This window comes from Silene latifolia, chromosome 11 (assembly GCF_048544455.1).
Source record: "Silene latifolia isolate original U9 population chromosome 11, ASM4854445v1, whole genome shotgun sequence".
Taxonomy (NCBI): domain Eukaryota; kingdom Viridiplantae; phylum Streptophyta; class Magnoliopsida; order Caryophyllales; family Caryophyllaceae; genus Silene; species Silene latifolia.
Window position 1 is genome coordinate 2,061,431 of NC_133536.1, and position 144,179 is coordinate 2,205,609.

The following is a 144,179-nucleotide window of genomic DNA, read 5'->3' on the forward strand; positions in this document are numbered from 1 at the left end:
TTTGTCCCGGTTTTTCTATCAGGCGTCCGAGATCATTTCAGGAGTTAACCTACTCGATATCAGCCCCGGATAACGAGTATTATTACATTTTTCACGATTATCCGAGGTTCGACGAATCCTGGTTTATGGCATATCGGCACCCCCAAATATCTTCCGTTGCTACTCAATTTTTGCGTGGCCGCTTTTATCGACCCGAGGAACTTTTCGTGTGATTTCCGGAGAATTTTTTTCGGGACCGGAATCCCCTAAAACCGTGTATTATACACTTCAATTCAAAGCCGTTCAGAGTTCGTACTGCGTACCCTGTTCCTTTTTCTCCGGTTTTCTATCACGCGTCCGACGTCATTTCAGGAGTTAACCTACTCGATTTCAGCCTCGGATAACGAGTATTAATACATTTTTCACGATTATCCGAGGTTCGACGAATGCTAGTTTATGGCAAACCGGCACCCCCAAATGTCTTCCGTTGCTACTCAAATTTTGCGTGGCCGCTTTATCTGACCCGAGTAACTTTCGGTGTGATTTCCGGAGAATTTTGCTCCGGGACCCTGGAATTCCGAAAAACCGTGTATAGTACATTTCAATTTGAGCCGTTCGGGAGTTCGTATCGGCCCCAATTTCGTTTTCTCCCGGTTTTTCTATCACGCGTGCGAGGTTATTTCAGGAGTTAACGTATTCGATTTCAGCCTCGGATAACGAGTATTAATACATTTTTCACGATTATCCGAGGTTCGGCGAATGCTGGTTTATGGCATACCGGCACCGCCAAATGTCTTCTGTTGCTAGTCAAATTTTGCATGGCCGCTTCATCTGACCCGAGGTACTTTCTGTGCGATTTCCGGAGGATTTTGTTCCGGGACCCTGGAATCCCGAAAAACCGTGTATTATACACTTCAATTTGAGCCGTTCTGGAGGTCGACGGACCTGTTTCTTTTTCTCTTGGTTTTTCTATCACGCGTCCGAGGTCATTTCAGGAGTTAACCTATTCGATTTCAGCCTCGGATAACGAGTATTAATACATTTTTCACGATTATCCGAGGTTCAACGAATGCTGGTTTATGGCATACCGGAACCCCAAATGTCTTCCGTTGCTACTCACATTTTGCGTGGCCGCTTTATCTGACCTGAGAAACTTTCGCTGTGATTTCCGGAGAATTTTGTTCCAGGACACTGGAATCCCGAAAAACCGTGTATTATAATACACTTCAATTTCAAACCGTTCGGGAGGTAAACGGACCTGTTTCGTTTTCTCCCGGTTTTTCTATCACGCGTCCGAGGTCATTTCAGGAGTTAACGTATTCGATTTCAGCCTCGGATAACGAGTATTAATTAGTTTTTCACGATTATCCGAGGTTCGACGAATGTTATTTTATGGCATACCGGCACCTCCAAATGTCTTCCGTTGCTACTCAAATTTTGCGTGGCCGCTTTATCTGACCCGAGGAACGTTCTGTTTGATTTCCGGAGAATTTTGTTCCGGGCCACTGGAATCCTGAAAAGGCGTGTATTATACACTTCAATTTGAGCCGTCCGGGAAGTCGTACCGGACCCTAATTCTTTTTGTCCCGGTTTTTCTATCAGGCGTCCGAGATCATTTCAGGAGTTAACCTACTCGATATCAGCCCCGGATAACGAGTATTATTACATTTTTCACGATTATCCGAGGTTCGACGAATCCTGGTTTATGGCATATCGGCACCCCCAAATATCTTCCGTTGCTACTCAATTTTTGCGTGGCCGCTTTATCGACCGAGGAACTTTTCGTGTGATTTCCGGAGAATTTTTTTTCAGGACCCGGAATCCCCTAAAAACCGTGTATTATACACTTCAATTTCAGCCGTTCGGGAGTTCGTACTGCACTGTTCCTTTTTCTCCAGGTTTTTCTATCACGCGTCCGACGTCATTTCAGGAGTTAACCTACTCGATTTCAGCCTCGGATAACGAGTATTAATACATTTTTCACGATTATCCGAGGTTCGACGAATGCTAGTTTATGGCAAACCGGCACCCCCAAATGTCTTCCGTTGCTACTCAAATTTTGCGTGGCCGCTTTATCTGACCCGAGTAACTTTCGGTGTGATTTCCGGAGAATTTTGCTCAGGGACCTGGGAATTCGAAAAACCGTGTATAGTACATTTCAATTTGAGCCGTTCGGGAGTTCGTATCGGCCCCAATTTCGTTTTCTCCCGGTTTTTCTATCACGCGTGCGAGGTTATTTCAGGAGTTAACGTATTCGATTTCAGCCTCGGATAACGAGTATTAATACATTTTTCACGATTATCCGAGGTTCGGCGAATCTTTGGTTTATGGCATACCGGCACCGCCAAATGTCTTCTGTTGCTAGTCAAATTTTGCATGGCCGCTTCATCTGACCCGAGGTACTTTCTGTGCGATTTCCGGAGGATTTTGTTCCGGGACCCTGGAATCCCGAAAAACCGTGTATTATACACTTCAATTTGAGCCGTTCTGGAGGTCGACAGGACCTGTTTCGTTTCTTTTTCTCTTGGTTTTTCTATCACGCGTCCGAGGTCATTTCAGGAGTTAACCTATTCGATTTCAGCCTCGGATAACGAGTATTAATACATTTTTCACGATTATCCGAGGTTCAACGAATGCTGGTTTATGGCATACCGGAACCCCAAATGTCTTCCGTTGCTACTCACATTTTGCGTGGCCGCTTTATCTGACCTGAGAAACTTTCGCTGTGATTTCCGGAGAATTTTGTTCAGGACACCGGAATCGAAAAACCGTGTATTATAATACACTTCAATTTTCACCGTTCGGGAGGTAAACTAGGACCCTATTTCTTTTTCTCCCGGTTTTTCTATCACGCGTCCGAGGTCATTTCAGGAGTTAACCTACTCGAGTTCAGCCTCGGGTAACGAGTATTAATACATTTTTCACGATTATCCGAGGTTCGACGAATGCTAGGTTATGGCAAACCGGCACCCCCAAATGTCTTCCGTTGCTACTCAAATTTTGCGTGGCCGCTTTATCTGACCCGAGTAACTTTCGGTGTGATTTCCGGAGAATTTTGCTCCGGGACCCTGGAATTCCGAAAAACCGTGTATAGTACATTTCAATTTGAGCCGTTCGGGAGTTCGTATCGGCCCCAATTTCGTTTTCTCCCGGTTTTTCTATCACGCGTGCGAGGTTATTTAAGGAGTTAACGTATTCGATTTCAGCCTCGGATAACGAGGATTAATACATTTTTCACGATTATCCAAGGTTAGACGAATACTCGTTTATGGCATACCGGCACCCCCAAATGTCTTTCGTTGCTACTCAAATTTTACGTGGCCGCTTTATCTGACCCGAGGAACTTTCTGTGTGATTTCTGGAGAATTTTGTTCCGGGACTCTGGAACCCCGAAAAACCGTGTATTATACACTTCAATTTCAGCCGTTCGGGAGGTCGTACCGGACCCAGTTTCTTTTTCTACCGGTTTTTCTATCACTCGTCCGAGGTTATTTCAGAAGTTAATCTATTCGATTTCAGCCTCGGATAACGAGGATTAATACATTTTTCACATTTTTCACGATTATCCAAGGTTAGACGAATACTCGTTTATGGCATACATGCACCCCCAAATGTCTTCCGTTGCTACTCAAATTTTACGTGGCCGCTTTATCTGACCCGAGGAACTTTCTCTGTGATTTCTGGAGAATTTTGTTCCGGGACTTTGGAATCCCGAAAAACCGTGTATTATACACTTCAATTTCAGCCGTTCGGGAGGTCGTACCGGACCCTGTTTCTTTTTCTACCGGTTTTTCTATCACGCGTCCGAGGTTATTTCAGGAGTTAACCTATTCGATTTCAGCCTCGGATAACGAGGATTAATACATTTTTCACGATTATCCAAGGTTAGACGAATACTCGTTTATGGCATACCGGCACCCCCAAATGTCTTCCGTTGCTACTCAAATTTTACGTGGCCGTTTTATCTGACCCGAGGAACTTTCTGTGTGATTTCTGGAGAATTTTGTTCCGGAACTCTGGAATCCCGAAAAACCGTGTATTATATACACTTCAATTTCAGCCGTTCGGGAGGTCGTACCGGACCCAGTTTCTTTTTCTACCGGTTTTTCTATCACGCGTCCGAGGTTATTTCAGGAGTTAACCTATTCGATTTCAGCCTCGGATAACGAGGATTAATACATTTTTCACGATTATCCAAGGTTAGACGAATACTCGTTTATGGCATACCGGCACCCCCAAATGTCTTCCGTTGCTACTCAAATTTTACGTGGCCGCTTTATCTGACCCGAGGAACTTTCTCTCGTGATTTTGCGGAATTTTGTTCGGGACTCGGAATCCCAAAACCGTGTATTATACACTTCAATTTCAGCCGTTCGGGAGGTCGAGGACCTGTTTCTTTTTCTACCGGTTTTTCTATCACGCGTCCGAGGTTATTTCAGGAGTTAACCTATTCGATTTCAGCCTCGGATAACGAGGATTAATACATTTTTCACGATTATCCAAGGTTAGACGAATACTCGTTTATGGCATACCGGCACCCCCAAATGTCTTCCGTTGCTACTCAAATTTTACGTGGCCGCTTTATCGACCCGAGGAACTTTCGTGTGATTTCGGAGAATTTTGTTCGGGACTCGGAACCTCGAAAAACCGTGTATTATACACTTCAATTTCAGCCGTTCGGGAGGTCGACGGACCCGTTTCTTTTTCTACCGGTTTTTCTATCACGCGTCCGAGGTTATTTCAGGAGTTAATCTATTCGATTTCAGCCTCGGATAACGAGGATGAATACATTTTTCACATTTTTCACGATTATCCAAGGCTAGACGAATACTCGTTTATGGCATACATGCACCCCCAAATGTCTTCCGTTGCTACTCAAATTTTACGTGGCCGCTTTATCCGACCCGAGGAACTTTTCTCGTGATTTCGGAGAATTTTGTTCCGGGACTCGAATCCCGAAAAACCGTGTATTATATACACTTCAATTTCAGCCGTTCGGAAGGGCGTACCGGACCGATTTCTTTTTCTACCGGTTTTTCTATCACGCGTCCGAGGTTATTTCAGGAGTTAACCTATTCGATTTCAGCCTCGGATAACGAGGATTAATACATTTTTCACGATTATCCAAGGTTAGACGAATACTCGTTTATGGCATACCGGCACCCCCAAATGTCTTCCGTTGCTACTCAAATTTTACGTGACCGCTTTATCGACCCGAGGAACTTTTCTCGTGATTTTCGGGGAATTTTGTTCGGGACTCGGAATCCCGAAAAACCGTGTATTATACACTTCAATTTCGGCCGTTCGGGAGGTAAATCGGACCTGTTTCTTTTTCTACCGGTTTTTCTATCACGCGTCCGAGGTTATTTCAGGAGTTAACCTATTCGATTTCAGCCTCGGATAACGAGGATTAATACATTTTTCACGATTATCCAAGGTTAGACGAATACTCGTTTATGGCATACCGGCACCCCCAAATGTCTTCCGTTGCTACTCAAATTTTACGTGGCCGCTTTATCGACCCGAGGAACTTTCGTGTGATTTTTGGAGAATTTTGTTCGGGACTCGGAATCCCGAAAAACCGTGTATTATACACTTCAATTTCAGCCGTTCGGGAGGTCGTAAATCAGGACCTGTTTCTTTTTCTACCGGTTTTTCTATCACGCGTCCGAGGTTATTTCAGGAGTTAACCTATTCGATTTCAGCCTCGGATAACGAGGATTAATACATTTTTCACGATTATCCAAGGTTAGACGAATACTCGTTTATGGCATACCGGCACCCCCAAATGTCTTCCGTTGCTACTCAAATCTTACGTGGCCGCTTTATCTGACCCGAGGAACTTTCTCTGTGATTTACGGAGAATTTTGTTCCGGGACCTCGGAATCCCGAAAAACCGTGTATTATACACTTCAATTTCGGCCGTTCGGGAGGTCGACGGACCTGTTTCTTTTTCTACCGGTTTTTCTATCACGCGTCCGAGGTTATTTCAGGAGTTAACCTATTCGATTTAAGCCTCGGATAACGAGGATTAATACATTTTTCACGATTATCCAAGGTTCGACGAATGCTTGTTTATGGCATACCGGCACCCCCAAATGTCTTCCGTTGCTACTCAAATTTTACGTGGCGATTTATCGACCGAAGAGCTTCGTGTGATTTCCGGAGAATTTTGTTCGGGACTCGGAATCCCGAAAAACCGTGTATTATACACTTCAATTTCAGCCGTTCGGGAGGTCGTACCGGACCCTGTTTCTTTTTCTCCCAGTTTTTCTATGACGCATCCAAGGTCATTTCAGGAGTTAACCAATTAGATTTCAGCCTCGGATAACGAGTATTAATACATTTTTATGATTATCCGAGTTTCGACGAATGCTGGTTTATGGCATAACGGCTCCCCCAAATGTCTTCCGTTGCTACTTAAATTTTCCGTGGCCGCTTTATCTGACCTGAGGAACTTTTTGTGTGATTTCGGGAGAATTTTGTTCCGGGACTCTGGAATCCTGAAAAACCGTGTATTATACACTTCAATTTCACCCGTTCAGGAGGTCGTACCGGACCCTGTTTCTTTTTCTCCCGGTTTTTCTATCACGCATCCGAGGTCATTTCAGGAGTTAACCTATTCGATTTCAGCCTCGGATAACGAGTATTAATACATTTTTCACGATTATCCGAGGTTCGACGAATGTTGTTTTATGGCATACCGGCACCCCTAAATGTCTTCCGTTACTACTCAAATTTTATGTAACCGCTTTATCTGACCTGTGGAACATTCTTTGTGATTTCCGGAGAATTTTGTTCCGGGACCCTGGAATCCCGAAAAACCGTGTATTATACACTTCAATTTCAGCCGTTCGGGAGGTCGTGCGGACCTGTTTCTCTATCTCCCGGTTTTTCTATCACGCATCCGAGGTCATTTCAGAAGTTAACCTATTCGATTTCAGCCTCGGATAACGAGTATTAATACATTTTTCACGATTATCCGAGGTTCGACGAATACTGGTTCAAGGCATACCGGCGACCCCAAATGTCTTCCGTTACTACTCAAATTTTGCGTGACCGCTTTATCGACTGTGGAACTTTCTTTGTGATTTCCGGAGAATTTTGTTAGGGACCCGGAATCCCGAAAAACCGTGTATTATACACTTCAATTTCGGCCGTTCGAGGGAGGTCGTCACAGGACCTTGTTTCCCTATCTCCCGGTTTTTCTATCACGCATCCGAGGTCATTTCAGAAGTTAACCTATTCGATTTCAGCCTCGGATAACGAGTATTAATACATTTTTCACGATTATCCGAGGTTCGACGAATGCTGGTCTATGGCATACCGGCACCTCCAAATGTCTTCCGTTGCTACTCAAATTTTGCGTGGCCGCTTTATCCGACCCGATGAACTTTCGTGTGATTTCGGAGAATTTTATTAGGGACCCCGGAATCCCGAAAAACCGTGTATTATACACTTCAATTTCAGCCGTTAGGGAGGTCGTCACGGACCAGTTTCTTTTTCTCCGGAATTTCTATCACGCAACCGAGGTCATTTCATGAGTTAACCTATTCGATTTCAGCCTCGGATAACGAGGATTAATGCATTTTTCACGATTATCCAAGGTTCGACGAATGCTCGTTTATGGCATACCGGCACCCCCAACTGTCTTCCGTTGCTACTCAAATTTACGTGGCCGCTTTATCTTACCTGAGGAACTTTCTGTGTGATTTCCGGAGAATTTTGTTCCGGAACTCTGGAATCCCAAAAAAACGTGTATTATACACTTCAATTTCAACCGTTCGGGAGGTCGTACCGGACCCAGTTTCTTTTTCTCCCAATTTTTCTATCACGCGTCCGAGGTCATTTCAGGAGTTAACCTATTCGATTTCAGCCTCGGATAACGAGTATTAATAAATTTTTCACGATTATCCGAGGTTCGGCGAATGCTGTTTTATGGCATACCGGCACCCCTTTATCTTCCGTTGCTACTCAAATTTTGCGTGGCCGCTTTATCTGACCCGATGAACTTTCTTTGTGATTTCCGGAGAATTTTGTTCCGGGACCCTGGAATCCCGAAAACCCGTGTATTCACTTCAATTTGAGCCGTTCGGGAGGTCGTATCGGACCCAGTTTCGTTTTCTCCCGGTTTTTCTATCACGCGTCCGAGGTCATTTCAGGAGTTAACCTATTCGATTTTAGGCTCGGAAAACAAGTATTAATACATTTTTATCGATTATCCGAGGTTCGACGAATGCTGTTTTATGGCATACCGGCACCCCCAAATGTCTTTCCTTGCTACTCAAATTTTCCGTAGCCGCTTTATCTGACCGGAAGAACTTTCTGTGTGATTTCCGGAGAATTTTGTTTCGGGACCGTGGAATCCCGAAAAACCGTGTATTACACTTCAACTTCAGCCGTTCTAGAGGTCGTACCGGACCCTGTTTCATTTTCTCCCGGTTTTTCTATCACACGTCCGAGGTCATTTCAGGAGCTAACCTATTCGATTTGAGCCTCGGATAACGAGTATTAATACATTTTCCACAATTATCCGAGGTTCGACGAATGCTGTTTTATGGCATACCGGCAACTCTATATGTCTTCCGTTGCTACTCAAATTTTGCGTGGCCGCCTTATCTGACTTGACGAACTTTCTGTGTGATTTCCGGAGAATTTTGTTTCGAGACCGTGGAATCCCGAAAAACCGTGTATTACACTTCAACTTCAGCCGTTCTAGGGGTCGTAGCGGACCCTGTTTCTTTTTCTCCGTTTTTTTTTCTATCACGCGTCCGAGGTCATTTCAGGAGCTAACCTATTCGATTTGAGCCTCGGATAACGAGTATTAATACATTTTCCACAATTATCCGAGGTTCGACGAATGTTGGTTAATGGCATACCGGCAACCCTAAATGTCTTCCGTTGCTACTCAAATTTTGCGTGGCCGCCTTATCTGACCTGACGAACTTTCTGTGTGATTTCCGGAGAATTTTGTTCCGGGACCCTGGAAATCCCGAAAAACCGTGTATTTATACACTTCAATTTCAGCCGTTCGGGAGGTCGTACGGACCCTGTTTCTTTTTCTCCTGGTTTTTCTATCACGTGTCCGAGGTCATTTCAAGAATTAACCTATTCGATTTTAGCCTCGGAAAACGAGTATTAATACATTTTATTGATTATCCGAGATTCAACGAATGTTGTTTTATGGCATACCGGCACCCGCAAATGTTTTCCGTTTCTACTCAAATTTTGCGTGGCCGCTTTATCTGACCCAAGGAACTTTCTGTGTGATTTCCGGAGAATTTTGTTCAGGGACCGTGGAATCCCGAAAAATCGTGTATTATACACTTCAATTTCAGTGGTTCTAGAGGTCTTACCGGACCCTGTTTCTTTTTCTCCCGGTTTTTCTATCTTGCGTCCGAGGTCATTTCAGGAGTTAACCTATTCGATTTCATCCTCGGATATCGAGTATTAATACATTTTTCTCGATTATCCGAGGTTCGACGAATGCTGGTTTATGGCATACCGCCACCCCCAAATGTCTTCCGTTGATACTCAAATTTTGCGTGGCCGCTTTATCTGACCCGAGGAACTTTCTGTGTGATTTACGGAGAATTTTGGTCTCGGACTGGAGACCTGAAAAACCGTGTATTATACACATCAATTTCAGCTGTTCGGGAGGTCGTACCGGAACCTATTTCTTTTTCTCCCGATTTTTCTATAACGCGTTAGAGGTCATTTCAGGAGTTAACCTATTCGATTTTAGCCTCGGAAAACGAGTATTAATACATTTTTATCGATTATCCAAGGTACGACGAATGCTGTTTTATGGCATACCGGTACCCCTAAATGTCTTCCGCTGCAACTCAAATTTGCGTGGCCGCTTTATCTGATCCGACGAACTTTTTATGTGATTTCCGGAGAATTTTGTTCCAGGACCTTGGAATCCCGAAAAATCGTGTATTTGTATACACTTCAATTTAAGCCGTTCGAGAGGTTGTACCGGACCCTGTTTCGTTTTATCCCGGTTTTCTTATCACGAGTCCGAGGTCATTTCAGGAGTTAACCTATTTGATTTCAGCCTCGGATAAGGAGCATTATAACATTTTTCACGATTATCCGAGGTTCGACGAACGCTGGTTTATGGCATACCGTCACCCCCAAATGTCTTTCGTTGCTACTCAAATTTTGCGTGGCCGCTTTATCTGACCCGATGAAATTTTTGTGTGATTTCCAGAGAATTTTTATCCGGGACCCTGGAATCCCGAAAAATCGTGTATTTATATACACTTCAATTTAAGTCGTTCAGGAGGTCGTACCGGACCCTGTTTCTTTTTCTCCCGGTTTTTCTATCACGTGTCCGAGGTCATTTCAGGAGTTAACCTATTCGATTTCAGCCTCGGATAATGAGTATTAATACATTTTTCTCGATTATCCGAGGTTCGACGAATGCTGGTTTATGGCATACCGTCACCCCCAACTGTCTTCCGTTGATACTCAAATTTTGCGTGGCCGCTTTATCTGACCCGAGGAACTTTCTGTGTAATTTCCGGAGAATTTTGTTCCCGGACCTTGAAATCCCGAAAAACCGTGTATTATACACTTCAATTTCAGCCGTTCGGGAGGTCGTACCAGACCCTGTTTCTTTTTCTCCCGGTTTTTGTATCACGCGTCCGAAGTCATTTCAGGAGTTAACCTATTCGATTTTTGCCTCGGAAAACGAATATTAATACATTGCTATCGTTCGACGAATGCTGTTTTATGGCATACCGGCACTCCAAATGTCTTCCGTTGCTACTCAAATTTTGCGTGACCGCTTTTTTTGACCCGAGGAAGTTTCTGTGTGATTTCCAGAGAATTTTGTTGCGGCACCCTGGAATCCCGAAAAACCGTGTATTTACACTTCAATTTCAGCCGTTCAGGAGGTCGTACCGGAGCCTTTTTTTTCTGTCGGTTTTTCTATAACGCGTCCGAGGTCATTTCAGGAGTTAACCTATTCGATTATAGCCTCGGAAAACGAGTATTAATACATTTTTATAGATTATCCGAGGTTCGACGAATGCTGTTTTATAGCATACCGGCACCCCTAAATGTCTTATGTTGCTACTCAAATTTTGCGGTGGCCGCTTTATCTGACCCGATTAACTTTCTGTGTGATTTCCGGAGAAGTTTGTTCCGAAACCCCGGAATCCCGCAAAACCGTGTATTATATATATATATACTTCAATTTCAGCCGTTTAGGAGGTCATACCGGACCCTGTTTCTTTTCCTCCCGATTTTTGTATAACGCGTCCGAGGTCATTTCAGGAGTTAACCTCTTCGATATAAGGCTCGGATAACGAGTATCAATACATTTTTCACGATTATCCGAGGTTCGACGAATGCTGGTTTATGGCATACCGTCACCCCCAAATGTCTTCCGTTGATACTCAATTTTTGCGTGGCCGCTTTATCTGACCCGAAGAACTTTCTGTGCATTTTCCGGAGAATTTTGTTCTGGGACCTTGAAATCCCGAAAAAACGTGTATTATACACTTCAATTTCAGCCGTTCGGGAGGTCGTACCGGACCATGTTTCTTTTTCTCCCGGTTTTTGTATCACGCGTCCGAGGTCATTTCAGGAGTTAACCTATTCGATTTTAGCCTCGGAAAACGAGTATTAATACAATTTTTATCAATTATCCGAGGTTCGACGAATGATGTTTTATGGCATACCGGCACCCCAAATGTCTTCCGTTGCTACTTAAATTTTGCGTGACCGCTTTTTTTTACCTGAGGAACTTTCTGTGTGCTTTCCGGAGAATTTTGTTGCGGGGCCCTGGAATCTCGAAAAACCGTGTATTATACACTTCAATTTCAGCCGTTCGGGAGGTCGTACCGGACCCTGATTCTTTTTCTCCCGGTTATTCAATCACGCGTCCGAGGTTCGATGAATGATGTTTTATGGTATACCGGCACCCCTAAATGTCTTCCGTTGCTAGTCAAATTTTGCGTGACCGCTTTATCTGACCCGAAGACTTTCTGTGTGGTTTCTGGAGAATTATGTTCCGGGACCGTGGAATCCCGAAAAACCGTGTATTATACACTTCAATTTCAGCCGTTCGGGAGGTCGTACCGGACCCTGTTTCTTTTTCTCCCGGTTTTTCTATCACGCGTCCGAGGTCATTTCAGAAGTTAACCTATTCGATTTTAGCCTCGGAAAACGAGTATTAATACATCTTTATCAAATATCCGAGTTTCGACGAATACTGTTTTATGGCATACCGGCACCTCCAAATGTCTTTCGTTGCGACTCAAATTTTGCGTGGCCGCTTTATTTGACCCGAGAAACGTTCTGTGTGATTTTCGGAGAATTTTGTTTCGGGACAGTGGAATCCCGAAAAACTGTGTATTATACACTTCAATTTCAGCCGTTCTAGAGGTCGTACCGGACCCTGTTTCTTTTTCTCCCGGTTTTTCTATCACGCGACCGAGGTCATTTCAGGAGTTAACCTATTCTATTTCAGCCTCGGATAACGAGTATTAATCTATTTTCCACGATTATCTGAGGTTCGACGAATGCTCGTTAATGGCATACCAGCGACCCTAAATGTCTTCCATTGCTACTTAAATTTTGCGTGGCCGCTTTATCTGACCCGACAAACTTTCTGTGTGATTTCCGGAGAATTTTGTTCCGGTACCCAAGAATCCCGAAAAACCGTGTATTATACACTTCAATTTCAGCCGTTCTAGAGGTCGTACCGGACCCTGTTTCTTTTTCTTCTGGTTTTTCTATCACGCGTCTGAAATTATTTCAGGAGTTAACGTATTCTATTTCAGCCTCGGATAACGAGTATTAATACATTTTTCACGATTATCCGAGGTTCGGCGAATGCTGGTTTATGGCATACGGGCGGCGGCACCCCAAATGTCTTCCGTTGCTACTCAAATTTTGCGTGGCCGCTTTATCTCGAACCGAGGAACTTTTCTGTCTAAAGAATTTTGTTCGGGACCCGGAATCCCGAAAAACCGTGTATTATACACTTCAATTTGAGCCGTTTGGGAGGTCATACCGGACCCTGTATCTTTTTCCCGGTTTTTCTATCACGCGTCCGAGGTCATTTCAGGAGTTAACGTAATCGATTTCATCCTCGGATAACGAGTATTAATACATTTTTCACGATTATCCTAGGTTCGACGAATGTTGGTTTATGGCATATCGGCACCTCCAAATGTCTTCCGTTGCTACTCAAATTTTGCGTGGCCGCTTTATCTGACCCGATGAACTTTCTGTGTGATTTCCGAAGAATTTTGTTCGGGGCCACTGGAATTTTGAAAAACCGTGTATTATACACTTCAATTTGAGTCGTTCGGGAAGTCGTACCGGACCCTAATTCTTTTTGTCCCGGTTTTTCTATCAGGCGTCCGAGTTCATTTCAGGAGTTAACCTATTCGATTTCAGCACCGGATAACGAGTATTAATACATTTTTCACGATTATCCGAGGTTCGACGAATGCTGGTTAATGGCATATCGGCACCCCCAAATATCTTCCGTTGCTACTCAATTTTTGCGTGGCCGCTTTATCTTACCCGAGGAACTTTCGTGTGATTTCGGAGAATTTTGTTAGGGACTCGGAATCTGAAAAACCGTGTATTATACACTTCAATTTGAGCCGTTCAGGAGGTCGTACCGGACCCTGTTTCTTTTTCTCCCGGTTTTTCTATCACGCGTCCGAGGTCATTTCAGGAGTTAACCTATTCGATTTCACCTCGGATAACGAGTATTAATACATTTTTCACGATTATCCGAGGTTCGACGAATGTTGGTTTATGGCAAACCGGCACCCCCAAATGTCTTCCGTTGCTACTTAAATTTTGCGTGGCCCCTATATCTAACCCTAGGAACTTTTTGTGTGATTTCCGGAGAATTTTGTTCCGGGACCCTGGAATCCCGAAAAACCGTGTATTATACACTTCAATTTGAGCATTCGGAGGTCGACCGGACCTGTTTCGTTTTCTCCGGTTTTTTTCTATCACGCGTCCGAGGTCATTTCAGGAGTTAACGTATTCGATTTCAGCCTCGGATAACGAGTATTAATACATTTTTCACGATTATCCGAGGTTCGACAAATGCTGGTTTATTGCATACCGGCACCTCCAAATGTCTTCCGTTGCTACTCAAATTTTGCGTGGCCGCTTTATATGACCCGAGGAACTTTCTGTGTGATTTCCGTAGAATTTTGTTCCGGGACTCTGAAATCCTGAAAAACCGTGTATTATACACTTTAATTTGAGCCATTCGGGAGGTCGTATCGGACCCTAATTCTTTTTCTCCCGGTTTTTCTATCACGCGTGCGAGGTTATTTCAGGAGTTAACCTACTCTATTTCAGCTCCGGATAACGAGTATTAATACATTTTTCACGATTATCCGAGGTTCGACGAATGCTGGTTTATGGCATACCGGCACTCCCAAATGTCTTCCGTTGCTACTCAAATTTTGCGTGGCCGCTTTATCTGACCCGAGAAACTTTTGTGTGATTTCCGGAGAATTTTTTTCCGGGACCCTGGAATCCCCTAAAAACCGTGTATTATACACTTCAATTTCAGCCGTTCGGGAGTTCGTACTGGACCCGGTTTCTTTTTCTCCAGGTTTTTCTATCACGCGTCCGAGGTCATTTCAGGAGTTAACGTATTCGATTTCAGCCTCGGATAACGAGTATTAATACATTTTTCACGATTATCCGAGGTTCGACGAATGCTGGTTTATGGCAAACCGGCACCCACAATTGTCTTCCGTTGCTACTCAAATTTTGCGTGGCCGCTTTATCGACCCGAGTAACTCGTGTGATTTCCGGAGAATTTGGCTCCGGAACCCTCGAATCCCGAAAAACCGTGTATATACACTTCAATTTGAGCCGTTCGGGAAGTCGTACCGGACCCTGTTTCGTTTTCTCCGGTTTTTTTTCTATCACACGTCCGAGGTCATTTCAGGAGTTAACGTATTCGATTTGGCCTCGGATAACGAGTATTAATAAGTTTTTCACGATTATCCGAGGTTCGACGAATGTTATTTTATGGCATACCGGCACCTCCAAATGTCTTCCGTTGCTACTCAAATTTAGCGTGGCCGCTTTATCTGACCCGAGGAACGTTCTGTTTGATTTCCGGAGAATTTTGTTCCGGGCCACTGAAATCCTGAAAAGGCGTGTATTATACACTTCAATTTGAGCCGTTCGGGAAGTAAATAGGACCTAATTCTTTTTGTCCGGTTTTTCTATCAGGCGTCCGAGATCATTTCAGGAGTTAACCTACTCGATATCAGCCCCGGATAACGAGTATTATTACATTTTTCACGATTATCCGAGGTTCGACGAATCCTGGTTTATGGCATATCGGCACCCCCAAATATCTTCCGTTGCTACTCAATTTTTGCGTGGCCGCTTTATCTGACCCGAGGAACTTTCTGTGTGATTTCCGGAGAATTTTTTTTCAGGACCCTGGAATCCCCTAAAAACCGTGTATTATACACTTCAATTTCAGCCGTTCAGGAGTTCGTACCGTACCCTGTTCCTTTTTCTCCCGGTTTTTCTATCACGCGTCCGACGTCATTTCAGGAGTTAACCTACTCGATTTCAGCCTCGGATAACGAGTATTAATACATTTTTCACGATTATCCGAGGTTCGACGAATGCTAGTTTATGGCAAACCGGCACCCCCAAATGTCTTCCGTTGCTACTCAAATTTTGCGTGGCCGCTTTATCTGACCCGAGTAACTTTCGGTGTGATTTCCGGAGAATTTTGCTCCGGGACCCTGGAATTCCGAAAAACCGTGTATAGTACATTTCAATTTGAGCCGTTCGGGAGTTCGTATCGGCCCCAATTTCGTTTTCTCCCGGTTTTTCTATCACGCGTGCGAGGTTATTTCAGGAGTTAACGTATTCGATTTCAGCCTCGGATAACGAGTATTAATACATTTTTCACGATTATCCGAGGTTCGGCGAATGCTGGTTTATGGCATACCGGCACCGCCAAATGTCTTCTGTTGCTAGTCAAATTTTGCATGGCCGCTTCATCTGACCCGAGGTACTTTCTGTGCGATTTCCGGAGGATTTTGTTCCGGGACCCTGGAATCCCGAAAAACCGTGTATTATACACTTCAATTTGAGCCGTTCTGGAGGTCGTACCGGACCCTGTTTCTTTTTCTCTTGGTTTTTCTATCACGCGTCCGAGGTCATTTCAGGAGTTAACCTATTCGATTCGACCTCGGATAACGAGTATTAATACATTTTTCACGATTATCCGAGGTTCAACGAATGCTGGTTTATGGCATACCGGAACCCCAAATGTCTTCCGTTGCTACTCACATTTTGCGTGGCCGCTTTATCTGACCTGAGAAACTTTCGCTGTGATTTCCGGAGAATTTTGTTCCAGGACTTTGGAATCCCGAAAAACCGTGTATTATAATACACTTCAATTTTCACCGTTCGGGAGGTCGTCAGGACCTGTTTCGTTTTCTCCCGGTTTTTCTATCACGCGTCCGAGGTCATTTCGGGGAGTTAACGTATTCGATTTCAGCCTCGGATAACGAGTATTAATTAGTTTTTCACGATTATCCGAGGTTCGACGAATGTTATTTTATGGCATACCGGCACCTCCAAATGTCTTCCGTTGCTACTCAAATTTTGCGTGGCCGCTTTATCTGACCCGAGGAACGTTCTGTTTGATTTCCGGAGAATTTTGTTAAGGCCCTTTGGAATCTGAAAAGGCGTGTATTATACACTTCAATTTGAGCCGTCCGGAAGTAAATCGGACCCTAATTCTTTTTGTCCCGGTTTTTCTATCAGGCGTCCGAGATCATTTCAGGAGTTAACCTACTCGATATCAGCCCCGGATAACGAGTATTATTACATTTTTCACGATTATCCGAGGTTCGACGAATCCTGGTTTATGGCATATCGGCACCCCCAAATATCTTCCGTTGCTACTCAATTTTTGCGTGGCCGCTTTATCTGACCCGAGGAACTTTCTGTGTGATTTCCGGAGAATTTTTTTTCAGGACCCTGGAATCCCCTAAAAACCGTGTATTATACACTTCAATTTCAGCCGTTCAGGAGTTCGTACCGTACCCTGTTCCTTTTTCTCCAGGTTTTTCTATCACGCGTCCGACGTCATTTCAGGAGTTAACCTACTCGATTTCAGCCTCGGATAACGAGTATTAATACATTTTTCACGATTATCCGAGGTTCGACGAATGCTAGTTTATGGCAAACCGGCACCCCCAAATGTCTTCCGTTGCTACTCAAATTTTGCGTGGCCGCTTTATCTGACCCGAGTAACTTTCGGTGTGATTTCCGGAGAATTTTGCTCGGGACTGAATTCGAAAAACCGTGTATAGTACATTTCAATTTGAGCCGTTCGGGAGTTCGTATCGGCCCCAATTTCGTTTTCTCCCGGTTTTTCTATCACGCGTGCGAGGTTATTTCAGGAGTTAACGTATTCGATTTCAGCCTCGGATAACGAGTATTAATACATTTTTCACGATTATCCGAGGTTCGGCGAATGCTGGTTTATGGCATACCGGCACCGCCAAATGTCTTCATTGTTGCTAGTCAAATTTTGCATGGCCGCTTCATCGACCCGAGGTACTTTCGTGCGATTTCCGGAGGATTTTGTTCGGGACCCTGGAATCCCGAAAAACCGTGTATTATACACTTCAATTTGAGCCGTTCTGGAGGTCGTACCGGACCCTGTTTCTTTTTCTCTTGGTTTTTCTATCACGCGTCCGAGGTCATTTCAGGAGTTAACCTATTCGATTTCAGCCTCGGATAACGAGTATTAATACATTTTTCACGATTATCCGAGGTTCAACGAATGCTGGTTTATGGCATACCGGAACCCCAAATGTCTTCCGTTGCTACTCACATTTTGCGTGGCCGCTTTATCTGACCTGAGAAACTTTCGCTGTGATTTCCGGAGAATTTTGTTCCAGGACACTGGAATCCCGAAAAACCGTGTATTATAATACACTTCAATTTCAGCCGTTCGGGAGGTCGTACCGGACCCTATTTCTTTTTCTCCCGGTTTTTCTATCACGCGTCCGAGGTCATTTCAGGAGTTAACCTACTCGAGTTCAGCCTCGGGTAACGAGTATTAATACATTTTTCACGATTATCCGAGGTTCGACGAATGCTAGGTTATGGCAAACCGGCACCCCCAAATGTCTTCCGTTGCTACTCAAATTTTGCGTGGCCGCTTTATCTGACCCGAGTAACTTTCGGTGTGATTTCCGGAGAATTTTGCTCGGGACCTGGAATTCGAAAAACCGTGTATAGTACATTTCAATTTGAGCCGTTCGGGAGTTCGTATCGGCCCCAATTTCGTTTTCTCCCGGTTTTTCTATCACGCGTGCGAGGTTATTTAAGGAGTTAACGTATTCGATTTTGACCTCGGATAACGAGTATTAATACATTTTTCACGATTATCCGAGGTTCGGCGAATGCTGGTTTATGGCATACCGGCACCGCCAAATGTCTTCTGTTGCTAGTCAAATTTTGCATGGCCGCTTCATCTGACCCGAGGTACTTTCTGTGCGATTTCCGGAGGATTTTGTTCCGGGACCCTGGAATCCCGAAAAACCGTGTATTATACACTTCAATTTGAGCCGTTCTGGAGGTCGTACCGGACCCTGTTTCTTTTTCTCTTGGTTTTTCTATCACGCGTCCGAGGTCATTTCAGGAGTTAACCTATTCGATTTCAGCCTCGGATAACGAGTATTAATACATTTTTCACGATTATCCGAGGTTCAACGAATCGCTGGTTTATGGCATACCGGAACCCCAAATGTCTTCCGTTGCTACTCACATTTTGCGTGGCCGCTTTATCGACCGAGAAACTTTATTTTGTGATTTTAGGAGAATTTTGTTCCAGGACACTTTGGAATCCAGAAAAACCGTGTATTATAATACACTTCAATTTCAGCCGTTCGGGAGGTCGTACCGGACCCTATTTCTTTTTCTCCCGGTTTTTCTATCACGCGTCCGAGGTCATTTCAGGAGTTAACCTACTCGAGTTCAGCCTCGGATAACGAGTATTAATACATTTTTCACGATTATCCGAGGTTCGACGAATGCTAGGTTATGGCAAACCGGCACCCCCAAATGTCTTCCGTTGCTACTCAAATTTTGCGTGGCCGCTTTATCTGACCCGAGTAACTTTCGGTGTGATTTCCGGAGAATTTTGCTCGGGACCTGGGAATTTCGAAAAACCGTGTATAGTACATTTCAATTTGAGCCGTTCGGGAGTTCGTATCGGCCCCAATTTCGTTTTCTCCCGGTTTTTCTATCACGCGTGCGAGGTTATTTCAGGAGTTAACGTATTCGATTTCAGCCTCGGATAACGAGTATTAATACATTTTTCACGATTATCCGAGGTTCGGCGAATGCTGGTTTATGGCATACCGGCACCGCCAAATGTCTTCTGTTGCTAGTCAAATTTTGCATGGCCGCTTCATCTGACCCGAGGAACTTTCTGTGTGATTTCCGGAGGATTTTGTTCCGGGACCCTGGAATCCCGAAAAACCGTGTATTATACACTTCAATTTGAGCCGTTCTGGAGGTCGTACCGGACCCTGTTTCTTTTTCTCTTGGTTTTTCTATCACGCGTCCAAGGTCATTTCAGGAGTTAACCTATTCGATTTCAGCCTCGGATAACGAGTATTAATAAATTTTTCACGATTATCCGAGGTTCGACGAATGCTGGTTTATGGCATACCGGAACCCCAAATGTCTTCCGTTGCTACTCAAATTTTTCGTGGCCGCTTTATCTGACCTGGGGAACTTTCGCTGTGATTTCCGGAGAATTTTGTTCCAGGAAACTGGAATCCCGAAAAACCGTGTATTATAATACACTTCAATTTCAGCCGTTCGGGAGGTCGCACAGGACCTGTTTCGTTTTTTTCTCCGGTTTTTCTATCACGCGTCCGAGGTCATTTCAGGAGTTAACGTATTCGATTTCAGCCTCGGATAACGAGTATTAATAAATTTTTCACGATTATCCGAGGTTCGACGAATGCTGGTTTATGGCATACCGGAACCCCAAATGTCTTCCGTTGCTACTCAAATTTTTCGTGGCCGCTTTATCTGACCCGAGAAACTTTCGCTGTGATTTCCGGAGAATTTTGTTCCAGGAAACTGGAATCCCGAAAAACCGTGTATTATAAACTTCAATTTCAGCCGTTCGGGAGGTCGTACCGGACCCTGTTTCGTTTTCTCCCGGTTTTTCTATCACGCGTCCGAGGTCATTTCAGGAGTTAACGTATTCGATTTCAGCCTCGGATAACGAGTATTAATTAGTTTTTCACGATTATCCGAGGTTCGACGAATGTTATTTTATGGCATACCGGCACCTCCAAATGTCTTCCGTTGCTACTCAAATTTTGCGTGGCCGCTTTATCTGACCCGAGGAACGTTCTGTTTGATTTCCGGAGAATTTTGTTCCGGGCCACTGGAATCCTGAAAAGGCGTGTATTATACACTTCAATTTGAGCCGTTCGGGAAGTCGTACCGGACCCTAATTCTTTTTGTCCCGGTGTTTCTATCAGGCGTCCGAGATCATTTCAGGAGTTAACCTACTCGATATCAGCCCCGGATAACGAGTATTATTACATTTTTCACGATTATCCGAGGTTCGACGAATCCTGGTTTATGGCATATCGGCACCCCCAAATATCTTCCGTTGCTACTCAATTTTTGCGTGGCCGCTTTATCTGACCCGAGGATCTTTCTGTGTGATTTCCGGAGAATTTTTTTTCAGGACCCTGGAATCCCCTAAAAACCGTGTATTATACACTTCAATTTCAGCCGTTCAGGAGTTCGTACCGTACCCTGTTCCTTTTTCTCCCGGTTTTTCTATCACGCGTCCGACGTCATTTCAGGAGTTAACCTACTCGATTTCAGCCTCGGATAACGAGTATTAATACATTTTTCACGATTATCCGAGGTTCGACGAATGCTAGTTTATGGCAAACCGGCACCCCCAAATGTCTTCCGTTGCTACTCAAATTTTGCGTGGCCGCTTTATCTGACCCGAGTAACTTTCAGTGTGATTTCCGGAGAATTTTGCTCCGGGACCTGGGAATTCGAAAAACCGTGTATAGTACATTTCAATTTGAGCCGTTCGGGAGTTCGTATCGGCCCCAATTTCGTTTTCTCCCGGTTTTTCTATCACGCGTGCGAGGTTATTTCAGGAGTTAACGTATTCGATTTCAGCCTCGGATAACGAGTATTAATACATTTTTCACGATTATCCGAGGTTCGGCGAATCTTTGGTTTATGGCATACCGGCACCGCCAAATGTCTTCTTGTTGCTAGTCAAATTTTGCATGGCCGCTTCATCGACCCGAGGTACTTTCGTGCGATTTCCGGAGGATTTTGTTCCGGGACCGGAATCCCGAAAAACCGTGTATTATACACTTCAATTTGAGCCGTTCGGAGGTAAATCGGACCTGTTTCTTTTTCTCTTGGTTTTTCTATCACGCGTCCGAGGTCATTCAGGAGTTAACCTATTCGATTTCAGCCTCGGATAACGAGTATTAATACATTTTTCACGATTATCCGAGGTTCAACGAATGCTGGTTTATGGCATACCGGAACCCCAAATGTCTTCCGTTGCTACTCACATTTTGCGTGGCCGCTTTATCTGACCTGAGAAACTTTTTTTGTGATTTCCGGAGAATTTTGTTCCGGACACTTTGGAATCCGAAAAACCGTGTATTATAATACACTTCAATTTCAGCCGTTCGGGAGGTCGTACCGGACCCTATTTCTTTTTCTCCCGGTTTTTCTATCACGCGTCCGAGGTCATTTCAGGAGTTAACCTACTCGAGTTCAGCCTCGGATAACGAGTATTAATACATTTTTCACGATTATCCGAGGTTCGACGAATGTTGGTTTATGGCAAACCGGCACCCCAAAATGTCTTCCGTTGCTACTCAAATTTTGCGTGGCCGCTTCAACTGACCCGAGGAACTTTCTGTGTGATTTCCGGAGAATTTTGCTCCGGGACCCTGGAATCCCGAAAAACCGTGTATTATACACTTCAATTTGAGCTGTTCGGGAGGTCGTACCGGACCCTGTTACGTTTTCTCCCGGTTTTTCTATCACGCGTCCGAGGTCATTTGAGGAGTTAACGTATTCGATTTCAGCCTCGGATAACGAGTATTAATACATTTTTCACGATTATCCGAGGTTCGACAAATGCTGGTTTATGGCATACCGGCACCTCCAAATGTCTTCCGTTGCTACTCAAATTTTGCGTGGCCGCTTTATCTGACCCGAGGAACTTTCTGTGTGATTTCCGTAGAATTTTGTTCCGGGACTCTGAAATCCTGAAAAACCGTGTATTATACACTTCAATTTGAGCCATTCGGGAGGTCGTATCGGACCCTAATTCTTTTTCTCCCGGTTTTTCTATCACGCGTGCGAGGTTATTTCAGGAGTTAACCTACTCGATTTCAGCCCCGGATAACGAGTATTAATACATTTTTCACGATTATCCGAGGTTCGACGAATGCTGGTTTATGGCATACCGGCACTCCCAAATGTCTTCCGTTGTTACTCAAATTTTGCGTGGCCGCTTTATCTGACCCTAGAAACTTTTGTGTGATTTCCGGAGAATTTTTTCCGGGACCACGGAATCCCCTAAAAACCGTGTATTATACACTTCAATTTCAGCCGTTCGGGAGTTCGTACTGGACCCTGTTTCTTTTTCTCCCGGTTTTTCTATAACGCGTCCGAGGTCATTTCAGGAGTTAACCTACTCGATTTCAGCCTCGGATAACGAGTATTAATACATTTTTCACGATTATCCGAGGTTCGGCGAATGCTGGTTTATGGCATACCGGCACCGCCAAATGTCTTCTGTTGCTAGTCAAATTTTGCATGGCCGCTTCATCTGACCCGAGGTACTTTCTGTGCGATTTCCGGAGGATTTTGTTCCGGGACCCTGGAATCCCGAAAAACCGTGTATTATACACTTCAATTTGAGCCGTTCTGGAGGTCGTACCGGACCCTGTTTCTTTTTCTCTTGGTTTTTCTATCACGCGTCCGAGGTCATTTCAGGAGTTAACCTATTCGATTTCAGCCTCGGATAACGAGTATTAATACATTTTTCACGATTATCCGAGGTTCAACGAATGCTGGTTTATGGCATACCGGAACCCCAAATGTCTTCCGTTGCTACTCACATTTTGCGTGGCCGCTTTATCTGACCTGAGAAACTTTCGCTGTGATTTCCGGAGAATTTTGTTCCAGGACACTGGAATCCCGAAAAACCGTGTATTATAATACACTTCAATTTCAGCCGTTCGGGAGGTCGTACCGGACCCTGTTTCGTTTTCTCCCGGTTTTTCTATCACGCGTCCGAGGTCATTTCAGGAGTTAACGTATTCGATTTCAGCCTCGGATAACGAGTATTAATTAGTTTTTCACGATTATCCGAGGTTCGACGAATGTTATTTTATGGCATACCGGCACCTCCAAATGTCTTCCGTTGCTACTCAAATTTTGCGTGGCCGCTTTATCTGACCCGAGGAACGTTTGTTTGATTCGGAGAATTTTGTTCCGGCCACTTTGGAATCTGAAAAGGCGTGTATTATACACTTCAATTTGAGCCGTCCGGGAAGTCGTAAATCGGACCTAATTCTTTTTGTCCGGTTTTTCTATCGGCGTCCGAGATCATTTCAGGAGTTAACCTACTCGATATCAGCCCCGGATAACGAGTATTATTACATTTTTCACGATTATCCGAGGTTCGACGAATCCTGGTTTATGGCATATCGGCACCCCCAAATATCTTCCGTTGCTACTCAATTTTTGCGTGGCCGCTTTATCTGACCCGAGGAACTTTCGTGTGATTTAGGAGAATTTTTTTTCGGGACCCTGGAATCCCTAAAAACCGTGTATTATACACTTCAATTTCACCGTTCAGGAGTTTCGCACTGCACTGTTCCTTTTTCTCCGGTTTTTCTATCACGCGTCCGACGTCATTTCAGGAGTTAACCTACTCGATTTCAGCCTCGGATAACGAGTATTAATACATTTTTCACGATTATCCGAGGTTCGACGAATGCTAGTTTATGGCAAACCGGCACCCCCAAATGTCTTCCGTTGCTACTCAAATTTTGCGTGGCCGCTTTATCTGACCCGAGTAACTTTCGGTGTGATTTCCGGAGAATTTTGCTCCGGGACCTGGAATTCGAAAAACCGTGTATAGTACATTTCAATTTGAGCCGTTCGGGAGTTCGTATCGGCCCCAATTTCGTTTTCTCCCGGTTTTTCTATCACGCGTGCGAGGTTATTTCAGGAGTTAACGTATTCGATTTCAGCCTCGGATAACGAGTATTAATACATTTTTCACGATTATCCGAGGTTCGGCGAATCTTTGGTTTATGGCATACCGGCACCGCCAAATGTCTTCTGTTGCTAGTCAAATTTTGCATGGCCGCTTCATCTGACCCGAGGTACTTTTCGTGCGATTTCGGAGGATTTTGTTCCGGGACCCCGGAATCCCGAAAACCGTGTATTATACACTTCAATTTGAGCCGTTCTGGAGGTCGTACCGGACCTGTTTCTTTTTCTCTTGGTTTTTCTATCACGCGTCCGAGGTCATTTCAGGAGTTAACCTATTCGATTTCAGCCTCGGATAACGAGTATTAATACATTTTCACGATTATCCGAGGTTCAACGAATGCTGGTTTATGGCATACCGGAACCCCAAATGTCTTCCGTTGCTACTCACATTTTGCGTGGCCGCTTTATCTGACCTGAGAAACTTTCGCTGTGATTTCCGGAGAATTTTGTTCCAGGATACTGGAATCCCGAAAAACCGTGTATTATAATACACTTCAATTTCAGCCGTTCGGGAGGTCGTACCGGACCCTATTTCTTTTTCTCCCGGTTTTTCTATCACGCGTCCGAGGTCATTTCAGGAGTTAACCTACTCGAGTTCAGCCTCGGGTAACGAGTATTAATACATTTTTCACGATTATCCGAGGTTCGACGAATGCTAGGTTATGGCAAACCGGCACCCCCAAATGTCTTCCGTTGCTACTCAAATTTTGCGTGGCCGCTTTATCGACCGAGTAACTTTCGGTGTGATTTCCGGAGAATTTTGCTCGGGACCCGGAATTCGAAAAACCGTGTATAGTACATTTCAATTTGAGCCGTTCGGGAGTTCGTATCGGCCCCAATTTCGTTTTCTCCCGGTTTTTCTATCACGCGTGCGAGGTTATTTAAGGAGTTAACGTATTCGATTTCAGCCTCGGATAACGAGTATTAATACATTTTTCACGATTATCCGAGGTTCGGCGAATCTTTGGTTTATGGCATACCGGCACCGCCAAATGTCTTTGTTGCTAGTCAAATTTTGCATGGCCGCTTCATCGACCCGAGGTACTTTCGTGCGATTTCCGGAGGATTTTGTTCGGGACCCCGGAATCCCGAAAAACCGTGTATTATACACTTCAATTTCAGCCGTTCGGAGGTCGTACCGGACCCTGTTTCTTTTTCTCTTGGTTTTTTTTATCACGCGTCCGAGGTCATTTCGGGAGTTAACCTATTCGATTTCAACCTCGGATAACGAGTATTAATACATTTTTCACGATTATCCGAGGTTCAACGAATCTTTGGTTTATGGCATACCGGAACCCCAAATGTCTTCCGTTGCTACTCACATTTTGCGTGGCCGCTTTATCTGACCGAGAAACTTTTTTGTGATTTCCGGAGAATTTTGTTCCAGGACACTGGAATCCCGAAAAACCGTGTATTATAATACACTTCAATTTCAGCCGTTCGGGAGGTCGTACCGGACCCTGTTTCTTTTTCTCCCGGTTTTTTTATCACGCGTCCGAGGTCATTTCAGGAGTTAACCTACTCGAGTTCAGCCTCGGATAACGAGTATTAATACATTTTTCACGATTATCCGAGGTTCGACGAATGCTAGGTTATGGCAAACCGGCACCCCCAAATGTCTTCCGTTGCTACTCAAATTTTGCGTGGCCGCTTTATCTGACCCGAGTAACTTTCGGTGTGATTTCCGGAGAATTTTGCTCCGGGACCCTGGAATTTCGAAAAACCGTGTATAGTACATTTCAATTTGAGCCGTTCGGGAGTTCGTATCGGCCCCAATTTCGTTTTCTCCCGGTTTTTCTATCACGCGTGCGAGGTTATTTCAGGAGTTAACGTATTCGATTTCAGCCTCGGATAACGAGTATTAATACATTTTTCACGATTATCCGAGGTTCGGCGAATGCTGGTTTATGGCATACCGGCACCGCCAAATGTCTTCTGTTGCTAGTCAAATTTTGCATGGCCGCTTCATCTGACCCGAGGAACTTTCTGTGTGATTTCCGGAGGATTTTGTTCCGGGACCCTGGAATCCCGAAAAACCGTGTATTATACACTTCAATTTGAGCCGTTCTGGAGGTCGTACCGGACCCTGTTTCTTTTTCTCTTGGTTTTTCTATCACGCGTCCAAGGTCATTTCAGGAGTTAACCTATTCGATTTCAGCCTCGGATAACGAGTATTAATAAATTTTTCACGATTATCCGAGGTTCGACGAATCTTTGGTTTATGGCATACGGAACCCCAAATGTCTTCCGTTGCTACTCAAATTTTTCGTGGCCGCTTTATCGACTGGGAACTTTATTTGTGATTTCCGGAGAATTTTGTTCCAGGAAACTGGAATCCCGAAAAACCGTGTATTATAATACACTTCAATTTCAGCCGTTCGGGAGGTCGTACCGGACCCTGTTTCGTTTTCTCCCGGTTTTTCTATCACGCGTCCGAGGTCATTTCAGGAGTTAACCTATTCGATTTCAGCCTCGGATAACGAGTATTAATAAATTTTTCACGATTATCCGAGGTTCGACGAATGCTGGTTTATGGCATACCGGAACCCCAAATGTCTTCCGTTGCTACTCAAATTTTTCGTGGCCGCTTTATCTGACCCGAGAAACTTTCGCTGTGATTTCCGGAGAATTTTGTTCCAGGAAACTGGAATCCCGAAAAACCGTGTATTATAATACACTTCAATTTCAGCCGTTCGGGAGGTCGTACCGGACCCTGTTTCGTTTTCTCCCGGTTTTTCTATCACGCGTCCGAGGTCATTTCAGGAGTTAACGTATTCGATTTCAGCCTCGGATAACGAGTATTAATTAGTTTTTCACGATTATCCGAGGTTCGACGAATGTTATTTTATGGCATACCGGCACCTCCAAATGTCTTCCGTTGCTACTCAAATTTTGCGTGGCCGCTTTATCTGACCCGAGGAACGTTCTGTTTGATTTCCGGAGAATTTTGTTCCGGGCCACTGGAATCCTGAAAAGGCGTGTATTATACACTTCAATTTGAGCCGTTCGGGAAGTCGTACCGGACCCTAATTCTTTTTGTCCCGGTGTTTCTATCAGGCGTCCGAGATCATTTCAGGAGTTAACCTACTCGATATCAGCCCCGGATAACGAGTATTATTACATTTTTCACGATTATCCGAGGTTCGACGAATCCTGGTTTATGGCATATCGGCACCCCCAAATATCTTCCGTTGCTACTCAATTTTTGCGTGGCCGCTTTATCTGACCCGAGGATCTTTCTGTGTGATTTCCGGAGAATTTTTTTTCAGGACCCTGGAATCCCCTAAAAACCGTGTATTATACACTTCAATTTTCCGTTCGGGAGTTCGTACCGTACCCTGTTCCTTTTTCTCCGGTTTTTCTATCACGCGTCCGACGTCATTTCAGGAGTTAACCTACTCGATTTCAACCTCGGATAACGAGTATTAATACATTTTTCACGATTATCCGAGGTTCGACGAATGCTAGTTTATGGCAAACCGGCACCCCCAAATGTCTTCCGTTGCTACTCAAATTTTGCGTGGCCGCTTTATCTGACCCGAGTAACTTTCGGTGTGATTTCCGGAGAATTTTGCTCCGGGACCTGGAATTCGAAAAACCGTGTATAGTACATTTCAATTTGAGCCGTTCGGGAGTTCGTATCGGCCCCAATTTCGTTTTCTCCCGGTTTTTCTATCACGCGTGCGAGGTTATTTCAGGAGTTAACGTATTCGATTTCAGCCTCGGATAACGAGTATTAATACATTTTTCACGATTATCCGAGGTTCGGCGAATGCTGGTTTATGGCATACCGGCACCGCCAAATGTCTTCTGTTGCTAGTCAAATTTTGCATGGCCGCTTCATCTGACCCGAGGTACTTTCGTGCGATTTCGGAGGATTTTGTTCGGGACCCGGAATCCCGAAAAACCGTGTATTATACACTTCAATTTGAGCCGTTCGGAGGTCGACAGGACCTGTTTCTTTTTCTCTTGGTTTTTCTATCACGCGTCCGAGGTCATTTCAGGAGTTAACCTATTCGATTTCAGCCTCGGATAACGAGTATTAATACATTTTTCACGATTATCCGAGGTTCAACGAATGCTGGTTTATGGCATACCGGAACCCCAAATGTCTTCCGTTGCTACTCACATTTTGCGTGGCCGCTTTATCTGACCTGAGAAACTTTCGCTGTGATTTCCGGAGAATTTTGTTCCAGGACACTGGAATCCCGAAAAACCGTGTATTATACACTTCAATTTCGACCCGTTCGGGAGGTCGTCGACGGACCTATTTCTTTTTCTCCCGGTTTTTCTATCACGCGTCCGAGGTCATTTCAGGAGTTAACCTACTCGAGTTCAGCCTCGGATAACGAGTATTAATACATTTTTCACGATTATCCGAGGTTCGACGAATGTTGGTTTATGGCAAACCGGCACCCCAAAATGTCTTCCGTTGCTACTCAAATTTTGCGTGGCCGCTTCAACTGACCCGAGGAACTTTCTGTGTGATTTCCGGAGAATTTTGCTCCGGGACCCTGGAATCCCGAAAAACCGTGTATTATACACTTCAATTTGAGCTGTTCGGGAGGTAAATCAGGACCACGTTACGTTTTCTCCGGTTTTTTTTTTCTATCACGCGTCCGAGGTCATTTGAGGAGTTAACGTATTCGATTTTGACCTCGGATAACGAGTATTAATACATTTTTCACGATTATCCGAGGTTCGACTAATGCTGGTTTATGGCATACCGGCACCTCCAAATGTCTTCCGTTGCTACTCAAATTTTGCGTGGCCGCTTTATCTGACCCGAGGAACTTTCTGTGTGATTTCCGTAGAATTTTGTTAGGGACTCGAAATCTCAAAACCGTGTATTATACACTTCAATTTGAGCCATTCGGGAGGTCGTATCGGACCCTAATTCTTTTTCTCCCGGTTTTTCTATCACGCGTGCGAGGTTATTTCAGGAGTTAACCTACTCGATTTCAGCCCCGGATAACGAGTATTAATACATTTTTCACGATTATCCGAGGTTCGACGAATGCTGGTTTATGGCATACCGGCACTCCCAAATGTCTTCCGTTGTTACTCAAATTTTGCGTGGCCGCTTTATCTGACCCTAGAAACTTTTGTGTGATTTCCGGAGAATTTTTTCCGGGACCACGGAATCCCCTAAAAACCGTGTATTATACACTTCAATTTCAGCCGTTCGGGAGTTCGTAGATCTTGGACCTGTTTCTTTTTCTCCCGGTTTTTTTCTATAACGCGTCCGAGGTCATTTCAGGAGTTAACCTACTCGATTTCAGCCTCGGATAACGAGTATTAATACATTTTTCACGATTATCCGAGGTTCGGCGAATCTTTGGTTTATGGCATACCGGCACCGCCAAATGTCTTTTGTTGCTAGTCAAATTTTGCATGGCCGCTTCATCGACCCGAGGTACTTTCGTGCGATTTCGGAGGATTTTGTTCGGGACCCCGGAATCCCGAAAAACCGTGTATTATACACTTCAATTTCAGCCGTTCGGAGGTCGTATCGGACCCTGTTTCTTTTTCTCTTGGTTTTTCTATCACGCGTCCGAGGTCATTTCAGGAGTTAACCTATTCGATTTCAGCCTCGGATAACGAGTATTAATACATTTTTCACGATTATCCGAGGTTCAACGAATGCTGGTTTATGGCATACCGGAACCCCAAATGTCTTCCGTTGCTACTCACATTTTGCGTGGCCGCTTTATCGACCGAGAAACTTTATTTGTGATTTAGGAGAATTTTGTTCCAGGACTTTGGAATCAGAAAAACCGTGTATTATAATACACTTCAATTTCAGCCGTTCGGGAGGTCGTAAATCGGACCTGTTTCGCTTTTTTCTCCGGTTTTTCTATCACGCGTCCGAGGTCATTTCAGGAGTTAACGTATTCGATTTCAGCCTCGGATAACGAGTATTAATTAGTTTTTCACGATTATCCGAGGTTCGACGAATGTTATTTTATGGCATACCGGCACCTCCAAATGTCTTCCGTTGCTACTCAAATTTTGCGTGGCCGCTTTATCGACCGAGGAACGTTTCGTTTGATTTCCGGAGAATTTTGTTCGGGCCACTTTGGAATCGAAAAGGCGTGTATTATACACTTCAATTTGAGCCGTCAGGAAGTAAATGCAGGACCCTAATTCTTTTTGTCCCGGTTTTTCTATCAGGCGTCCGAGATCATTTCAGGAGTTAACCTACTCGATATCAGCCCCGGATAACGAGTATTATTACATTTTTCACGATTATCCGAGGTTCGACGAATCCTGGTTTATGGCATATCGGCACCCCCAAATATCTTCCGTTGCTACTCAATTTTTGCGTGGCCGCTTTATCTGACCCGAGGAACTTTCGTGTGATTTCGGAGAATTTTTTTCGGGACCCGGAATCCCCTAAAACCGTGTATTATACACTTCAATTTCAGCCGTTCGGGAGTTTCGTACCTGTTCCTTTTTCTCCCGGTTTTTCTATCACGCGTCCGACGTCATTTCAGGAGTTAACCTACTCGATTTCAGCCTCGGATAACGAGTATTAATACATTTTTCACGATTATCCGAGGTTCGACGAATGCTAGTTTATGGCAAACCGGCACCCCCAAATGTCTTCCGTTGCTACTCAAATTTTGCGTGGCCGCTTTATCTGACCCGAGTAACTTTCGGTGTGATTTCCGGAGAATTTTGCTCGGGACTGGAATTCGAAAAACCGTGTATAGTACATTTCAATTTGAGCCGTTCGGGAGTTCGTATCGGCCCCAATTTCGTTTTCTCCCGGTTTTTCTATCACGCGTGCGAGGTTATTTCAGGAGTTAACGTATTCGATTTCAGCCTCGGATAACGAGTATTAATACATTTTTCACGATTATCCGAGGTTCGGCGAATGCTGGTTTATGGCATACCGGCACCGCCAAATGTCTTCTGTTGCTAGTCAAATTTTGCATGGCCGCTTCATCTGACCCGAGGTACTTTCTGTGCGATTTCCGGAGGATTTTGTTCCGGGACCCTGGAATCCCGAAAAACCGTGTATTATACACTTCAATTTGAGCCGTTCTGGAGGTCGTACCGGACCCTGTTTCTTTTTCTCTTGGTTTTTCTATCACGCGTCCGAGGTCATTTCAGGAGTTAACCTATTCGATTTCAGCCTCGGATAACGAGTATTAATACATTTTTCACGATTATCCGAGGTTCAACGAATGCTGGTTTATGGCATACCGGAACCCCAAATGTCTTCCGTTGCTACTCACATTTTGCGTGGCCGCTTTATCTGACCTGAGAAACTTTCGCTGTGATTTCCGGAGAATTTTGTTCCAGGACACTGGAATCCCGAAAAACCGTGTATTATAATACACTTCAATTTCAGCCGTTCGGGAGGTCGTACCGGACCCTATTTCTTTTTCTCCCGGTTTTTCTATCACGCGTCCGAGGTCATTTCAGGAGTTAACCTACTCGAGTTCAGCCTCGGGTAACGAGTATTAATACATTTTTCACGATTATCCGAGGTTCGACGAATGCTAGGTTATGGCAAACCGGCACCCCCAAATGTCTTCCGTTGCTACTCAAATTTTGCGTGGCCGCTTTATCTGACCCGAGTAACTTTCGGTGTGATTTAGGAGAATTTTGCTCAGGGACCTGGGAATTCGAAAAACCGTGTATAGTACATTTCAATTTGAGCCGTTCGGGAGTTCGTATCGGCCCCAATTTCGTTTTCTCCCGGTTTTTCTATCACGCGTGCGAGGTTATTTCAGGAGTTAACGTATTCGATTTCAGCCTCGGATAACGAGTATTAATACATTTTTCACGATTATCCGAGGTTCGGCGAATGCTGGTTTATGGCATACCGGCACCGCCAAATGTCTTCTGTTGCTAGTCAAATTTTGCATGGCCGCTTCATCTCGACCCGAGGTACTTTTCGTGCGATTTAGGAGGATTTTGTTCGGGACCCGGAATCCCGAAAAACCGTGTATTATACACTTCAATTTGAGCCGTTCTGGAGGTCGTACCGGACCCTGTTTCTTTTTCTCTTGGTTTTTCTATCACGCGTCCGAGGTCATTTCAGGAGTTAACCTATTCGATTTCAGCCTCGGATAACGAGTATTAATACATTTTTCACGATTATCCGAGGTTCAACGAATGCTGGTTTATGGCATACCGGAACCCCAAATGTCTTCCGTTGCTACTCACATTTTGCGTGGCCGCTTTATCTGACCTGAGAAACTTTCGCTGTGATTTCCGGAGAATTTTGTTCCAGGACACTGGAATCCCGAAAAACCGTGTATTATAATACACTTCAATTTCAGCCGTTCGGGAGGTCGTACCGGACCCTATTTCTTTTTCTCCCGGTTTTTCTATCACGCGTCCGAGGTCATTTCAGGAGTTAACCTACTCGAGTTCAGCCTCGGATAACGAGTATTAATACATTTTTCACGATTATCCGAGGTTCGACGAATGCTAGGTTATGGCAAACCGGCACCCCCAAATGTCTTCCGTTGCTACTCAAATTTTGCGTGGCCGCTTTATCTGACCCGAGTAACTTTCGGTGTGATTTCCGGAGAATTTTGCTCCGGGACCCTGGAATTTCGAAAAACCGTGTATAGTACATTTCAATTTGAGCCGTTCGGGAGTTCGTATCGGCCCCAATTTCGTTTTCTCCCGGTTTTTCTATCACGCGTGCGAGGTTATTTCAGGAGTTAACGTATTCGATTTCAGCCTCGGATAACGAGTATTAATACATTTTCACGATTATCGAGGTTCGGCGAATCTTTGGTTTATGGCATACCGGCACCGCCAAATGTCTTCTGTTGCTAGTCAAATTTTGCATGGCCGCTTCATCTGACCCGAGGAACTTTCTGTGTGATTTCCGGAGGATTTTGTTCGGGACCCGGAATCCGAAAAACCGTGTATTATACACTTCAATTTGAGCCGTTCTGGAGGTCGTACCGGACCCTGTTTCTTTTTCTCTTGGTTTTTCTATCACGCGTCCAAGGTCATTTCAGGAGTTAACCTATTCGATTTCAGCCTCGGATAACGAGTATTAATAAATTTTTCACGATTATCCGAGGTTCGACGAATGCTGGTTTATGGCATACCGGAACCCCAAATGTCTTCCGTTGCTACTCAAATTTTTCGTGGCCGCTTTATCTGACCTGGGGAACTTTCGCTGTGATTTCCGGAGAATTTTGTTCCAGGAAACTGGAATCCCGAAAAACCGTGTATTATAATACACTTCAATTTCAGCCGTTCGGGAGGTCGTACCGGACCCTGTTTCGTTTTCTCCCGGTTTTTCTATCACGCGTCCGAGGTCATTTCAGGAGTTAACGTATTCGATTTCAGCCTCGGATAACGAGTATTAATAAATTTTTCACGATTATCCGAGGTTCGACGAATGCTGGTTTATGGCATACCGGAACCCCAAATGTCTTCCGTTGCTACTCAAATTTTTCGTGGCCGCTTTATCTGACCCGAGAAACTTTCGCTGTGATTTCCGGAGAATTTTGTTCCAGGAAACTGGAATCCCGAAAAACCGTGTATTATAATACACTTCAATTTCAGCCGTTCGGGAGGTCGTACCGGACCCTGTTTCGTTTTCTCCCGGTTTTTCTATCACGCGTCCGAGGTCATTTCAGGAGTTAACGTATTCGATTTCAGCCTCGGATAACGAGTATTAATTAGTTTTTCACGATTATCCGAGGTTCGACGAATGTTATTTTATGGCATACCGGCACCTCCAAATGTCTTCCGTTGCTACTCAAATTTTGCGTGGCCGCTTTATCGACCGAGGAACGTTCGTTTGATTTCCAGGAGAATTTTGTTAGGGCCACTTTGGAATCCTGAAAAGGCGTGTATTATACACTTCAATTTGAGCCGTTCGGGAAGTCGTACCGGACCCTAATTCTTTTTGTCCCGGTGTTTCTATCAGGCGTCCGAGATCATTTCAGGAGTTAACCTACTCGATATCGAGCCCCCCGGATAACGAGTATTATTACATTTTTCACGATTATCCGAGGTTCGACGAATCCTGGTTTATGGCATATCGGCACCCCCAAATATCTTCCGTTGCTACTCAATTTTTGCGTGGCCGCTTTATCCGACCCGAGGATCTTTTCGTGTGATTTCCGGAGAATTTTTTTCAGGACCCGGAATCCCCTAAAAACCGTGTATTATACACTTCAATTTCAGCCGTTCGGGAGTTCGCACGTGCACTGTTCCTTTTTCTCCCGGTTTTTCTATCACGCGTCCGACGTCATTTCAGGAGTTAACCTACTCGATTTCAGCCTCGGATAACGAGTATTAATACATTTTTCACGATTATCCGAGGTTCGACGAATGCTAGTTTATGGCAAACCGGCACCCCCAAATGTCTTCCGTTGCTACTCAAATTTTGCGTGGCCGCTTTATCTGACCCGAGTAACTTTCAGTGTGATTTCCGGAGAATTTTGCTCCGGGACCTGGGAATTCGAAAAACCGTGTATAGTACATTTCAATTTGAGCCGTTCGGGAGTTCGTATCGGCCCCAATTTCGTTTTCTCCCGGTTTTTCTATCACGCGTGCGAGGTTATTTCAGGAGTTAACGTATTCGATTTCAGCCTCGGATAACGAGTATTAATACATTTTTCACGATTATCCGGGTTCGGCGAATCTTTGGTTTATGGCATACCGGCACCGCCAAATGTCTTTGTTGCTAGTCAAATTTTGCATGGCCGCTTCATCGACCCGAGGTACTTTTCGTGCGATTTCCGGAGGATTTTGTTCCGGACCCGGAATCCCGAAAAACCGTGTATTATACACTTCAATTTGAGCCGTTCGGAGGTAAATCGGACCCTGTTTCTTTTTCTCTTGGTTTTTCTATCACGCGTCCGAGGTCATTTCAGGGTTAACCTATTCGATTTCAGCCTCGGATAACGAGTATTAATACATTTTTCACGATTATCCGAGGTTCAACGAATGCTGGTTTATGGCATACCGGAACCCCAAATGTCTTCCGTTGCTACTCACATTTTGCGTGGCCGCTTTATCGACCGAGAAACTTTATTTGTGATTTAGGAGAATTTTGTTCCAGGACACCTGGAATCCCGAAAAACCGTGTATTATAATACACTTCAATTTCAAACCGTTCGGGAGGTCGTAGGACCTATTTCTTTTTCTCCCGGTTTTTCTATCACGCGTCCGAGGTCATTTCAGGAGTTAACCTACTCGAGTTCAGCCTCGGATAACGAGTATTAATACATTTTTCACGATTATCCGAGGTTCGACGAATGTTGGTTTATGGCAAACCGGCACCCCAAAATGTCTTCCGTTGCTACTCAAATTTTGCGTGGCCGCTTCAACTGACCCGAGGAACTTTCGTGTGATTTCGGAGAATTTTGCTCCGGGACCCGGAATCCCGAAAAACCGTGTATTATACACTTCAATTTGAGCCGTTCGGGAGGTCGTCAGGACCTGTTACGTTTTCTCCGTTTTTCTATCACGCGTCCGAGGTCATTTGAGGAGTTAACGTATTCGATTTCAACCTCGGATAACGAGTATTAATACATTTTTCACGATTATCCGAGGTTCGACAAATGCTGGTTTATGGCATACCGGCACCTCCAAATGTCTTCCGTTGCTACTCAAATTTTGCGTGGCCGCTTTATCTGACCCGAGGAACTTTCTGTGTGATTTCCGTAGAATTTTGTTCCGGGACTCTGAAATCCTGAAAAACCGTGTATTATACACTTCAATTTGAGCCATTCGGGAGGTCGTATCGGACCCTAATTCTTTTTCTCCCGGTTTTTCTATCACGCGTGCGAGGTTATTTCAGGAGTTAACCTACTCGATTTCAGCCCCGGATAACGAGTATTAATACATTTTTCACGATTATCCGAGGTTCGACGAATGCTGGTTTATGGCATACCGGCACTCCCAAATGTCTTCCGTTGTTACTCAAATTTTGCGTGGCCGCTTTATCTGACCCTAGAAACTTTTGTGTGATTTCCGGAGAATTTTTTTCCGGGACCCTGGAATCCCCTAAAAACCGTGTATTATACACTTCAATTTCAGCCGTTCGGGAGTTCGTACTGGACCCTGTTTCTTTTTCTCCCGGTTTTTCTATAACGCGTCCGAGGTCATTTCAGGAGTTAACCTACTCGATTTCAGCCACGGATAACGAGTATTAATACATTTTTCACTATTATCCGAGGTTCGACGAATGTTGGTTTATGGCAAACCGGTACCCCCAAATGTGTTCCTTTGCTACTCAAATTTTGTGCGGCCGCTTTATCTTACCCGAGGAAATTTTGGTGTGATTTCCGGAGAATTTTGCTCCGGCACCCTGGAATCCCGAAAAATCGTGTATTGTACATTTCAATTTGACCGTTCGAGAGGTCGTACCGGCCCCAGTTTCGATTTCTCCCGGTTTTTCTATCACGCATCCGAGGTTATTTGAGGAGTTAACGTATTCGATTTCAGCCTCGGATAACGAGTATTAATAGATTTTTCACGATTATCCGAGGTTCGACGAATGCTGGTTTATGGCATACCGGCACCCCAAATGTCTTCCGTTGCTACTCACATTTTGCGTGGCCGCTTTATCTGACCTGAGAAACTTTCGCTGTGATTTTCGGAGAATTTTGTTTCAGGACACTGGAATCCCGAAAAACCGTGTATTATAATACACTTCAATTTCAACCGTTCGAGAGGTCGTACCGGGCCCTATTTCTTTTTCTCCCGGTTTTCTATCACGCGTCCGAGGTCATTTCAGGAGTTAACCTACTCGATTTCAGCCTCGGATAACGAGTATTAATACATTTTTCACGATTATCCGAGGTTCGACGAATGTTGGTTTATGGCAAACCGGCACCCCCAAATGTCTTCCGTTGCTACTCAAATTTTACGTGGCCGCTTTATCTGACCCGAGGAACTTTCTGTGTGATTTCCGGAGAATTTTGCTCCGGGACCCTGGAATCCCGAAAAACCGTGTATTATACACTTCAATTTGAGTTGTTCGGGAGGTCGTACCGGACCCTGATTCGTTTTCTCCCGGTTTTTCTATCACGCGTCCGAGGTCATTTGAGGAGTTAACGTATTCGATTTCAACCTCGGATAACGAGTATTAATACATTTTTCACGATTATCCGAGGTTCGACAAATGCTGGTTTATGGCATACCGGCACCTCCAAATGTCTTCCGTTGCTACTCAAATTTTGCGTGGCCGCTTTATCTGACCCGAGGAACTTTCTGTGTGATTTCCGTAAAATTTTGTTCCGGGACTCTGAAATCCTGAAAAACCGTGTATTATACACTTCAATTTGAGCCATTCGGGAGGTCGTATCGGACCCTAATTCTTTTTCTCCCGGTTTTTCTATCACGCGTGCGAGGTTATTTCAGGAGTTAACCTACTCGATTTCAGCCCCGGATAACGAGTATTAATATATTTTTCACGATTATCCGAGGTTCGACGAATGCTGGTTTATGGCATACCGGCACTCCCAAATGTCTTCCGTTGTTACTCAAATTTTGCGTGGCCGCTTTATCTGACCCTAGAAACTTTTGTGTGATTTCCGGAGAATTTTTTTCCGGGACCCTGGAATCCCCTAAAAACCGTGTATTATACACTTCAATTTCAGCCGTTCGGGAGTTAAACTTTGGACCATGTTTCTTTTTCTCCCGGTTTTTCTATAACGCGTCCGAGGTCATTTCAGGAGTTAACCTACTCGATTTCAGCCACGGATAACGAGTATTAATACATTTTTCACTATTATCCGAGGTTCGACGAATGTTGGTTTATGGCAAACCGGCACCCCCAAATGTCTTCCTTTGCTACTCAAATTTTGTGTGGCCGCTTTATCTGACCCGAGGAAATTTTGGTGTGATTTCCGGAGAATTTTGCTCCGGCACCCTGGAATCCCGAAAAATCGTGTATTGTACATTTCAATTTGACCGTTCGAGAGGTCGTACCGGCCCCAGTTTCGATTTCTCCCGGTTTTTCTATCACGCATCCGAGGTTATTTCAGGAGTTAACGTATTCGATTTCAGCCTCGGATAACGAGTATTAATAGATTTTTCACGATTATCCGAGGTTCGACGAATGCTGGTTTATGGCATACCGGCACCCCAAATGTCTTCCGTTGCTACTCAAATTTTGCGTGGTCGCTTTATCTGACCCGAGGAACTTTATATGTGCTTTCCGGAGAATTTTGTTCCGGGACTCTGGAATCCTGAAAAACCGTGTATTATACGCTTCAATTTGTGCCGTCGGGAAGTTGTACCGGACCCTGTTTCTTTTTCTCCCGGTTTTTCTATCACGCGTCCGTGGTCATTTCAGGAGTTAACCTATTCGATTTCAGCCTCGGATAACGAGTATTAATTCATTTTTCACGATTATCCGAGGTTCGACGAATGCTGGTTTATGGCATACTGGCACCCCAAATGTCTTCCGTTGCTACTCAAATTTTGCGTGGCTGCTTTATCTGACCCGAGGAACTTTCGATGTGATTTCCGGAGAATTTTGTTCCAGGACACTGGAATCCCGAAAAACCGTGTATTATAACACTTCATTTTCAGCCGTTCGGGAGGTCGTACCGGACCCTATTTCTTTTTCTCCCGGTTTTTCTATCAGGCGTCTGAGGTCATTTCAGGAGTTAACTTACTCGATTTCAGCCTCGGATAACGAGTATTAATACATTATTCACGATTATCCGAGGTTCGACGAATGTTGGTTTATGGCAAACCGGCACCCCCAAATGTCTTCCGTTGCTACTCAAATTTTGCGTTGCCGCTTTATCTGACCCGAGGAACTTTCTGTGTGATTTCCGGAGAATTTTACTCTAGGACCCTGGAATCCCGAAAACCCGTGTATTCACTTCAATTTGAGTCGTTCGGGAGGTCGTATCGGACCCAGTTTCGTTTTCTCCCGGTTTTTCTATCACGCGTCCGAGGTCATTTCAGGAGTTAACGTATTCGATTTGAGCCTCGGATAACGAGTATTAATACATTTTTCACGATTATCCGAGGTTCGACAAATGCTGGTTTATGGTATCCCGGCACCCCCAAATGTCTTCCGTTGCTACTCAAATTTTGCGTGGCCGCTTTATTTTACCCGAGGAACTTTCTGTGTGATTTCCGGAGAATTTTGTTCCGGGACTCTGGAATCCTGAAAAACCGTGTATTATATACTTCAATTTGAGCCGTTCGGGAGGTCGTACCGGACCCTAATTCTTTTTCTCCCGGTTTTTCTATCACGCGTCCGAGGTCATTTCAGGAGTTAACCTACTCGATTTCAGCCCCGGATAATGAGTATTAATACATTTTTCACGATTATCCGAGGTTTGACGAATGCTGGTTTATGGCATACCGGCACCCCAAATGTCTTCCGTTGCTACTCTAATTTTGCGTGGCCGCTTTATCTGATCCGAGGAACTTTCTATGTGCTTTCCGGAGAATTTTGTTCCGGGACTCTGGAATCCTGAAAAACCGTGTATTTATACACTTCAATTTGAGCCGTTCGGGAGGTCGTACCGGACCCTGTTTCTTTTTCTGCCGGTTTTTCTATCACGCGTCTGAGGTCATTTTAGGAGTTAACCTACTCGATTTCAGCCTCGGATAACGAGTATTAATACATTTTTCACGATTATCCGAGGTTCGACGAATGCTGGTTTATGGCATACCGGCACCCCCAAATGTCTTCCGTTGCTACTCAAATTTTGCGTGGCCGCTTTATCTGACCCGAGGAACTTTCTGTTCGCAATTATTTTCCAACCTCCGCTACTAATCCTACTTTCCATCTCTTTCGTACTATGTTATCTCGATAACAATTACTTTCATCCCAAATAAGCCAATAAAAGTGATGAAAAGAAGGATTATACTTTTGACGTAATATAACCAACTCAAATCCGACTAAACTTATATGTGAATATTTACGTGAATCATCTAATTGAGCTTGCATGTAGGAATTACAATGTACTTGTAATTATTTGAGCATATGACATTTTATATGAAAGAGCTTAAAAATTTACATCTAAACTCACAAACTTTACAATAAAACTTTAAAATAAAGCTTAAAAACATCAAACCGGTTGTATGTATAGCGGGTGATATAATCCATCAACTGAAGAGCGATGCATGTTGTGAAAAGTGTGGAGGACCAAGGGAAGAGAAGGGTCTTATTCATGTTGGTGATCTTAGAATCTTGAAAATAATCACGCAATTTGATGCACATAAAACCGTCTCATACAAAAATTAGTCGTGCAAATGATCTTCAATATGCTATACTTCCTCAGCTCCATGCACTTACCAATCTACATTGTTTATGTTAATACTAAGTACATATGAAAATGAGCATTACAAATCGAATGACTGCTCGCGACCTAGGGTTCTATTTAACTTGAGGCCAAAAACATGAACAAGACAGCCTTCCATTGTAAATGCCCTACTTAAGCTTACATACTTTCGTAACTCGTGTCTTACATTCTTTGCAGCTCATGAGCGCTTGTATTTGATACAACATTGGCGTAAAGCAGCCCCCTAGATTATGGTCTCGTCTCCTGGACCTATACCGTCAGATGAGACTAATGACATGGTAAAAATCCTTCCATTCCCGGGGATTTGTCTCCTATCTACTCACTACTACTACTGTAGTCTGTTGATGCATTATCTGACATGTCATCCTGCTCTCGGTCTCGTACTCCAAGCTCGTCTCCATTTTCTTCGTCATCCGAGTCAGGAATTGTGAACCCAGGACCAATGTTGGTATCTTCTTGTTCATACTCTGCCCCTTCCAAATCATCTTCGTCCATGTCATCATCGTTTTCTTCCTCGTCTACATTGTAATCATTCTCATCCACTAAATGAGAAGGATTACCGTTATAAACTGAGGTATAGGCATCAACCGGCATATCATCATAGTCATCGCCTGACGCTTGGGCATTATCGTCGTTGTAGTCAGATCTCTCAGACATGCTGTCATCATTGACATAAACCTCCTCTGCTTCAACCATTCTCGTTTCTTCCGTGTTCCAATCACCCCTCCCAGAGAATCCAGGTGGAGATTTGTCAAACAGAATTGGGTCTGGAAGACTTCTTACACCAGAGACAGCTGGTGGCTTCTTGATTGGCTTCTGTTGACTCCTGGCAGAGCGACGACCCCTTTTACGTCCTCCTTTGCCACGATCGCTCCGGCTTTTCCATCCACTTACTACCGGACCAGGCCGTTCGTTGGACATTACATTTCTTCTACCCGTCCCAACAACTCTTCTTTGGGATCGTCCTCCTCGAGTTCGACCCCTACCTCGTCCCCGGCCACCTCGTGAAGATGCAAGTCCGACAAATTCATTGCCTCGATCAGGCCACGTATCATCACCATAAGGGCCAGCTAATTCGTCATCATGGATGCTCCTCACAACCGTGCATTCAGAAGGCAGCCTCTGTTATCATATATTAGTAAGATGTCAAATTGCTATATCGCCATGTCGGCTTAGAAATTGTTAGAGACGCAAAAGCTAGTTTTCATAAAAAATATACTTCAAGGCCGCTGAAAAACATATACTGGCGAAGTTAATACATAAAATGGAAAGACCGTTTTAAGTTTTAAATTATCAGGTAATTTTACTCTCCGACTACCTCAAAATATTTGATATCATTAACACGTCCAATAATCCCTTATCACATCCGATAATCCCTTGTCTCAGATCGTATGCTTTTACTTCTCTCCTCACAACCCAGCTCCCCCACCCTACGACACCACAGCACCATCCAACCTAGCGAGTAGCGACCACTACCCACCCTCCCCTTCAACGATTACCGCCTCCCTCACACATCCAAACCGTTGAAAACCTTAAGACCGCTACTCCAATAGGATAGTTTAAGCCTCTCTTTTGGCAGTACCTGTATCCTAAATTAACGTTGCATCTAAGGAAAATTTAAAAATCCTCAACCGAAAGAAAGAAAGGAAAAAAAATGCAGGCATTATTTAACAAATGCATGATTGCAATCTTATAAAGAACAAACTTACAAGAAATTGTGCAGCTTCTGTGTCCTTGGCATACTCTATTTTCTGCTCCGGTAGGTATGCAACAGCCGAGTCAAGTTCCATGAGGCGTAAAGCCACCGCAGCTGTCGTATGGGGTATCCATGGGAGAACAGTAACAGTGCCGATATTGGAGGCATCAAAAATAGCATTTCCAACATTTTTGCCTGATGCCAACAATTCATTCGTGGCCTGAAACTTTGGCGATAAGAAGTCCTTCTTTATTGCCCCTTCTAGCAGTGTAAGAGCCTGGTAGCATGAAAAGAGAAATGAACACACCAACAACGGTAAAAAGCAAAAGAATAAGAGCCAAGGTCTTGAGATAGCTGATAACACAGCACAAGTTTGCAATGACGAATAAATACAGGACGCATACCTGAAGAACGTCTTCCAATGATGACGAGATGTGTAGCTTCATCCCCCAGGATTTTCGATAGGTATCTGACCAGATAGATTGAAGGGCTTCTGGAGGAATGCAAACCTGTTGCAAAAACAAAAAAACGTAGATCTCGGTCAGTCACCTCACCGACTAATTCTATAAGCACAAATTCTCATTTGACGTGACTACGTGAGACTGACGCATACTTCCTATTAAAATGAAGTAATTGTTTCTATTGATGGAAGGGCGAGAGTCCTTTTCAAGAGACTAATATTCCATACGTGAAACATAGAAAAACATTAAAAGTTAAAAAGAGAAATTAATGTCACCTCCACTAGTGATAACATGGCTTTGAGCAATCGCATTCTTAAAGGAGGACGATCAGTGCCTTGGAAGTTCCGTTTTGTATTGGGCTTTCTCTCTTGACATAGGGCAGCATGTTCCGAGAGATTAAAGCTCTTGTCAAACATGGTGTAAGTTTCATGGCAGGTAGGACAGTGATGATCTTCAAAAAAGTAGAGATCACGACAACATTCACATATGTTGACTAATTGCATGGATCGTTTCTTCCCATACTTGGTGGCGCCCAGAGGTGAAGACGAGAAACATTCTGTCCAAGTCCACACTTCAAATTCATTATACCTTCTTAATGCATTATTTAACTCATAATTGTTCCTCCCACACTCAATCTGAAACGACGATGAAGGTTCTGGTGTCTCAGAATTTGAAATGTACACGGCACTGTTGGGGCTATCATTAGCACCAATACTCTCTGGATTTGATGCTACTTCAGAGCCTTCCGATTTGACAGATAATTCATTTTGCCTATCCATGCAATATTCAATTTGTTTCTTCCTCACAGAATCCTTGAACAAAGAGTCAACCTTCTGTAGCAAAGCCTGCAAATGAGATTCTCTGACCCCACGTACGTCCAAAGAAGCTAAGAGAGTATCAAAAGCCTGCAAGTTAGTAAGAAACTTATCACTTGTAGGTAGACTACATAAATAATCTATGTAGTTGGGTTTGATTGGGTGAACAAACGATCACCAATAAGCTAAGAATGCTCATCTCTTCGATTCAATTAATTATCAACAGGAAGAGTAAGAGAAAAACTTACCTCTTCAGAATCAATGAGCTTCCAGCCACCATTATGTAGTTCCACAAATATTCTACCAGCGCCTGGATCATTATACGAGGCGGATGCAATGAACTGCCAGTATCGATTACGTCGACGGTCCTGTCCTAAGGGCAATGACCGGTATACATAGATTTCCTCAGCTTTATGGCCTACGTAAGACTTTAATTGTGCACGACATCTATCAGCATATACAGATTGTTGCAAAGCAAGATTTTCAGAACCAGCAGCATAATCAGGAGTTGCTAAATTTTTCTCCGAAATCAAATCAGCCTGCAGGTTATTGTCATGCAGGGTATCAAAAAAGGGCTTCTGCTGCGTGGACACATTTGTCTCATTATTTTCATCCAGTGCAAGCATCGGACTCCTATCAGATGCACAAGTAGACTCAATTTTGTTTGGAGCAAAAGCTGAATATGGTGTCTTTGTTAGAAATTCTTCCTTCATGCGACGCTTATCGAGTTGAACTTCTGCCCACATTTGCTTCTTCAGAGCAGTTGCTGCCTCAAGGCGTTCCTAGTAATGATCAATGATTTATGTCAGAGTGCAAATAGAATAATTAGGGGATCAGAGGTTCACACGCGCAACTAGGGATATAAGTTATTTGAGCCCGGTTGACAAGCCTCAATATTGGCTCGGATTGAAAAAGGTCACCCCTGCTTGTTTTTGTTTCTCAATTTATTTTTCATTATTTATAGTTGTAGTTTTATTTTATATTACTACTGTATATGTTATTTTTATTAATTTACTTTGAAGCTAAATAGAGTATAAAAAGGAACGATAATTAAGTTCATCTCAATAGGAGCCCAATACAGACTTCATATTGTCCGAGCCAATCCCAAGGTACAAGTTAATAAACTCAACAAGCTTTGAGCCAAGCCCGAGCTGCCAATCATAAGTCTATTCACGCTCAAGCTCAGATCAGGTGCCTTACATCACTATGGGCAGCAGTCACATAATAAGCTAATAACAGGAAAAAAAAAAAAAAAAAAACTCACCTCGAGAACTACTCTAATTGAATTTCCCTCATTAGCCACACCAATCAGCGCAACAAGGGCGTTGAGACGCTCTTCAACACTCAGAACAGAGTATTCTCCCTCCATAAGGCCTTGAACCCAGGCTTCACCAGGGAAGCTTTCATCAATATCAGTGTCTTTGTGATCAACATTAGTTCCTTCTTGACACATACCACTACCATCGATACTTTCCTCAATAGTGCAACCGTTATTATTCACGTCCTTGAAACCTATTAAATGAGCAGAAGGCAAACCATCCCTTACGGTTGCAAGTCCATTTGGCTTGACAGCATCTGAACTAATTTTTGCTTGGCATCTATTCACGTCATAAGTACGGTCTACATCATTGTTGGGAGTCAACTCAGTAGCCAAGTCATCAACCTCCGGATCTTCAGCCGTATCACTTTCAGAATCTTCATCTTTCTCGGCCTCATCACCCTCTACCCCTTCAACATCCGCCACCTCACCATCAACAAGGCCACTTTTAAAAACCCGAATTTTTTCCCTGGCAGCAGACAGAATAGCTTCGGCATCAGTGGGATCTTTCCGAAACGGGGTACGTACGCAATATGTTGAAGGTGCAGTTCGCTCAAAGAGCTTAGTATCCCTTGACAAAGCTGCTGCAATTGAAGCTTCAGGTGTCTTGCTTGTGGTTAGGTCCCGAAGTCCTGATTTCTATTAACAATATCTCCAGTTAGAACTTAGAAGTCAGATTAAACTACTACAACCACGAACGTACTTACAAAATGTCTCTGGTAAGGGGTTCTAAACAAAAATACTGTAAGACGACAGGTTATTTACCGACAATATTCTATCAAAGAACATGGAATTTTTCAATAATGCTGATGTAAAACCGACTAAAACTATAAAGCAAGTGTAAACAATTACCTGTATCCTATCAGCGACTTCCAATATATTTAACCCATCATCTCCTTCGAGAGAAAGAACATAATATGCTGCAAATTTGACTGTCCCAGGTGTCAATCTATGCCTTGACCTACGAGGGTTTGAGTAACCTCTTTCTCGCATAATGGCAACAGCATTCTCAACTGTTGCTCCAGTACGCAAATTAGATATCAAGTCAATGCCATCATCACCCTGAGTACAAAAGAGAGAATGTAAGCAACAAATATGGCGCCAGCAAAAACTAACACAACACATTCACCGCAGTAAAATTTATATACAGCACAACTCAGAAGGCATATAAAACAACACATCTTCGACCATCCTCAATAAACTAACTTTGGTTAAAAGGACCCAGCTTATCTCTAACTTTTGGGATATGGAATGCAGCATATAATACTTGTGCAACTGATAAGTACTTCGTATCCAGTACACATTTAAACAGACCCGCACTGCTGGCACTTGATATACATTTGCTATAACAAGAAGTTGATACTCCCCCAGAACGAACCGAAGACGACAATATGAACAGAGTAATTTGGGATATCAAATGTGACAAATTCATAGCATTAAATCTCAGTTTTGGTCGTGGTCGTTGTATCAGTTATCGACTTATCGCGGCCCAATCGCGTTAAATGCTGTCAATATCCCCCCTTAAACGCGGAAAAATGCAGTTGCGGTAAACAAAATCTTTATAATTCTGTTGCGTATCAGTGTAGCGGTGGATATTTAAAACTACGATACATTTAACATTATATATCAACATATCTTTAGACAAATTATGGTATCAGTTGACTATCCAAGTTAAATGGAGACAATACACAAGCGATGGAGAGAGTATGTAATCAGTAGTAGGCCAAAGTCAGCACATTAAAGTGCATTGAACGTTACTCCCGACTTGATAGGCGCAGAACTGAAACATAACTAAATCTTTCTTCTCTTAGAAAGTAACAGACACCTAGGATAAAAAATAGGGACAACCCAGGATACATCAACAATCTTACATACCTCATCTTCCTCGCGAGAACATGGTTGCTCAACGTTCATTTTCTTCAGTTTTGGCCCAAAACCAGCAGACAACGCAAACTGCCGCAGAATTTCAGGCCAGGTCAGTGGGCTCAAGTTGCGCTGCCAGCTGCGGATATCAAATCCCCATGTGTATGCCTGATCGATAATTGAAAAAAAAAAAGGCCTTCAAACTCGATCTTAAATTAACATTTCGCAAGAAAAAAATAAATAAATAATAGACTTTACCCCTTCAACTATATGAGGATGCCCTCCACCTGGATTAGCCACACTATTTTGGTTGATGTTCAGACCAGTGGAAGGTGTTCTAGCTACATCCTCAATATCCTTTATAACCGTTCTCAGAAGAGCTACGTGTATTTCTCCCAATAATCGAGGATCCTGAAAGAATAGCACAACACATAAGAATTTTGCATAACCATCGATAAGTGACTTTCAATGAATCGTATAATAAATATGTACGCATTGAAGGCCATGAGCTTACATAATCATGAAAAGCTTGAACAAACTCATCAAGGGTAAATGGCCATAATCCAAGAACATCTGCAAAAGTTATCAGAAATCTCCACACCTAAATAAGAACCATAAGTCAGTAACATGCATAAAAGCTTTTTTTTTTATTTGTACGTAGAAGGATTCCAAGAATAAATAAAGAGTATATGAAAAGGATAGATATCCCAAAGACAAGGAAAGGGGATAATATACTGACATACAAAACCCCATTAAGAAAACCTTTCTTAAGACCTGCTCTATCACGATTAATCCCTGATTATAATTATAAATTCTCTAATTCCCTAGCTTCATTTTGCTCCCTACAGCAATATACACATCTTAACCCAAACACCCCTCTCGAGGTTGCAACATCAGTAAATACATCTTCAACTAACTAGAAATCAAGCAGGCGAGGAGCCCACACTTAATACTATTAATATCAATGGGACAAGCCTACAATAGAATGAAATCAATTAACATCAACCGAGTCTCACCATCAATAGGTTGCCCACATTTTCCTCGGAGCCCAGCCATGGCTTTACTGCAAATGGCTTCTTCAACTGCACAGACATTGGTGGAAACACACGCAGCATATCTGTTGCACAGTATATTAATAAGCTTAATGATTAAAAAAATCATTCATAAAAGCAAATCAAATATACAACAGATTTTCCAGAGTTTCGCAGAAGAAGCTACCTCTAAATGAATCAAGATTTTCCAGAGTTTCACAATCCAGTGCTACAATGGATGGCAAGCCCTTTGTTGAAGCAGCTATCTCCATCAGTTCCAATCTTTCATCTTCAATAAGTTCCATTGATTCTTTAGCTAGCCTGCGTGCAACTGCTCTATCATTTGCAGCTTTCTGTCTAGCTGCTTCTCTTTCTCTACGAAGTTCTTCCTTTTGCCTCATTTTCTCAGCCTAAGTCAGTACACAACTATAAGATATCCCCAGTAAACCGTAAGCATAAGCTTGATGACAGAACAAGCTTACCCTTTGAGACTCCTTTAACATATATTTCTCTCTACGTTCCATTTCACGCTTTTGCTCCCTCTGGTATCGTTCTTCTTCTCGCAATCTTTCACGTTGCAGCCTCTCTTCTTCTTTTCTGCGTTCTCGGTCTTGCCTCTCCATTTCTTTTCTCATATTTTCTTCTCTCTTAATACACAAAATACCAATGAGATAATTATGACATAATGCAAGAGACTCAATAACACTACTGATCAAGAAGCCTATGTACCTTTCGCCTCAGAATATCCTGTTTTTCTAACTCTTTTCGCATCCTTTTCTCATGAGCTTCCACTTCCTTGGCTATTCTTGATTCATCAGTCTGAAATACAAAATCATTACCAAAAAAATTGCCAGAATTAGACAGGAAAAAGGTCAAAAATGAAAACAAGACTTAAATTTGAGAAAACAGTCCAAATAGGGTCTGTAAGCTACTAAGGATATATTCATGTAAAATATGTGACACATCATATAGTAGTGTAACTGAAAATATAATGTCAATTTAGATACCTTGCGCTTCCTTTCCACCCTCATAGCCTCGTCCTCCTGTGAGACGATCCTATCTGATGGCATAAATGCATTTTCCTGTCCTATGATTGGCTGAGCGCTGAAAGGTGATTCCATGGCCATACCCATATAAGGAGATTTATGAACAATATTATCATAGTCGCCTGATGTAGAAGGTATGGAGCTCCGTAACTTTCCCTGCTGAGACGTCAGACTTTGACTTGGAAGAGCGTAGGAAACAGGCACATCCTCATACCCATGCACGTACGCCTGTCCGCTGGATGAAGGAGGATTCTTAGTGCCAAGGACGTCAGCGGGTGAGCCGTAGTAATGAGGCTGAGAAACTCTTTCATATGATTCATTTTTAACAGTTGGCTGCTCTGGCAGAAATTGATATTCCTGCAATGCTCTACCTGAGCCCTGTTAAAGCAACAAGCAAACCAAATTCAACATCAATTACTGTAATGGAAAAGTAAAGGCCTGACATAAAATCATTTGATACGTAAACAATTAAAAGTTTTGTGCCACTTGCAAAGGATTGTTATTGCATTCAAGTCGATAAAAACTCATGGTCTCATGCCTCCTCTGAGGGGTGTCCACGGATAAGCTTCCTACTTAAAATCTTTCTTTTAAAGTGTGCTATTTGTTGCCAACATGGTCTAAGACCCCGTTACCTTTACTCATCTTGCAATTTCATCTACATCTCAGGTTCACAACCACGGCGAGGGGCAACATTGTCAGATGGCAGACAGGTCACTAAGTAGGGTAATAAAGTAGTATTAGAAAAATGTCATAAATAGTAGGGGAAATGGAAATACCAACATTCTTTGTAAAAGAAAATCAAAATTCCTCTGACTGCACGTTCGGTACAGTCTTCTTTCTGCACTACCCGTAACTAAATAACTACAATGAGGCACATAGGATATCAAATAGATGGGGCCGAACAGCACAACAAAAATCATAAGTTCAAGATTGGGAATGGAAGTAAAATCATTGTATTCCTTCATAGTTGTCATGTAAAGTACCAAATCAGTCACAAGCAAACAACAAGACACTACTCACTAGTTACGTTCACTATGCACATGTGCATCAAAGTCTTCTTGACGGGGTACACTAATATTTACATTATAAAAAACTAAGTAAAGCAGTTCTAAAACCGTCAAAGAGAGTGATTCATATCAGAAAGGTTCGAAAATAATCTGCTAGATGTTCTTGAAAGTTAATTGTAACCAACCTTGAAAGCTTTGGCATCATACAAAGGAGCCTCATAACCACGTCCAGCAGGTTTCTGTGGTGCCCCAGACGCTGTCAAAACATGAGAAATGTTTAGTATATCAGAAAATATCGTTTTGCATAAAGCATGCATGTTTTTGAATCAAAATCAAATTTTAACAAATGACGGCAGGAATCGCCTTACACAATTGAAATGCCAAACAACACAAGGCTAAATAAACAAAATCGTAGAGTGAATCAGCAGAATGACGACACGAGTCACAAAAACACACCCACCCACCCACACACAAGAAATGCTGCCGGTATCAATTAATACTTTCTATCAACACCTTAAACTTCAGTGGTTCACATTAGTAGTTTCTGCTGGCAACTACAAATGCTAGGAATAAAAGGACAATTTGCTAGAAATCATGAACCAATAATATAATAAAAACAACAAGACGGCCACCTTAATCCTAAATGACACCTAAAAACGTACTACAACAATTATCAAAGAAAACCAAGGCACATCAAGTTGAAAGGGAAATAAGACTTACACATAGGAGCACCAAAAGCACCAGGAGGCAAAGGATCAAACTCCATTCCAAGAGCAGGCCCATCCTCCCTTAATTGTTCCCCAAGCTGAGCTTCGACAAATGCAATAGCACGTAGCTCAACTACAGATTGAGAAGGCTCAGGGTGTCTCCCGGGCCCACTTAATCTAGGCACAGCAACACCAGGATGGACCCCATAGTTCCGCCTTGATTCCCCGTGCCCATACGGGCTTGAACCCGACCCGGATCCTGACACATGCTCGATCCCAAATTCACCACCCAACATCTCATCCTTCGCAGTAGGTGGAGGCAGTGGGAGGGACGGGGTCCCCCCAGTAGCAACATTAACCATCACCGGAGTAGCAGTCTCCACTTTCTTCGACTTCTTACCAGATCCGGACGTTCCCTTCCTATCCTTCAGCCTCCTATGGCAGAACCACATTTGTAATTGCCGGTCAGTTAGCCCTAATTGGGTTGACAGGTCTGCCCTCAAAGCTTCGGAAGGATATGTCTCAACTGGAAACAAAAGTATAATACACAATCAACCACCAAAACCCATCAAAACAACAAAACTTCTCACAAATCAAATACCTCATCATCATCAACAACAACAAAGCCTTAATCCCAACATGATTTGGTATCGGCTGACATGAATCATCATTTGAATTCAACAAAATCATCAAAGACACAAACTTTTTCTATCTCATAAACTAATCTAAACAATAAAATCAGCAAATCAAACATCATTCATCACAAAAACCAAATCATACACCAAACAAGCAACAAAAACAACAGATCTGAAACACAAAACTGATCAAAATTAACTAAAATCAGCATCAAAAACATCAATTTTTCCCAAATTTCAATCTAAATAACAGATTTAACACAAAAAATAACAAAATAAAAAAAATAATAATAAACAACCTTGATATGTTTTCTCAAGAACTTCAAGTTGAGAAGCAGTTTTCATCTTTCTCTTAGACTTAGGTTCACCACCACTTCCACCGCCACCCCCTCCTCCTCCTCCTGTTTCTGGAAACTTATTCTCTCCATCAGAACTTCCACCCTCCATTGATGAAATTTAACCCCCAAATTAATCCAATTAACAACAAAAACCCTAAAAATTGACAAAAACTAACCCAGATGTAGTTTTAAACATAAAACACAAAAATAACACCGACCCAGATGATAAAAAGCAATGAATTAAAATGGGTATCTCGAAAATCAGCCCATATTAAACTACAAATATAACAAAATTAAAAATTAGGTATTATAGAAAAAGGGGATTTTTAATAATGATAATTATAATTATAATAATGATGCTAGATTGCTAGATTGAATAAGAAAGAGAGATATTTTGTGGGAAATTTCCAAATTACTAAGAACAGTTTGTATGTAGTATAGTAGAGTATTAATTAAGTTTATTACTATTATTATGATGATTTTATTGTATTTATTAATAACAATTTTGTTCTTTAGAAAAAGTAAATTCCACGAACAATCAAACGATTGCTTGTTGTTGTTGATAATGAGAAGGAATAAAAGTGTTACATTGAATTGAATTATTTGATTAATTGGATTTGATTTAGAGGAACAATTTTAGTGTATTGGTCATAATATTGCTAGTAATAGTAATAAAATCATTAAATCAAAAGAAAAAATTAGAATTAGAAATTTTAGTGTACACATGCTAGTTCGTTCATATTTTTTCAAAAAAAATTACAAAGTTCAAGTTTTTTACCTCAAAAATGGTATCAATTCAATTGTGCCAATTGTAATTGTTATTAATTTTATTTTATTTTTTTCGAGTTTATGTTTGTGAAATGTTGAAACCCCGGATTATTACGTAATTTTAATCAAGATTTACCATTGTTTTCTTAAGATCGTTCTTGATACTTACATCTTTTTAAGATCGTTCATGATACTACCCGTCTACCCGTATTGTACAACTTGCAAGAGAGGTAGATTTGTTAAGTTTGAGGATCTAACAATTATGGAAAATTTAGTTTGAACTTTTATGTTCTTGGACCTTAAAAACGCGAATTATTAATCTTTTCAACACATGTTTAGCATTGTAATACTTCTTCCTCTCCTAAGATCGATCATAATGCTTGCACAATTTTTAAGAAATTTTTTTTTTTTGTCAAATTTATGTCAATCAATATACCTTCACCTAGAGCAAGGATCTTCTCCATTTCTTTCTCTCCATTTCCTCTCACATTCACATATTATATTATTATTTCTCATTTATCTCATCAATTACTTGCATCATTAGATCGTTCTAAAATATGATCCGGACCGTTAAAAGGAAATGGAGAGAAGAAGAAATGGAGAGAATGCGTATTGCTTCACCTATTAGCTTATTCAACATCTACCCCACGACTAGGCTAACACCAATCAAACCATCCGGCATTAACGTAGTGTCAAGGCCGCATCACTCCACTTAATCACACTCACTCTTTTTCTCGTGCTCGTTAGTAAAAAGATTTTCCTCCTTTAAACATTTCTCATCTTTTGCGTGCAACATTGTCATAAGAAGTTTTTTCTTAGGAAAATGTTAATTAGATTAGACATTTATGATAAAGTTGCATTAATCAAATGTGGGATTTTTCAAAAAGGGGTGCTAGTGAAGTCAATCAAAGTTAAACCTAATCAAGAGACAATTTCCCAATGATGTTATCAATATTATCCGATTTGAAACAGTTAATAGAGTTTATAAGACCCGACATGTTGACTATGATCCGCATTTGTATTTTATCATTTGAATATATATTTTTGGATCCAAATGTCGAAATTAACTTCACGAATGCTAGATCGAATCTGCAGTGACGATCAATGTCATAGATTTGACTATCGATCATTAAAATTCAGTCGAGTTTCTACCAATTGCCATATACAACAAATCATAATTTCAAAAAAAATCATCAACCAAAAAACAAAATTGGCTTGAGATATATATATAATTTTTTGGATTTAATAACAATCGACTTAGCTCAACTCTTAGAAAGAGGAGATACAACACCATTACGTTTATTAGGAAAACAAAAAAACAACAAACTACAAACAATTCCAACAATAATAGGAAACATAACAAGCCTTTGCTTTGTCTCTTCAGAAGGCAAAGGAAACAAACATTTCACAACATTTTGATCAATCAAAGCCACGGCCATAAAGATTAATAATCCCATAAATGCATGAAGAAAATCGAGAAATCTTATACGATACTTAGTCGCTTGCTCGGGACTAAGCGTAACTGACCCGTCTAATATCCATAAACCTTTAAATGTCGCTAGACCATATCGTACTTTACCCCTCTCATCGCGTACACTATCGGTGAAACACATTAGAAAACATGAGATGCTCATTAGAGTTATAAGACATAATGTTGTAACTTGGGCTTGGAAGGTTTGGCATTGTCCTTGGTTTGTAAGGACAGGTGAAAACATTTCAAATATTAGGACTGACCCTGATGGTAGTAGGCTTGATAAATGGGATGTGCCTTTAAATGTTTTACGTATCGCTTTTTGGGTTCGGGTTTTTGGTTGTTTTGGGGGAAGTGACTCGTTTTCAAGAAGAGGTTGTCGTTGTTCTTCATCGATTACTCGTGAAATTATATCTTCCACCACCTTAATCTCCATTTCAACAAAACTCGACTCAAAAAAGATCCGATCCGATCGCACGAAATAATTGTTTGATTTTGTTTGTAGAAATTTAATATACTGAAAATTGTCCAAGGGAGTTTTTGTAATGTTACATTGTACCCAAAATAGAAGCTATTTGCTGGATTATTAATCAGTTACTTAATTGTCCAAGCTGTTTTATTTGTTGAAAATTTAATTTATGACGTGGATTTACTAATTACTACACTAATCCGTTTTATGTATCTGTTTACTCCCTTTTTTTAGTGTGGTTAAGGAAAATGTAACTTCAATATTATAACGACATATACGATATACGCTCATGCATTGGCGGATCTATGAACAACATTCCGGGGACACTGGAAACAAAAAATTTTTTTGCCCATTTTGTCTTATTTTCAGGCTAAAAAAAATAAACTTATAACTTTTTTAAATATATATAGATTTTAAATATTAATCAGGACCCCGAAAAGAGGTTTTCCTGAATCTGCCATTGGCTACGCTCTTGTTAAAGTCTCTGTCATTAACCAAAGAGAGGAGACTAGGAGAGGACTATCAAAATGACGATGATCAAACTATTCATCAAAATCATTCTCAAAGTAAAAAGGTCTACAAATAAGTGAGACGGCAAAAAATGGAAAAAAAAGACCCGGAAATTACTTTTGTTACCTAAATTATTCAATTCATATACAAGTTCAAGTATTGTGATTCTATGCACCTGAATTCCTACAAATTTGTACTCAATGCAACATAGACAAACTTTCTCTTCTGAAATGCTGGATACAGACTCACAATACATTCGAGTCGCAGTAAGACCGATATGTTGACATTCTGAGATGCACTCTTTGTTTGCTTGACATCGAACATTAAGCTTGCAATTATGGTGTGTGTGAAACCTACAATACCAAAGAGGTCTTAGCACAGTAGTTAAGACGGAGGTATCGTGGAGCAATCATTAAAGTTGACGATTTTACCAAAATAACCACATTAGGACTTGAGAGAAAAGCAAACCTGTATATGCTGGTGAAATGCAATCACATACTGCCCGGCTCGACTGCTCGTTATGGACTTCAGGATCGCACCATTACCATTTCTATCAAAGCTGCACATACAGCATTTTGTTAGTTGTTGGAATACATGCCATCATCTCGTATATAATTAAAATGCATAAAGTACTATCAATTCAGCAAAAAATAATAGAACAATTACTTTCAGCAAAAGAAATAAAAATGAGTGAGTCAATAAAATATGAATGAAGCAACTTATTATCGGATCAAAACAATACTTCGGAGTGATAAAGAGATCACAAGGAAACTAAGACCTAGAATGCAGGTCAAAGCCATGAAGTAGAATGGCATAGGGTCACCACAAGTATAGTTTTCAATAGAGCAGACAATTTCACAGATAGCTCCGTTTTTCGTACTTCCCTTAGAAATTAGGGTTACAGTAAGCAGCCTTCAATGGTGGTTTGCAATTGGTGTTGCAGACTCCTTCGTTAATGGTTTCCTTGCTGTTTGATCTCTCTCAATATAATAGTTGCCTGCCTCACACCGTAGTACGAGTGGACGACATGCATACAAACCTTTATGATTAAGCAATCAAAGTAAACAGACAAGAATACATTGAAACAGCAGAAGAAAACCATTGGTTACGTTGAATATAGACAAAGTCGACTAGAAAAACAACATATGACAACATAAAGGGCACATCAAACTGTAACCTTGGTAAGAAACCGCAGAAAAAAAATGCATGTGAAATGCAATATTAATCAATCAAAATAATAAATATGTGGAGATAAAACTTGCCATTTCCCAGTTCAACTGGTTCCACATGCTCTGCAGGTTGTCCAACATAAACTCAAAACCAATAGAATAGTTACGGCTCTGTATCCAAAAATGTTAACGATGACTGTTGAAGTGGATGTTTCGTCTGTTTTTTCTTTTGAAATCCTTTGGGCCAATAAGATTTGGAAGAGAATCATTCATCTCTCTAGATAGGAAAGCTGCAGCCTCTAATTTTCCCATTTTCTTCAGGCTATCAATCAAGGACCTGTATATATAGATTGAAGGACGGACATTTCTAAGCTTCATTGAATCAAAAAGTTTCAACGCTTGATCAGTTTGACCTGACCGACCAAAGCTCTCAATTAACGCTGTATAAGTTCTCAAATCCAGTATAAGTCCTTTCTCATCCACTTCTCGCATAAAAACTAAGCAAAGATCTAATCTACCAAATTTTTGGAGCTTGTTCAACAACGTATTATATGTCACAATGTCTGGAACTACGTCGGCCTCTTTCATAGAAGCAAATTCTAGAAGCATGTCATCCAATTTACCAGCTCGACCTAATATCCAAAGAACTGTATTATAAGTGAACAAATCCGGCTTGCATTTTGAATCCTTCATATACCCATATACCATTAGGGCCTTCTCAGCCTGCCTAGCCTCGGCAAACCCGTATATAATTTTGTTCAGAATCAGTACTTTATGGTGTAATGTTCCGTCAGATATATCCCGAACAAATTTGAGTAGAAGCTCACAATCATCTGTGTTTGCAAAAGCTCTGGCGAGATTGCAGTATGATTTTGAACTCAAGCAGTCATAGGAAACCAATAGATCCTTAAATATTTGAAGTGAAAGCTCAATGTCACTCCGTTTGCTTGTTGCAGACAAAATGATGTCCAGTGCATTAAAACTGAGGACAATATGTTTGTTGTGTAAATGTTGTAGCAGCTTAGTAATTGCAGAAACACTTTCAGATTTGCATAGCCGTTCAATTTCATTACATATGTCCCTATTCGAGGAAGTTTCAATTGTGCTAATAACTTGATTGACAATTTCATCCGTGGGATCTGCTTTATCAGGACAGCTTTGCGTCACAACAGATTTAACTGAACCTTTAAAACGACTTGGCACAGCAAAGAGCGGCAATATCCGAACACCATTCAACAGCGATGCAATATAGATCTGTAATAGGAAAATATTAACATAAGGAAAAGCGATCCGACTAAACCATCATATGAAATGGACACTAAGTACAAGTTTAAAATTATAAACAATTTGAAGATTGAATCAACGTAAAGTCACAAAATGTTGTTTAACCGCTCCGACCTTACAAATTTACAGTGACATGTGAGATTTCACCGTTTCAGAATAAACGGTTTAAGGTTAAAAGCATGGGATTTTGAATATGATAGTATGTCACTGTAACAATTTAAAAACTCATCCTTCTATTAGAAGCCTAGCACTTGAGCTTAAGAACCTAATAGGTCTCATGGTCATACGATCTGACTCTAAAGTTTCCCAATGATGCAACAACAACAACAACAACAACAACATCAGAGCCTTAATCCCAAAATGATTTGGGGTCGGCTGACATGAATCATCCTTTGGAACCGTCCACGGGTGAACGCACGCCTAAAGTTTCCCTATGATGCAGCTTAAATTAAATCTGAAGGCCACATAGCCTTCCAGACACTCTTATAGTTATCCTTATGAAGTCATTTCCTCACAGTTTAGCTGACCCTCAAGGAACTAGGGAGAGCCAGAGCTTGGAGTATCACTTAAGCTAAGTAAAGTTCGGATGGAACCCCAGACGATGATTTCATCGCTTTTCAATGTTTGATTTTGCTGTGTGTTAGAACATTGAATTGTATGGCTAGCACAATTCTTACTAGTTCTCCCTGCAAGGCTTCCAGAAGTACCAAAACAACAAGGAAGAACTTCCGACTAAGTACCAGTTAAAACATTAGTTTCTAAAGCAAAGCGGTTCAACTAAACTATCATGTGAAACGTACACTAAGGGTGTGTTTGGATTGAGGTATTTGGAGGGAAAAGAAAGGGAGGGAGAGTAGGGGATTTAAAATCCCTTATTTGGATAGCAAATGAGGGTGGAGGGAAATGGAGGGGGAGAGATTTGGAGGGATCCAATTTTCCTCCTCCAAGCCTAATCAAAATCTCTCCACAATAGGCAAGATTTGGAGGGAAATTGTATCCAAACAACCCCACTCCATTCCCCCTCCCCTTCCCTTCTCTCCCTTCCCCTTCCCTCCTTCCCCCTCCCCTCCCTTTCTCTCCACTTTTGCTATCCAAACACACCCTAAGTACCAGTTTAAACATTAATTTCTAAACAATTTTTTGAACCAATGTAAAGTCACGAAATCTTGTTTAAATAGTCCGACCTTACAAATTTACAATGGCAATTGAAATTTCTCCGTTTCAGAATAAACAGCAAGGTTTTAAGGTTAACAGCAAGAGATTTTGAATATAACACAGTCACTGTAATAATTTAAAACTCGTAGCACTCGAGCTTAAAAACCTAATAGGTCTCATTGTCATACAATCCGACTCTAGACTTATCCGCCAAACACGAAGTTTAGGTGACCCTCAAGGAACCAAGGAGAGACAGAGCTTGGCATATCATTGAGCTCCGCTAACCAGGACATGGCGGAACAACCAAAGCTTGGCTAGGCAACATGGTAAATTGTGGAGAACCACGTTGACACGCCCACCCCCACAACCCACCCAAACCCCCAAACCAGCCCAACCCAATAATTTCTTCGCGCATTTACCTAATTACCTTGATCTTTTTCTCCACTGAACAAATTTCGACAGCACGACAGCTATGAATTACCATTTACCTCTTCTATAAAATTAACCTAACCTAATTGACATTAACGAAACCTCGAAAACTAAAAACCCTTCAATCATCAAAATGAACCTAACCTAATTACCAAATTGACATTAACATTCAAAATCATCAATAAAAACTAATTCTCATTTTAATCAGTAACCCAATAAAATCAGTAACAGCAGAAAATGGGCAATAAGACCGTATCGATCATTTAATAAGACCGTCATATGGTACGACAAAGAAAACCTAATTTAAACCAGGTTACCAATTAAAATAGTACAGTAGACGGGTAAGGGTGAAATGAAAAAAACAAATAAAGTAAATTATAGAATAAGACGGTCTTACAGTATAATAGCGGCGATGTTTGAGGGAAGCTAAGCGGAAAAAGTGGTTGGTGTGGTGGGACCTACTCACGGCGGCCGACAAGTAAGGGCGGAGAGTGTACAAGGTTGTGTGGAACAATTTGGATGACGTGGGCATGCTGTGTGTGTTTCTGTTTCACAGTTTCAACCCAACAAATACAATCTTGCTCATTCATGTAGTGCTTTTGGCCTGTGTCTTTTATTTACGGGTTCGAGACCGTCACACGTTAAGATAATTTGAGACGTGTTATATAAAAAAAAAAGACGGGTATTTTATAAAAAAAAAAGACGGGTATTTAAATGTAATTGTCTAAGTAAATATGAAAGATTTTATGATGAGTTTTATTATGAGACAGTCTCATATGAGAATTAGTGGTCATGTTTAAGATATCTTCTTATCGTGGCACTAGCTCTTGTTGTTGATTTTCGGTGTTACTTATTAGAATAGCTCAGACTATAGCTTAGAGAGCGTTGCGAGTTGTGACCGTCACAAGCTTGTCAAAAAAAAAAAAAAAAAAAAAAAAAAAAAAAAAAAGTTGCGACGGATTTTTAGGTGTTTATTTTTAGTTGTCAAAAAATAAAAAAATTATTTAGGTTGGATTTTATATCCCGGGGCCGAGGCTCAAAGCCTCTTCCTGCTGATCGGACGGCACGATCAGGGAACCAACCGCTCCTGCTGAATAGCACAAACAAAACTCTAACAACCGAGTGAAACACGGAAAGTACAACATTTTCTACTCCAATGGACGGTGCAGTAAAAGGAGAACTAGGTAAACATAAGACGGTTCACAAAATAAGACAGAATTATCACTCGAACCACAAGCATCAACACCAGAGGTCGTTAACGCCCTGGAAACTGAAAAAAAGGAACAGTTATGCTTGTATACATAAGCAAGCATTACAACAGGGAACCAAGCATACTATTTTTTGGCCTTCCTCTTTCTCGGCTTTAGTTTGATAACTTCATCGTCATACAGTATACCTTTTCCTTTGCAAACTTCCGGGGGCTTACAGTTGCGAACACAAGCAGCAAACTGATGCGTGCTCTCTTCATCAATCCCGGCACAAGCGATCTTGTTATCGGCCTTAAAGCAGAAAACACGAACACCTGGTGGTACTGTCAGCTCAACGTCATGATTGTAACCCAATTTCAGGCAGAGGAGTCGACCCCCGTCTTCAGCTCTAGCTTTGTAACCAGTTCCTACCATTTTCAGGAAACGGAAAAACCTTGCTTCCATTTTCAGGGTTGCAAACCAGTCTGCTGACAGAGAAAATACCATCTATTTAATCTCATCAAAGATGTAAACAAAAAAGAACACGCAAACCGACACAATTGTCATGCATACGAAAAATCAGCATCTCTAGTTATAATTTCAGGTTCAGTAAAAACACCGTCATTGGAAATCCTTCTGATGTGTCACATTCTTCAGAATTTCGACCTAATGCGCAAGTATCCAATAGCCAAACAGGGTGGTGGTACACTGGCATTGCAGATGTCTGATCGAATAAATTGGTGATTATGAAGTTGTAATAACACGGAAGGGAAGCTCTCGTACAGTCAGACCCAACAACTCCCTCTGTTCCAATCATTTATCTACGTTTGATTAAATTTCCCCTCACAAATAATTCGGACGAAGGGAGTAATATTTAAGCCGCAACTAAACATCACTAGCTCCTAGCTTTGTAACTAATTCCTACCAGCTTCAGGAAACGGAAAAACTTTGATTCCATTTTCAGGTTGCAAAACAAGTCCGCTGACAGAGAATATAGCATATATTTAATCTCGTAACAAAACTGTATACGGATTTGAACAAGCAAAAACCGACACAGTTGATGCATACGAACAATGTGCATCTCTAGATAGAATTTCAGGTTCAGTAAAAACCCGTTACTGCAAATTCTTCTAATGGGTCACATTCTTCAGAATTTCGAATATATTGGGGATTACAAATTTGTAATAATACAGAAGGGAAGCTCTCATACAGTCATACCCAATTACCCCCTCCGTTAAATCCCTCACGAATAATTGGAACAGACGGAGTAATACTTAGACTGCAATTTTGAGACGGTATCAGCCGGATATATGGCTCAACGACCACGTTTAGGTTATGATGACCAATTGAGCGATTAATGCAAAAGTGATACTACTACTAAAATTTATACTCCATACAATAAGGGTGTGTTTGGATGGAGGGATTTGGAGGGAAAAGAAAGGGAGGGATAGTAGGGGATTTAAAATCCCTTGTCTGGATAGCAAATAGGGGTGGAGGGAAATGGAGGGGGGAGATTTGGAGGGATCCATTTTCCCTTCTCAAAGGCAAATCAAAATCTCTCCACAATAGACAAGATTTAGAGGGAAATTGTATCCAAACGCCCACATCCCATTTCACCTCCCCTTCCCTTCCTTTCTCTTCCCTTCTTCCCCCTCCCCTCCCTTTCCCTCCACTTTTGCTATCCAAACACACCCTTAAATCATCACAGACCAATATTTTAACAAACACGATTCATCGATATACTTCCACCGTTCCACGGCACATTCCCAATGGTTAATCAACATTTTACAATAAACAAAATCAATGTTTTCACCATTATTACAACATTATCCAATCAACTTCCATATTATGTACGACATACACCCAATTCAATCAGTGCACAACTGCACAACTTTAATTGAACTCTCTTCGTTCCAATCATTTATTTACATTTGATTAAAATTCCTCTCACAAATAATTGGGACGGAGGGAGTAATATTTAAACCGCAACTAAGCATCACTAGCTCCTACTAAAGGTTATCAAAGCCCTCCTCAAGAGCAATCTTGTGGAGTATTTATGACCTAAGTCCATGTCTAATAGACTTCGAGCTTGTCACTCTCGGGTGACTTACCTAGTTTACGGCGTTTGCAGCTATCTCCTATAGCCGACGGTTTACCTAGTGCGCACCAAAACTAGCAGCTACGGGTTCCAAAAGTTCGCATTTATGACTTATCGACTACGATTAGGTTACGACGACCCGTAAAATGGAAGGCATTTATGAAACAGTCAAAAAATGGAAGGTATTTCAGAAAATCGGATACGAATATGTTACCGAATTCAATCAGAGCAATGTACTGATAGGTTGGTTCTATCTAGAGGATCAATACGTTTTCTTACCTTCAAACAAAACCAAAAAAAAAAAAAAAAATAGTTAAAGAATACGATTTAGAAAACGTACCGAAACAAGAACAATCAATTGATGCAGCGTCAAGAGAAGAGTTTGTGATTTGTTGTGATGTTCAGGACTTCAGGTTAATTGAGAAAAAAAGGGGAGAATAAGTGATGAAGCAAAGTACAAGCCCATAAGCTTTAGTATTGGACTATTGATATTATGATCAAATGCGGGTTTGGTCCGGATATAAACCGGTTTGAGACGAATTTTGGCCCACGGATGAGTGGATTAGTGTTTTTGGAGTAGGTTAGGGGGTTGAGAGTTGAGACCAGGACTGTTAATGAGATGAAACAGCTCGCGAGTAACTCGACTTCGGCTCGGTCAAAGCACGGCTTGTGTGAGCTCGGGATCGGCTCAAGAGCTTAAAGAGTCGAGGCTCAAACTCAAGTAGTTAGATAAATATTACTCATACTTTATAAAAATATTTTGTCATGATTATATATTTGTATCATTTTGGGATAATTCATGTCAAGTTATAGACGGTTCTAAAGAATGATTCATGTCAGCCGACCCTAAATCCTTTGGGATTAAGGCTCTGATGTTGTTGTGATTATATATTTGTATCACACATATCAAAAATACATCTGTAAAAACACCGCCGACAAATGTTTTAAATTCATCTATAAAAACACCGCTGACAAATCCCCGCCACGAACTACATTCTCATCTCAGTCAGTAATCCAATAAAAACAGCAACAACAGAAAACGGGTAATAAGACCGTATCGACCATTTAATAAGACCGTTATATGGCACAACAAAGAAAACCTAATTTTATATCTCAGGGTTGCCATTCATTGCCCGATTTATGTCCTATTACCTTCTCTTTCGGAATATTACCTGATATTGTTGTTCAGGAGACATAAACTAGTACACAAACCTGTGATCTATTGTCCACTAATCTCCGACTCAATCACATCGCCAATATCCCTTTAGAACCAACTTCCGATATTGTAATCCGTGTTAGTTTAGGAGTCGGTATTGACCGAGTACTTGTGAGCACATGGATTACACGATTCATCCCATCTAAAATAAGTAAACTCATAGGCGTGATTTCCGAAAACTAAGAGCATATCATCATCCATTTAGAAAGCCAACTAGCCAAGGAGTGGGGATGCAACATTGGGTTTACAAGATGGAATCCACACAGGTTTTAGTGTTGAGACCTGAGGGCCGAGGCTCAAAGCCTCTTCCTGCTGATGGGACAGCACGATCAGGGAACCAACCGCTCCTGCTGAATAGCACAGACAAAACTCTAACAACCAAGTGAAACACAGAAAGTATAACATTTTCTACTCCAATGGACGGTGCGGTAAAAGGAGAAATAAGTCAACATAAGACTGTTCACAAAATAAGACAGAATTATCACTCGAACGACAAGCATCAACACCTGAGATTGTTAAAGCCCTGGAAACTGAAAGGAACATGCGAAGGAACAGTTATGCTTGTATACATAAGCAAGCATTACAACAGAGAACCAAGCATACTATTTGTTCTGTTTGCCCTTCTTTCCCGGCTTTAGTTTGAGAACTTCATCGACATACCGTATACCTGTTCCTTGGTAAATTTCCGGGGGCTTAACGCTGCGCAAACTAGCAGCAAATTGATGCGTCCTCTCTTTATCAATCCCGGCACAAACGATCTTGTTATCGGCCTTAAAACAGAAAACACGAACACCTGGTGGTACTGTCAGCTCAACGTCATGACTGTAACCCAATTTCAGGTGGAGGAGTCGACCCCCAGCTTCAACTCTAGCTTTGTAACCAATTCCTACCAGTTTCAGGAAACGGAAAAACTTTGCTTCCATTTTCAGGGTTGCAAACTAGTCCTCTGACAGAGAAAATACCATCTATTTAATCTCATCAAAGATGTAAACAAAAAAGAACAAGCAAACCGACACAGTTGTCATGCATACGAAAAATCAGCATCTCTAGTTATAATTTCAGGTTTAGTAAAAACACCGTCATTGGAAATCCTTCTGACGTGTCACATTCTTCAGAATTTCGACCTAATGCGCAAGTATCCAATAGCCAAACAGGGTGGTGGTATATTGGTATTGCAGATGTCTGATCGAATATATTGGGGATTAATGGATTATGATGTTGTAGTAACACCGAAGGGAAGCTCTCATACTCATACCCAACTACTCCCTCCCTTCCAATCATTTATCTACTAAGTTTGACTAAAATTCCCCTCACAAATAATTGGGACAAAGGGAATAATATTTAAGCCGCAACTAAACATCACTAGCTCCTGCTTCAGGAAACGGAAAAACTTTGCTTCCATTTTAAGGTTGCAAACTAGTCCGCTAACAGAGAAAATACCATCTATTTAATCTCGTAACAAAGATGTATACGAAACAGCACACGCAAACCGACACAGTTGTTATGCATACGAACAATTAGCATCTCTAGTTATAATTTCAGGTTCAGTAAAAACCCGTCATTGCAAATTCTTCTAATGTGTCACATTCTTCAGAAGTCCTGCCTAATGTGCAAGTATCCAAATAATTGGGACGGATAGAGTAATAACTCGGAAGGGAAACTCTCATACAGTCATACCCAACTACTCCCTCCGCTCCAATCATTTATCTGCGTTTAATTAAAATTCCCCTGACAAGTAATTGGTACGGAGGGAGAAGTAATACGGAAGGGAAGCCCTCATACAGGCATACCTAACTACTCCCTCCGTTCGAATCATTTATCTACGTTTAATTAAAATTCCTCTCACAAGTAATTGGTACGGAGGGAGAAGTAACACGGAAGGGAATCCCTCATACAGTCACACCTAACTACTCCCTCCGTTCGAATCATTTATCTACGTTTAATTAAAATTCCCCTCACAAGTAATTGGTACGGAGGGAGAAGTAACACGGAAGGTAAGCCCTCATACAGTCACACCTAACTACTCCCTCCGTTCCAATCATTTATCAACGTTTGATTAAAATTCCCCTCGCAAATAATTGGGACGGAGGGAGAAGTAACACGGAAGGGAATCCCTCATACAGTCACACACTCACACCTAAGTACTCCCTCCGTACCAATCATTTATCTACGTTTAATTAAAATTCCCCTCGCAAATAATTGGGACGGAGGGAGAAGTAACACGGAAGGGAATCCCTCATACAGTCACACCTAACTACTCCCTCCGTTCCAATCATTTATCTACGTTTAATTAAAATTCTCTTCGCAAATAATTGGGATGGAGGGAGAAGTAACACGGAAGGGAAGAAGCCCTCATACAGTCACACCTAACTACTCCCTCCGTTCCAATCATTTATCTACGTTTAATTAAAATTCCCCTCGCAAATAATTGGGACGGAGGGAGAAGTAACACGGAAGGGAATCCCTCATACAGTCACACCTAACTATCTGTTCCAATCATTTATCTACGTTTGATTAAAATTCCCCTCGCAAATAATTGGGACGGAGGGAGAAGTAACACGGAAGGGAATCCCTCATACAGTCACACCTAACTATCTGTTCCAATCATTTATCTACGTTTGATTAAAATTCCCCTCGCAAATAATTGGTACGGAGGGAGAAGTAACACGGAAGGGAAGCCCTCATACAGTCACACCTAACTACTCCCTCCGTTCCAATCATTTATCTACGTTTGATTAAAATTCCCCTCACAAATAATTGGGACGGAGAGAGTAATATTTAAGCCGCAACTAAGCATTACTAGCTCCTAGTAAAGGTTATCAAAGTAACTACGTCAGCATTTCGAGACGGTATCAGCCGGATTTATCATTCAACGGCCGCGATTAGGTTACGACTTACGAAAAACAATTGAGTGATTAATTGAACAAAGTAACATTTCTAAAATTCATATTCTGTACAACAAATCAACATAGAACAACATTTTAATAAAAAATCAGAAAATCGAAGGTAAACAAATGACTAGGACGGAGGGAATATAATTATTTTAAAAACCTAGAGGTAGAGAGAGATGCGTACCGAAATAAGAACAATTAATTGGTGCAGCGTCAAGAGAAGAGTTTTTGATTTGTGATTCTCAGGTTAATTGAGAAGAAGGGAGAATAAGTGATGAAACAAGCCCAAGCCCATAAGTTATTGGGCTATTGATTTTCTGATCAAATGCGGGTTTGGTCCGGATGAAGAACTGGTTTGAGTTGAATTTTTGGCCCATGGATGAGTGGATTAGTGTTTTCGGAGCAGGTTAGGAGGTTCAAGGCCCCTTTTTTTGAACTTAATCCTCTATTTATTAAATGAATGAATAGGTGATCTCTAACATTTTTCCGCCAAAATGCATATTCTCAAAAAAGGAAACTAATGATAATTATGTCCATTCACTAAATAAGAAACTAACAATTACAATTTAATTCATCTATTATATTTTCATTAAAAATAATCTTTTCATCAAATTATATTATTTTCACTAAACTCTAAGCTATAATATTTTAATTAAAATAAAATAAAATTGATATAAAACTATAAATTGCTAAATCTTTTACTGATGCTATTATTAGATGATGAGTTAACCTATATTTCGTATAAAACCAAAACTAGAAATCGTTGTTATTACTTTCGTGACAAAAAAATTGGAAAAAAAAAGAGACTCATTAGCTTTATGCTATAAAATTATTTTCATTAAAATACATTTTAACTCATTACCCAATTCTCTTAACTAATTTTCAGTTATAGCTTTTATTTATTAAAGCAAAATACAATGATGAGAAATGTAAACAACTATACGGTACTAATATTATATAAGTAATTTTATAAAAAAATATTAAACTTTAAGTACCGTGTATATAATGCACGGGGTCTAAACTAGTTTCAGCTCATTTCATTTCAATTTCATCCAGTTCAATTCAGCTTATCTCTTTACAAATTAAGTATTACTTCAGTTCAGTTTAGTTCAATTCAGTTCAGTTCCATTAAATTCAGTTTAGCTCTTTTCAGCCGAAAAGAATAGAGCCTGATTCTTTGTAAATTTCTGAAAATGTAATGACGGTACTCGTTAGTTTATCGGGTTGGCAAGGAGGTTACAATGGATGAGACGAGCCGTGAAGAACTCTATTCATAAGTGTATTCCGAATTGACGATCCGAGCATGACCAATAAAACCTGAATTGACCGAATCTATGTGATCCGAACGGAATATTTATTTTACGCTGCAGATTACCATTTTTCGTAAATTTTTTGATAATAATAAATTCGAAAATTGACCAAAATTAGATCTAATCCGATCCAAATACCAGCAAAGCTGAAAATAACTCCATCCAAACTGGCCGATCCGGTTGATATGTACAATATCAAGTACAATAGTACAAATGTACAATATCAAGTATACATACGTACATGTATATGTATTGGAGTGACCAAGTTTGAAGTTTATAAAGTTGGTTGGATGAATATGAAACCATTTTTTTTTTGACAACAATAAATATGAAACCATTAATTAGGCACCAATAGCACCACCCAAATAATCTATTTTTCTGTGGGTTGGTTCGTAGACAAAACCCCAAAATATGCCTAACATCATCTCGTGTCCCTATTCCCCTCCCCTACTTATGATGAAGAAGACAAGTTTAACATCGTCACTACACCACCACACCACACGAGCATGCAATCTACATATATTTTTACTACCTTTGCAATTCTTAACTAATTACTTGATTAAATAATTATTGAGTAGTTACCAATAATCTTAATCTATTATCATTCGCACAGCTTCTTAGGCATTAATATCTGTCTTAAACTTAAAATATATTAAACACGGTAGATGCTTAAAACAGATCAATACGACGCGCAGATTAGAGTAGTGATCAGTGGCACACCCAAAATCGATAAAGTGCAAAAACGTTAGTATAATTGCTAGTATGCTTCTTTTTAGTATGGAGCCTGAAAAGAGATCTACTATTCGAAAACAAGTGAGGTCTTGAAAGCCCACTATCCTATGTGTAAACGTCTAAGGTTTAACATGTTTTCATCTTAAGATGAATATTTCATTTTAAGATAAACTTACTGATTATTTTTTACCTCTTAGGACCAAGCCAGTAATTAAATTTATAAAAATTTAACATATTATTGAACATGTTGGGGCATATTCTGCACCCGCTGACCGAGTCAACATATTGAGCAAGGTCAAAGCTAAAAGACAGCAAGTCAACATATTAATGACCCTAACTAAGCGCGACCTATCGGCTGTCACTTGGGTCTCGGCTCAAGCAACTATCCGGCCGAGAGGCATATCCGCGTACTCACATCCAGTCCCCTCGGCATGGAGTCAACCAGGCCTGCCGGCCTGCCATGGGTCATCCGGCCGAGGGTAAGATAGTCTTTCCACCTGCTCTGTCACTTGGCCACTACGTGACAAAAGGTGAAAGTCTATAAATACTCCACTTCTCTCATTGAGAAACTCAGCTGATAATCCAATAATCTGGTATAAACTCCTTTATCTCTCTACAATATACTTCGCCAAGTAACATACAACTTATCTCTTTAAGTTTACTGACTTGAGCGTCGGAGTGAGTACGTTCGGCCCCAACTCGATCCCTCAGTTTGTTCATCTTAAACAGGAAAGAGTGAAAAGAAAAGACAAGCAACGACATCATTCAACAAGCTTACGTGGTCACAAATCTGCTCTGGAATTACACCCGGAACAGAACATAAATGCATAAGTATTCCTAAGAAATAACATGACAACATGAAGACATACACTAAAATTCACAAACTAATTAGAATATTTGGTAGTTAAAAACTTAAAATCGTCACTTAGGCAGAACAAATAATTAAGCTATTCGGATTGAATTGTCAATAATATTTGTGTACAGTTTAATTAAAGTACGGATAATTATTATCGATCAATCCTCTAAACTCGATTCTACTTAAAATCATAATTCTAATCGAGTCGGAACGTTGCAACTACGTATCACCTAAATCAAACGACCTCTCTTGCAACACCATCATTGATTATAATAAACTGGTCCTGAGATTCGATACCTCCCTTTCACGAATCCTTATTAATATGATGGACCATTACCCATGAGTAAGAACTTCAATCAATTAGGAAAAGGTTGTCCTAATTTAACCAGAGGTCTCGAATTCTAACCCTAGGAATGCAGCAATGCTACATGCATAAGAGTTTTACGACCCCCGTGATCCTACACTTCTACCCGACTTAATTCCAGAATAAACCGGATGATATACACAAAAAAAATGAATATAATGAACCATTCATATTATATGCGAGAAAGCAATACTGAAATTGAGAACCACCTGATCAACTAATAAGGAGTTGTTCTTGTCAAGAAACCATCTCAACCAAAAGTTTAAGCTGATGGTTGGAGTCCCAAGATCGGTTTTATATTCTAACACGCCCCCTCACACGAATGCTCGTTGAGCTTGAAGTGTGGATGCAGTTACAGGCCTCCCCAAGCAACCATCTCAACCAAAAGCTTAAGCTGATGGTTGGAGTCCCAAGATCAGTTTTTTATTCTAACAGTTCTATATTTCTAGCTTAACCGGAGATCTCGGATTTAAGCACTGGCAATACAACAGTGTTAAAACTCATAGCGGAACTTTACCACCCAAGTGGCCTGGTTCTACCCGACGGCTCAAATCCGAACTTAACCAGCTGATATACCCAAAAAAAGATACAATGAAGTATTCATATTTAAAATCATCCGATAACATCATCTCATTTCCGATTCTAAGAAACCCTAAGAAACGACAAACAACCCAACTGAACAACAATCTACAAACCTCAAAAAACACACAAAAATACTATAAACAATGAATAAATTCAAGGCAACAAAGTTGTTGATAACATAATAACACAAGATAACAGGTAGCATATGAGGCATCAAAACACAGATGTCTATACGTGCTAATACTCTCCCTTATACTGCCACATACTCCTTTCTGCATGCTCTTCCCTTATACTCTTTTGCCACGCATTTCTTCCCCCATACCTTCCTTCCTTCCCTTTCTCCCTTATATATACACACCCTTACAATCTCCCTTATTAACCTTATATATTATTACACACATTATTATTCTCTAAAATCACAAAAAAATGAGTAGTGTATGTGCTGAGCATCATCACCATCATCACAATCATCTGAAATGTTATAATTTAATGTCACCAAAGAAGAATATGATGCAAGAACTCAACATTCCTCCTAGGAAGTTACTCTCGCGTCGGGTTTCCGACGTCGAGAGTTACTTCCCTGATTCATCAGTACTACAGAAATTCCTCCCATGCAACGGGGATGGGTCCGGGTCGGGTTCGGATGATGGGTTTGACCCGGATTCGGACCCGTATTCGAGTGATCAGTTTCGGATGTATGAGTTTAAGGTGAGAAAGTGTACACGTAGTCGTAGTCATGATTGGACGGACTGTCCGTTTGCTCATCCGGGTGAGAAAGCAAGACGGAGGGATCCGAGGCGGTTTCATTATTCCGGGTCGGTTTGTCCGGAATATCGTCGGTCGGGCGGGTGTTCGAAAGGAGATGAGTGTGAATTTGCTCATGGGGTTTTTGAGTGTTGGTTGCACCCGGCCCGGTATCGGACCGAGGCCTGTAAAGATGGGAAAAATTGTAAGAGGAAGGTTTGTTTCTTTGCTCACACTCCTCGTGAGCTGAGGGTTCTCCCAGCTCACGAGGAGGGTGAGGAGTTATTAGCTAAGGATCTAGATCAAGATCTGAATCTGGATTTTGATAACAATAGTCTTGGTAAACACCAGCACCAGCATCACCAGCATCAGCACAATTGTTGTAAGTATTGTTGTGCATTATCTCCTACATCAACTCTAATGGGTATGTCCCACTTTTCACCACCTATGTCCCCCATGAAGGCGGTAGGGGGACGAGGATTGTCCTTGTCAAGATATGCTGAACGCGGCGAGGAGGCCGCGTTCATGATGAGTAATAATAAAGGGGTGACGTATGAGGATGTTTTAATTGCAGAGTTGCTTGGGTCTATGGATGGTATGAATCTTAACGAGGCGGTCGGGAGTCCGAGTAAGGGACGTGGGTTATGGGTTGATGTTGGTGGGTATGATAATAATAATGCAATTAATAATTATGATTATAATAATGATAATATTAATCAACAAATGGTGCAATTTTCTTTTTCTCCTTCTACTCCGGTTAATAGTCCTTCCACTTCTAGGAGCTTTTTTAGCTCCAATGTTGCGTCTCCGGGTCCCGGTGGTCCGGGTCCGGTTTCGGGCAATGTTGCTGGTGTTGAGGAGAGTCCTGATCTTGGTTGGGTTAATGATCTTCTTACTTGAATAATTATGTTATTATTCAATCACAATTAAGAAGATTGTTAATTATTATGATCATTTTTCATTTCAAGTGTGATTATGTTGATAATGATGAAGAGGTAATAAGAATAATAATAATAATGAGGAAGTCTTCTGTGAGACGGTCTCCGTCTTAAGGTCTTACAAGACGGAAGGGTGCATTTTGCATGGGACAATTTGAGGATGACGTGTTTGTGTATAATTTAATGACGGAGGGTATATAATCTATGAAGATTATGTGATCTTTTGGTACGTTGTGTATTGCGGATAATAAGGAGTTCGATTTATGTAATTTTTGTGCTTAATTTTGGGTTTAATTAGTTATCGGATTTGCATTTGTAATTTGATATATTATTATTACTATTATTATTGTCATTAGGGCTCAGAACTTTTGAGTCGAGTTTTCATTTTCTATGATGTAACAAAGATCCGAATGTAATTAGTTGAATAAAATTAGTTACTTCATGTAACAAGGTAATCTACTTTCTTTTACTTGTTTTTTAATTTATGTATTTTCTTTGTCTTAATTATTTATTTATGTATTCTATTCGTCTTAATTATATTAGACATAACATTACGTTTGTATTATTGATAAAATCATCTTTTTAAGTGATACGGAGTAATTTTTACCGATTTTTTAATACTAAAAACGTGAAGAATCATATGATAGCTAGGCTAAATTTTCAGTCTATTAAAATTATCCTCAGAACAATAATAACGACCAATGTATTGCCGAAAGAATATCATGAATGCACGAGAGCAGTACGAGAATTAACGTTAGGGTTTACTCCATCCATTCCACAAATTCGGAATACTTTGTAATTTAACGTTGATTCCGTTTCTATCGTTTGTTTACTTTTGATTATAATTGAAAGATAAAAAAAAAAGTTGATAGCGACAATAATAATGTGCTCTGGAGAAATAATATATTTTGTTCATGTTCAATTAATGCAAGACAAATTCACGTCACCATTAAATCTTCGATACTCATATAATCATAATATCATACCTTAGCAATAGATGCAAATGTTTACTAGATTTCGAGTCCATCATCCAGTTACAGAATCGTTGTAATTCATCAACTCAAATTTAGGTTATGAAGTACTCCGAAATATATTTTAATAACCAATCAAATGAGCTAGCATGATTGCAGCTATGAATGATAAGAAATGGTCCAAAAATAAATCCATAAATTTTCTGTTATCCCATCTTTTATTGAGCTCCATATGCAATAATCACTTGGCGAACGCTCTTCAATTTTAATATCAATAATATTATCCTCTCCATTTTGTCAATAATATTATAATTTTTAATTAACAACCCATCTAGTACAGATGGGTAGCTTTCAAAAAAAAAAAAATATTATAATTTTTGGTTGAAATGTTCTTCTCAAGGGTTAATATAATCTTTTCATAATACCGGCCTACAGAATATACAAAATGAGTAGAAAACTATTTCACGTCGATACTTCATTTTGGCTACGTATTACATGTCCGACATCTAAGGTGTTTTATACGATATGATATTTTGACTTTTTAATTTATTTCAATCTGAAAAAAAATCTTACAAAAATAACCGCACCCTAATACATGTCGTATCCAACACTTGTAACTGAGTTGGACCATCGCATGTAACAATGTGAATCTAGAACTCCCTATACTTTTGAACTGAAACTGTTTGAACTGAACTGAACTTAATGGAGCTGAATTGAAATAAAGAATTAATTTGTGAATAGAAAAAAGTTGAACTGAACTGAAGTAAAGAATTCACAAACTTGAACGAAACTAAACTTAATAGAGCTGAACTAAACTAAAATAAGCTAAACTACAAAAGAACGGGGCCGCCTGTTAGATAACAAGAATTCAGCATTTGAGAATGTAGAATTATACTATAAAATGTCAGGTTACTGAACAAAGATTACAAGTGATAATCATACACTACAATATTGTGTCATATATGATATATCGTATATAACATTTGACTAGCTATAGATAACCAACAATGGCCAGTGACGGAGCCAAGATATTCACTTAATAGGGGCGAACAGGTAATATATATAGTACAAAGTAATTTTTAAAAGTTCAGAAAATTTTAATTAAAAGTTTTGAAATTTCTATCATCCAACGAGAACGAGCTGTTCCACTAACCCTTCCCTAACTCCGCCACGAATAACGAGAAATCAGCAAATTGAGAATGTATAATAATAATAATAATAATACTTCCTCCCATCCAAATCAAAGGTTACAGTTGCTTTTTGACATTATTTATGGTCGTAGGGAATTTTTGATATTATTCTTAATCTATAAGACAAAATATAATCATGTGAGATCTTGTTTGATTTATCGTTATGAATGCTATAAGAATATCAAATTTTTATAATTTTTAATAATGTGTAACTAAAGATATGCACGTTATAAAATGTGCCTCGACAAGTGTGATAAAACAACTGTAACCTTTAGTCTGGGAGGGAGTAATAATAATAAGAAGTCAAGCAGTTGGTAACTGAACAAAGATTAGACCAACAAAAAAAAAGTGTAGAAGACAATGATGATGAAGATATTCCTAATTGCTGGAGCTGCATTTTCTTTACGCTTGTCCTCCATGCAGTAGCACCCATGGTGGCTATTCACGTGATTTTTATTTTTATTGCAATATTATTTTTATTGCAATATTCCCTTTTGATCTTTTATTCATTTAATAAAATTGTTTTTGTTTTTTAGTTCCTTGCCAAATTTGGCTTCTTGTCAATTCCCTCTTGTGTTATAGAGGATGCGAAAGCTAGTTTTGCATCGATTTTTTTTGTTTTGTTTAAGGAAGTGTTCAAATTGTAGAAGGACAAGGGATATGGCGTAACCTGCTAATATTGAATTTCAGTATTATCTTCCTACATATTCCCATTACGGTGATATTGAATTTCAGTATTATCTTCTTACGGATGCGAAAGCTAGTTTTGCATCGATTTTTTTTGTTTTGTTTAAGGAAGAGTTCAAATTGTAAAAGGACGAGGGATATGGTGTCACCTGCTAATATTGAATTTCAGTATTATCTTCCTACATATTCCCGTTATGGTGATATTGAATTTCAGTATTATCTTCTTACCTACAGTTTTTTGCAAAAAAAATAAAAAAATAATAATAAATAATAATAAATAAATAAATATTAGTTTAGGCCAATTAATTCAATTATTATTGGGTAGATACTTAGATAAGTTAGATGTATTCAGGTTTGGCTATTATTCAGGTTTATTGACTTCTGTTCAATTTCGATTTGATTCGGCCTAAATCAGTCATCGACTACTATTCAGATTAATTACCTATATTGAGTGTTCTGTTGACTATAATTCAGATATTCGGGTTTGGGTTTATTTTGTTAGGTATATCGTTATAAATTCTTGTAAGGATCTATCTTTTAATGGACGTTATATTATGTATGTGTAAGGTGACATATACTTAGACTATGTACCATTCGATTAAGGATTTATCGTATCATTTTATGGACGTTACATTATCTATGTGTGAGGGTGACGTCACTAACGTGTATATAGACTTGGTACCATTAGATGGAGCAATCTCATTTTCTTATAAAAAGGTATAATAAAAAGATATTGCCGAATGATGCGACATTTTACGAATTTGGCCTGAACTGTTAATATTCGGGTAAGTTTATTGTCGAATGAATTATTCGAGTAATAGAGTTATTGAAAACCTCTTATAAAAATTAAAAAATACAGAAATAATTGAAAGGAATAAAGTATTACGGTACTACCAAACATTATTACAGGAGGAGGAAGAGGGCACTAGTTAGGGATAAATGGGGTAACATCACATGCCAGGTGCCCATAAATCCATCTTCAAAGGCCCTGCAAAAATAATATAATGGCCCATGGTGTCATGCCCATAATTTACTCCGCATATATCAACCAAAGCCATACACAAACATTACATGATTCAATGAATGCATGCAATGCTTTGGGTCTTTACTCTTAAATGCCAATTTTATAAGGGTCCTGCTATACGTCGTCGACATTTTACTAAATATCGTCGACAATTAACGTAAAATTCCAAGTTTGCCCTCCATATCATGACTCCATATTGGTCTCACCAAAATGCAATTTCCGTCTCAAAACAGAAATGAAATTACCGTCTCACTAAAACACAAGTCACCGTCTCACTAAAATATTTCAAACCAAAAAAAAAAAAGTCGGGTTTTGTAATTAACAACATGAACGGGAACGATTTTAACAACGATTTCAACAATGAAGATAGTAACGAGGTTAGTTTACGATTTAGTTTTGTTAAAAATTTATGTTTTATTATCGTTTGAATCCCGAATTAGGATAGATGCCATGAATGTAGACGGAATTATGATAGAATTTGTGACGGATTTATATGAAAAAGCAATTGAAAAAAAAAAAAAAAAAAAAGAAAGGACACGGAACTGGGCTGAGACGAGGGGGTTCTTCGTCCCAGGCCCAGTCCAGACGAAGAAATGGGTCGTCTCTTGTTGGGCTTGGACGAAGGAATCCTTCGTCTGGGCTTGGTCTTGGACGAAGGATCCCTTCGTGCAGGCTTGGTCTTGGACGAAGTTTTCCTTCGTCGGCCCATTCTCGTTTCCTTTTTTTTTTTTTTTTTTTTTTTTTTTTTTTTTTTTTGTTTCCGACTCGTTTTGTATAAAATAATTAATTTCCGTATTTGTATTAAATTTTTTTATTTTTTATAGTTTCCGACAATTCAAATAATTATAATTAATTTCCGTTATTTCCGACTCGTTGTGTACAAAATAATTAAATGCCGTTTTTGTATTATAAAACAATTGAATTAATTAATTACCGTCTTTATATGAAATTTTTATCTTTAACATTTCCGACTCGTTTTGTAAAAAATAACTTATTACCGTGTTTGTATTAATTTTATATTATTTTATATTTACTTCGACTAGTCCCGTAGCAAATAATTGAATTAATAACTAACTAACTTGTTGAAATGCGTGCGCAGGTGATTAACGATGGAGACGGTGTTGATTACTCAGATCATTTTACGCCAACCAGATTTTTTGCGTCTAGTACTGAAGCGTTTAATTGGGCATATGAGATCGGGCTCCGACTCGGGTTTGGTATAAAAAAATCAAGCAACAAGAAAGTTGGTCGTAACACGAATTTGAGACAACGTTATTTTGTTTGTCGGATGGGTGGAAAAGGTCCCGTAAATAAGGATGCCGATTCTTTAATGAGGGGTAACACCGCTACCGCGTGGTGCAATTGCAAATTTTCAATGAAAGTTGTTGAATTAGAAGAGAATAAGTGGCAGCTTGTGATGAGATCCGGGTTTCATAATCATGGTTTAACGTTGTCTTGTGATCGCGACAGATACTTTGCAAAGTTTGATGACGATGAGTTGGCTTTTATCGATGCCCAAGTTAGAGCTCACGTTAGACCGGCAATTATTAGTGCGGGTTTACATCAGCGGAATCCGGAAAAGTCAAGACCTAATCGGCGACAAATCTACAACCGTTCTCAGAAAGTAAGGGTCGAGGAAAGAGATGGGAGAAACCCAAGACAATGAGATGTTAGCACTTGCGGTTCAAAGATAAGTACGTTCATTATTGGGTCAGCGATCGGAGACCGATGAGCTAACCCACGTGTTCATGGCTCATCCAGAAGCGGTTAAGATGTTTCGATCATACTATTATGTGGTACAGATCGATTCCACGTACAAGACAAATGAATACCGTCTTCCGCTTGTTGAGATGGTTGGAGTCACACCCGTCGGGAAGAGCTTTGTCATCGCGTATGCTCTTGTGACGCATGAGTCGGAGGAGAAATATCTGTGGGTCCTACGGAAACTGAAGGCCCTGCTCAATGATGCCGTTCAACCTAATGCTATTGTTACTGATTGCGAGAAAGGTTTGTTGAACGCGATTCCCATTGTTTTTCCGGATGCGTCTCACTTGCTATGTCTTTGGCATATATATTCTAACGTGGAGACGAAAGCACTTGATATCACGAGTCAAGATAGTTGGGCTAAGCACGTAACTTTTACCTTGTTTACTGCGGTTGTCGAGGCGGAGACCGAAGATAACTTTAATGTTGCGTGGGGCAAATTGGCAAGGGAATGGGCGGGAGTGGCGGCTTATATTGAGAGGCAATGGTTCCCGCACTTGGAAAAATGGGCCAAGTATAGAACGAACAAGATAACTCATTTTGGCAATACTTCTACATCCCGGGTTGAGTCGGCTCATGCGAATTTGAAGAGATGGCTGAATAGCGCGAAACTGGCAGTTGATAGCATCTGGAGTCGGTTTCATTCTTTGATGGAAACGCAACATGTTGAGATCCGACACTCGTTGGAGTTATCTAGATCGAGGCGGTTGACGGGGATTCAGCGATTATTTTCCAGACTTTCTTGCAAAATATCAAAGAATGCCATCACTGAATTGCGTAAAGAATTCGAAAGAGGTGCCAAGATGACGGAAGATGCCTTGACGATCGATTGCGGTTGTGTAAAGGCTACTACACTTGGTTTGTTATGTGCTTGTTCACTTCACCGCATTTCTAGAAACGGATCTCGGGTGCCTGTTGATGTGTTACATGCATTTTGGAGGAAGTTGGAGTACGATGGTTCGGAGGCAATGCCGACTTGTGATGATGATCGGTTGGAGGAGTTATTCGATGAAATTCGGAATGCAGATCCGAGTATGAGATCATCCATGTTCGATGCCCTTTACTCTCAGATACATCCGGATCAGGAGGATGTAAATGAGCCTCGGGTCAACGAGAACCCTAGAGGACGTCCGAGTAGGGGAACTCGTAGAGATCCGTCCGCCGTTGAGCATGCACGGGTTCGTGTTCGAGTAGGTACTCCGTCTTCCCAACGTACTCCGTCTAGTACCCCCCGTTCTACTCCGACGATTCCTGTTACTCCGTCTAGTACTCCCCGTTCTACTCCGTCGGTTCGTTTTACTCCGTATCGAACCCCCCGGTCCACTCAAACGGGCCCCGGTACACCGTCTACCACTGCTACCACGACTACGAGGAGTTTCGGCACAACGTATTGTGCACCTCTTGAGGTCGACTACACCATTGGTGATTTGAGGTATTTTTCTTATCGTGACTTCCTGCCTTCATTTTTTCACGAGTATGTAGAAGCATGGTTTAATCCTTACGGAGACGGTCATTGTGGTTTTCGAGTTATCTCACATCTTTGTTCGGGGTGACCAATCTCATTTCACGATGGCTAGAACAGATTTACTTAGGGAAATTCGTAGTCCCGATTACCGTGATCATATCTATGGCCCAGGGAGATTTGATACGGAGGTAGCTAGAATTACATTTATGGATCAGACACCGTGTGGCTCGGGTAATTGGATGGACGGTTTCGATCTATATGGTTATGCTACGATGTACAATTGGGTGATATGTTGTATTTCTGCATTTGACGATCGAGAAGGTCAGCGGCATTGGAATGGTTGTTTTACTTATTTGCCTTTACGAGCCCCCCCCGGAGTACGTACCCCATATGGTGTCTTATGGGTATTACATGCGGGAAACCACTATTTGCGGCTCCGGGTACGCCCCTTGTCACCTATGCCTCCATTAGCCCCTTGTTGGGTACATGATGCAAGCGTAGATCATTATAATAGCCTGTATCGACATCAGTTTCGTATGTGGCGCGATTTTGCGAGTTCATCTTAGCTTTTATTTGTCCGATTATTGTACCTTCTATTTTATTTGTCCGAATATTGTACCTTATATTTTTTATTTATTTAATTTTCCGATTATTGTAGTTTATTATCGTCTGCATCCGATTAATTGACTTAAAACGTAATTTAATTAAAACAATCCTTAAAACATAATTTGACATATTTAAATAAAAACATTCATTAAAACGTAATTTAATTAAAACAACCCTAAACCCTAAACCCCAAACCCTAAACCCCAAACCCTAAACCCCAAACCCCAAACCCTAAACCCCAAACCCCAAACCCTAAACCCCAAACCCCAAACCCTAAACCCTAAACCCTTAACCCCAACTTAAAACATAACATAATTAAATAACTACCGAACTTAATTATCTTCCGATGATGAAGATGACGATTCCTCATCTTCTTCATGATCTTGAATCTCAATTTCTTCAGGTTGGGTAGACATATATTGAGTCAATAAATCATTCAAGTAGAGATAAAGAATTCCTTGCCCCAAGACTCTACCAAAGACATAAGTCCGATAGTCTTGGGTAATCAATCACGGTGAGAATGCGCTCAAAATATGTAAAGATATCACTTTTTAACCTACGAAACTCCCACATCTTCTCGTTTAGTACTTCATCAGAAACAACCTCATCTCTAACTGCTGGAGTTAGAACATGATCCGGGTTTCCTTGTAAAATTATACAAAGGGTACCAATTGGAGGCTCTTCAAGCAGGTGCCATACAGTGTCACTAGGAACCACTGATTCAAGACGCTCAATTAGAATTGGTAAATTTTGAACAATTAAATCGATTCTTATTTGATAAACTCGATTTTTTTCGCATTTGTGAGAACCATTTTAGGATTGGATGTTGTGAGTGAATAATTAGTATTGTAGTGAGTGAAGATGATTTGGATGTTGTGATTGAAATTGACATAGAATGGCCTATTTATAACCTATTAATTGTAACGGTTATTTTTGAATTACAACGGTAAAATTTGAATTATAACGGTGAAATTTGAATTATAACGGCTATTTTTGAATTATAACGGCTTTTTTGAATTATAACGGTAAAATTTGAATTATAACGGCTATTTTGAATTATAACGGTAAAATTTGAATTATAACGGTGAAATTTGAATTATAACGGCTATTTTTGAATTATAACGGTCACATTTTTCCCTATATAAACATCTACATAATGTTGTAATTTTGCACTCATCTTCAACCTTTTCTATTTTCCAATCATCTTCATCATCTTCCATTTTCTTCTTCAAATCTTTACTTATGTCAACATCATCCTCAATGTGGGGAACCCGACCAATTGAAGGCCTTGATTTTAAGAATCAAATTTGCAACCGTTGTCAAAGAAACGCTATCATCGATTTCCGGACATGACTACTAATCCGAAGAAAGCTTTTTTAAGTGCGTACCTTGCAATCGTTTTGTGTCGTGGTTGACTGAAGATCATTTAACAATAACAAAAAATTTGAATATAGCATGTCAAGATGAAGGTGATGATGCATCAAGTGGAAATGTCATGAAAGAGCAAGTGATAGGTATAAAAAAGGAGATTTCGGAAATGACAAGGATGATGAAGTTTTATTTCAAGTGTATCTTGTATTTGTTTGTTTTCATTATGTTGGCCATTGTCATGAAGTAGTTACTATTTTCAGAAATGTATGAATTTGCATCAGTTGCTATGTATTCAAGAAATTTAAGAAATTTAAGAAATTTCAGAATTTAAAACCGTCAATTTTTTTGAAATAATAGTAAACTAACATAATCATCCAACATAAATAATGTCTTCAAAAACGTACAAAATAAATGAAAACAAACACAAATTAGTCTCCCACTACTGATTATCCTCTTCCTCGCTATCAGTATAAACACCATCTCGCTCTGTTTGAACAACATCACCGGGTGTTTGACGAGGTCCTCGCCGACGTATGATATCCCCTGACCCTCTCAATCAATGGGTCGACGTTCTTCATCATCTTGCGGAAGAAGGCAAGCTGTTTCTTGTCATCCTTAATTTTTTTCGCCTCGTAAAACTGGAACATTACAGCACGTGCAGTCTGCAAATTGACAAGAACAACTAAAACATTATAAACATTATCGAGGAACAGTAAGAAAATTATATCGATTATTACAACAACTGTAAGTAATATTATTACCTCAGCAGGAATATCAAAATCCTCATGTGGCGGGGGGGCATCATGGTGGTCGGGATCAATGATGAACGGGTGAGAATTCCCATTAAACCAAGCCTCATACTCTGGCTCCGTCTCACCTGGGAAGCTAACTGGTCTCGATTTACGAGAAAGCTGAACCACGTGATCCTGCCAGCAATCCCAAAGATGATCAGTCTCCCCAACCCCAACACTAACCTCGTACCCGAAACCCGAAGCAGGACGACGCGCTGTCAATCTCATAATGGGATTGGGTATGATCCGCACATACCCAAACCGTCGTAAACACCGATCAGGTGGTACGGCTCCGCTATGTCCATGAAACGAATACAACCGGTATACAAAGTACGAGGATGATAATCCTCCGACGCGCCCGTACGGATCCCACCTAATGGAAGCACAAGTAAGCCCATCCAACAACCTCCGATACTCCAACAATTTCTCCGCATTTTGAGCGAAAGGACCAACGGATCTCCAAGAACACGACCGAGGCTGAGTAGGGTCAATTGCCGAAGGTGGACCGGGTCTGAACATAGGAAAATACTCATAGATCCACGATTGCAACAAGGTCAAGCAACCACCAATAGTCTTCACACCAAAGACGTGAAGCTACCCCCAACATTGTCGGTACATGAAGGCAAGTACAGGCTCCCCAAGCGTAGTGGTGTACTTCATCGTATCATACACTAAAGGAAACAACCGAGGACGTAACCTATCACCCGATTTGTCGACAAAAAGTGTCGACCCCAACACCATGACCAAAAACCCCTGAGCAAAAACAACATCACAATTAGCTCTCGCCGTTTCACAAACTGCATCTACCAATATACCCCCACTCTTGTAAATAGGGACCTTCTTAGTAGAGTTTAACGGCAACCTCAACTGCTCTGATGAAATCCCAAAGAAGCCACATACATACATAAGGGGATCCGCCAACGTCCCGTCATTACTCTCCACCTTACAACGATTACAAAGAACCCGAACGCCTAAGATCTCACGCGCAACATCGTGAAGGAGTATGGACATCTCCCCAAAAGGCATGTGAAAAACCGTTGGTGTCGGGTTGCCATCTCTCAACAAAGGCGAGAAATAAGGGGCATGTTATAATTCTCGGCCATGGAATCTAATAGGTGAGAAAGACCAGTACCGTCATAAATAGTCTTAACGGCCGGAGGGAGTGGCCAACTACTCAACAACCTCGTCTTACCAAACCGGTGGTAACCCGTCAAAACTGGTCGACCGACCTCATTAGGAGTCGACCATAAGGTGTGGGCAATGTGGCCCCCAAAGCTAGGAATCACGTGGGGAAAGTCAGGACCACCAGGAACACGATGATCGATCAACCAAGAGACATCCTTACCCGACTTCTTCTTTGGAGCCACCACACTACTAGAACTACCATCCGACCTCCGCAGGAAACGCCCCTCCTCATTCCGTCTACGTGGCACCCTACGCACTCGCTCAATACCCGCCTCCTCCTCACCTATCACATCACGGACCGAACCATCTCCTCCTCCACCCGCTCATCGGTCCACGAATCAAGCACTCACATCTCCAACCTCGGACTCAAACTGGAGCCCCTTTCGAGCTCGAACGTGACGGTCATTTCCTCCACCGGCCATCTATTCCAAAAAATAAGTTGAAGTAAATTAAAATTTAAAAAAAAAAAAAAAAAAAAAATTAACCCGGACGGGGTTTATTAATAATAATTAATTAATATTTTACGTAAACTAAACGAGACGCAACAAAATTATATTTACAACAACTTGATTAATTAAATTAATTAAACAAAGAATTTATAAATATAAGTTTATGTAAATTAAAAAATATTAATAATTATTAATAATTAATTAATTTATTAATAATTAATTAATTTATAACGATAACAAAACAAGACGGAAAAAAAAATATTTAAAAAAAAAAAAAAAAAAAGTATCGACAAATTCTAAAACATAAAGAAAAAAGAAAAAAAAAAAAAAAAAAAAAAAACAAGACAAATGGGCCAGACGAAGAACTCCTTCGTCCAACTCCAGGCCCAGACGAAAGAATTCTTCGTCCAGAGCCCATATTAGACGAGGAATTCTTTCGTCTGGGCCTGGACTTGGACGAAGAAGTTCCTCGTCTGGGCCCAGTTCGTGTGTTTTCATTGTTTTTTTTTTTTTTTTTCAATTATTCCGTTTGATTTTCGCGAAACACGACTAAATCCGATTGAAATCAAAGCATCTATCCTAATTCCGTCACAACTTTGGCATCTATCCTAATTCCGTCACAAATTTACAAACTAAGCAAAATAATACAAAATTTTTTTAATACTAATCACATACCTTGGTTAATGTTTGAATTCGTGATGGAAATTATGCGGTCGATACGTTTTTTGGTTGAAATTTGAGTCGGGTTTTTTTTTTTTCAAAATTTGGAATATGAAAGGTAGTTATTGAATAAAAAGGAAAATATAAGGGGGAGTGTGAGGGAGGGGCAAAATTGGAAGTTCATTAAAATTGTCGACGATATTTAGTAATTTGTCGACGACCTTTAGCAGCCAGGTTTTATAATATTCGGAATTAATCTCAATTATATTGTCCTTACTTGAATTTGATGGTCGATAATTGTAAATTTTAAACATTTTTATGTGTAACTATAAAGTTGATCGCATTTGTGATTCGCAGATAGGTGAAAAACTTACTTTCCGATGGACCTTAGCGGACTAAAAATTGATAACACAAAAAAAAAAAAAAAAAACCGAACATGACTCGCGAGACAGAATTGTCCTAGAGTAAGAGTATCTACGACGGTGAGCTACAACATGTTGTAACTTGACTTCTAATCAACTTTTCAAGTTACATTCTTCCCGTGGAAAGCAACAAACATCTTGTAGCTTGCATGCTTCCGTATCACTTCCACTCATCTAATACAGAGTTTTACTAGCAAACGGATTGTACGTTCTTTACTCCAATCATAAGCGACTTGATTTACAAAAAAAAAAAAAAACGCAAGCAAGTTCATTAATTCAACCATTGGAGAAGCTCTTAAACTCGGTATATTTTTTTTTTGTTTAAAGGAGCCACGAGGGCGATTTTAATGTTGATAGAGTTTGAACTCGGGTTATGAGTGTAACACCTCACGGTAATTGAAGAGGTCCATTGATAGGCTTAAATGACTAGTGCTTAAAGGGATTGAAAGTACTACTCATATCAACAAAGTGCACTTTCTTTTATGGTCATCCATGCGAAAGAACTCCAAAGTTAAGCGTGCTTGACTGGGAGTAGTCTTAGGATGGGTGACCTCCTGGGAAGGTTTCCGGGATGCGCATGAGTGAGGACAAAATGCGGTATAAAGGACCCGTGTTGATCTGTGGGCCATGTACACAGCCTGTTGAGCTATCATACAATGAGCATCAGTGCTCTTGACTTTACTAACTAAACTAGTTGACATTTGCAAATTCAGTATATTGTTCGAAACGGGTAGGTTAGACTCCACATACTTGATACCCCATGACACTAAATGCATGAAGTTTAAACAATAAATAAGAAAGTGTTTCCTAGGAGGGTACTAATCCATGGAAGACAGCAAGGATAGTATTATGAGTAAAGGGACCAGTTGAACTGTCTACTGTGTTTTTTTGGTTGTCTTTGGTAAGGATTTGGTACATGTTAGTTTAACAAAGGAATGGTGTGTGTATGTGTGTGTGTGGGGAAAGAGAAGCCCATGCTTATAGTGACACTACTCTCTCATATGTCCACATTCATCTTGTGATGATTCCCTTGCTTATAGTCTTCTTATACGATGTCGTATCCTCGCATCTCGTATGATTATAACAACATTACCTCAGTATCTTCAACGGGTTTCCCTTAAAATGATTTAATTATCGGATATGTATGTGTTTCTGATGATTTTGAATGATTCGAACATGTAGTGGCTGGATCAGGATTTATAGTTAAGAAATACAAAGTAATATAACTTGAGAAAAAAAGTCGAAAAATTTCACAGTTAACTCGATTGCCATGACAAACAACTACGACAACATTATCAGAGCCTTAATCTGAACATCTAAGCCATGACGATTTTATAATGTGGCATTAGATATAGTTAACTGCAGCCTGACGCCCGTCTTAGTGTCAAGATTCGCACTTGGACTCCATACGTTATAAAAACTGACAAGAATGCTGAATTTAGTTCTACTACATTTGAAGATACACGAAGAAAATCGACAATCGTCATATAAATCGTATATACAGTAGATGATTTTGACTAGCACAAGACAGAGACAGTACAATTCGACGTACATATAACTATATAAGGAGTATACTATTACTTATGCTTCTTGTAATCCGTCTAAGACTTAAAACGAGCTTGAACATTAAAAAAAACGTATATATCATTGAAACCTTACGACAATGCATGAGATGTCGTCTTTGCTTTTCCTGGAAACAGCAGCTTCTGTTAAATGTTTTGCTGCAGATTGAACATCCTTGATGCTCTTGATCGCATCCACCGCTTCTTGATTTGTCATCACCTGCATTAACGAACAACTTCCTCTTAAACAAACCTCACGATATTTTTAACGAGTCTGAGTAACATAGCGTATAAATGAGTAAATGACTAACCTTCCATAAACCATCACTTGCCAGGATCAGAAACTCTGCAGTATCATCGATCTTCACTATTTCCACGTGCGGTTCTGAACTAAGATGTAGCTTCAAGCTCTTATCTCCGAATGCTCTTGCCACTGCCAGCTGTCCGTCAACACGAGGGACATCACCTGTCCAACACACAGAAAAACTTCTCAATTATTTTTACAGTTCATGATATCTTACACCAGTCATTCCCTCAAGAATTGCAGAGTTCCCTGCATCGAGTATAAATCAGTTACCAGGAATATTCGACACAAATCCACCACGACTTTCGATTTCTCCTTTCTCAGTTCCCGGATCATGATCGACAGACAACTGTTTGGCCTCACCATTTTTGGAAATTACAGCACGAGAATCACCCACATTAGCGACAAACAGTGTTTGACCATTGACAAGAATCGCTGTTACAGCTGTCGAACCACCTCTTCCTAGTACTAAAGCTTTCTCCAGGATTTCTTCATCAGTTGTTTCGTACGCTCTCCTGATTGCAGTCTCTGGTTCAGTCCAAAAGTCCGGCTGTTGGTCATAAGCCGTGAATATATCAATTAAGGACAAAAATTAACTGCGGTTAATTAGTCTGCAGGATTTAACTGCAGATAGTTAAAAAGATACGAACCTCTTTGAGTATGTTATCGAACAGATTTGATTGCAGATAGTTAGCAACATCATGGCCCATATGACCATCAAAAATGGCAAACAAACCCAATTCTTGATCACCAATCTGTTTAAAGTTAGAAACTAAGCAATCTTCCATCGGATGACTCGTCTTTCCTTTCACAAGGTTAAAGCCATGAGTTATATGCTTTGATACTTTGCCTTTGCCTTTGCCTGTATCAGGCGGTGCTGAGCTAAATCCGGCTTTGACCTGTAAATACCGTCAAAACAGGATTATAATGCTACAGAATATGGATACAGTTATTCAAAGTCGACAACTTTATTAGCAATTTTTGCCAACATTTTGTCGATACTTATATCGTGGTAAAACCGACCAAGGCGCGACAGGGCGCAACACTAAAAGTACAAACACAAACACAAACACAAACACAAACACAAACACAAACACAAACGCCTAAATCTAAAAACATTAAACACCTAAGGTCTGCAAATTTAATCATAGTTTCATATTTTTTTACACCAACATAAAATCGACACGACAGTCGATACCTAATCTTAGATTCATTCTTCAATTGGAGTCTCCCAAACAGTGGCGGAACCAGGATTTGATCTTAGGGGGCGAAAAATTTTAGGGGGGCAAACGACTAATTACATTAAAATTTTTTACTAAAAACTTCGAAAATTTCATACGGCAGGAGGCCACCGCCCTGCTAGCCCCCTAGCTCCAGCACTGCCCAAAAATCAGAATTTACACAGTTTGATGCTCAATTTCAACATAAATCAGCTCTAACTTAGATTTCAAGAAATGGGTAGATCACAACTGTAGATCAAACAGTCATATTATTTGCTCAAGTAAGTGATTCAAAGTCGACAACTTTATTAGCAATTTTTTCCGTCTCAATCATTTATTTATATAATTTTACGAAATCTAAATGACTTCTAACAAAAGAATCCAACTTTATCAGCTAGTGATCAACAAAGAAAGAATCTTTAAATTTCTAAATTATTTTCATCATATTCTAGCATTACAACAAACACAAATTAAAGAAACCGCGTCATAAATTCTATGGTCTCGTCCATTATTAGTCTCTTGTAAGACGGTTTATAACCATAAAGAAATCACGTTCCATATTATTCAAAAAGTTGTTATAACTTAAAACTGTTACGTTATACAATATGAAAAACCGCATTACACAAGTATTTACGAAAATTGAAAAAACATTAAACATACCTTCATTTTATGAAGAATATCTTTAGCATTAGTCATGATGATTATTGAACTATGTTTTGTGAATCAAATGTGTACAAAAATACAAAATACAATCTAGAAAGAATGAATTTTATTAGTATGAAATATAATAATTTTTGGAGAAGACGAGAAAATTATTAAGGAAGAAAAACAACACAAGTGGTGGCATTGATTGAGACTCATGTGATTGCTTTCAAGACTTTTATTACTCCGTATTATTATTATGACGTTTTTCGTACGTTCATACTTTCGTGAATTCATTCGTTATTAGTCAGTCTTCTTTAAGGCGGAGATATCCGTCTCAAAACAACTCAAATATCAATTTATATAACATTTATGGTTTAAGATAAATCTTTTTTCTTTTCTACGTACATTATTTTCTTATTTTATTCATACTATTTAATTTGTCAAAAGCTTAAAACGGATAATCCGGCTTAGGTAAGGACCTGTTGTTCGTTATAGTTTCCTTAAACGCGTTTTTAACGGGTCAACGCATTTCCTATTTGCAGTCAACGCCATCTTTATCAATTTATCAAGAAATGTTCTTGTATTAAATGTAAAGGAAGATTCAAAGAATCAAAGGTACCGACAAATCAAAGAAAGTGTCAACAAAAAACAACAAAAAAAGGACGAATCAAAAGGATTTTTTCACACTAATTTAACATAATCTTTTTACTTTAACGCTTAAATGTGAACCAGTTCAGTTGGTAAAGTCATAAAAAGTGGTGCTCATGATCTACTAAACTGTTTGTAATAAGGATAGATTATCGTTGTTTTGATGGGTGCCATTTTACAGAAGACTTACGGCTAATTTATAAAGGCGTCTTAAAATAAACGGAGGTCTTATGCTCCATGAAAAAAAATAAAAAAATAAAACCCCGAATATGACTGCACATGTATGAAGATACTGTACTTAAAGGTTTGGATTAAATTTTGTCAATACAATTTATAAATTTGATCATCAAAACTAGAGGCCAGGTTCCCCGTCCATAGTTGAATATGGCTTTAAACGCCCCTGCTGATCTAATACTGCGTACTTTACATGTAATAATGCAATATATCATTTTAGTATAAGTTAGCGTTTTACTTTTGACACTTGTGTATTACTCCGTAATATTTTGACTATGAATAAATAAAGACATTATGAGAATACAAAATATGACTAATGTACTTCGTATTTGGCATCCATATGAACTTTCGAGTCGAGCTTTGCTGAGCTCGGGCTCGTCTGGAATTTCGCTAAGCGTAGCTGGAGCTCGACTTGCCCGAGCATGAAGCGAGCTCTGACTGAGCCGATTCCGAAGGCTCGACGAGTTGCCTCAAATCATATACCGCCTTAATTCGTTGGAAGTGGACCATAATAGCGTTATAAAACTTGTCAAAAGTAAAATTGGCCCATTTGTATTCTTCTAAATCCTTTAGCTACAATTAAGCCTGAATTCTAGATAAGGCCCAAATAAAACTGGCCCATTTATATTCACTTGGGTTATTGGGCTACTCATGTCGGACTTTATAATTCAGCATATTCACTTGGGTTATTGGGCTACCCGTTTTTTTTTGGTTGATCGGGAGTATCCTTACCGATAGTTGGGGCAATCTCTTTCGGGGTACTGAAGATAATTTAATGGGTTGACTCCTTCCAAGTTTGGCTTTTTCATTCGCAAAAGTTAGGAATCGAACCTCTGACCACTTGTTCAAGAGATAAGAGCTCTTACCACTCACACCAGTCAATTTTAGTAAAAAAAAAAAAACGCTTACAACTGTGAGAATGAGTCTAAATTGCTCTTTTTTTGTAGTTTATAAAATCATTTTATATAAGTGTTATTGTCAAATCAAGTGATATTTTACCAAAATAATCTGGCTAAAATAACTCTCCCAAATCACCATTTTCCATGATAAGGACATCGATCAAGGTCTTTTGCGGTATGGTTTTACAATGTTTTATTGCAAAATCGTTTTACATGAAACTTACTTTATAATGAAATGTAATCTAAGAACGTGAACATGGTCGAGTAAGGGGTGCTAGGCTGCTAGCAGGGGAAACCGTTTTTTCTGGCGCGATAAAAATTTGTGATTTTTTAGATAAAAGTTTCCCTTTTTTTTTCTAGTTTACATCATGAGTAACTAGCGTCATTTTTTTCGCCTTTTAATGACCTGACAATCTGACATGAACAATATTATTTATCCGTCACAAGGGAGACTTATTGTTACTTGATTACGTGATCCACTAGTTTGCTTATAATCCTCTTATTCTAATTAACCATATGAGACTAAGACTGTATACGCTAGGTAGCACGGACACTTCTCTTAATCGGTCGTTCCGTGTCCGACACCGACACTTGCCGAACACACGGGAAAACGTGTCGGACACCTTTAACGCCGTGTCTAACTTTGTACATTTATTTAGGCACGTGTCCGACGCGTGTCCACGGTATTTGGGTCGTATTTGGACATCATTTGGGGTAAAAAAAATGTTGTTTAGACGGTGAATGAGTTGTCTAAAGAGATTGATTATAAGATGAGTTTGGATGAGAAATGAAAATAAGTTATAATCAAGGGCGAGTTTTACCTTCACTTATTTAAATTAATATTAAAAACTTTCACAAAAATAAAATCGAATGTTTATTACTATAAAATATACTCCCGCCCGCGGTAGCGGTCTCTACTGATCGATCTTGGTTGGTTGAATGCAAAAGTTGATAAAACGGTTTAAATGCATGAATGCACATCCAATAATTTAAACCTAACATGTGAGAGTTTTCTAAGTCGGTTGATTTAATCCAAGTATCAAGTATAACGTGCCCCGTTTCCAAAACTTCATGAAATGCCGTATCACGTGTTCGTGTCGTGTCCGTTTTGGTGCTACCTAGTGTATAAGTGCATGCTCCACATAAGAGACGGGTGTGGAAGACCAATTAGGATTCTCTTCGGGTCCATTTTCTATAAAACGGTGTAGATTTCATCTTGGAGTGATCCAACGGAACAGATTTTAGCATGAAAAATAAAGGTAAAAGCATGTGGAATGAAAATAATCCTCCGTAATATAAAATTATGTTGTGAAAGAGAAATGAATCCTCCAATTATTGTAGGAAGTGGATATAATCTCTACGCATTTTATGCGCAACTATACGGTCGTATAATCAATCGAGAATCCTTAATATTAGGAAACACAGTGAATCAGTGATAATATGGAAAATACTTGTGTCATCCGAGATGACGTACTCCTTACATTTAAAGGAGGAGAACTAAAATAAAAATGAGGAGGATGATCCTCCTCCTTTAAATCTAAGGAAGAAGTCCTTTCGAAGAAGACAAGTATTTCTCGTGATAATATATACGAAGGTTCTTATGTTAGTCAAGCCGCCAACCTAACAACATTCGACTATTCTAATGTTGGACTCAACATTATTATTATTCAAAAGTTGAAGAATCATTAGTGCATTACAATGTACAACGAACAATAATGCTAGTCTTCAAAATTGACAATAATTTTAAGGCAAAATTTGACTAGCCATCTTCACTTTATATTGCTTGATCTCCTCATTTATATGAACCAATGCACTTGCAATTTCATATACTTCACATTTTACTCCACAAATCTTGGACTTTCTCTCTTTATTAACCACTTTGGTAGGTTTTCTTCAACTCTCTTTTCTCCCATTTCTCATTTTTGTACCTTTGATCATTACTCTTTCCATCTCAGTCATTTATTTAACTACTATATTTATTGTGAGGGTGTTTTAATCAAAGATAAATAAATGATTGGGTCGGATGAAGTATTTTGTTAAGTTAATTGGTGAATTAGCTTAAGTGTGAGTTTATTTCATTTATGTGATTTTATGATTTGATCATGCATTTTGTACTCTTTGTCTTGATATTACTACTTTCTATTGTCTTGATTTGAGTATTTGACATTTGTTTGATGATATTGTACTACTCTCAAATTACATGTTCTTCCCGTTTGACTTTACTTTACACACTTTCCTCGATGACACTTAGACGGTTTTTTGTCATGTATATATGACTTTTATCGAAATTATAATTTTTTGAACTATTTTTAGAACAAAAAAACTTGTAATATGTTTGTATTTTATAGTAATGTTTAAAATTGTTGATTACAGCCTTTTAAAAATCACTTTTTGAAAATTACAACCTTATAAGTTTTTTTTTTGAAAATTACATCCAAAATATTACTTTTCTTCTAAAATTGCACCAACTTGAGGTTTTTGGTGAATTTTGATGATGTTTTTATGATGTACCCTTTATTATTTGAGAGCCTACTTACCCAGATTTCTTACCTCTCCTTAACACAAACCAATTAATCACCCCAAACATCATAAAAACATCATCAAAAATCACCGAAAACCTCAAGTTGGTGCAATTTTAGAAGAAAAGTAATATTTTGGATGTAATTTTCAAAAAAAACTTATAAGGCTGTAATTTTCAAAAAGTGATTTTTAAAAGGCTGTAATCAACAATTTCGGTCAAAATTTTTAAACTTTAACCTTAAAAAGTTAAACCAAAAAACAAAAATAATAAGTAGGAATGCCTAGGTAGTTATTATTTTTATTTAATTAGTTATTTATTTATTTATTTATTTATTGGTTGTCGCTAATTAATTTAGTAAGAGACCGTCTCTCAGAAGATTTACCGTTTTATGTCGTAGTTATTTACCGTGATTACCTGCTTGATTAACAAGCAAGAGCCAAGTTTTCAATTTTTCTAAGAAACAACCCTTAAGTTTGTCAAAGGTAGCTAACGTAAAGCTCATGACCTGGGTTCAAATCCCGTCAACATTAAAATCGCTTCCCTTAATTGTCTTGTTCATCGTTTCACTGTGATAGTCGCCGAGATATATAACATCTTCATGTGCAGGTAACAATACAGCGCGACAAAAATGACAAATGAATCACGGTATCCATCCACATTCCACAAGATACAGGGAAGCTACATTTCACAAAACCCGAATGCAATGATGTCAAGAGTACAGTCTCCTGTATTTATAGCCGCGGCTTCAGAGAAAACACAGAAGAATTTCTGGGTTGATTTCCTAATGGGAGGAGTTTCGGCTGCTGTTTCCAAAACAGCAGCTGCTCCTATCGAACGTGTCAAACTAATGATACAAAACCAGGATGAAATGATCAAATCTGGCAGATTATCGCACCCGTACAAGGGTATTACTGACTGTTTTGCTCGAACCATTAAGGATGAAGGCATTCTTTCTCTTTATAGAGGAAATACCGCGAATGTTATCAGATACTTTCCTACACAGGTCTGTTGCCTTGCGCATTCTCGCTTTGTTTACGTTATTCGTTTAATATTCTCTCGTGTACCCCTGAACTTTTTCTTTTTCAAAGATGTTAGTCAAAGTTTATTCGTTAAAAAAGCTTTGACCAACCATAACTATTGGCTACGAGTTCAAAAAGCGGTGAATTTTTTTTTTTTCAAATTCAAAGCCTTGACGAGATAATTGGTTTGAAAAAAAAATGACCGCTTTCTGAACTCGTAACAGAGAATTATTGTCGGTCAAAGTTTTTTGTGAAAAACGAGGGGTACACCCTGGAAAACGAAAAAGTTCAGGGGTACACGAGAGAATATCCCAATTCTTTGTTTCCGTGTTTTCTGACAAGCGAATTACCGGTGCATCTGTGATCTGTACAACAGGCTCTGAACTTTGCATTCAAGGATTACTACAAGAGTCTATTCAACTACAATATCAACAAAGACGGATACTGGAAATGGTTTGCAGGAAACTTAGCATCTGGTGGAGCAGCTGGTGCGACATCCCAATTCGCTGTCTACTCGTTAGACTATGCCAGAACACGTTTAGCTAATGATGCAAAGTCGATAAAGGCCGGTGGTGAAAGGCAATTCAATGGTTTAATTGATGTCTACAAAAAAACATACAAATCTGACGGTTTTATTGGCCTGTACCGTGGATTCACCCCATCAATTATCGGAATTATAGCATACCGTGGTCTGTACTTTGGACTGTACGACTCGCTTAAACCAGTCGTACTGATTGGTGGACTACAGGTATATATTTACATTCATATTAATTCTTGATAACCTGCAAAACACGTATACTGATTACTAATTTACTACACCTGTGCTCGGGCCGGGCTGGCTAGGGGGCGGGTTGGGCTCTCCTGGTCAGGCCCGGGCCGGGCCAGGGGATGGGCGGGCTTTGGCCTGCCCGGGATGGGATATGCTTGACACGGGCCAGGACACGAGGCGGGCCAATGATAGGACGGGCCAGGCTGGCGGGCCTTACCATTATATTCTTTTAATTCTTTATTTTTGCTGAAATGGCGGGCCAAGGGTGGGCCGGGCTTGAATTTTAGGACCCGGGCCAAGCCAGGATCAACAACGGGCTAAGACGGGCCGGGTCAGCCCGTGCTGATGACCAGCTCCACTGATTACTGACTCTGACAGCGAAACTGGTAAAATGTCGATATTTGCAGGATAGTTTTCTGGCGAGTTTTGTGCTAGGATGGGGAGTGACAGTAGGAGCATCAATGTCATCGTACCCATTCGACACAGTACGCAGACGTATGATGATGACATCCGGAGAAGCAGTGAAATACAAGTCTACATTTGATGCATTTAAGCAGATTGTCAAGAAAGAAGGTAGTAAGTCTTTGTACAAGGGAGCTGGTGCCAACATTTTGCGAGCCGTGGCCGGTGCTGGTGTTCTTGCTGGTTATGATAAGCTGCAGCTTATTATGTTTGGCAAGAAGTATGGTTCTGGTAGCGGTTAATTAATCTCTGATATTGACGATAAAATTGAAGCATTTTTTCGGACTTACTCCGTATATGCTTGAACTAAATAAATTGGTCGCGGTATAGACCATATTTTCTTCGTCGAGGATCATATTTTTTTCGGATTTTTTTAGTATAATTTACGGATATTATTTGTCAGATTAAATTCTTTCAAAAATGTAAGAACTTTATACCGATATTTCTTTTTTATATTAACAAGAGTGTAATTTGAATTTTGGATTATAATTAAGTTATTTTGTTTTTGTAACATCATTATAGATTCGAGATATTTTAGACGATCATAAATACCCGTGTTTATGTGGACTCTTTTTTTGTCTAGATGTATGTATTGAGAAGTTGGGTTAATAGTGTGTGCAAGGTATGCAAGTTTCATGCACCAAGAACATGGATAATGTGAAATAAAAAAAACATTATGAGAAAAGCCTTAATTTAAGGTAAACAATATCATTAAAAAAAAAAAAAAGCGTACAATGGTTTAAAGGGGACTTATCTCGTACTAGCAAATGTCGATATCTCATTTTCCCTAATCCCAACCCTATGTATGTAGCTTCTTTAAGCCTTGGATATATTAAAATGAATACTTCGACGGTTCAATACAGAATTAGTGTCTCGAAATTTTTTTATATGAAACACGTAAAGGGTTTATTTCTAATGATTTATACAGTAGTAACCAGATACATATTTAATTTACGGATCCATTTTGTTTATAACTTCATAACTCGGAATATAACTGTATCGAAGATAAGAACATTAACTAAAAATTAAACCAAAATACAAATTAAAAAAAAAAAAACTAAAAAAAACTACCAAGTACCTTATTATTACACACCCAATTTATATAATTAAACAATAATACCAAATCCACCCAAAAACACACCAACACCAATTACAACACTTAATCCCACACCCAACAAAGGAGAACCATACACAACACCACCAGAGTTCTTCTTGGCCTCGGGGTTCGGGACCGGAGTTCCCGAGTCTGAACCCGGTGGAGAGGGGGAGACGGCCGGGACGGTAGCAGGAGGATTAATAGGACTGGGCTTTGGGCTTGGGCTTGGAGGAGTCTTCTTGGGCCTAATTGCAAGGACTACAATTATAATTTTTTGGCCTTTTTTACAATTCTCTGAATTTCCACTAATAAAGTAATGAGGCCCAGATCTTTCAAATTTGTACTCTGAATTTTCATCTGTTAAGGATTTAATTGGATTGTTTATGTTGCAATTGTTGTAGTTTTCCTTTGTTACTAATAGGACTGAATCTTCTCCTTTCTTGTGCTTGAAAACTGAAAAGAAATTAATCACGAGCGATTAGTATTTTGGGAGACGGTTTTACACTAAGATCTTATAAGTAGGATCACTATATTTTGATTAAAAAGGATCACAAACTCGTAAAAAGTGGTTACAGACAGTCTTACACAATAATTTGTTAGTACTGAATAATTAGCTAATTGCCTAATTTGAATTTAATTAGACAATTGAAAAAAAAAATCCTAGAAAAAATTAAACCTTCTCACATGTAAAGATTGTTAGTTGTCTTTTTTATTTTATATAAACTCATCAACTTTACATGCAACATTTTTTTATAGATACATGCATGTAGCGACGATATCACAAATTTAAAAACTGGAAAATTTTGACTTAAAATTCATTATTTTCAATTTGTAAAGGTGCACAATTAATTTTTATGGGTACATGCATGTAAACATGTAGTGACGATATCATAGACTACAAAAACTCGAAAAAAAAAAATCATTATTTTCAATGTTTAAAGGTTCATAATTAATTTTTATGGGTACATGCGTATAGTGGCGATATCCTACACCAAAAGAGGAAATAAATAGTTAATATATGCATTAAATTTTTTTCATTGTTTAACCGCGATGCAAGTAGATCTTTATGTTTTGGCATAAAATAAAAGAAGAGATATCTTACGTAATTTGTGTACATAAAATCATGATCTTTATGTTTGCATTAAAATCGGCCTTTCGGCTCCCTTTACACCAAAAAAAACCGTTTGCATTAAAAAAATAAAAGAAGAGATATCTTACGTAAGGTATCATTTACTTGAAACCGATTTCTTTCAGCCCAATGACTATAGCTTTCAGAAGGGTTTAACACCCAACCATCTCTTCCACCAACATAAAACTTATATCCTTGAGTTAAAGAACACAAAAATAACGTAAATACCGCGAAAATTAAGTATAACGAGGATCGAACCGCCATCAATCTAGTTTTTGTGATGTCTCTTTGTATTAATTTAATTTAATTTAATGGGAATAAAATGTATTTTAGTTTTGTTTTGGAAGGAAAAATGAGAAGACTAGAGTAAGAGAATTATGGAGTAGGCTAACAAGGTATAGGGGATTATATAGGAAGGGAATTCACGAGGTTACCGTTGTTTTGTAAATATATTAATTAAATAATAATTAAATTAAATTATAAATTATGATGATAATTAATGAGTTTAATTTTTGGAAATGTAATTAATTACTAAATTACTATAGAATATTTATTAGCATAAGTGTTACATTTTGTATGAGAGGGAAAATTGATTTCCTTTTCACGTTAAAATTATAATTCAACTCGATTTTGGTTTTAAAAAGTACTCGTAATATGGAGTGTAAACATTTTTACATTTCTAAAAATTGATTTTAGGGTGATTCTAAAATAACAAATATTATTGTAGGGTGAGATTTTCGCTGGAAAAAAAAAAAACGAAATTGATATAAAATTCTGATCATTACAAATGAAACTTAATCTTTTTATTTATTGTTAATATATAGTAAGGCTTTGTTTGACACGACACTTCAGGTAGCTTATTTGACTAAATTAGCTTATTTGACCAAAATTTCAGTTACCTGATTTTTTTACAAGTGTTTGGCAAGTAGCTTATTTGGTCAAATAAGGTACCTGAAAGGCTGAAATGAAATGCTACCTCAAATAGCATTTGAGAAATAAGGTACCTGAAATGACTTATTTTCCATTTTGTACCCACTTATTCTATAATATTAAATAATTTACATATCCTTTTACGTCATTTTACCAAAATCAGCTACCTTTTCAGCTACCTTTTCAGCTAGTTTGCCAAACATATTTTTATATAATCAGTTACCTTATCAGCTCTTAATTTTCAGCTACCTTATCAATTACGTTTTCAGGTTTCAGTTAGCTTTTCAGCTATATTTTCAGGTAATTTTGCCAAACAGAGCCTAAATTAGAAGATGAACGACCATTTTCGCGAATTATTATTCTTTTTTGTGTCAAATAAGGCGCAAAGTTAGTACAATAAATTGGAGAGGGGATTTGAACTCGTGACTTGTTATCATGATACCTTCGTCTAAACCATCAGGCTAAGCCGTCTTCAATACTTTGGCGAATTATTGTGGGATTCTACTTAAAATCATTAGCCAGTTTTAATCTTACACGTTTAAGCATCTAATGCATACAACGGTAATGAGCAAAGACGTTTCTAATATGATCAACCAAAAGACATACGTTTAGGATGTTAATAATAAATAATCGTAATTTATTTTCGCAGTACACATTTTACTCATTTCAGTACAATTTGCACTAAATTTTCCATTTGTCTACCCTTAACCTAAAAATATCAAACCTAATTCTCTCTACTTTCTCTCTATTGTTTTATTCTTAACTTCCTTCAATCTCATTCAAATTATTCAATTATAAATGATTATTCGAATATAGAACAAGTAATTAATTTACTAATCTATTTTTAATAATCAAATTGACTCTTTGTTAGGGTTTATGTTCAAATTAATTATTGTTAATTGATATAGGATGCTAGGGATATTGGTGTATCGGTGACATCACCGGTAAAATGGACAAGCGTCGCCGTCGAAATAGATCACAGATTACATTCGAGAGGCCGTCATATGTAGTATATTTAAAAAAAAATCAGAGAAGTAAACATAGTACACGGCTGTATGGTAGTGCATTAGTGCATATGTATGTAGTATCAACGTACTACATTAAACAAAAATCGTTAGGCGCTTCGACAAGCCGGCAAGTGTAGTAAACAATTTCATATCTATGTAGTATAGTCGTATAGAGTACAACAACGTACTACATTAAATAAAAAAAAAAAAATATTAATTGTAGTAAATTAGTATATAGTACGAAAGGTTTACCGTCAGATCCTCTTCGCCGGCAAAATAGACGGCTGATGAATCCTCTCACCCAACATCGATAACAATAGTCTGAATTGCGGGTTTGTGAAATTATAGGGGAATGGAGGGTTGAAACAAGATGAAGGTTTGTAGAGAGAGAGGGGGAAGAGGTTAGAGAGAGAAAATGAAATGAAAAATGAAAGGGGCATAATTGTCAATACTGTACTGCGATGAGTAAAATGTGTACTGCGAAAATCAGCACCCATAATAATAACCATCATTAGTAAGTTTTTAATGTGTTTTATAGTCTTGTTCCAAACGTAAATAAATGACCTATTACTGCAATTTATATTTATTATTTATTATTTCTATTATTGCGCAAATGATATAATTCCTAATATTTTTGCAAAAAAAAAAAATATAATTCCTAATATAGTCATGCATTTATTTCGTATGTACCGAAGCTTCCGATATAACATCAATTTTCGAAATTAAAAATTGTCGTTTATACCGTATCTGTCTTTGTGACTCCCTTTATGCCAAAAAATAAAAAAAAAGAGGTACGTCACTCGTAGAACTCACTAGTCTTTCAATTTGACTACCGCGGTCAGCTGAAATGTCGAGTAATAGAAACAAGTGAATGACAATATTACAATTTTATTCGTTTCCAAAAAAGGCAAATAAAACCGAGTGAAAGAAATTAAACTTCTCTTGCAAATAAATTTTATTATCCTTTATCGTCTTCGTTAATTTGTCAGTAAAGCAAAGGATAAAGTCCCGACTCCCGAGTCCAGAACAAAATGCTTCAAGAAAAAAAAACATAGGATGACAGTAAATAATGTACAATAAATTCCCCCAAAGCAAAATATTACAAGTTCATTAACCGATCCCAATCCTCGTCGAAAAGCCAGCTCTGTAATCGCCTAATCAATGTTGTAGTAGACCGGAAAGGCGGCAACCTCCTTTAAATCTCGCTTAAGATTGTACCACCTAGAATGCTGAACAGCGAAAGCTAAATGTTAGCTCGACATTATGCGTCATTCACTGTTTCGTATGAGACAGTCTGTCTTATAATAAACCGTTAAAAAGCAAGACCAAAAAATGACTACGGGATTAAGATACAACAGGAACGCTCAAAAGTTATAGGCTAACACGCAAAACAATGACTCGGTAGTCAGTAGCGTGTCACACTGTCACATGAAACCTAAAATCAGTAGCCGATAAATTCATGCAAATTTGATCCCATCACTCCAACAGGCAACAAAGCCCCAAATATGGCGGAACTGATCTTTGCATCTAATTCCCATATACTTCGCTAAACCTCCCTTTTGGGGACACTCAATCCTTTAACCACTATAGGTAAGAAAAAGCCCACAAAAACTCGCTTGTGGGTTGGCCCCGCAAAAGATAAGAGTTTAAGCACAGTCCACATGCTTGGCACCTAATGAAGATCAGGCCACATACGGAAGGGAGGGTGAAATGTAAAGCAAAATGAACAGACTCGCTCAACGGTAAAGTCTCTACAGGGAAATAGTAAAAGCTGAATATCGTTGTCTATCAACTTTGTCTGCAGAGAAGTAATGCTCAACTAACGCGATTTGAAGGGTTGCCTAATCACATAAGCAATATGCAAACTTGGGGTATGCTTTGTTAATAGTTTCAGATATTTATCGCCCTTAGAAAACCCCAGTCAAACAACGCAAATACGCTTCCAAGCATTTATTAACAATGTCATATCTGAATTCTATGTGCTAAACTTGACTGAATAAAATCCTATCTATATCAAAAGATGGTCTAAGGCATCCCATATAGCAACTACTCTTGCTAAACGAAATTGCGTAAGCACTCGGAAGGGACTCAATTAGCATGCAAATTCCATACAATGCCTAATTGATGCACCTAAATGAAAAGGAATTGTGCAAGTCACACACCTGAAATGTTCAGAACATTCCAAATATCTCCTGAGGAGGATCATACACTGAACGCTCAGGAAAAATTTCTTCGAAATCCGTCTTAACTTTATTTCTCAAAAGAGGATGAGGTAAAAGACCCTTCATTAAAATCCTGAAAGGAAGTTCTTCTGGTGGTTCGGGAGATTTCAACATGTCTTCGTAGATGTTCATAGCATCTGCAGGAGAACCATCCCTCAAGAAACCTCGGATTACCTCAGTATAAGTTTGAGAATCAGGAAACAGCGCTTCTTTCTTCATGTCTTCCCACAATTGCATGACATCGTCCATCCTTTTACATCTAGCTAACGAAATAATCAGGTCTTTGTATAGGTAAGCATCAGGCTTATACCAGTCCTGCTTTCGAATCACCTGAAACACCTGAATCAAGAAAAACTTGAGTACTCCGTATTAAATAGCTGCCTTAAAACTATTTGGTGTTGGCAAACATCCTATTAAAGACTGACATAATTCAAAACGGAGAGTACGGGCACAACCCAATTAATTAGCCACAGAGTAAATACGCGTATAAACATGCATTTATAAAACTCTGAGAACAAAAACAAATCCATTAAGAACCATTGCAGCATTGACAGGAGCAAAAGCTCAAATTGCATATCTCAATTATCAGAGAAAAACTTGAATACCGGAAAGCCATAAAAGTTTTGTACATTTACTAATACAAACGAATGGCAGTCCGAACGAATCAAAAACAGTTGATTTCTGAAAACAAGTGATAGCCTTTACAGATTCTAGGCAATACCGCAACAGCTGCAACAATTAATATATGAATGATGATGATATGCGGAAAGATGTCCCCATATCGGAGTTAAAAATTCCATTGGTGAGAGGATAGAATTCTTCATCAGAGTAACTTGCTTATTTAACATACCAAGTCAAAAGTTTTGCCAGAACAAAGGCAGTTCTTTTCGAGTGCAACTACCTTACCTGAACTGAAGAACCAAAATGAACTACACTGAACTGAACTAAAACTATGTCAAAAGAGCACGGCCTATAAGAGGCGGTAAGCTAACACTTAACAAAGCTCAGAGTGCCCTAAGCAAGGAAGCCTACTACCAATAAAGCTACCCCATTCTTGTTTTCGGACAGGCATTCGGGCTATACAAAATCCCAATATTTACACAGCAACAAATGTCAATGCACAAGTGAACTCAAAACACAAGTTATGAAGCACGAAAAAATCGACAAAGCTACCAATATCACTCATGAATCACACTATCAGCATTTCCTGTGTGCATTCACAGTAATCAGGAAAGTATATAACCAGTGGCGGAACTAGGAGGCTAGCAGGGACAGTCGCCACCCGAACAACTAAAAAGTTGATACTTAGCATAGTCAAGATTTTCAAACCGTTTCCTAGTTTACCTTATTGCATTACTAGTTCGCGTTAACTACAAATTCTGATTCCGCCACTGCATAAAACAAAAGGGAAATGCAAAAACAGAATATTCTAATGAACAAATTCAAAGTATAACCTTAAGGGCCAAAGCATCTTCTTGCTGTCGTTCAAGTTCAGTAAGAACAGCAATTAAATCCAATTTCAGAAGCCTAAAAACATGATTTTTAACAAATTTATCAAGCTTCAATTCATCATCTTTAAACCTCTTTAAACCTAAAATTACAAAAAGAGCTTCTTTTCCAATCAATTTCTTGCTTTTCCAAAGAGGACCTCTTGGTCTACCATCATGATACTCTCTCCTAAAATTCAATGAACACCCACCATTGAAATGTGAGGTTTTTTGCTTAAAGTTTGAATCTTTAGGGTTTAATTTGAAAAATGATGAAGACCCATTATTGAAAATTGGGGATTTTTGCTCAAAGTTTGAATCTTTAGGGTTTAATAACATAAATGATGAAGACCCATGATTGAAAATTGATGAAGACCCATGATTGAAAATTGAGGGATTTTGCTCAAAGATTGAATCTTTAGGGTTTAATTTGAGAAATGGTGAAGACCCATGATTGAAAATTGGGGGTTTTTGCGCAAAGTTTGAATCTTTAGGGTTTAAGTGATGGAGAATTGAAGAAGGTGAGGATGGAAGTTTGGTTCTTTTAATTAGGAACATCAGAGAAGAAGGTGAGGATGTGAATATGATGGCAAAGGGTCCAAAATAGTGGAGAACTGGAGGGGAAGTGGAATTAGAGAGCTGCTAGTAGTTTTGTTACTTTTGTATGAAGGGAGCTATGAAGTGATTTTGATGCCGACGAAATTTAAACCGAGATCATGAACACAACCTTAACTAACATTATCAAACAAACTAGTTGACATTTGTCGAGCTATTGAGTAGAGTAGCAAGTACCATCCATAATAAGACCATAATCTATTTTTAGACCTCACAAACGGATATTGGATGCGGGTTTGGATGAATATGTATTCGATATTACAGTTTAGATTTCGATAATTTTCGGTGCAACTCGGGTTATTTTGGGTCCTATGTCTAATAAATCAATTCTCATATACTTGTAAGGGGTAGGAAATAACACGTCAAACAAGTCGGGCGAGTTGGGTTTGAGTATTGCTCATTCAGGTTAGGTCAGGTCAAAATGCCGATTATAGGAGTTTGTCCTATCGAGTATCCACCGTTTTTTCATAAATTGTTACTCCTTTGTTTCTTGGACGAGATAAATATAAAAAAAAAAAAATAGACATTATAAAACATAACTTGAATTTGTTTTTGTAAACTATTGATCACTTGGGTATGTATGCTTACAACAACAACAACAACAACAACAACAACAACAACAAAGGAAAAAAAAAAAAAAAAAAGTTGGAATGTTTTCCAGTGTAAGGTTACTAAGCATTGGCCATTTTGCGGTCCATTACGGCTAGTTTAATATAATGCAAAAAAGGCTGGGACAAGAACTCGCTTGATAGGCTTCGCCTGCATAACCTCGACTCAGTCATCAAGACTGGCTTCGTAGACATAAGCCTTCGAAACTTCCCTTAACATCGGACTGTCCACGCAAACGAGCCACCCTGCATGATTGCATGACTATTTGCTCGTAAACAGGCTGCATTTCCCATGGAATCACCCCAAAATCATCGTTATAATCCTCCATTCCTTTAACAACGAACTGCCAAATGAAAGAACCAGCCCCGGCCTTATTCTCTTTGGCCGACTTGTAAGTGAGTTCATAGACGAGTTTTATAAGCTTCTCTCGATGAGAAGGTTTGAAGTCCTCGGTATGGCTTGATACTCCGAACTCTGAGAGCACGACTGGCTTCTTAAGTTGTTTTTCACCGTCTTCAGTGTGGGTTGATATCCATTTCTTGACAAATTCCGCTTTCTTGTCCAGGGTATCTTTGATCCTAGCACGAGTAAAACACAGAGCTTGAGTAATCCAGATAGTGCACGGAAAAAAATGAGAGCATAGCATCAAATCTGGCTACCGAGTTATAAAGATTCTGGATACAGTATTCAAATCAGGACGAGATAAAAGTTCAGCAGGTCATCATGGCCACACTTTGAGACGGTATCAGTCGCACTAAGTGCACAATGGTCAAGAATAGGCCACGGCCAACTCCCGAAATCAAGCCTCAAACTGAACTTTCATATCATAATTACAAACGTCCTTACCACGACCACATATATGGGCATATGGGCGCAACACCCACAATCAAGCCACGACGACTGTTATGGAGATCGGATATGAAACCAAGTTTAATACCGAGATTAAGATTAATATTATGAAGAACAAAAAGGGCACTCACCATTTATCAGGGTACATATGAAATGAAGCAAAATCGATTGTAGGTATATCATTGTTGCGAATAAAATCTGTTCCAAGTGCAGCTTCATTTTTAGATGGGTTTTCTGATTCCTTTCCGCTCTTCGAATCATAAAATCCTTCTAGGCCGACTGTAACTAGATGTTTTTTGTCAATTGCTTTAATAAACTCTGACATCTCTTTGATCCAATCCTGCAATGTGATATCGTGTTTAAATAATCGGAACAAGCCAACATCATAAAGAAACTTGAATATTATGTGGAGTTTTTTTTGACAGCGGATCTTTTCATTAGACAGCTACCATCTAAAGCGGATGTTTAGATCTTTATTTGAGTACAGTTAACTTTGTTACATTCACACAAACAAAATCCGTAATTTACCTGAAGGGTGTCGCCTGAAGGGTCAGATGTGCAACGTGGTTCATTAATCAACTCCCAAGCAAGAATCATCGGATCATCCCGGTACTCAATTCCAGTAATGGTATTCTTCCTTGTAAGCACCGTCTGTACATATTTTTTATTTAATAAAACAAGATAACAGACCGAATTCATTACTCAAATGGTAGCATTATGCAATTATCGGCTGCCAAAAATCATTCATCGGCAAAGTTCATAGAAGAAGCACACAGTGAACGGTGAATCTTCGAACATGATTCTCTTTCAAAGTTTTCGCGTTTTAAGTTTTAGTGTTCCTATGTTTTCTACACCATATGTTAGAAGCAATCAACCTATACGGAACCAAGTTATTGTTCATATTTTCGATATAATACTTTGTTCATGGTTTCAAACGAGCTACCTACGTCCTATTTCAAAAAAATTCTCCACGACTGAATACACAACAACAACAACAACAACAACAACATCAAAGCCTTAATCCCAAAATGATTTGGAGTCGGCTGACATGAATCATCCTTTGGAACCGTCCATGGGTGAACGCACATCTCCACAACTGAATCACCGTAAAAAAAAATGACAGATTTCCACAGTTTACAAATATTAGAAGGAACGGAAAAGAGAGTAAAAGAGGATACCTTGACATAATCTTTGAAATAGGTCTGGATAGTCGGATCAAAGAAGAAAGAATCATTAGAAGAACTAATGCCAACGCCTTCTTGCCATGCCCATTGTACATATTGGGTCTTGCCACCATACGCGTGCAAATTGTTCACTAGGCTTAAAATCAATCTAACCCCATTTCTTCTAGCTTCAGCAATCACGTAATCTAACGCCTGCAATACACACCAGTCACTACTCAGTAACACCAACCGCAAAGCTTACTGAAACATTTTTCAGTTTACAACTTCACCGACACAGATTAAGCCTGTGATGTCACGTAATCTAATCAGACTAAAATTTTAAATCTTGACAGCAACCTTACCACCTTAAAACATGAAGATCTCATTCAAAATCTGATACATCAATAATTTAATGATTTCGCAGCACCAATCGAATCATGTTCTTAATTTCTCCAAGTCTTATTCCAATAGTACTTGTATTAGACTAGAAAGGGACATATAAACATAAAAGAAAATAATGAGACAGCAACAAAACCTTAATCCCAAAATAAAAATACAAGAAAATGATGAGACGCTAAAAAAAACCTTAATCCTAAAAGAATTTGGAGTCCCTATCAATCTATCATAAACTTATTATGTGTAACAACAACAATAATTAAACTATGATATTTGGACGACGCCGACAACAACAAAACCATCATCAACAACATAATTAAAATATGATTTAATTATATTTGCAGCACAACAACAACAAGAAGTCAACAACAACAACATTAAGCCAACAATAAGATCAACTGGTACGGGGTTGTTTTAGCTCAACCAGAAGTCTCAAGTTCAATTCTTAATAATGCAACAATGTTAAAACTCACGAGTCAGATCTTCACCACCCTAGTGGCCCTACCTAGCTCAAATCCCAATTAAACAAATGACATACACCAAAAAAAATAAGACAACAATAAGATCAGCAAACAGTTGTTCTAGCTTAACCAGAGGCAGAGCTTTACCACCCTACTGGTCTTACCCGACTCAAATCCCAATTAAACCAAAAAAAATAAGACAACAATAAAATCAGCAACAGTTGTTCTAGCTTAATCAGAGGCAACAAGGTTAGGACTCATTAGTCAGAGCTTTACCACCCTACTGGTCTTACCCGGCTCAAATCCCAATTAAACCAAAAAAAAATAAGACAACAATAAGATCAGCAACAGTTGTTCTAGCTTAACCAGAGTCAGGCAGAGCTTTACCACCCTACTGGTCCTACCCGGCTCAAATCCCGACTAAACCAGAACTAAAGAATTAAGTACCTGAAAGGATTTCTCATCAAATTGACCAGGAGAAAGCTGCAAAGCATGATAAGCACCATCATTAAAAGCCCAAGTTCTACAAACAGTAAGACCCATTTTAGATCCACCTTCAAATATTTCCTTAATTCTTTCTTTTTTATCAACTGCATGATCCATCAACCAATATGAATTCCACCCATTTATATAATATGGTTTCCCATCTAACATAAATTGATGTCCTACAACTTTTACAAAACTGTAATTTTTTTGCTTAAACAGATTAAATTTAGTTAAATCACCACTAAATTGTATGAAAATTAATGTGATTATTGTTGTTATTCCTAATATTGGATAAAATAATCCCTTTTTTCCACACATTTTTGTGATTATATTCCCATTATTTTGTATTGCCATGGTTTTGCAAGCAAATGTGTAAATTTGGTGAAAAAGTTGTGATTTTTAATTTTTATGGTGTTTTTTGTTAAGTGGGGGGTGGTTGTTTGTTGAGACTTATATTGTTCAAAGTTGATGACTTGAGATTTGAGCAGCCATTTCAATAATTTGGTTTATTGACTTCTTAATGATAATAATTAGAATTGTCAGCAGTTATTATTTGTTTATGGCTTGTGTAAATTATGGTGCAAAAAGAAAAGATGATCATGGGATTTAATGGCTATGATTATGGGGAAATTAAGGAAGGAGATGGGGACTCGCCAACTCGGCTACTCCTTTTATCGCAATCACTTATTTATCTTTAATTAAAATAATTCTTATAGAAATTATGAGCGGTCAAATTTGAGGACGGGTATATTTTCTCATATATGGATTTGTGTTTAGTGTAATTTGATGAAAATAAGAAATAGAGTAATTTATATACAAAGTAAGATTTGTCATGACATTACCATTGATAACTGGTTTTAAATTGACAGTTTAAGTAAATTGAAAAAGTGATTAAGAAACAGATTTGAAAAAATATTACTATATCTTTTTGGAGCATAAGTTGTAGTTTTAGAATATATATACATGACGAAATTATAAACTTAAAAGAGTAAGATGAGGAGATATTCACTACTCTGTCATTACTTTTAAGCACTGTTCTTTTAGTCTAAATGGAGCTGAACTGAACTTAATTTACTAAAGTGAGTTAAATTGAACCACACTGAGCTGAACGAAATTGAAATTTGTTAAGATGACTAGAGCTGAGATAAACTAAATCACAGCTGATATTAAGCCGAAAAGAACAAAACCCTACTAATATTTCAATTTAAAATCGATCAACTTTTAAGATTATGAAGTAAGCACATTCTCCTTCTTGTAAGTATGACAGAGATCGTTTTCATGACTAACAAAATGGGCCATTAGATTAACTAATGGGCCTCTAAAGTCTTGTGTTGGGTGGCTATCAAACAAATTAAAATTATATCCATCCTTAATTGTTGCCGGAATTAGTTCTCCCTATTTTGTGCTTGACAGCTAGTCTTGCTATAGACGGATATATCCGTTTATAGCTAAAGACAGGTCAAATAACTTGAAAGTGGTGACATTTTTTGCCCCCACCACCTCACTTGTTGTTTGTCCTATTAGAAATGTGATATTATATTTAATCCGTCTTTAGTTATAGACAGAGATTTTTTGCTTGATCTATTGGTTAACATTTTGGTCTCAATTGGTTCTTAACATTTTAGTTGACCGTTGACAGAAGTAGCTCCATTGATTTGGTCTCTATTGGTTTGACATAACAAGACTATATTGATTTTATTTAATTAATTTGAGTTTAATTCAGTTTAATATAAGAAGATCGATAATTAACTACGTTAAGATCATAATTACCGGATTCGCTCAAGTATCCTACAAATCGTCGATCATTAATAAACAAATTATATCTCGTCGTTTACTGAAAATATATAACACAAATTCATTCAATAAAAGTGAATCGCAATTTCGTAAATCAATAAAGGTGTATCATTAGCGAATCTGGTAACCGTGGTGAGATAAACTTTGTCACCAAAAGCATATCCGTACCACAAAAATAAAATAATTTAACCCGTTTCAACCTAATAACTTGTTTCACATAGAACTAAGCTCTTTACGCTTACAAGTTACAACTTACAAGTGTTACACTTACTCAACTAGTACCAAACACCACACTTGATACGTTAGGAATCAATTTACAAAACGTTGTAATTAGCTAAAGGTGGCAATCGGGTCATTAACTACAATCTATACACGTACACCATATCATTAGCCCATTACTACTCCAATACAGTTTTCGAGATGTATACAGCCTTACCCTGAAACTAAAAGTCGTCGTCCTACGACTTCCGAACAAGCAAAAAGTAACCCAAAACAGCACAAACAGCAGCAACAAAATTCCCTTCTTTAATCAAAATTCTAACCACAACACCAACAATTTCAGCAGTCAATTTCTTCCCTTGTACAACAACATCCTTCCTCCCTTTACCACAAAATGTTAGTAACACCAAAATAGTAATCCAAATCACCAACATAGCTGGGACCGCCACCGCGAAAGCTGCAACCATTGACATAATCCCAAATACTGTCCCTAACATGGCCGCTGCGTATGCAGCAGCCGCCCACCCTCCTCCCCCGGCTCCAGAAGCCGGAAGCTGGAGGGTGGCATTGTACCATGTTAATATGGATTGTAAGATGTTCCATGAAAAATATAAGAATATACCGTATAGAATAATATATAAAGCGACCCATGTCCGTCTTTTGGACATTAGTCTTATGTATAACATATGGTGGTTGTTGTTTTGATTATGTTGTTTTTGGGGTTCCATTAACTTTTTGTGGGATTTTTTGTGTTTGGAAAATTAGCGTCAATTTCTCACGCGTAACAGAACCAACCAAAGGGATGTGGTTTGGGAGAATGTGAGTTGTTGAATAAAGGAGATGTTTAGGGTTATGGTGAAGTGGGGATAAAGGGAGATTAATTGAACTATTAGTTGTAGTAGTAATTATATATGGTTTGGAATTGAATAAGAGAGACTAATCACACGCGTTTTGGTAAGAACACATAAGTAGGCTTTTCTCAATTGAAAAAGAATTCGAGGTATTGGTCATGGACTCATGGTCCCACCCACAGACGGTTGAGTGCGGATTCTCTGTTCTATTATTTTGGTTATTACGTCTCTTATTCTATTTTGTGTTACATTTTATGTTTCATTATCTTCTTCTATGTGTCATATTTGTCAATTTGATAGAAATTACGACGACTTTTATTATGTGAGATCTGATATGTAACCGAATTAAGGTAGTGGGATATATGATCTCATGCTACTTGATTTTGACACAATTGTGGCTATGTGGGTATATCATACATCATTCTTCGTATGTTTGAGATAGTCAAATGTAATCACTCGTGAGTTGTGATTAGGGATGATGAAGACGACAGGGTCGTATTAGCAAATAAAGAAAATTAATTAGCACATATGCCATCAGAAGACAATATCTTTATGTTATTAGCACAAAAATAACATTTTATATATCCGACTACCCTTTACCTCGCAAACCCGCAATTTACAAAAAATCTTTTATAAAAATGGGGTTATGGTAGTGGTGTTTGCTTAGTGGAGTTCCCAACCTTTTCAGGCTTTACATCGTTGAGAGCATCATTACAAAATTCCTTGTCAAGATACATCCAATACATTGCCTCTTTCTAACGCCTTTTGTGATCTTTCACTCTTTCTTACGGTTTCGCCTTTAGTTGCAAGCAAATGAAAATGCACTAAACTTCACCTTTGTTATTTAGCCTAATTTTTCTTTTAAAAAAGAATCCACCACTTTTTTAAATAGTTCTATTTTAATTAAAACATGTGTATTAAAACATGCATAGACTTTTGAGAAGATTGAAATAGTATTGAGCGTTTATAACAAATAACACCTAGCTTAACTGGTAAAGCGAATATCAGATTTCTCGTCAGCAACATATCATAATACGCTTGTGGCTTACACTTTAAAGAATTTTTCCTCTTATTTTTTCCAAACACAATCTCACCCATTGATAAGAAATGGAGGGAAGTGAATCGAAAACTTAAAAGGGTCAGTTCGTTCCGCTTCTCAATTAGGATCCTCTTACTCATCTCGAACAATAAGCATAAAATTTCACTCAATATCCTCATATATGTACAATAGTTATATACAATTTCCAAAGATAATTAAGGATGATACACATTCAGTCATCTAATAATCATATTCACATATGTCAACTAGCTTAGTTGATAAAATAAAATCAAGAAAGGTGATTATCATGCCATGGGTTCAAATACCGTCGGCATTGAAATTGTCCTAGAGACTCCCTTTACACCAAAAGAAAAACATTTAATCATATTTCTCAACCCAAAATAAATGCGACACCAGAAAATAAAATAGCTAATCAAATGTCGGGAGCAGATGAATTAGTACATTAAATTCACGGGTTGACCGGAATATGGTTAGACGGAGTGGGTTGTCGGAGGAAGGTGACGGTAAAGAAAAAGAAAACATTAATTGAGGGAGGGAGGAAAAAAATGACAAGGGTATAATTGTAAAATTCGTATGTGAGAAAGTACAACCCTTAATATTTAGAATGATTTGTGAAGAAACTCAAAGTTCCACATGTGAGGGTTGTCCCACATTGATAAAAGAGGAGAAGAATTACCACTTTATAAGGCAAGAGGCTATTCCCTCTATAGCCAATTGGTTTTAGAGTGGAACCCTCTTGGGCCTGTTGTATGTGGACTCTTTCTCCTCAGTTTGGGTGCGGCACAGACCCGTTGTTGAATTTAACATGATTCTATTTCGTATCAGCTAATTTGATATTTAACGTCTTTTATTATCTTCCAGTAACAATAATCACAGAAAGAGAAGTAATTAATAATATTTCCTACTATTTCATATGTTGTTCCATTTTCAATAAAATAATACTCATATATATTAGAAAAAGTGGAACAACATATGAAATAGTAGATAGTATGTAATACGGAGTACATTATCATGATATGGGTCTACTACTTGAAGAAATGGGACGAATTGGTCGGTGGTTGCTAGTTATGTGTAGCAATACTGTGGGACGTAAAATGTGGACCAAATATTTTGGGCCACTTTTTATTTAATTATTATCACGGGGTGCATTTTTTAGGTGTCTTGGTGTATACAAGTCCAATATGAAGCATTTTTCGCATCCAATTAAAATTATATTATTTATTTTTTTGATTAAAATATTCTGAATGTAAGAATTATATAAATCTGTATGATATATTCGTGATTTTACGAGGTTGATTTACATCCACTTGAAAATCAAAGTGAAAAATCAAGTTCATTTACCTTGTCTCACATAATGTGTGTCGGAGATAAAAATCGTATCTTGGGTTGGGCCTTAGAGGTATATCTAGAGTCATAACTGAGGCCCAGCTAGAGATGGCAAGGGATCCTGGACCCTATTTAGATCAGCGAATTCAGACCCTGATGGGTAGGATATGGATCCTAATTTTTCGGATTCCGTGGATATGAGTTGGATATGGATCCACTTATTTGAAAATGAATCTGGAGATGGATCTGAAAAATTTGGATCCGCCGGATATGGGTCGGATATGGATCCAACGTTGGTGTGGCGGATATAGATCTGGATCCTATCGGACCCTACTCAGATCCAGTCCATTGTCATCCCTATTAACACTACACAAACACAGTACACAAGTTGTAAGTTAGAGATGACAACGGATCTTGGACCCTATCCAGATCCGCGGATCCGGACCTTGATGGGTAGGATATGGATCCTAATTTTTCGGACCCCGTGGATATAGGTTGGATATGGATCCACTTATTTGAAAATGGATCTGGATATGGATCTGAAAATTAAAACGATTAGAGACACCGATGAATTACTAAAATTCAAAACCAAACATTACATTTCTTATACCATTACCAATAACCATTCCGATTAAGCATACGCTTCAAAACAACATTCCAAGAAACTACCATGTATTTCATATGATTCCGCAGTTACGAATCGACAATCAAAGACAAATGCCGATTACAAAGCTTAATCATTCATTCATAATAACTTAATAAAACAAAATAACATTATAAACATAAATCTATTCAATTCTTCAATCTCGGTGAACTCCTCGTCTCCATCACCGTAACCACCTCCTTTTCGACATCGCTTTCCTCCCCATCATCCATCAAAATCATATTCCTCCTCCTCGTCATCGTCATCGTCATCCTTCTCTTACTCACCTCCTCACCCTTCCCTTTCCCTTTCACCTTCGCCTTCACCTTATCATCCGCAACCAATTCAAATTCATCCCCAAGCTTCCTCACCAACCTCCGCCTCTTCCTCCCCGCTTCAACCACCGCCGCTTCCTCATCTTCATCCTCATCCTCATCAGCATCCTCGTTTTCAACATCAACCACCCTCGATCGCAACCTCAATTTCCTACTCTTCGGAGCAGGCGGTGGCGAATCAATTTCCCTCTTTCGAATACTCTTCCCTCCTTTGAGTCCTTTCCCCTTAAACTTCGCAATCGGAGTTTCGATTTTCGGGTTTTCCTTCTCCTTTTGTTTCCTCAATTTCTCCACATTTCCCTCGATCTTACCCATAAGACGAGTCCGATCAAAGCTCATCCCACCCATGGACCAATGAGCTTCATTAGCCCAAGAGAGAAGCGGATTGTTTACCGATACCGGTGGATCGATCCGCTCCTCGCTGTACTTAACATCGGAGTAAATGAAAGGACGAGGGAGACTACCGCCATAAAACCTTCCTGGACCAAGAGTTTTGACCACCATTTTTGTGGGTTTTCTTTGGGGAATTTCGTCGAACAGTTTGTGTGCTTGTGTGTTGTATATGAGAAAGGAAAGGGATGAATTGATTGAAATAAATTAGGGTTTTGAGAATTGAATTGGGAAAGAAATGGGATTGGGGTTTATATAAGAAGGGGATTGATGTTGGTGTTTGGCGGGAAATGTATGGCGGTAATTTTCCCGCCATTTATTTGGCGCTTTACATTAATTTTTTAGAGGAAATTTTGGCGCAATTTTACTACTTGAAGAAATGGGACAATGGAAATGGTCGGTGGTTGCTAGTTATGTGTAGCAATACTATGGGCCGTGAATGTGGACCAAATTTTGGGCCACTTATTTAATACGAAGTACTCCGTAACTATTATCACGGGTTACAATTTTTAGGTGTCTTTGTGTATACAAGTTGCACTGGTAAGCTATTAAAAAAATTTATACTAGTCTCAACTCTTAAACCCTTTGTTTGGTTTATGCGGGAATAAAATTTATGTGGTAGTTTGAAATTCATTGGAATCCAACTCTTACATTCAATTCCCATGAAATGATAAAAATATGTTGGCATATTCTCTTGTGTACCATTGAATATTTTCGTTTTCTAAGATGTACCCCTCTTTTCATGGAAAAAAAATTTGACCGTCAATAATTCTTTGCTACAATTTCAGAATATGATAAACTTTTTTTCAAATTGACCATCTTTAAGAGGTCTCCAGTTTCAAAAAGAATTCACCGACGTCTCAACTCGTAGTCGGGAATTATGGTCGATCAAAGTTTATTCGTTAAAAAAGTTTTGACCAACCATAACGACCGGCTATGAGTTCAAAAAGCGGTGATTTTTTTTTTCAAATTCAAGGTCTTGACGAGATAATTGGTTTGAAACAAAGAATTACCGCTTTCTGAACTCGTAACAGAGAATTATTGTCGGTCAAAGTTTTTTCGTGAAAAACGGGGGGTACACGTTAGAAAACGAAAAAAGTTCAGGGGTACACGAGAGAATATCCCAAATAATGTTTGGTTGACTTGGGGGAGTTTTTTTTCCCCAGGAATTAAACTCCCATGCAATGTTTGGTTGAACCGTGTCAATTTACATGATTTTAGTTTCTAATTACCAATATACCCCTCCGTAATATTACTGACAACTAATTTATACAAATGGGCAAATAGGTAATTTTAAGGAAATAGGATAGGGGAGTTTCCAATTACCTAGATAACCAAACATATTATCAAAAACTCAATTCCTGGGAGTTTAAAATTCTCATGAATTGAGAGTGTAACCAATCGAGGCCTTATTCGCTGATCATTTCTAAGGGGTTGTTTGGTTCAATAGCATAGAATAGAATGGATTGGAATATGAATTCATAGTGGTATGGGGTTCTAAATCCATTTCCTCATAAACTTGTTTGGTTCATCTTAAAATTGTAAAAGGGAGGAATAGAGTTTGATACCATTGGAAAAAGGTGGGTATGAGATTCCAAAGAGTTGGAATTGAGTTAAATTTCATTGGGTATCTAACTCCATTCCAAAACACTCTAATCAAACATTGGAATAGAACAAATTCATTCCAATCCATTCCAAGAGAGCCAATCAAACACCCCAAATAAGTGACTTCGATCAGTTTGTTCAATATTTCGTCATTGACTTGCAGCAAGTTGACTTTGATGGGACTCTCTCTAAATTCTAGAGAGATGAGAACCCCAAAAAAAAGAAAGAAAAAAGAAAAAATAGAAAAAAATCGATTGAAACTATTACTTGAATTCTTCTCTAGTCTCAATCTCCATCTTGTCCCTTCTAATAATCATCCTACCTTGTTCATTATTAGATCTGCTATTTTCGATAGACAAACAAAAACCCATCTTCCAAGATCCGTTTTTCAAAGCAAATCTGTGGCTAGCAAATCGTGTCGGATCCTTGTACTACTCTTACAACCAACCTGTTTAATCTTCTTTAATGAAGATGGTGGGTTGATTTTACAGGTTTTGTGCAAGTGTGTATCCGACGACGGTGTTAAAGATCGCCTGTTTTGGTTGATCTGTTCTTCTCTGCCGCGAGTTCCTGTCTCTTGTTCGGCCGTTTGGAGGGCGTCACTGGTATGCGACGATGGCGATGTTAGGCGTCCTTTCATCTGCTTCGAGCCTGTCCCTGAGTATAGAAAAACCGCGGCGACGGTCCGTGGTTTCACTGGGGTTTGCTTCCCTCCGGAATTTTCTTTTGGGGTAAATCATTTTTCTCCCATTTTACCCTTGTGTGTGATTAATTTCACGATTCTTTCAGTCTTCTGCTTTGATCTATCGCTTTCTTTCTTAGTGGACACGTGGTTGCTTTCCCATTTAGCCAGGGAAAGCTTTATCCAGTATTGTGTCTACTTTGATGAAAGTGTCGATCAAGAAGCTATTGCAGTCACAAATTCTTCAGTTTTCCGCTGGAGTATTTTCCTTAGTTGCTATGTTGTTATTTCTATGGATAACATCATATTGATTGTCGAGGTTGACCATATATACATGGTTATTTCTCAAGTGTATTATATTTCTACTTTTGTAAAGCTTAATGCCAGTTTTAACGATTTCTATCTTACTAGATTTTCTAATGTTTCGAGATGGCTTCTTGAGAATTTGATCACTGCATATAATCATTTATTTCTTGATGATTGTTCGGTGGTTTGTTTTGCTGTAACAAAACTGACCTTTGTCAAGGAGCTTTTGGATCGTCCCTGGACTTTTGCCATTTCCTTTATTCCGAATATCAGTAGCTGTTGTTGGCCTGTATGGTTTAGCAACTACTTGTATGGGATTAGCTTTCCAAATCTTAGTGATATTTTTCTCTTTAATAATCTTGTCTATTATTATTGTTGGCCATCCTTTGGGATTCTGATCAGTTTTCTTCAGTTTTTAGACCATCAAACATGTTTTGCTTGTTGGTTTCGACACTGCCTTCTTTTTTTGAGCAAGGTGGACTTTCAATTCTGTGTTTTACATAAGCTTGATGAGGGCCTTGTTGTCTCAGTTAGAACCAAATTTTGTTTCAGATCATGTATGATGGTTATTACAACCCATCGTAAATATAACATAGCACATGAACTCTGTTGGTTAAGGGTGCGTTTAACTATAATGAGTTTGGCATTCTGCGACATTATTGAGTCAATTATGCATCAATGCGTCTCAAAGTATTTTCCATGAATATTGCCTTTTGGAATGTTAGGGGTACTAAAAGAAAGAATTTTGCCGAAGAACTTAATTTCTTTTGCTCGTCAAATGGAATTAAAATCTTAGCTATTTGTGACACGAAATCGACTTCTAAGCCCGAACCTTTTCTGACCGCTAATTTTGGGTTTAATAATTGCGATTTTATTCCTAGTGCTGGATTATCAGGTGGTATTTGGTTATTTTGGAAAGAGTCTATCTCCATGACTTTTTCAATTAATGTCACTTTTAAGTCGAAAAGATTTATTACTTGTGAAGTGTGTGACTTAACGAATAATCTGGTTTTTTGCCTTATTTTTGTTTATGCACCGGCTCAACCGACTGATAAGTTGGAATTTTGGAATGAATTACAGGATTTTGTTCTTAATATTGATTTGCCTTTCTTATTACTAGGGGATCTTAACGAGATTAAGAGTCCTAGTGAAAAAGAAGGGGGTGCAAAGGTAACGAATGCGCGTTGTGTAAGATTAACTAAGTTCCTAAGTAATACTAATTGTATAGATCTCCCTTTTTCTGGTAATTTTTTTACTTGGAGAAAAAAGAAAAGTGGTTCCGAAAATGTTTTTGAAATACTTGATAGAGCCTTAGCGTCTCCTAATTGGATTAGTCGATATCCAAACATGCAATTTGTGCATCATGCTTTCACTAGCTCCGACCATTGTCCTATCTCTGTGAAGTTTCATGACCGAGTTCATAAGAAAGCCCCTCCTTTTCGTTTTGAACTCATGTGGACCCTCCGGAATGATTTCAGTAAAATGGTTAAAAGTTGTTGGCAATACCAGTTTCAGGGATCTTATATGTTTCTGTCTCTCCCAAAATGCAAATTGCTAAAACAAAAGGCTAAGAAATGGAATCAGTCTACTTTTGGAAATATTTTTAGACAACTTTCAATTGCTGAAAAAAAGTTAGAAAATATACAAAACCAACTAGGTACATCTCATATTACCAATTTAGAAGTCGCGCAATTGAGATGGTTGAGAAAGCGCGATGCACTCCTTGATTATAAACGTGTTTACTGGCAACAAAAAGCTCGTATAAACAAAGCTAATTTTGGTGATAATAATACCAAGTTTTTTCAAACTCATGCCACGATTAGACGTAGTAGAAATGGTATTAAACAGTTTATAAATAAGAATGGTGCTTGTATTACTGATCAAAACCTTATTAAGCAAGAAATATCCGAGGAGTTTAAACTTAGGTTTGCGAAAAATCATCTTTGTAATTTCGACAAGAATGAGGATTTTAAGTCTATTTGTGGATTAATTACGGACGAAGATAATGAATTTACTGGTAATATTAGTACGGAAGAGGTTAAACAAACCGTGTTTAGTTTAGCCGTGAGATAAATGCCTGTGTCCCGATGGATTTCGCCGAGTTTTTTCAAAAATACTTTGGGATATTGTAGGAAATTTCATGTACTAAAGCAGATTTTAGCATTTTTTCATTCTGAGAAATTACTAAAAGAAATAAACCACACTTTCATAGCATTGATTCCTAAAGTTGAAAATCCTCAAACAGCAAACCATTTTCGCCCGATTAGTCTTTGTTCAACAATTTATAAAATTATTGCAAAAATCTTGGCTAATCGTCTTCGAAGTGTTTTGCATAAGATTATACACCCGTTTCAAGGTGCCTTTACACCTAATCGCTTCATTCAAGATAATATTCTTTTAGCACACGAGATTTTTAACTCGTTTAAACGTAAAAAGGGCAAAGGAGGTTGGATTGCAATCAAACTTGATATGGAGAAAGCATACGACAGACTAGAATGGAATTTTATCGAGGAAACTTTTAAGCAAATGGGTTTTAATGCTAAGTGGATTTCATGGATTATGGCGTGTATAAACACTGTTTCTTACTCAGTGTTAGTAAATGGAACACCGGGAGACGTTTTTAAACCCACTCGAGGTATTCGACAAGGAGACCCACTTTCGCCATATATATTTATTATGTGCGCCGAGATTTTAGCAAGATCTCTACAAAAAAATAGCGATGTTAGCTCTAGTGATATTGGTATTAGAATTGGATCCGGGGTGGAGAAAATTCCTTTTCTCACTTTTGCGGATGACACTATCATTTTCGCTAAAGCCTCTAACCAGAGTTGTAGAACTATTAAGTCTATTTTAGATAAATTTTGCACGATTTCCGGACAATTTGTTAATTTTGACAAATCCACTTTTCAATGCACTAGAAATATTGAGCGTTCTCTTCGTGAATCCTTTAGAGGCATTCTTCATATGAACGAGGAAGCTCATTTGGGTAAGTATTTAGGATGTCCTATAATTGATGGCAGAGTGACTAAAAATACTTTCGAGAACATTATTCAATCTTCTTGCACTCAATTATCGAAATGGAAAGCGAATTCTTTATCTCAAGCAGGTAGACTCGTTCTTGTAAATGCTAATTTAGCCGCGAAGGGAACTTTTCAGATGCAAAGTTTCCTCCTTCCTTCATCGATCCATAATAGATTAGATAAAATTAATAGAGATTTTCTTTGGAATAAGAATCCTTCCCAACGTTCTCCTAATTTGGTTGGTTGGCATAAAGTTTGTTTACCAAAGTCGGTTGGTGGTTTAGGAATTAAATCTTCCGAAGCAGCTAATAAAGCTCTTCAAATGAAACTTTTATGGAAAATTCTTATGGATAAGGAAAGTATATGGGTTAAAGTGGTATCTAAAAAATACTTGAGAAATTGTTCACTCTTTGATCATAAGCCTAATTCAGCCTCTTCTTGGCAATGGCGTAAACTAATGAGTCTTCGGACTCTATTTAGAAAAGGACTGAGATGGCAGGTAGGTAATGGTAGCAACATTAAGTTTTGGTCTGATAATTGGGTTTTTGCACACCCATTAACAAGCAGTATGGTTGATGATGATAGTAACCGTGATCTTAATCTTTTGGTTAAAGATTTCATAACCTCAGACAAGCAATGGGATGTTTGTAAATTATCCAGTTTAGTGAATAACGATATTGTTAATCGATTACTAACATTCCAAAGTGCCACATAATGATATTCCAGATACCCTCATTTGGGGATTGTCCGTAGATGGAAATTTCTCTACCAAAACAAAGAACTTGGTTAGCGCAAGGTTTGTTCGATCAAGCTCTTGACAAATGTGAATTTCAGTGGATTTGGAAATTGAATATTCCTCCTAAATTGAAATTTTTTCTTTGGAAAGCATGTGTTGACGGCCTTCCAACGAAAAGTAGACTTCTCAAAAGTCATATTGATGTCCCACCTCATTGTGTTCTGTGCAACAATCCTATTGAAAACAAAGATCATTTCTTTTACGAATGTCCCTTGATTGGGTCTGTTATCCAAGACCTGAACATTATTAGTTTCAACGAGTTTTTGTCAAATTATGATACTATTACAAGTCAAAGTTTTCTAACGAAACTTAATTATCTCAAGGATTTAATTCCAAAAGATGAATTTATAAAGATTATTTTTATTTGGTGGAATGCATGGTTCCATAGAAATGATATTATCTTTAATAATGTTAATTTAAATATCAGCAAACTTATTACTTTATGTAATAATAGCACTAAGACATGGAATGTGACTAGATTTAAGGATCTCAACAATCCCGAGGTAAAAGAGTCAGCTAGAAACAATTCTAGTAAGGAAGAGATTTGGTGGGAAAAACCTACGAACGGTTTCCTAAAGCTAAATTTTGACGGATCGAGAATAGAAGGTAATAAAGCTGCTTTAGGATATTCTATAAGAGATCACAATGGTAAAGTTGTTTTGTTAGGAGCAAAAACGTGCGGATCCAACAGTATCCTTGTTGCGGAAGCACTTGCTTTAAAAGAAGGTATTTTAGCAGCCAAATACTTAGGAATCTCAAAGTTAATTGTGCAGGGTGATAACTTATGTGTTATTAACTCGATTCGAGGTACTTGGCAAATTCCGTGGGAAATTTCAAGTATTATCAAGGATGTGAAATTAGACCTTCATTTTTTCGATGAAGTGATAATTAAACATTGCTTTAAATGAAGCCAACAAGGTTCTTGACTTCATGGCTTGATTGGACATACATGTCCAACTCTTTCGAGGTGGTTTGATAGCCGGTGGCTTCAACTTACCTCCCTCATTCGAAAGGATGAGATAGGTTGGTCCTACCCTAGAGGATCAACCTAGTTTTCTTACCTAATCAAAAAAAAAAAAAAAAAAAAAAAAAAAAAAAAAAAAAAGCAAGTTGACTTTGATTTCTAAAGTTGGAATATTTAATTTCATCCTCAAACTTTTTAATTAGATTTTCTTCATCAATACTAACCTTTTGTTGTTGTTTTAGTGATTCTAAACAGTTTATAAAGTAAATATAATTTTGCTAAATGCTCCTGTTTTATTTGATCTTCCTTAAAACGGTCATGTTTATGTTAAGTATAAAATGGGTTTTTATTACGATTTGTCAACTATAACATGTTATACTTAATACGAGATTGCTATCTAGCTTCTCTTTTCTACATTCTCCTTTCATAATTGGTTAAAATATACGGAGTACGTAACATATTTTGTCTCAATCACTTTTCATCGAACCTCACACAATATATATTAATCTAAGCGATTGTGAGAGAGTAAAAGAGAGAAGATAGATCGATAACAATTTTCTGGTACTACCATACCATGATCTTTTACGCATTTTGAGCAGCCAACTTAAATTTCATTATGTTATGGATGAATACAACGATTATATCACCATCTTTTACACTTTATTCTTCAATGATAATAAAAGTTGGACAATAATAACTAAATTATTATAATCCGTACCATACAACAGTCTTACATAAAATAATATTTGATAAAAATTAAAATTTCTTTCGGTCGGAAGGATGACAACATACACATCGTTTCACTTTATCTCCAGGTATAACCCTACAGTAAGGTGTACCAACGTTACCACTTTCTATACAAAGTGCACCGCACATGTCGTCGTATGTACATGCATCATGTAGAGTTGTGCACTGAACTGAGTTGCTCAGGGCCGGTTTTGTGGGTGGACAACCCGTGCGGCCGCAAATAAACCCTGATTTTGGAGGGCTCGATTCTGTTAAAATTTAGAATATAAGTTACATATCAATGCACACAAATACATTACAATGTAATTGGTTAAGTGGTAAAAATATTGACCTACAAAAAAAAAATTCAGGTGGTCTCTCTTGTGACGGTTATAAATTGTGATAACTCTAAATATGACTCTTTTAAATAAAACATAACCACTCATAAAAACTGTTGGTCACTTTTGGGTCTGTCACAATTTATGACGAAAAATAGCCCGTCATAAATGAGAATTTACAAAAATATTTACACCGTAGAAAAAAGGGTAAGAGTTTGTTAATATATACATATTACAAATTAAGTAAATTAAAGATATGTAATTATTAGGATGCAAATCCAATGATCAAGTATTGTAGAAAATAACAAAACGGAATTTATACTTGGAACGTTTTAAGTTTAAAAGAGATATTTTATCGTGTTAAACAATACCTGAAGATTGGACAACAAAAGCGGATACAATGATGAATAAAGTTACAAACGCGATCTTTAAAGTTGCCATTGAGTATTAGCAAAGATATTTTGTTAAGTTTTCAAGAAAAGATATACGAGATTTTTTTATTTTATTTTACAACTTTTTCTTTTTAAATATATGAGAACTGAGAAGTATTCTCATTTTATAGGCATCCCAATTGCTTCTTGTTACAAAAATGTATGTACATATAAGCACATAAATAAAATCTACAAATTATTTTACATTTTAAGCAAATAACTTCACTAATATAGGGAAAAAATTATCTATTTCCTTTAAATTCATCGATAAAAATTGAACAAAATCCAATTTTTTTAAGGATTTATATTGTGCCTATTTTAACACATATACATACATATCCAGCTATTTACAGACTTTTTTGGAGATAATTCTCATGATACCCAAGAAGTTTGCATTTTTTTCCCCAATTGCCCTTACTTTTTTGAAAAATTATTTTAACTGCTCATATATCTTAGTCACAATTACCTAAAGCCACAATTTTTTTTCTAAAATTGTAGATCTCGGAAAGAAAATCATTTAAAAAAAAAACTTAATTTTCTGCATATGTGATCGAAAATAAAAGTCGGTCAAAGTTTATTGACTGGTTGAGTAGGGACTAAACAAACAACAATATTAACGACATAAATAAATACAATAGCATTAACACAACAATAATAAACCAGTTCAGTTATAAAAATCACATGTTACGGTAGCACCCATAACATTTGTCCATCCACAACATACCCAATCGGCAATCACATCCACTCCTCCAAACTCCATCTTAACGCTTCCTCAGCTCTGAATGTGCATATCTCCCTAGTAGTGAGCCTACTATAAAAGAGACTCTGAGGGGCCGCCAGTGGTAAACTGACGCCACAAGGACTAACGGTTGTTCAGACCGGTCCCTTCAAATAATAACCAATGACTAGTGGTATATCGGTCCCTTCAATAAATAACTCACAAGGACAAGCAGTTCGGTCCCTTCAATAAAAATACAATAATCACGATTACTCATAAACTGTTAGGGGAATATTACGATAATATTATCGTAATCGGAATAATATATGTATTAGAATAATTATATTATATTGCGATATTAGTTGATACGATTTAGATCTCATGAGTACTATAAATATCGAGTCAATGTAATCATTCGAGAGACGAACGAACAGTATCAATTATCAATAACATTTGTTTTTATGAATTCTCCCATTTCCAAGTCTAACATCGATAGTACCAGTACCAGTAAGAAAAATGTGCCTTTCCAACGTGCCTTTTGGTATTAATTGTTGAATTATCAATAATAAAGAATCAAGCCAAAAATATTGGTGTACGTTGTTGATCAACTACTTTATGTTGAGAGGTTCCGGGTTCGACTACCAGCTGGGGCGATGATCACTTGACCACTGCAGCCCCCGAAGGGGTGGCTTACATGGTCTATGTGGTGGCGGGGAAGTAGCAAATAAGCCCCAAACGTTTACCACTACGTGCAAATTAGCCCCATAACTTTCTACGGGTGCAAATTAACCCCATTAGTTATACCCGATGTGCAATTAAACCCAATTAGAGATACTCGGGTAAATTTCTCGCCGGAAAAAAATTAACATTACACCGGAAAGATGACTAGGATGGATTAACTTAACTTTAAAAAATAAAAAAAAAATAAAACATGAAAATATTACTACTTAATGCTGCCAGTCTATCACTTACCTCGTTTCTTCCCCATTGTGTCTCATTTTCTCATATTTTGAGCTCATTCATCACATCTATCAATTTTTCATCTCATTTTTGTTTAATATAGTCTACAATGCTCATTCACACTAATCGTTCACCATTTTGTAATTGAAAGTTTACCCAATTACCACCAAAAACTGTAAAAAATGAATTTTGGGGAAATTTGAACTTATGCACACTCCAATTACACACCGCCATTTTACGCGATCAGAGCTTGAAAATTAAACCAAGCTTCGCAACAATGGCGATGGTGTTCGACAAATTCGGAAGTCCATTCGTTATATTACGTGAACAAGAATCGAAGCTAGAGTTCGCCGAATCGAAGCTCGGCAACAATTGAAATTAAACAAGGATTTGAGAGAACCAACATCGAAGATAAACGACTGTCAAATTTAAAATCGTTTTTTTTTTATTATTATTTAAGTTAATCCATCCTATTCATCTCTCCGGTGCCATGTCATTTTTTTCCGGCGAGAAATTTACCCGAATATCTCCATTGGGTTTAATTGCACATCGGGTAAAACTAACGGGGTTAATTTGCACTAGTAAAAAGTTATGGGGCTAATTTGCACGTAGTGGCAAACGTTTGGGGCTTATTTGCCACTTCCCCGGGTGGCGGGGAAGTATGTGGTGGTGCGGGAATGCATGGACCCGGGGAATTCAACCCCTCGTCATCAAAAAAAAAAAAAAAAAAAAAAAAAAAAAATACTTTATGTTTATGTCTTTCTATGTTATGTTGTTCGATTTACCATGCGTGTGTCGATAAGATCTTAGGGTCTTGTCTTTTTATTTATGCATTGATTTCGCAAAATACTCTATATTTTGAATTAACTACGAATATTAGCAACTAATACACTCGTTCCCACATAATAGAACATGTGGAAGGGCTACCTGTTCAACCGGTTACCTTATTTAAAACTTAGTTTTAATTTTTTTCACATTTATTTTTCTACTTGTATTCATTATTTATTTTTACTGGGTCAATCTCTTTGTTTCTCTTTTACGGTTTTACCTTTTTAATTCTTTTGCACCTTTATTTCTCTTTTACATGTTGATCTTTATCGCCATTGTTAATCTTTAATCGCCATTCATTTTTCTGCATAAATCACCTGAGTGAAGGCGACCCAACATTGATTTCGCCCTCAATTGATTCCACAATATTGATATTATTTATTTATTTTCTTAAATTTGATTTTTTTCCCCAAATTATTGTTCTTCATTTGCATCGACATCAAAAAGCATGTTTCTTTTTGGGTTATTTATTGGGCTTTGGAGAGTATTGAGCAACTAAAGTATACCCCATGATCCGGGGCGCTAATTTATGCATCTTTGTTTCCCAATCTCTTATTCTCTTATGCCAACTAATTTGTTTTTCTAATTTCTCAAACCTCTCTAGTTGCTTGATTTCTTGACAATCAGTTATTTGTTAGTTTACAGTATGTAACTAATGGACATCTCGTCTTCACAAGCAGTAAATGTAATATACTCGCCAATTTTCGCTCCCGTCGATGATGTAGATTATTTTCTTGCTATATTATTTTCGCAGATTCTTCATCCCCTTTCGTGAATTTTGCGAAAGAGGAAGTGATAAACTTTGGTTTAGACACTAGAGAATAAAAAATAAGACAGGAGAGATAGAAAATTTATATTATAAAAAAAATGTGCAGGTATTCTCTAGAAATGTAAAAGGGAAGAAGAAGAAGTTCATAGTAAAGGAAAAAAATGAGCTTCCGTATAACACATTACCTGCTGTATTAGGTAAAAAAGAGAACAATTCTGTTAAAAGAGAGATGGTGCTTTAGTTGGTAATATTCGTAGTTAATTTAAAGTATAGAGTATTTTGAGAAGATGTGTAATACTTTAGAGTATTTTCATTAAATAACCCTTATTATTATTATTGTGTTTGTCTTGTAAGTTTAAATTAAGCCCTTGATGCTGATCTTATTATTGTGGTTGTGAATTGTGATTGAATAAAAGTCAAGGTTACTAATAAATTGTACGGAGTATGTTTGAATCTATTCATCTGATTTGAGGACCGAAAGGTATTTATTGGATGATAACACTTGATAAATAGGCTAATTATCGGTTGCATTTCTCAGAAACTATATCCATTTATGAGAACACAAAATCTCATTTGTGACGGCACGTATCCGTCACTTTGAAGTGACGGATACCATTTTCCCTCACAAATGACCCAAATAGAGAGAGGGAAGCACAAGGGGTGCCCCCACCTTGTCCCCCCTATCCGTTTTGTGAGTGGCATTATACGTCACTTGCTCCGACCCGTCTTCAGCAAGACTAATTGTTATGAGAAATATGTTAACAATAAACTGGATGACAAATAGGCCAATTATTGAATGACAACTATATCATATTGAGTGTGGAGGTGTGAAGAAACCCAAAAGTCTCACATGTAAGGGTTGTACCTCATTGATAAAAGAGGAGAAGAATTATCACCTTATAAGGTAAGAGGCTACTCTCTCTATTGTCAATTGGTTTTAGAGTAGAACCCTTTTGGGCATGTGTTGTGGACTCTGCCTCCTCCGTTTGGAAGCGTCTCAGACCCGTTGGTAGTTACCATATCTAACCTAACCCTAATTTAACAAATCCTAACGATAGCCGGTCCTAATGGGCCTAATATCCTAATACCTTACCGCAATTGTAAAGTATCGTAAAGGTAGTACGTAGTAGAAATTTTACGATTGAAGAAATACAGGAAAAACATAATCAATAAAAAAACGTCTTCATCCCGATCTTTCTTCATTCTTCATAAAACTTCTAATCTTCACAAGGTGGTAAGGGGTGCGTATAGGACTCACCAGACAATTTTCTTTGCGTAACTTGTCAGTTTTTTTTTTTTTTGGGACCATCTTGCGCAAAATCGAAGATTTCAAATTTAGAAGTAGAAAACCACGATAACCAATCTTGTTTCTCTCACCTTTTTTTTTGGAAGTATTGAGAAGTTTATTTTGGCTAGAGTAATTCAGCGGCCTACTATGGGTATATGCAATAATCCTCCATGAACAAAAGATGGAAACAAGCATTGTTGTTAAACTCCCGATCCGAATCGTAGGATCTTACGATTCTACGATTCAAAAATGGTGATCGATCCCGATCCTAGGTAGGATCTTAATTTTGTAGAATCTTACGATTCAACTTGTCTCAAAATTTTTTTAAAGAAAATCTTAACCCGATCCTACGATTATACGATTCAATCCTACATTATTAACATTTCAATTTTTTTAGTTACTAAAATCTTATATATGACATTTAAGTTAGATTTTAGAAATCTACTATAAACGATAATAATTAGTAGGCACTTGCTAAGGTAAGAGTGTTTTAAGATTTAAACACGAGATTCTAACATATTTTGTTAACACAATTATGTATTTTAGTTAATTTGTAGGATCTTACGATTCTACGATCCGATCCCAACGTTTCGATCCTCGGAAGCTCGTCGATCCAATGTAGGATCTCGATCCTAACAACATTGGAAACAAGGTCAAATCATCACCGTGAACCATCTCGATCACAATTCATAAAGCCGCAATTTTTTTATCTAAAATTGTAGGTTTAAGAAAGACAATCATTTAAAAAAAACCTTCATTTTCCGTGCATATGTGATCGAAAATAAAAGTCAGTCAAAGATTATTGAACGAATAAGCTTTGGCAAGTCGTAACTTCGTTCTAAGACGATTAATTTTTTCAAATTGAAGAGCTCGTAAAGACGTTTCACTTTGAGGGGAAAATGCGACTTTTCGATCTCGTATCTAAGGGATATGACCACTCAAACTCATTTTTGACAAAAATAGAGGTATTCGGAGAAAATGCGACTTTTCAATCTCATATCCCTGTTTTTCCGTGTATATCATTTGATTTTGTCCGGATTCGTCCCGATTACAAAGCTTAATCATTCATTGATAATAACTTAATAAAACAAAACAACATTATAAACATAAATCTAACAGCATTCCCTAATCAACATTCCCTAAAACTAATACATTCACTTCTTCAATCTCGGCGAACTCCTCGTCTCACCGTCACCATCATTGTCCTCCCCGCTTCAACCACCACCTCTTCCTCGTCCTCATCCTCGTCTTCAACATCAACCACCCTGGATCGCAACCTCAACTTCCTACTCTTCGGAGCAGCCGGTGGCGAATCAACCTCCCGCCTTCGACTACTCTTCCCCTTAAACTTCGCAATCGGAGTTTCAACTTTCGGGTTTTTCTTCTCTTTTTCCTTCCTCAATTTCTCCACATTTCCCTCGATCTTTCCCATGAGCCGAATCCGATCAAAGCTGAGTCCACCCATGGACCAATGAGCTTCATTAGCCCAAGAGAGAAGCGGGTTGTTTACCGACACGGGTTGATCGACCCGCTCCTCGCTGTACTTAACATCGGAGTAAATAAAAGGACGAGGGAGACTACCGCCATAGAACCTTCCTGGACGAAGAGTTTTGACCACCATTTTTGTGGGTTTCCTTTGGGGAATTTCGTCGAACAGTTTGTGTGCTTGTGTGTTGTATATGAGAGAAGAAAGGAATGAATTAATAATTTAATTAAATTAGGGTTTTGTGAATTGAATTGGGGAAGAAATGTGATTGCGGTTTATATAGAAAGGGGGCTGATGTTGGTTTTTGGCGGGAAATCTATGGCGGTAATTTTTCCGCCATTTATTTTGGCGCTTTACATGAATTTTTCAGGGGAAATTTTGGCCCAATTTAGCTGGGGGAGGGATTCTCCCTTTGCTTGCAAAAAAAAAAAAAAAGAGGATATTTTTTTCTAACTAGTCTTGCTATAGACGGGTATATCCGTCTATTATTATAGACAGGTCAAATAAAAGTGGGGACATTTTTTGTCCCACCACCCTACTTGTTGTTTGTTCTATTAAAAAAATGGTATTATATTTGACCCGTCTTTTACTATAGAGGAAATAGTGTCCGTTTATAATGAGAATTTGTGTATTTTTTTGGGGGGAAATGTATTAGGAGGATTTTGTGAAGTATATAACTATGGCTCTGTTTGGTAAACAACGGATTAATTTTAGCATAAGCAGATTTTTATCAGAAGGTTTGACTAGCATATTATAATTAGCAGAATTAATTTGAGTGTTTGGTAAATGGCAGATTACGATTAGTAGATTGTTAGTTTTCTTTGTAAAATGGAGAAAAATTTCCTATTTTACAATATGCTAACCAATATGCTAGGGTAAGCAGCATATTGTAAAACAGCATAATGACCCCAAATATGCTGTTTCAATATGCTGTTTACCAAACACTAAAATTAGCATATTGATTGGTCAAACATGCTAAAACCCTTGAATATGCTAAAAATTGGCCAATATGCCGTTTACCAAACAGCGCCTATATATATAGGAACAAACAGCAAATTTTTTTTTTTTTTTTTGGTGTTGACAGTGATTATCCCCGGCCTACCGATAGCCGAGGCAATCTCCTTCGGGGTACTGAAGGCAATTTAATGGGTTGACCCCTCCCAAGTTTGACTTTTTCATTCGCAAAAGTCAGGAATCGAACCCATGACCACTTGTTTAAGAGATGAAAACTTTTACCACTCACATCAGCCAACTTTGGTAAACAGTATGTCTTCTGAAAGATGTTTTTTTACAACATTAACGAGAGACCGCCAAATAAATACTAATATTAATGATAGATCATCTCTTTTAAGAAATTGTGATAAACAAATTTTTTTTTAGTCGATCGTATACTTATAGTTCATTAGACCGGTGTATTAATACTCTATAGCTAAAGTTGTATTTTAATGGGTTAATGTTTGTGTACAAGATAATTGTTGATATTAGTGTCATTTGCAAAAATAAATACCTTTAGTTTTCATTTTTGTTTTATATTGTCTTATGTTTTCATTTTATTCGCCGAACATTGCTAAATAAGTGATTTCGGTCAGTTTAGTCAATATTTCGTCATAAACTTGCAAAAAGTATTTTTTTATTAGGTAATAAAAAAAACTCGATCGTATGGGATATAACCAACCTATCTCATCCTTTCGAATGAATGAGGTTAGTTAAAGCCGTCAGCTTTCAAACCACCTCGAAAGGGTTGGACATTAAAGTTCAATAGAAGTCATAAAGTCAACAACCTTGTTGGTTTTACCTAAATAATGTTTAATTATCAATTCCTCGAAACAAATAATGTCTAATTTCACATACTTGATAATATTAGAGATTTCCCAAGTGATTTTCTAGTTACTACGTATTAAGTTAATAACACATAAATTATTACCCTCCACAATTAGTTTTGCGATTTCTAAGGATTTAGCTGCTGAAATGTCTTCTTTTAAATCGAGACCTCCGCAACAAGAATACTATTAGATCCGCACTTTTTTGCTCCTAACAAATTCACATTATCTTTATGGTCTCTTATAGAATATCCTAAAACAACTTTATTGCCTTCTATTCTCGACCCGTTAAAATTTAACTTTAGGAAACCGTTTCTAGGTTTCTCCCACCATATTTCTTCCTTACTATAATTGATTCTATTGGCTTGTCTTTTTCGTGGTTGTTAGATCCTTATGTCTAGTATCATTCCAGATATTAATGTTATTATTATTACGTAAAGTAATAAGTTTGCTGATATTGAGATGAACATTGTTAAAGATAATATAATTTCTATAATACCATGCATTCCACCAAATAAAGATAATCTTAATGAAATCATCTTTTGAAATTAAGTTTTTGAGATAATTGAGTTTGAATACAAAACTTTCACTTCCAATATTATCATAAATTGACAAGAATTTGTTATAACTAATAATGTTCATATCTTGGATAACAGACTCGATGATGGGACATTTGTAAAAGAAATAATTTTTAATTATTTTCGATAGGATAGTTGCATAAAACACACTAAGGCGAGACACTAATATGACTCTTGAGTAAACTAGCTTTCGTTCGGAGAAGTTGATTTTGATTTCTGAAGTTAAAACATAAAACGGAAAATTATTTTCATCCAAACTTTTTTAAAAAGCTTTTCTTCATCAATACTAACCTTTTGTTTGTTGTATTAGTGATTCTAAATAATTTATAAATGTGAAACAAAATTTTGCACTAAATGCACCTATTATAGTTGGTCTCCTTTTAAAACGGTCATATTCATGTTAAGCATAAAACCGGTTATTATTACGATTTATCAGCTAAAACATGTTAGTACTATGAGAATTGCTATCTAACTTATCTTTCTTACCTTCTCCTCTCAAAATTGGTTAAAATACATTATATTTTATCTCATTCACATGTCATCAAACCTTACACATATATATTAATTTAACCGATTGTGAGATACAAAGTAGTAAAAAGAGAAGGTGCATGAGATTATGAGAGAGAAGGTAGCTAGATAGCAATCCTGTGGGCTGTGGTACTATACCTCGATCTTTTACACATTTTGAATAGCCAACATTAATTTCATTATATTAATTAAGGGTGGATACAACTATTACATCATGGCCTTTTACACTTTATTCTTCAATAATAATAATAAAATTGAACAACAATAACTATATTATGATTCGTACCGCATTAAGATCTTACACAATAATAATTGTTAAAAATTAATATTTCTTTTGGTCGTAAGAATGTTCACAACATACGCAACGCTTCACTTTATCCCCAGCTATAGCGTTACACATAGCTGCACCAAAGAATCCAGTTTCCACGCAATATGCACCGCAATCGTCTCTCTTTTGACATGGTACATCTTGTAGAGTCTTGCAGCCAACTAAGTTACTTTTACCTACAAAAATGTCAACACTATAAAAAAGGGCAAGAATTATTAATACATCACAAATTCTCGTTTGTGACGGATAATATCTCTTCATATGGGTGATATTTGACATGTCACGAGCTCACATATGTAGATAAAGACAAATCATTTGTAACTCTTAGGCACTCTGAGGGTGTGTTTGGATAGCAAAAGTGGAGGGAAAGGGAGGGGAGGGGGAAGGAGGGAAGAGAAAGGGAGGTAAGGGAAGGGGAGGGTAAATGGGGAGTGGGTGTTTGGATACAATTTCCTTCCAAATCTTGCCTATTGTGGAGAGATTTTGATATGCCTTGGAGGAGGGAAAATGTATCCCTCCAAATCTCTCCCCCTCCATTTCCCTCCACCTTTATTTGCTATCCAAACAAGGGAGTTTAAATCACATACTCTCCCTCCCTTTCTTTTCCCTCCAAATCACTCAATCCAAACACACCCTGATTTTTGTCTTATCTATCTATGTAGGTGATTATTTGACCCGTCACAAACTTGTGATAGATATATCCATCACAAGGAATACTTATTGAGTTACTGTTAATATATATATATATACATTACAATTTAGTTATATTTGTGATATTTAATTATTAGGATGTAAATCCAACGATAAAGTAACGTAGAAAATAACAAAATGGAATTTATACGTGGACCGTTTTAAGCTTAGGACAAATATTATCGTGTTAAACAATACTTTATGTAAACTTTACGATTTACAATACCTGAAGATTGGACAACAAAAGCGGATACAATGATGAATAATGTTATAAATGCGATCCTTAGAGTTGCCATTGAGTATTAGCAAATATATTTGTGAAGATTTCAAGAAAAGATTTGAGATTTTTTTTCTAATTTTTATTTTTAAATAAGGCTATGAGAAGTATTATCATTTTATAGGCATCATAATTGCTTGTTATTAGAAGAATATCTGTAAATAGAAGCTTATAAAATTATAGTAATAAATTATTTTACATTAATGGCAAATAACCTCACTTATATAGGAAACAAATTATTTGTTTCCTTATAATTTATCAATAAAAATTGAGCAAAATCCATAATTCAGTGATTTAATATAATATGCCTATTTTAACACATATACATAATACATACATCTCCAGCTTTGTATATATTAATTTTTGGTGTATATTATTTGGTTTAGTCTGAATTTGAGTTGGATAAAATCAGTAGGGCGGAAAGCTTTCCCTCATTGGTTTTAACATTATTAATTACACTAGTAGAGTTTAAACTTTAGACTTTAGACATCTAGTTAAATTAGAGTTACCCCTTACGAGTTAATCTAAGTGCTCAATTAAGTTATTTTATACTCCCTCCGTCCCGGTCATTTGTTATATTTTGGTTTTGGCACAAAGATTAAAGAAAGGGGAGACGACAAATTACTAAATGACATGTGAATGAAATTTACATAGTATAAAAGCTAAGTATTTTTTTGGCTTCCCATTGGCTTGGCTGAGGGATTTCATATTATATTCTACATATGGGTCCCTCCATCTTTCCTATTCTAATTAACAAAAATTCTACCGTCCTCCCGGAGGACGGTACTCCTCACACACAAACACAATCCACCCAAGTGGAATATTATAATGGCTTGTGTGTGAGGAGTATCATCCCCCGGGAGGACGGTAGAATTACTCACTCTCTAATTAATTACATCTTATCCCCAACTCAACTTAATTCCTATTCTTATTTCTTATTCCTATTTTAATTACTTATGTTAAAACATACACTAAAATGTTACAACTTACATAAAATGCTGTAATTTACATACATTCAACGAAATCAATACAGAACTATGAATAAAGTACAAAATAATAAATTATATACTTGCAAAAAAAAAAAAAAATTACCCAGATTCTACTTCGCTTTCACCTGCAAATTCATGCTATTGTATAAACATTATACTTAAAACATACTTTTTTTCCTGATTTATAAAATATTTTACATTTTCAACAAAAACATTAGTTCATAGATACTTAAAAATTTATAATTTTTTCGGATTTATATGAGATATATGCAAGTATCATTTATATATAAAAATAAGTTCATATATACTTCAATTCTTAAAAATTAATTTTCTTCGGATTTATATAAAATGTTTTTCAAGTATCATTTATATATAAATTTTAAATAAAAAATAATAATACTAAATTATAGTATGAACATAATTAAAAAATTAAAAAGATATTAGATCTATGAAATTCACTACAGGCCCAAAAAATAAAAAAATTGAGATTCAATTACCATTTGAACGTAATAAAGAAAAACCGAAACAAATAGTTGAAAAAAAATAATCATAAATGTATAACAATTAAAAAAAATATATAAGGAGTCAAATAAATATGATATTAGTAAAATACATATATATATAAAAAAAAAGTCATCTTAATAACAATAAAATTATTTTTTATAAATTCGATATATTTATTCAAGAGAATAACAATTTCACGACAATAATTATTTGCAGATCTAATAATTTTCATGGTTTATTTCTTTATTATTTATTATTAGGAGGATATTTTTATTTTTTATTTTTGGGAAACTTATTAAGGAGGATTTTGTGCACGTAGATATGGGAAAAAGTTATGTAATCGGTTTTTATTTTGCTTTTTTTTCCGAATACAAATACTCATACTTGGTTTTAAATAAATTCTTATTTTAGGAGAGGGGAATCCTGTCTCATTTGGCGTTTTATTTTTGTCCCATTATCCCTCCTTGCGACACATCGTTAACTTAATAGAAATAATTACCATTTTTATTATGTGAGTGATGATGGCTCTATTTGATGAGTGGGGATGCTCTGTTCCATTTGATATCCCAATGTGTGTGTCACTCCAATCACCTTCTAACACATCAACAAATTAATATAATTATTGAAATATTTTATTTTGCAATAAGTGATGTGTCAAAAGGTGAATGATGTGGCACACAGAATGGGACACAAAAGTGAGACAGATGATCTTTACTGCTATTTGATAAACAACATATTTGGTGAAATTAGTAGATTCCGGGCAAAATACTAGGTTGACTAATCAATTTACTAATTTCAACTGTTTGGTAAATGATATATTCTGATAGCATATTACCCGGAATCTACTGATTGTAAGAGTATATTCAATTTATACTTGAAAATGATATAATTGTCATATTATAATATGCTAGTTACCAAACACATTTTCTTAAATCTGCTAATTTAATTTAATGAGCAAACCTGCTATTAAAATATGTAAACCATATTTTGCTAACGTTATATGCTATTCAAATTTATACTTAAAAATGATATAATTGTCACTTTTTAAACTCCTAAAAACGGCAAAAAGTCAAACTTCAGGGCACCACCACCGCGTGCATTATTCGTTTTGTATTTAATTGGGTTAATGTTTGTGTACAAGAGAATTGTTGATATTAGTTATTTGCAAAAAGAAATTCCTTTAGGCGCTGTTTGGTAAACAGCATATTGACCAAATTTTAGCATATTCAAGACTTTTAGCATGTTTGACCAGTCAATATGCTAATTTTAGTGTTTGGTAAACAACATATTGAAACAGCATATTTGGGGTCAATATGTTGTTTTACAATATGCTGCTTACCCCAGCATATTGGTTAGCATATTGTAAAATAGGAAATTTTTCTCCATTTTACAAAGAAAACTAACAATCTACTAATCGTAATCTGCCAATTACCAAACATTCAAATCAATTCTGCTAATTATAATATGCTAGTCAAACCTTCTGATAAAATCTGCCATTTATAATTTGCTTTTGCAATCTGCTTATGCTGAAATTAATCCGTTGTTTACCAAACAGGGCCTTAATTTCAATTCATGGACTATACAATGTTGTACGGTGTAGAACCTGAGCTTTGTGTCAAAGTATCCGAGCTTTATATTAAAGAATATGAGCTTTATTAGAAAGTATTGACTTCATTCATTTACACATTAAAAACATGAAATTTAAATTAGCTCAGAAAGAATACATGTAAGCTCGAATTCTTATACTTGGTTGTACCATGCTTATGGTACAACTGGATGTATAATCCTATTTGTGCCTTAATTTTTCTTTTTTTTGTTTTTGTTTTTGTTTTACTAAATAAGTGGATTTCGGTTAGTTTGTTCAATATTTCATCATTGACTTGCAAAATTGACTTTGGTTTCTAAAGTTGAAACATAATACGGAATTGTTTTTTTTTTTCATCCTAAATATTTAATTGTTATGAAATATTATTTAAACAACACAAATTTTCATTGAAGACGGACATCATCCATCACAACTTGAAGACGAATAATGCCGCTCTCATAATATGCAAGTGACACTATCATTGAGGCGTTCCATTTTCCCACCACTTGTCTTCCCACTTGCCTTAATGTGAGAGGAACACTATCCGTTTTCAACTTATAACGGATAGTGTCCGTCACAAGCAAGACGCTTTATTTGTTTAAATAATTAGTTTCATATGATGAGAAAAAGAGATGGAAAAGGAGCCCATAATAAAAGTAAGGAATTTTTTTCATTGAGTAGAAAAATAAGAAGTTCCTTATATAATTATCGATTTTTGTTACCCCTAAATTCTTATATATAGACCTTAACATAGGTATAACACAATATTAAAAAAATTCGCTATTCCAAAATTTTATTTCTAGCTACTAGGTTCGCCCCTAATCATATAGATTATGTTGTACGTACTCTAGTAGATCCGGACGCCAAAATATGCATGATTGCATGAAGTGGGTCAATACGTCATTGAATAATGTTGGGGAAATAGGAGCATTTGATGCCAAATACATGAATCACGTTTAGGAGATATAGTAGATGATACAAAAAAAGGAGATGTGGCCAAATATAGTACACTTCTACTAGTAGCTAATGGGAAAAAATGGAAAATGAGTGGGACGGAGGGAGTAATGACTTTTATTTTAGAAATATCGTGTCGTATCAGATACACGATACGGTAGCTAGCTAGGGAAGGTGGATTTCATAGGAAAGAAGGGCTAGTGTGGGGAGATGGTAGACCGCTGATGAAGGGACTGTCGGCGTCAATGGGGGCTGAGGTTGGGAGTGGTGGAGATAGGTTTAGGGTGGTTGATAATTTTGGTATTTATATATATTAGAGACATTAGATATTCCTAATAATATCTTTCCTAATATCATATACGAGTAATATCTAATGTCTCTAATAATATAGTATTTTTCTTTCCCCTATTTAGGTTAAACCAAATAAGTAATAAGTACATCAAAGGATAATGCTGGTGTCGATGATCAACTACCTTATGTTTATGTATTTCTATTTTATGTTGTACGTCGATAAGATCGATCTTACGATCTTACTTCTTCTTGTGGTTATTTTTTGTTGGAAAATGAGTTAGCGCCATCCGGTGGCGCACAATCTCGGCGTCACGCTCTCACATGCAATAAGTGGGAACCCCATAATAATGGGTGTATCCATTAATATTTAATAGACTCCAAAGGAGCCGTTGCTCAAGATCAAAGCAAGGGATATCAAATCCCATAAATCAAGCCCATATATGTTTCCTTCCTTTTGTATATACTAGTCGTTGCTCCGCGCCCTACCGGGCGCGGTGCCCCAATTTGATTAATCGTAAAAAATACCTCGTTAGCATGTATCGTAGTGAAGATTGATATTGCGAGTGACGTTTTGTACGATTTGTCTATTATACGGTAGGAAAACACTACGTATAACACACCATGTAAAAATTGAAAACACTACGTATAGCACAAAAAATATGTGCATTTTCCCGTCCTATGTTGAGACCGTCTTAAAGGAGACTTACTCGAATGGTAACCATCTACTTTTCACCCCATTTACTTGGGATTCTTGTATTTCTTAAAAAATATGTACTCCGTACATAAGTTTAAGCATTTATATAACAATAATGAATTAAGGCTGGACATCATTTTAAATTTTGTTTCTTGTCACCCTAGGAATGACAAACATTTAAAAGCAGTTTCACAATTATTGAACCTAAATCAACCATTTTATATTCATGACACCAAGACCACAAATCAGCTGAGTACCAAATTCCACGATAAAATCATATGTAGATTTTAATGATATATTTTTCTTCCGTAAAAAGTAAATAAAAGCATCTTTTTATAGTAACTGAGAAATGGAAATGTGGTGCCTCAATTTGGTGACATGGTAAGCTGAAGTAAGTTGGAATTATCAAGTCAAAACCCTATGTTATCCACCACGTATCCGGAAATGGTGACACATATCAACATTTGTATTAGTTGATACATAGTTAGCGAAGACGCCTTAAAATATCATGTTTAATGGAAAAACATCACATCACAAAAGTCGAAAATTCGAGTGCGAATGTGTAACACTACAAACGAAAATGGAACATAGCCCATGCCTCGGAGTTTGTTATGCATTGCGAGAATATGTTTTCACTAACACCATCTTGACAGAGGCGACTTTAGCCATTTAGCTTTAGCATCAACGGTAAGATGATTAGAAGTAGAAAAAAAAATCAAAGCACGGTTAGCGAAGTCATTCATTTCATTAAGTACTGACTTTTAAACACCCTAGTTTGCTCATTAGTCATCTTATCGATTTTTGACCCTACTAATTTTAAAATGCCACACGGTCCCGTATTGTCTGGAAATTATTAGTTTTACTTTACTAAAAACAATCCCACAGTCAATAAGGTAAAATATTTTTACAACAAATTGGGAAAGGACTCAAAAAAGGAATCAGATTGAACTAATTATGAAGTATGAACACTAATTTTTTTTTGTTAAACATATCAAGCAAAATGGTCATGGGTAACTTATACACAGTCATTTACAAATGATATACGGAGTAGTAAATGAACTATATTACGAAGTACAACTTTCAAAAATGAGATCGTCAACCGAAACTTCACTCAACGTCTGGAACATAAAACTGCACTGCAATTCAAAACAATATTTAAGACACGAAAAAAGAAACATAGCTCGATTAGTTAATACCATATCAAACACATTGGCTATAACTTTTTAAATGACTCTCCCGAAGAAACAATAGGGTAAGTAGAAAGTGTTAACCAGTTGGTCTCATATTAGAGTTTGTTGTCTTTGTTATATTCAACCAAATTCGAAATTACTACTACATGAGTACATGAGGTGCACTGATGTCAAGGACATAATAAATGAAGGAATATCTAACGCACAACAAATAACAATGGTGGTTCATCAAGTCGATGTCAAGCATTACAAAGGGACTCAAAGCTCGTATATGTTTATCATGCTCTCCGATCTCCATCCTACCTCTCACCAAACAAAAGGACAACCCACACATCAAACCTCCATCGTCCATCGACGCTCGCCACCACTTGTTTGTCATACTTTCCACTGACAATATTTAGTGACCCGCCACAATAACATTGACAGTAAACATATGAACATGCAATGAATATACTAAGAACACTTAAAACAGTAAAACTAAGGCCCTAAGACACATGAACGGGCTAGTACCTGCCTTTTTGTAGTACCATGAGAAGCTTGCAACTATTGACCTTTAAAATCGTTCGATGATGTCCCGCGGCAATACGCCATCTTTGATAAGTAGAGTTCCAAACTGAGGCTGAATTAAAAAAAACAAAAAGACATTTTCAAGATTCAATCAAACCCAACTTAGAAATAAAGATGCATATAAAAATCCAACTTCCACATAGTATATGCAAGTATATAGCATAAACTATTCCTTATACTGGACAAACCTACGGCTGCCCATTCCCCTGCTCCTACTTCCCCTTCCTCTCCTTTTACTACTCCTTCACTTTGCCTCCATCTCGCCGCGTGAAGTGTATTAGGTAAAAAAAAATGTAGCTAATTATATTGAACAAACAATGTCCCTTGTGTGTATTGTCGACTTGTCGTGCTCTACAAAAGCATAGCCTTATGGCTTGTTTGTCTCTTTATCACAGGTCATTTGCGTTTGAGATGACAACATAGTTGGAAATTACAGATAATAAAACAGATGCCTATAAAACCCGTTGGTATAGAAACATAAAACCTGATGCGATCATTTTGTGATGATGTTATAGATGAGTAGATAGTCCCATATAAGTAAGAATCAAATCAATGACAGATGTGCCACATATCCGAAGGCAATCGGGAGATTATGAAGAAACCCAAGCACGTACATTCTACCTCCTTCCTTCTCCCGCTCTCTTCCCCTCTCCTACCGACTCCCGTCCCCTCTCCAGTCCTACTATTCTGCCTAGCCATTCCCAATCCCCTGTATTTTACCCCTATCAATCAGAGTAAAACTAAGCACAAATTATAGGCGCTCTCGCCTCCTCTTCCATCCTCTCCATTTCTATGTATCTCCTTCCCCTTTACCTACCCTAACCCAAGGTAATTATCTGCAGTGAGAATAACAGATAAATAAACTTAACAACCTCTTGAAACTATTATCATCATAATAACCTATATTTATAATAATAAGGTAAAAACCATTATTTGGAGTAAGTGGATTATCGGGTATATGGGTAGAGTTCATAGTTACATAGGTTGGTCTTATCTTATATCAACACAAGACCACCTTTCTAAATACTAACTGCAGATAAAAAGCCAAGTGTGATGGCAGTTATGCATGTGTAACTACCTACCTTGTATTGAGGAGTCCAAAAAATATGGAAGTTGTCCTCCATGAACAACCCGAGAATGCGTATAGATAGTAGATACTTGTTTGCAGTGGCGGACCCAGGGTTCATATAGTGGGGGTGCACTTTTTAACCGAGTCGATAAAGCTGAAGCAACAAAGCAAACCGATCGGTCAAGTTGGAATATATATACAGCGAAAATTTGATTTGAATTTATAAAAAGTAAATTGGAATATTAGCGAAAATTTGATTTGAATTTATAAAAAGTAAAATTCAAAGTGAAAATTGGCCTAAATTTTAATTGATTTGAGATAATTTAAACTTTTCAATCACTTTATCGAGAAAAATATCATATATTTTCACCATTATTTGATGAACATCCAAAAGAATATTGACTTTTATGTATCTTTTTTGTAGATTTCAAAACGGTCCCATACTTCCATCAATCTAAAATAGAACATAATATACATAATTTATTTAAAATTTACAAAACCGTATGAAATTAAGGCTCTACAATTTCAAATATTGGAAGTAGTTTATATATCATTGGAGATATAAGTTTAAAAAAATAAACATTTATAATAAAAATAGGTAACGAAAATTTTTTAAAAAAAAATTATTACTCCAATAATAGATCAAATTCCACTTAAAATATACAATATATAAATTATAAAATTAAAAATTGAGCCAAAAAATAAAGGGGAAAGTGTGGAAGTTCGAACCCGCGCCCTCCTGTTTACAACTGCAAGTTTTATCCACTGTGCCATGACTTGTATGGTGATATTTTTGACGCGCAAACACTATAGATAGTTTTCTTAACGTTATTTTCGGGAAAAAAAAAATTCCAAAAACAGAGGGTGCGCACGTGGGGTGCTGTGCGCACCCCCCGGTCCGCCACTGCTTGTTTGAACTGGTTTTGTAAAAGACATTAGACTTCCATCAGGAAGCATCTTTTCTTTCGAAACATCGAGATATAAAAGTTCACCGACTTTGTCGCCCCTATTGAAGCAAGGCTGGTTCAACCATGGGAGAGCATCAAATGTTTTCACTTTTGACTGTTATAAGAAAAGGTTACATATAAAATCAGCTCCTATTAATCATGAAGTCAGAGGATCAAAACGGTGAAAAAAAATACATTTTACATAGTTCAACATTAATGAGTACTCCTTAGCCTGAACGACTAAATACATTTGTAGTTAGAAAAGCTTACCAAATCCTTTCCCCTGACGTAGATGCACAAATTTCACACTTTGAAGTACCCTGAAAGAATAAATAGCATGACTGTTTTATGGACAGAAACAAGGCAAAGAAACCATGAACTAAAAGTCTCATATATATCCTTGTGAGACCGTATCATGTATGTTTTTGTGAAACTAAAAATGGACAAAGACCTGCTCACCACCTTAACTTTCACTGGATCAAAACTGAAGTTCAAAGGGGGCATTCTTTCTCACACGATAATAAGCATTAGTGAGGAAAAAACTCAGGTAAATGAAAACAGGGTACGTCTAAGATGTCCAAGCCTAAAGAATTTTGTATTTCATAGCGACATGTGGTAGAGTAGCACTCATAACTCAATAACATAGCTGATAAATGACACAACGAAAGTAGTACGTGTTAGTATGCACCATAACTAAACAACAGACCAGCTAGCAACTACTTACGATACAATCCTCGTATGGTAAGCAGAAGACCTATATGTCTTCAAATATAGGAATGGTGGGCTCACAAATAGGCAAGAGGCAGAAATACAAGCAAAAGAAACTTCGTTAATCATAAAAATAGTAGGTGCAAGTAAAACAAGCTCGAGTTGCTAGTACATTACCGAAACACTCTCCAAAACCAGCCTAGTAAATGTAATTACGTCGCTAAATTTTTTTTGGACTTCTATCGCAACCGCTGAAATATATATTCAAAAAAAAAGGCACTAAATAAATGGTCGGCAATATGAAAACCACACAATAGTATGCAGGAAAACCACACATCAACTCATCTCGCAAAATCACACAAAAGCAAGTTGTATCAGTGATGTAGAACAAAACGATTGAAAGGGAAAAATCAAGTGTTAGAATAAGATTGTGAGAATTTGGAGAAGAAATGGAAGGTAAAGCATGCTGTATCGGTGATGGAGAGCAGAAAGAATGAGGGAGAACAAAGGAGGCATAGCAGGGCAATAGAAGAAATGGAAGGCCAAGATTGAAAGGGACAAATGGGCTGAGGTGCACTACCGAGGTACTATTCCTAAGGAACGGGTAGGCCTTGTTAACGGTTTAAAGGAAATCCGATCATACATAATGAAAGAGGACACAGCTCTATAAAAAAACGGTAATAAGGGTAATCAAGAGCGACATTTTATCCCATTTAACCAGTCTTTAAGTTGAAAACAATCTGCTTTGTTCATCCATATTTAGCCAGATCAGATCGCCAAGGATGCTAGTCAAGAATAGCAGGGGAAAGCATCTTAATGTAAGCATTATGCCATGAAAGACTTAGCGATATCTGCTGACCCTAAATGTCCCAAACAATTACATTAACATCTCAGTTGTAATAACCCACCATTAATGAACTGTATTGCCTTATCTAATTACACTAATTCTAAGTAATTAACAAAGTCAAATGTCATTTGCCTTAAGTATACTTAGTCACGGGTTTCAATTGAGGGCTGGACTACTGCTGAAGTTACCATGCACTGTAAAAAGAAGCCCTGAAATTCTCAATTTACCACGGTCAAACACACTAATGTCCTAACTTGGACTCTAATTATGCGATGGAATAAATAATCGTCGTAGCTCCCATAAAACGCATCAATCTAATAATCCAAGGCCTATAAATGATAGTGGCCTGCAAAACTAAACTGAACCCCAAGTTGCGTACTTCCTTATGCATGACAGGGTGTTGATAGCACAAGATATGTCACCTGTTTGGAATGCTCAATTGCTTGGCCAGTCATCCATTGACTTGTTCCCAACATGAATAAGTTCTTGATTTGTCATTGCTAGGAGAAGACAGAATTAGGTGTTAGCAGGCTGTTAAATGTAAACTGGGATAAAGATATCCGCATAAGAAAGCCTGTGAGCAGTGACCATACACATTCAGTTAAGTCTACAATATATAGATGTTATGAAATTGAAACTACGTCAAAACTCGTCTTATAAATAATTTAATACTCCAAGTAGATAATGGGCAAAGAAACGGAAAACTCCCAACAAAACCCAAAAGTAATGTTTCAGTGACCAAAGCAATGCTCGAAATGACGCTGTAAATTCAAGAAAAATTAAATATCCAAGACACTCAAAAGAACACATAAAAACACTACCAAAATTATTAGAAGCTACAGCTAATTCTCAACGCACTTATTATTATGGTTCTTCCTCAAACAACAACTTTGTACTGTTAACAGACTTCACACTAAGGTAAGACTGCATAACTCAAACCCCCTCCCGCTTTATCATCGTAATTTTGGAATATGTTGAGACACTAAGGTAATGCTAGAGTTGTACCACTGAAGAAAAAAATATTACAGATTATTTGCAGCTACAGCTAACA

At 38.4% G+C, this 144,179-nt stretch overlaps 15 protein-coding genes across 16 annotated transcripts in view; 3 read left to right on the forward strand and 12 right to left on the reverse strand.

Moving 5' to 3' along the window:
• Window positions 1–40,530: 40,530 nt before the first annotated feature.
• On the reverse strand, window positions 40,531–52,284 carry LOC141610602 (homeobox-DDT domain protein RLT2). The gene is made up of 18 exons (XM_074428772.1): window positions 51,498–52,284; window positions 50,577–51,089; window positions 50,042–50,112; window positions 48,811–49,227; window positions 48,533–48,622; window positions 48,286–48,450; window positions 47,991–48,213; window positions 47,789–47,889; window positions 47,287–47,373; window positions 47,031–47,183; window positions 46,785–46,940; window positions 45,762–45,971; window positions 44,856–45,548; window positions 43,840–44,373; window positions 43,052–43,681; window positions 42,720–42,824; window positions 42,329–42,592; window positions 40,531–41,741 (listed from the first exon to the last, which is right to left on the reverse strand). The coding sequence occupies exons 1-18, from the start codon at window positions 51,643–51,645 to the stop codon at window positions 40,935–40,937; spliced, it is 5,367 nt and encodes a 1,788-aa protein (XP_074284873.1). The 5' UTR covers window positions 51,646–52,284; the 3' UTR covers window positions 40,531–40,934.
• A 1,252-nt stretch (window positions 52,285–53,536) lies between these two features.
• LOC141612628 (protein DMP7) lies at window positions 53,537–54,283 on the reverse strand. The gene has a single exon (XM_074431444.1). It carries the CDS (start codon window positions 54,209–54,211, stop codon window positions 53,567–53,569), a length of 645 nt encoding a protein of 214 aa, XP_074287545.1. The 5' UTR covers window positions 54,212–54,283; the 3' UTR covers window positions 53,537–53,566.
• A 478-nt stretch (window positions 54,284–54,761) lies between these two features.
• LOC141610603 (uncharacterized) lies at window positions 54,762–59,417 on the reverse strand. Its single transcript, XM_074428773.1, has 4 exons — window positions 59,189–59,417; window positions 56,017–57,177; window positions 55,223–55,313; window positions 54,762–55,107 (listed from the first exon to the last, which is right to left on the reverse strand). Exons 1-2 carry the CDS (start codon window positions 59,321–59,323, stop codon window positions 56,110–56,112), a joined length of 1,203 nt encoding a protein of 400 aa, XP_074284874.1. The 5' UTR covers window positions 59,324–59,417; the 3' UTR covers window positions 54,762–55,107; window positions 55,223–55,313; window positions 56,017–56,109.
• Window positions 59,418–59,914: 497 nt separating this feature from the next.
• Window positions 59,915–62,526, reverse strand: LOC141610604 (large ribosomal subunit protein uL6m-like). 2 transcript variants are annotated; one of them, XM_074428774.1, is made up of 2 exons: window positions 62,417–62,526; window positions 59,915–60,463 (listed from the first exon to the last, which is right to left on the reverse strand). In XM_074428774.1, the coding sequence occupies exon 2, from the start codon at window positions 60,441–60,443 to the stop codon at window positions 60,126–60,128; it is 318 nt and encodes a 105-aa protein (XP_074284875.1). In that variant the 5' UTR covers window positions 60,444–60,463; window positions 62,417–62,526; the 3' UTR covers window positions 59,915–60,125. The 2 variants fall into 2 exon arrangements, with proteins under 2 accessions (XP_074284875.1, XP_074284877.1); XM_074428776.1 differs by having other exon boundaries at window positions 59,915–60,466; window positions 62,417–62,523.
• Window positions 62,527–63,675: 1,149 nt separating this feature from the next.
• On the reverse strand, window positions 63,676–66,456 carry LOC141610605 (large ribosomal subunit protein uL6m-like). Its single transcript, XM_074428777.1, has 2 exons — window positions 66,368–66,456; window positions 63,676–64,238 (listed from the first exon to the last, which is right to left on the reverse strand). The coding sequence occupies exon 2, from the start codon at window positions 64,213–64,215 to the stop codon at window positions 63,895–63,897; it is 321 nt and encodes a 106-aa protein (XP_074284878.1). The 5' UTR covers window positions 64,216–64,238; window positions 66,368–66,456; the 3' UTR covers window positions 63,676–63,894.
• Window positions 66,457–70,113: 3,657 nt separating this feature from the next.
• On the forward strand, window positions 70,114–72,162 carry LOC141612629 (zinc finger CCCH domain-containing protein 2-like). Its single transcript, XM_074431445.1, has one exon. The coding sequence runs from the start codon at window positions 70,454–70,456 to the stop codon at window positions 71,669–71,671; it is 1,218 nt and encodes a 405-aa protein (XP_074287546.1). The 5' UTR covers window positions 70,114–70,453; the 3' UTR covers window positions 71,672–72,162.
• A 4,506-nt stretch (window positions 72,163–76,668) lies between these two features.
• On the forward strand, window positions 76,669–77,247 carry LOC141612581 (uncharacterized). The gene has a single exon (XM_074431392.1). It carries the CDS (start codon window positions 76,669–76,671, stop codon window positions 77,245–77,247), a length of 579 nt encoding a protein of 192 aa, XP_074287493.1.
• Window positions 77,248–85,752: 8,505 nt separating this feature from the next.
• Window positions 85,753–88,247, reverse strand: LOC141610606 (putative protein phosphatase 2C 58). Its single transcript, XM_074428778.1, has 5 exons — window positions 88,041–88,247; window positions 86,811–87,059; window positions 86,434–86,710; window positions 86,168–86,322; window positions 85,753–86,076 (listed from the first exon to the last, which is right to left on the reverse strand). Exons 1-5 carry the CDS (start codon window positions 88,074–88,076, stop codon window positions 85,939–85,941), a joined length of 855 nt encoding a protein of 284 aa, XP_074284879.1. The 5' UTR covers window positions 88,077–88,247; the 3' UTR covers window positions 85,753–85,938.
• Window positions 88,248–91,612: 3,365 nt separating this feature from the next.
• Window positions 91,613–95,090, forward strand: LOC141610608 (ADP,ATP carrier protein-like). The gene is made up of 4 exons (XM_074428780.1): window positions 91,613–91,688; window positions 92,934–93,330; window positions 93,723–94,094; window positions 94,523–95,090. The coding sequence occupies exons 2-4, from the start codon at window positions 92,956–92,958 to the stop codon at window positions 94,817–94,819; spliced, it is 1,044 nt and encodes a 347-aa protein (XP_074284881.1). The 5' UTR covers window positions 91,613–91,688; window positions 92,934–92,955; the 3' UTR covers window positions 94,820–95,090.
• A 432-nt stretch (window positions 95,091–95,522) lies between these two features.
• On the reverse strand, window positions 95,523–97,184 carry LOC141610607 (early nodulin-like protein 3). The gene is made up of 2 exons (XM_074428779.1): window positions 96,892–97,184; window positions 95,523–96,126 (listed from the first exon to the last, which is right to left on the reverse strand). Exons 1-2 carry the CDS (start codon window positions 97,064–97,066, stop codon window positions 95,684–95,686), a joined length of 618 nt encoding a protein of 205 aa, XP_074284880.1. The 5' UTR covers window positions 97,067–97,184; the 3' UTR covers window positions 95,523–95,683.
• Window positions 97,185–99,661: 2,477 nt separating this feature from the next.
• LOC141610609 (protein THYLAKOID ASSEMBLY 8-like, chloroplastic) lies at window positions 99,662–103,126 on the reverse strand. Its single transcript, XM_074428781.1, has 3 exons — window positions 102,416–103,126; window positions 100,902–101,300; window positions 99,662–99,968 (listed from the first exon to the last, which is right to left on the reverse strand). The coding sequence occupies exons 1-2, from the start codon at window positions 103,004–103,006 to the stop codon at window positions 100,911–100,913; spliced, it is 981 nt and encodes a 326-aa protein (XP_074284882.1). The 5' UTR covers window positions 103,007–103,126; the 3' UTR covers window positions 99,662–99,968; window positions 100,902–100,910.
• Window positions 103,127–103,589: 463 nt separating this feature from the next.
• LOC141610610 (mannan endo-1,4-beta-mannosidase 2-like) lies at window positions 103,590–107,657 on the reverse strand. Its single transcript, XM_074428782.1, has 5 exons — window positions 106,989–107,657; window positions 105,700–105,897; window positions 105,050–105,172; window positions 104,653–104,861; window positions 103,590–104,250 (listed from the first exon to the last, which is right to left on the reverse strand). The coding sequence occupies exons 1-5, from the start codon at window positions 107,379–107,381 to the stop codon at window positions 103,845–103,847; spliced, it is 1,329 nt and encodes a 442-aa protein (XP_074284883.1). The 5' UTR covers window positions 107,382–107,657; the 3' UTR covers window positions 103,590–103,844.
• A 1,622-nt stretch (window positions 107,658–109,279) lies between these two features.
• Window positions 109,280–109,708, reverse strand: LOC141612582 (uncharacterized). Its single transcript, XM_074431393.1, has one exon. It carries the CDS (start codon window positions 109,706–109,708, stop codon window positions 109,280–109,282), a length of 429 nt encoding a protein of 142 aa, XP_074287494.1.
• Window positions 109,709–112,849: 3,141 nt separating this feature from the next.
• On the reverse strand, window positions 112,850–113,882 carry LOC141610618 (uncharacterized). The gene has a single exon (XM_074428793.1). The coding sequence runs from the start codon at window positions 113,757–113,759 to the stop codon at window positions 113,070–113,072; it is 690 nt and encodes a 229-aa protein (XP_074284894.1). The 5' UTR covers window positions 113,760–113,882; the 3' UTR covers window positions 112,850–113,069.
• A 25,592-nt stretch (window positions 113,883–139,474) lies between these two features.
• The window catches only part of LOC141612630 (uncharacterized), a 6,220-nt gene continuing 1,515 nt past the window's right edge, over window positions 139,475–144,179 (reverse strand). Inside the window, exon 3 of the mRNA XM_074431446.1 lies at window positions 139,475–139,609. Coding sequence (XP_074287547.1) covers window positions 139,494–139,609 — 116 coding nt within the window. The 3' untranslated portion in view covers window positions 139,475–139,493. The remainder of the gene's footprint in view (window positions 139,610–144,179) is intronic.

Bases quoted from the DNA above. Each gene is read 5' to 3' on its own strand.
- LOC141610607 (XM_074428779.1), bottom strand. From the start codon at position 97,066: ATGGCGGTTCGATCCTCGTTATACTTAATTTTCGCGGTATTTACGTTA. The intron at 96,127-96,891 runs GTAAGATATCTC...ATTTCTTTTCAG, and splicing joins TCAAGTAAATGATACCTTAC to TTTTCAAGCACAAGAAAGGA.
- LOC141610605 (XM_074428777.1), bottom strand. From the start codon at position 64,215: ATGGAAGCAAAGTTTTTCCGTTTCCTGAAACTGGTAGGAATTGGTTAC.
- LOC141612581 (XM_074431392.1), top strand. From the start codon at position 76,669: ATGCGTGCGCAGGTGATTAACGATGGAGACGGTGTTGATTACTCAGAT.
- LOC141610618 (XM_074428793.1), bottom strand. From the start codon at position 113,759: ATGGTGGTCAAAACTCTTGGTCCAGGAAGGTTTTATGGCGGTAGTCTC.
- LOC141610603 (XM_074428773.1), bottom strand. From the start codon at position 59,323: ATGCCCACGTCATCCAAATTGTTCCACACAACCTTGTACACTCTCCGC. The intron at 57,178-59,188 runs GTAAGACCGTCT...TTCCTATTACAG, and splicing joins AACATCGCCGCTATTATACT to ATCTATATTGCATCGCTGTT.
- LOC141610608 (XM_074428780.1), top strand. From the start codon at position 92,956: ATGACAAATGAATCACGGTATCCATCCACATTCCACAAGATACAGGGA. The intron at 93,331-93,722 runs GTCTGTTGCCTT...TCTGTACAACAG, and splicing joins TCAGATACTTTCCTACACAG to GCTCTGAACTTTGCATTCAA. The intron at 94,095-94,522 runs GTATATATTTAC...CGATATTTGCAG, and splicing joins TACTGATTGGTGGACTACAG to GATAGTTTTCTGGCGAGTTT.
- LOC141612582 (XM_074431393.1), bottom strand. From the start codon at position 109,708: ATGTCCAAAAGACGGACATGGGTCGCTTTATATATTATTCTATACGGT.
- LOC141610604 (XM_074428774.1), bottom strand. From the start codon at position 60,443: ATGGAAGCAAGGTTTTTCCGTTTCCTGAAAATGGTAGGAACTGGTTAC.
- LOC141612629 (XM_074431445.1), top strand. From the start codon at position 70,454: ATGAGTAGTGTATGTGCTGAGCATCATCACCATCATCACAATCATCTG.
- LOC141612628 (XM_074431444.1), bottom strand. From the start codon at position 54,211: ATGGAGATTAAGGTGGTGGAAGATATAATTTCACGAGTAATCGATGAA.
- LOC141610602 (XM_074428772.1), bottom strand. From the start codon at position 51,645: ATGGAGGGTGGAAGTTCTGATGGAGAGAATAAGTTTCCAGAAACAGGA. The intron at 48,623-48,810 runs GTATCTAAATTG...TTTGTATTTCAG, and splicing joins GGGTGGAAAGGAAGCGCAAG to ACTGATGAATCAAGAATAGC. The intron at 48,214-48,285 runs GTAAGCTTGTTC...GTACTGACTTAG, and splicing joins TGTTAAAGGAGTCTCAAAGG to GCTGAGAAAATGAGGCAAAA.
- LOC141610609 (XM_074428781.1), bottom strand. From the start codon at position 103,006: ATGTTCCTAATTAAAAGAACCAAACTTCCATCCTCACCTTCTTCAATT. The intron at 101,301-102,415 runs GTTATACTTTGA...TTCTTGATTCAG, and splicing joins AAGATGCTTTGGCCCTTAAG to GTGTTTCAGGTGATTCGAAA.
- LOC141610606 (XM_074428778.1), bottom strand. From the start codon at position 88,076: ATGACTAATGCTAAAGATATTCTTCATAAAATGAAG. The intron at 87,060-88,040 runs GTATGTTTAATG...CGGTATTTACAG, and splicing joins ATATTCTTCATAAAATGAAG to GTCAAAGCCGGATTTAGCTC. The intron at 86,323-86,433 runs GTAACTGATTTA...TGTGTTGGACAG, and splicing joins ATTTGTGTCGAATATTCCTG to GTGATGTCCCTCGTGTTGAC.
- LOC141610610 (XM_074428782.1), bottom strand. From the start codon at position 107,381: ATGGCAATACAAAATAATGGGAATATAATCACAAAAATGTGTGGAAAA. The intron at 104,862-105,049 runs GTAAATTACGGA...ATCACATTGCAG, and splicing joins CTTCAGGCGACACCCTTCAG to GATTGGATCAAAGAGATGTC. The intron at 104,251-104,652 runs GTGAGTGCCCTT...TACTCGTGCTAG, and splicing joins CATATGTACCCTGATAAATG to GATCAAAGATACCCTGGACA.